The following is a 110,466-nucleotide window of genomic DNA, read 5'->3' on the forward strand; positions in this document are numbered from 1 at the left end:
GACACGCAGTTAAAATATAATCAAATAATTAAACAATTCATTTTTAATCCAAGTATATACAAAGGCCCTGAGTTTTAATAAAAGGATTGGACCACCGGAAACATTCCCGGTATCCCCATGGGCCAATCCGCTGCTGCCTTTGCTCTCCCATAACACATTAATAACGAGTTATAACTTATAATAACTCATTCCTATATGTATGTTGTTATGTAATAGGTACCTTATGACAAATGACAACTGACAAATTTGAGGATATCAATAGGATGCCACAGAGAAAATTAAAAACATATCATACAACGTTATCTAACGTATAACTGAAGTTTCATTATTTAGCATCAGCAACATGACATCAGGCCCGTCGTAAGACATTTTCCGCCCTAAAGCGAATAAAAATAATAATTAAATTTCTGTCTTTTTTGGAAATTTAATATTACAATTTGCCGCCTCAATTTTTTTAAATGTTATGCCGCCCTAAAGCAACGCATGGCTTGCTTGTACCCTAGCGACGGGCCTGCATGACATAGGTACATGTAAAAGCGAATATACATAATGTATATACAAAATTCTTTTGAACAAAATAATAAAGTATTTGCCGTAGTTAAACGATTAAAAAAACTGTGGAAATCACTAACATTATGGGCGATTTGTATATTTACGTTAACATTATTAAATTATTGTATATAATTTTTTTATTTTTTTATTATTAAATACCTCATACAGATATTTTTATTGTTCAACAAAATTTTAAATTCGACTTGTAAATTCCAATTTTATAGTTTTCGATAATTCATCGTAATTTTTTAAACAATTTCTAACAATTTTAAGTTTCCTTTCAAAAGTAGATCACTAGTCCAATGTCCAATTTTTGTAGAACTTTTAGAAGATTATGAAAATTAGATACTATAATATAAATTCCGTCTACCCTAAACATTCCTTTCCAAGAATATACAATATCAAATATATCCTCGGTCCACTCAGAATCTTTACTAGGTATGAGTGGTATGATCATATTATTTTATAGAAGCGATATTAGTTATTTCCGATTAAATTATTATTTAATATCATAAAACGATATATTAATATTATATACACATTTTAACAACGATGTAATCGGTTACAGAATGATATGCTAAATCATGAAAAGATCAACCTCTTCTATAACAAATAAGAACTTGGTTGTAAAAAACAGAGTTTAAGGAACTAGGCACGAGTAGTTTGTACTAAATTGTCTACTGGTACAAAATGGATAGGTGATGTTTAAATTTAAACAGATATTAAAGAGTGCGACTGTGGCACGACGCACGAAGGACAAACTATAAATTATATACGAACATTTCGCCAGCCTCCCTCTCGGAAAAATGCCAAAAACGAAAAACTGATTTTCCGAGTATAACGGGTTTCGCACAAATTCAAACTAATGGCGCACTGTTGGCAATAAAAAAAATTTGAAAATTGTTATTTTTTCCGAGAGGGGGACTAGGGAACATTTATCTAGCTTCCTTCTTTATTTTTTAATTTATGATTAAACCAGCGTTGCACAAAATCTGGAAAAAGTCACTCAATTTCACATTAATGGCGCACTAATGTTTGACCGAAAAAAATTTTAAATTTAAAAAAGCCCTCCTGGCGAAATGTTCGAAAATTATATTATAATGGAATGCCAGACGAATGAATTTAGTGGATTATTCATGCAATAACATCAAAGACAATGGATTAGATCAAGATAATACAAATGTGTTAAGTTGTAACCTAATAACTTATTTATAATATTATGTTACTATTATTACTATCTGCGACGTATATCTATTATATAGCTGGTAATCCCATTGTTATTACGCTGGTCTAAGTTTTTAAGATACCTTAAATCGTGGTTTGCACATTGTATAATGATACACAATATCGAAAATAACACAAGATAAAAATATTGAAAAATATAAATAAATACATAAGTTATACATAATATACTTATATTAATAGAACTTTTAACGCCAAATTCAAGTTGAACTTAAAAATTCAACATTTATTCATAAAATTCACATGATAGAAAAATTAATATTTATATGTATATAATATATAAAATTAAAAATAAATTGCCTGATTCAATTAAATTTTAAATATAATAACAAGAATTATTTAGGTTTATATTGCAACAAAAAATCTATGCGTTAACCATTGTTATATATATATACGTACATGTTTATATTTTTAATATTAATACCAACCTAGTATATCTACACAATACCTGAAAAATGAAATTACGAGCAAACAATTTTAAGCTGAAAGTCACTTGCGTAATGACTACTCTTAATCTCTTTCAAGTTCCAGTTATATTGTTAAACACGCTGATGTGCAAATTATGTAATTTCAGTAATTTACGTAAGGTTAATGGGAAATGTGAAAACGATAATTTATAATTCAAACATTGAACGATGCACAACTGTTTAACAAAAACGAACGACATTTACCAATTTACGATACAGTGATTCACAAACGATATTAAATATTATGGCCTATAATATTATGATTTTTAACATTATTTAGAATATAATTTATTTTTCATTCTTTATATTACTGTAACAACATTTATTTTAAGGTCATAGGTATATGAATATAAATAAAATAATAAAGTACCTACAGGCAATTCCCTCAAAAACATTACAACCAGAAATCCAAAGGGGGTTCTTACTCACTTCCTTCTCTACTAAATATTATATTCTATGCATTTTTACAACAATAAATTTCGAACCAATAAATGATCAAAAATGAAGTGTGTTACAATATTATTATCATATAGTATAATATAACGTACGTTTGGACAGCCATCCCACCACCAAAGGAAAATCTATAAACAAACTATACAGATATTTAGTAGGTAATTCGCGCGAATTCGCACGCCTAGTTTGAAAATTTGCACGACCTTCCTTCCTCTTGAAAAACAAAAAAATTCATGGAGGTACATATACATTTATATAACTATTCAGTCTTGTAAAGTATTCAAATACATATTTGTAATAAAATACGTGTTAAAGTATTTTTTAAATATTCTGAATACTTTTTAAAAGTATTTTTAACAAAATTTAAATACCATAAATCTGTTTTAATTTTACATAATAAGTAAGGAGTTACACATTTTGAAATGTGTTTAATAATATTGAGAAATACGTATTACAATTATGTATGTTAATAATTCATAAAAATAATAATTAACTAAGTTTTTTTTATATTTTTAATCATTCTTGATTCATTTTTATTTTTAATTGTATTAGTTAATCATTTTTATTTCTATTTAGATTTGTTTAATTCAATCAAGATTTTTTTATTTAATATAGATTGTTTATTAAAAATAGATTATTTTTTATTAACTACAGGTGTTTTACTAAGGTTTTTTTAAAGATTTTTTATTAATTTAGACTATTTTTAGGTTATACACACTTCTGTAGTTAAATTTTTTTCTAAACTTAATTACGTGCTAAATATCTGTATAATTTGTTTTTAGATTTTCCTTGGGGGAGGAGGGGGGCTGGCCAAACGTACGTTATAATAAATTCATTCAGTAGCGGATTGGCTAAAAATTTCTGAGCGGGAAATTACATTATGACAGGGCCGGCAATATATTATAAATTATAATAATTAATAATAATAGACTTTTTGTTTTTGGAATTGTATTATTTATAATTTAATGTAAATAATATAATAAAATATAAACTTTAATATGTGAGTACGTAACTTATTTTCATGACCATCCAAATTACCGACTAGATTCACTTTCCTAAAAGAAAAGACGCTGAAATTGAAAATCGAAGCATTTTTACTGCTTTAAAAAGAGATGACAATTACAAACTTCTTTTTATAAAACATGCCATTAAGGTCAATATGTTCATCGCTCCACTCAGAATTTAAAATGTCAAAAAAAAATTTTTTTTTAATGTTGATGGTTTAAAATTAAATTAAGTACTCATATATCGTACCTAATGCAGTCAAAATGACATCCAAAGTCGTGATACGAGTATATGACAACAATCAACGTAGACATGCAATTAAATGTTGCCAAATAATTAAACAATTTGTAAGTACATCGGCCTAGAATTTTAACACGAGAATCGAACCTTCGGATTGACTGTATATTACAAATTACTATACAAATATATTTTTAAAGTTAATAGTACATAATTAATTATTTATTTATTTATTATGTATTAAACTATTAACTCTTAAGTATGTTGTAGCCTTGTAGGTGGCTTTAGTTTTCAATTGACAGTGTACAAATATGTTATAAAAATTGATTTACCTACCTAAAAACTTATTCATACTAATTCGGCCAAATGATATATTTTTGTGGACATTCATATAACTAATAAAGTAATAAGTAAAAACTATTCGCTCAAACTTCAAAGAAATAAAATTTTGGGCTGATCTGACTATGTCCGTTGAGCCACCTACTACCCCTCCCCCCCATCTACATCTATCCCCTTAAGAATTTATGATACATAGTATTTACATAATAATATTTTCCTCAAAACATCGCAAATAAATATATTTTTTTTTTCATAGAATGTATTTTGTATAAAAAAAAATTTGAAGAATATAATACCGAATAATACAAGTTTCTTAACATTATTGGAGATTTATAAAATAAATTATGACGCAGTAAATATGAGTGTTAGTTTTCTCTAAATATATTATCTGACTTTTTATAATAGAGTAATTATTACTATACTCTATTCAAAATAGAATATATTTAATGTCCTATACAACAGTTCTAATCGCATCACAGTTAATACCACAATGATAAACCAAGAAACTAATAAACAATAAATAATACGATAAATAGTACCTATGTATCAATTTTATAAAAATAAAATAAAAATATAATTTACTTAAAATTAAGAAAATCTTTGATAAACCATGTTAATAAATCCACAAAATTTTTTGAAATATTAAATTGGATGAATACTCAAAAAAAAGTTGTCCTTAGCTACCTTACGGCCCTTACATTTCAAAATATAATTTGTAAAAATGTAATTTAACAATTCGTTTGCAGACCTACACTTAAGTATTTCATTTATGGTAAAATAAACGACTAAGATAGATTATAAGAAAGGTTTTTAGTAACTTAAAACAACACGCTATGTCGCATGCTGCGCACCACTGTCCAGTATACTAATAAAAACCAATGGTTTTCTATCATCTTACCGTCACATTGTTTTGGAGTGCGGTGTGTGTGCCATCTGCCTAATCGAAACATTAATCTAATGTTCTATATAATTACGATAGGCAGGTACTTATTGCATGTACAATAAAATAATATATTTCGTATTGAAGCACATAATATCTAAATAAATAGCAATTAACAATTGACTTAGTAGCTTTATATTTTAGTAATAGCCAATCGATACGTTTTATATTATATTGTTTTAAACTTAAATTTATTAACTACATAGAAAATAAATTTAAATATTTGATACTTGTTTTTAAAAACCAATGGCGTTTAAAATAGGTAAAATCAAATATTAATAATCCAAAATTGTAAGCAAACATAAATTATTTCTATAATTAGTGTATTTCTTGTGAATAAATGAATGTACTAATTATAATTTTTAAAAATTTTTTTTATGTTTAGGTATTAGCGAATAAATATATTTTTTTAACTAAAAAAAATTAAACTGGATACGATAATAAAACCATATAACGGCATAACTATACAAGTATATAGGTACCTAAGACCGGTTTTATAGAATAATTTTTCTACAAATTATGCTATGAACATTTCTATTAAATAGTTAATTTACACTAAATAATATGTTAAAAATATTAAGTTTCATTAATACAGATCCATAAATTGCCGCCTTGATATATTTTGAAGTGTTAGTCGATATTTTACATAGTATTTCATAGAAAATAATGCTTATTTGTTTAATTGTTTACTGTTAAATATTCGAAAAATTTGGATTCAGTGTAGCTATTCCTAATACACCAAATCAGTGTAGGTAAAATTGCATTATATAGTATTTTTTGTGCCATGTTGAGCAAATCCACGACGTGACAATGTGACATTACAGTATCTCATAATTTTAAAACAATGGGGTTGCTTTTAAAGCAGGAGTCGCGAGTAAAATTTCTAACCCATCTAAACGATATGCGCCATTGCCAAAGTATATGTGTATGATATAAGCATTTTTGAAACGGGAAAAAGGCCGAAAAACTAAATATTTCCAAAAGGAGTTAGCAATTAAAATATTATACATGATTTACTGTCCAATTTACTTGACAGTTTCTGATTTAGAAGTCCGATATTTCATCTATAGATTATCTATCATTAGAATATTACAAACACATGATACAATTTTTTTATAAATAAAGTTTTGGGGATATTAACGTTTTTATAGTTTTTAAATAAAAGGAACAAAACTTAACATTTATAATATAACACAATACTATTAATGGAATTACACTTGTAGAAATATTATTTCTCTGCATTAGTTTAAATATAGGGAATTCTGAAGAAGCCTTGGTAAATCACTATTGGATTGTTGACTAGGATCCCAAGTAGTCTCATGGAGTCTTGGATTTAATTTGTTTTAATGAGATACAGATAATTTAAAATTTCTTTGATAAGGCTCTGACTCTCAATTATCATTATATAGATGGGTGGTAAGTCAGAGAAAGTAAGCTAATAAGGATAACAGTATTGTTAAATTGTAATATAAGAAACATCATAGATAAAATTCAATCAAAAAGTGTAACACCCTAAAGTAAGGAAATCAGTAGTTGTTAACTTTTCAAACCTCTGCAATAATCTATATCGAACAGAAAAATGGAAGTGGAAGTTGTAATTTTAATTATTAATGATTTAATCTGAATTATTTTAACACCTCCCATATTTGTGGATACATGAAAAACACTTTTAATTCCTATAAATAATAATTTATTCTATTATATTGTTCAAATTATTAATCATCATTCTAGTTTTTTTTTCAAAGTCTATATTATAGTATAATATATAACTATGTCAATTATTGCAAATTTGAGTAAGTTAAAATTTAAATTAATTTAGGTATTTTATTCTTCCAGAATGTAAAAATATCAGGCTATATACACATTAAAAAATTTATATATATATATATATATATATGCTCTTTTAATACTAATGTATATTGTATAATGTATGGTATATACATTATGTAATACTGATAAAATCGAAAATATTATATTATTTTATTTTGTTATTTTGTAACCATCTTATCATTAAATATCATAATATTTTTTTCTTGAGGGACCAAAATAATACAATTATTTTATTTTATTCCATTCTATACAACACAGAAAAAAGTATATAGGTATTGCTTAAGATCATAAGCTGATTCAAAAAATGTTTGATGAAGTTAATTTAGCATATTTTACATGTTGGTAATTTCTTTTATTATTCAATTTAATACAATTTTTTAAGTATTATAAAACGATATAAATAATTTATAGGAATGTAATAACATATGGTTTGTAGTACTTCTATAGTAAATTGAAAATAACTGAAATTTTCCTTAATTAAGCCATAATAATTAAAATTATGTAGTATGATAGTGTTAGACAAAAAGATGTTATTTAATTTTTCATTATTGATGATAATTTGATCAATATCATTTCATTACAATTTAAACTTCTGACTATTTAAAGTAATGGATGTTTATTATAATACAGGTTGATTCTTTTAAGTGGGTACACTAATTATCTCGTAAAGTATTTACTTTTTCAAAATATTTTTTTACATGGTTTCAAGTTGTTAATAACCAACGTTTTTATTAAAAAATTATATGTTTAAATATTTTTTAACCTTATAATTTTTTAAGTATTTTACTTTTTTGAATGACAACATAGTTTTAATTTCATATTCCAAAGCAGAATATTTTTCTAAGTATTTTGATTCATAAAAATTGAATTTAGGATGAGTAGTTTATGAGTTATATATATTTAAAGTTTAGACAAGCGGAGTAGTGGACAAAAATTTTGAGGGGTAACCCCGTACCACTCCACTCTGCCAATCTAAACTTTAAAGTTTAAATACTAAGTTTAACTGATTTTTTTTAAAGTTATAGGTATAATATACTAAATTAATAGAAAACTCAAAAAACATATAATAACTAACTAGTAAGTACTACATTTAAAACAATTATTGTATAAATTAGGTAATATTTTATTTTTTGAATGGTATAAAATAAATTATGAATATATAATTTATTGCATATACTTTTTTTCTGAGTCTCGAGAAACAGATTTGTGTAATGTCTAACTATACGTAGAAAGCAATTTAAATTTAATTTTGATATTTGGTATAACCCAGATATAAGTACCAAGACAAAAAAATATAAGACAATGCAGCTAAATATTTGAAAAAAAATAACCTTTCTTCATAGCAAACAAAAAAAAACTATATATATATACACATATGTATAAATACAAATAATATACATATTTTAATTTTCAATTCATATCACTAGAACTTATTTATTTATTAGGTTCCAAAACAAACATAATGGCATACTTAATCTAACTTAAGAAATGTAAAAATGTAATTAATTTATTATAACTTAAGAAATATATTGCAACCACTGTAAACTCAACTAAAAATAAAATATTAAAAAAAAAAAAATCGAGTAAGCAAGTGGATGTCGCTCTGCAATACAGTAGGTTACAAGTGGGTTACTGTAATGGATGGCATTAAATTTGAATTCAATGATTTGATATCATTATATACAGAAAACAATTCTGAGTGGAGATGGTTTATCAGTTTAGGATAAGTTATACTATATTAATTATATTGTTAAAATTCCAAAAAAAATTACCTTTAAGAAAAGTTGCTACACTTGATACTTTTAAACAAGTTTAGAGGGAGAAAAAGTATTTACAGATTAAAAAAGAAAAAGAAAAAGGAAATGAAATGAACATCATTGTAAAACCAATATATTCCTCACTCCACTCAGAATCTAAAAATAAGGGATTTGCATTCAATTTACCTTATAAATACCTAATAAATATCAGTAAAATAATAATACCTTTTCTGAATTAGGTAGGTTTATCATAATTCAAATAAAAAGGCTAGTAATAGTATATTTTATATATATAAAAAGTAACTCACTTCAATACAATAGGAGCAGCCACATTGTTGAAGCGTCCAAGAATTTTTTACAGGAACTTCATTTAAACATACTTTACAAAGTACAATTGGTTGATCTCGGTGTGTTACAAAACTTGATGTTGATCCTAATGAATATCTTGATGAAGATGCAGCCAAAGACAAAACACTACTACATCTTGAACAAACAGCAGTATCTCGTAATCGATTTATTGGTTTTATTCCAGCAGGCCGATTTAGTACTACATTAGATAATGTTACCATAGTATTGTATTTACGAATTGGTTCTTCATTCCGTATACATTCTAAATGTGACCAACTTTCTGCTGAACCAGGTTGATTTAATGATGAAGATGAGGATGACTTGCCCCTGGCCAATGTGACCAGGGACCGTAAACTGGGCATTAATAAATCTATTTTACTTTTGCTCCATTTTCTTAGTTTTCCGGCAGCATCTTCATCATCAAGTGATGATTCATTATTCAGAAGCACTTCTTCCTCTCTTTCCCAACTACGTCTATTTTTTTTAGGTAAATCAACATCACTTTTAGACGGTTTCTCTTCCAAACCATTTTGCCCAGAAAGCACAGTGATACGGTGAGACTTGGGGCGCCGAAATGGATCACGTTCTAATATTATCTCTCGACCATCTTCATCGTCATCCGCCAACGAGTGAGTACGTTCATAATTAACAGCGGTCTTCTTCATAACGCCGGTCGACGTGACCGCCAATCCGTCGACCGATCAGTTTGAGCTGATGGATGATTGTTTGTCATTTTCCGTGAACAATAAATTCAACTACATCTTTTAACACTCTGGTGAAAAATATTGTGCATCTAATGTTGTTTAACTTTAACCTTCATCTACATAAAACAATAAAATATAAAACACTAAGTAGTACCTAATTCAGGAAGTATTTAAATCGATTATTGTTAAATTTTTACAATTAAATATAGCGACTGTCGTTTTAGACATTGTTTTTTTGTTTTATTTCGTTACCTGATAGTGTTGAATTCGTGACCCCCTTTACTTTGAAAACAAGTTTACTAACGTCTCAACCTATTATTTGGGTTACGACTTTAATAGTAGGTCATTTAGTCATTATTTTACGAACGATCGATAACGTGATATTGAAAATTCTTGTACACAAAATACACAATAGAACTGGTGATAAATTTTTACAAAACGAGAACATTTTTATTGTTTTTATCAGATGAATATGAGTATGTTATGACCAATCAGCCGATTTGACAGATGGCCACACAGACATGCACGCCAATACACGAAAATAAACCGGTGACAGGTTGACAAACATCGACCGCGTTGTTTTCTTAAAATATTTTCTGACTATTGCAAAATAATAATGATATAGGCTCATGTTCAATAATATGATATTACGAATAATACGAATTACGATAGGCATACCTGTCCTATTCACTATTTCACTAAAACAGCCTTAGTTGATTTTATAAATCCTATTAGCTTTAGCATTACTATTTAACACCTACTCACCGATATTAAAGAGAGACACAAATACGCGATATCCGAATATCCTGAACTGAACGCGAATGCCGAGAGCACATTTATAATTTCGGGAGAGCTCGTGTTCATTTACTGGACGTCCTCAAATAATTTTAATTACAATTTAGCCGAATAATACGAAATGCGTTAATTTGATTTGCTGTAACGCTTCCGTAGGTACACACACAACGACACAACTCACTACTAACTGTCCACACGCAAACCAACAACAAGACTCTATGGATTATGCCGAACTGCATCTGGCCATGAAATAATATTATTATCGTCTAGTGGATACAGGTTTTTCGTTCACTCACTGCGCGTTGCTCACAAACCGATAGATATACGTTTAACACGTCCTATTCCGAAGCGATCATATTATAAAATCATTAAAATCAGCATTGCGATAAAAAAAAAAAAAAAAAAAAAACGTACCTACAAGTAAATCTTCCGCCGGTCGAGCCACGTGCAATTACGTGTACCTACAATCATCGGATCCCAATTCCCAATACGTGTTTTTTATTTTGTAAGGACCGGCAGGGATTAACCTAAGCAGTTACGGGCTTTTTTATGTGGAGTAAAATTTATGATTTCACCTCCTTTGAAAACAGACAAAATTGTTATGAACGTTTCCTATAAAAATCTATTGATATAATATTGTAACGATAAAACAATTTTTCTACGGTCATTCGAATTGTTGACAGTCAATGCATTAAATGATAAAATCACGAGATTATTTATAATCTATGATGGAATTAAAAATTTGATACCATTTATACTTGTACTACGACCGTAGATTAAAAATACAACTAAATTGTTTTTATTTTACTCGGTTTATAAGGTACTTAGGTCCTATAACCAAACTTAGAGCTTGATACAACCTGCACGAGTACTGCCACTTTTTAAACATTTATTTCGAACAATACGACCTACTCAACTTACTACCTTCGTTTTTACTATTTTTTTTTTTAATAGTTTGGTAACGTATTTCATAATAGCCGGCATCGAGTTACGCCGTTATGTAATATAGATACAAGTGTTTTATAGTGGGAAACTGGAAAATGGGAATGGGAACTATAAATTAAAGAATGCTAATGAGAACCCTCGGCATTTAATTTGTTTTTACGTACACAGATAAACAGCAGCCGCAGTTTTGTCATTATTATACTATTTAGTATTTCGTTTTATTTATTTCCAACAGGCAACAGGCTATATTGATTTACACCTACAAATTACAAGGCTACATACGCTAGATGCAAATCCTGAATTCTGATCGTTTTTTACTTTGAAAAAATAACGTTTATTAATTGATTCTAAAAATAATAATAAATATATATAATTGATTAATAGTAATTTAGCAGAATCAAAATTAATTATTAGAAAAACAACTAAACACCAAATTCTTTTTACAGAAATTTTGTTAGGTATCTTTATAAAAAATAGTAAATTTCCGCAATAGAATGTCTGCTATTTATTCTAATTGTATAAAATGAAATATACTGAAATTTAAATAGGTCCTACTATTTAAGAAGTATATTATATCGCCTTGTTTTACTCAGTTAGACTGCTATTGCCACCAATTAAATATACTTGATATGTTTATTTAATTGTATTGCCTTATTCTTTCCCCTTTAATGAATACAGTACCTGATAATGATCTGCATGGGTTCATTGTGTTCACTTTTAGACTAGGACACAATAAGGAATCATAATATCAAATAAGTGATGAGAAACTTAAGAACATGAAAACTAATACTCGTCACCATTATGTCCCAACCATAATTTTAAGTATTTTCACTGACGGAATAGTAATAATCAGGGTTCGGATTTTATAGCATCAAAAATCCTAAAATATGCGCTATTATATGACCAAAAACACCGTAAAATATGTTCTATAAATATGCCCTAAAAAAAATCAAAAATAGCAACAAATCAAAATTTTATTCAATTTATCATATTTCTTTATTAAATCATATATTTATAAAAAGAACTAAAATCTCCATATACAGTTTAAAAAAATTTGTATGTACTGATTAACTATTGATACCTTGAATTATGACATTGTTTGTACGCAACTATTCAAAATTATCTGAGTAAATAAGAATAAAATTTCAATTCTTATTGATTCGCATTAATGAATACCATTTGTCACGAGATTTATGAAAAATATAAAATAAAGCGTTAAATTAAGAATATTAGCAAAACATAACACCAACACTTTAAAAATAGCACTAAAATTCTAAAATATGCAAAAAAATAGCAAAATAAAAATATTTTGACTCCGTGGTGCATTAAACAAATTTATAGCCCACTCTGCTATTTTTATCTCTATCCTATAATAAGTAGCAAATGCTATAAAATCCAAACCCTGGTAATAATAATTAGAGGACGGTGGAATTATTTTTAATAGTTATTCTTGAGTAAAAAAAATATACATGATGAAAATAATAATAAAAATTAGCTCATTCAACTTTCACCCAGTACCTACACTCATTTTTACCTAAAAATAAAAAATTTTAAAATCTGTTACATTATCAGAATAATTTAGTCATTAAGAGGATGTCAGCTTTGGTCAACACGAAACATAGTCATTTTGCATTCAGATTTAGCAGTGTCAATCATGTATTCATGTGTTATTACCTTTAATATTAAAACTAATTATTATTATCAAACTTAAATGTAAAGATATCAAACAACATACAGGCCAGCAGCATTGCTCTAAAACAAGGTTTGAATATTTTTAAAATTTAAGACACTGTTATAACTAAATCAAAACAAAGGCCTATAAAGTTCCTTAAATAATCTTACCTTTAAATTTGATAAAAGGCCAATTCCCTATAATATTTGACTAACGACTTGAGATTGATACTACTCAACATTTGCTAAAAATTAATATTAATTTACTTTCAGACTATAAATAGTAAAAAATAATTTATATTGTTACAGACTAGGTGTATTATAAAACATTGATAATATCTATTAAAATTAAATTATAAAAATACAAGGTATCCCTCAAAGATTTATCCATTACAATATCTCCCAAAATAATGGAGTTATCGAAAATCTGGTTTTGTAATAAGACTCACAGGGATAAGAACTATAATTATTACATAATTTGATGTTTTGGTAAAAAATTTAATAGATCTTTTTTTATTTTTTCTAAAAAATTGATAATAGCCATTATAGTTTGTTTTTATGAAAATATTGACGTTTCAAAATTTTATTTTATTTATTTTCCTGGTTTATCATTTTTTTTTTAGTTTTGAGAAAAATTGAGAATTATTTAGCATTGTAGTGTTATGAAACATATTATTTGCTGCGACACATGTGTTCTTGGCCAGCCAAACAATCTTAGTGTGCCAAGTTAAAGATATATTTTTTATATTTTTACCAAAATATTAAAATTAAATTAAAAATGAAATAATTGCAGTTATTATCTCTGTGACTCTTATTTCAAAACCAGAATTTTAAAATCTCAATTAATCTGTGAGATATCGCAATGGATAAATCTTTGCGGGACATCCTGTATAGGACACAGCACAAAACTAATATCAAATGAACATTTAAAATGTATATCAATACTTCTGTTCAATCCCATATATGGTCATTAATTTAATTATTAAGATTACTCAATTGATAATTAAGTAATATTTTTGATTTTTGTTAATTATAAACAGTGATTTTTTATGACCATTAAATTGAATACTTTAATTGACTAAAATAATTCTAAGAGTACTAGAAATAATATTATTGTGTACACAAATATTTAAAATTGATCGTAGTTGTCTAGATAAAATTGTTTTAAATAATGTTTTATCCAGAAGTTCAATAATTAAATCAAACATCTGAAGTTGGTTAGTAGTGAAAACGTGGAGTACAATATTACTATTGATTTTAAATACTATAAATACTATTATAAATATGGTATTATGGTAGTAAAATAATATATGTAACGAAACAGTTTAATTAATAATAAAGGAGAAGTATGCAATTCAAAAAAAGCTAATAACAAAAAATAATTATACATAGGCACTAAAATATCGAAGTGTCCTAAATAAATAACCATCAAAAACATAGGAGAAAATCACAAAATATATTTATTGCATTAATAATAATTTAAAAAATATAATATATTTGTTCATGTCAAAACATTTGATCCTGAGAAATTAATAGTACTAATAGTAATAATATGAGTTAACAGTTGCTTTTATAGAATATACAAATTAACAACTTTAATCTAAAACAATTTAAATATTACAGTATTTTGCAAATACAGTTTCATTGATACTACTTTGGGTTTTTAGTTGACATAAAAAAACTTTCACAATTGACAACTTATTGTGTATGCATAAACATATTGTATTTAAAACATACCGTCGTTTGCTCCTAATGGTATTAACAACAAGATGAAACATATAAGGTTACGGAATAAATCTTTATGATCAGATGGCACAGCATATGGTGTCAATTTGGTTGTAATATCATGTAACTGTAAAATTATATTTGCATTGAAAAAAAAATGATTTAGAACATGAGATATAATTAATTAATATCAATGGGAATAATGGGATATAATTACCTCATGACAGATACAAATAAAAATGAACGAAACAATTAAACCATTGAGTACTGGATAACCGGGCAATAATACAAGAACTCCATGAGTATCAGCTGCTAACCATATATGACACTGGCAAACCATTAATTCCAAAGAAATTCTGCCAAACCAAGCAAATAAACTGGAGAAACGTGTTCTTAAGACACCAGAAACATTACGTAATATAATATAACTAATTATCTAGAAATAAAAATAATATCTAATTAGTATATATATATATATATATATTAGTTTTTTTTATAATTATTTCATCTTGAATCTTACAGGAATGACTGATGTATATGATAATAATTCATAGCATTCTGTTTTATTCTGACACAGAATATTATAAACAGATGAGGCAATAAGTCCAATAAATGCAATGAATGAAGAGAATACAGCTAATCGAGGCAACACTAAATTACTGTGATTATTGTCATCAATTAAATTATAACGTTGAGCTAAGATGATGATAAAACTCAGTATTACACCATTAACCACACTAAAAAAATACATTTTTAATTATTGTAAATATTTTATACTGAATAGTGAATATATTTGTTACCTATAGCGGTTTAGTTTCCACCGATACCACCATTCATGAATATCATCGTCTGTAGTTACAAATAAGGCCTTCCATGGACGTGTGAGAAAAATTTTATCAAAGAATACCTAAAAATTAAAATTAAATATTATATATTTATAATTGTATGAAATATGGGTATTATAATTCAACATACCTCAGACATATAAAGAATGGTGATGAAAATAAACAGAGCTAATATTTTTAAAATTATATATAAGTACTGTGCCGGTCTTATTTCAGATGACGCTGCAGTAACACGAGGTGGACAAATTAAAAGTAAATAGAGAATGGTAAACCAAAATGATACTAAAGGTATGTAATAATAGAATTGGTATGGCCGGTTCATGCAAACACAAAGCACGACTGTCAACATGTTCAATCTAAATAAGATCTATAAAAAAAAATTATTCCAATTGTTAAGATTAATTATAGTTTAAATAATATGATAATACCATATCCATTAATTATAATACATTTTTATAATACAAATCTAATCCTATATCAGTACATTGATATTCAAAATTTTTTTAAATAACACAATTTTGACAAATATAAAAAAAATATATATATTCAAACATTTGTCTTTACTGGAACAATTTATTAGAATACAGAACATGATTCTTTGTTGATTTTCAAAGTGGCACCACATGCCAAACACATTCAAAGAAATTGTTATAGGTTAATAATATAAAAATAAAAATATTAATACAATTTCCTATTAGAAATAACAAATAAATACCTCAGGCACAATTTTACCTCAATTATATAAGATGTTGTTTTTTTATTTTAGCCTCATATAACATTAATATAATAAAAGTTAGGATGTTTATGACATTTACATAGATTTACCTCAATTATGCACATTAGACTAAATTAAAAATCTAATTGGTATGACGTAGAAATAGTTTTATCAAATTTTATTTGTATTTTCAATAAAAATATTTTCTTTGCAAATTACGAGTAACTATTATTAAAATAGTATAATTTTTTTTTAGTATATTTTACAAAGCTTTTTTATGTAAATTTATTTTACATAGACATTTTTACTAATTGAACAATCATTATAATTAATAAGAGATAGAAGTTGCACTCATAATTTTCCTTCGACTGTTTAGGTTTAATGTTGATTAAGTTTTAAATGGGTTATAGATAAGTAAGCATTAAAATCTAAAGATGTTAAGTGCAATTTTGTTGAATTTAGTTATTTTTAAAATGATATTAACTATTTTTTAATTTCGATCTCGTAATTAAACTTAGACTTTTACTTATAGGTTCCAAATCAAATAACGATTCAATATGAAAATTTAAAATAAATACTTTTAGTGCAATACAATTATGTTTAAGGTAGTAGTTTAGATTGTTAAAATAAAATGTAAAATAGTTTTTGTTTTTTTTAGATCTTAAATAATTATTTAAGAAAAATAAATAATCAATGATATTTTATTAAATAATTATTATAGACTGGTATGACCAGTTTAATGATGGTAGAATAAAATAATAAGATATTAAGACTGTGCGACAATATTAGTTTTAAATTTTGAATTATAAAAATATTTTTATTTTAATATTATTTATGTTGTTAAGGTACAGGTGCTAGCTTATATTATGTCCAATATTAATTTATAAACATACCAATAGGCATGGGCGCAACTAGGGTAAAATTTATGGGAGTGCTAAAATCTAAAGCACAATACGAGAACCCCCCCCCTTGTTTTAAAATCAGAAGTGTTACTGTCACCGATAATGTAAAAAATCGGTACAGAAAATTTGGGAGTGCTAAGCACTCCCAAGCCCCCCCCCCCCCCTAGTTGCGCCCATGCCAATAGGTAGGTGTTATTGTTGATGTCAATCTATAAAACCAATATCAAATGACAGAAAATACTTATATTAAAATAATGTATGATATATTTTGAATTAATAACACATTTTTTACAGTAAAATTTGATTGTCATGTTTGAGTGTGTTTTTAAAATGTAGTAACAATCAAACTACATGTAAAAAACCAATTAATGTGTGCCACATTTTTAAGTTGTATGTATGACATCATTGATATCCATTTGAAATTCAGATCAGTTTTGTGATATTGATAATGGGTAAACACAAATTAAAGTTAAGAAAAATTGTAATTTACACCTTTTTAAGGTTAGTTTATGTAAAGTCTTAAGTAACAATAATAATATATAAATAAAATATTATAATTATTATTTTAATAACATATCTGATATTTTTATCAAAAATTAGTTCAATTTTCTTATAATAATATATATAGATAAATTATAAAATAAATTTAGAAATAGAGGCCAACATTTTATCTCCACTATAAGAAATATTATTCTTATGCAATAAAATAATTACCATTCAATTTAAATTTAACATATCAATTATGGTGGCCAACGAGGACACTCAAAACCTACAATATTGCAAATAAATTTTCAGACTTTATAGACTCTTGTTACCAGAGGTTAAAGTGGGAAAAAATTCCAAAGGGGACTAATGTTTTCAAAAAGTTTTAAGCGTTCCATATATAATTTTATGTATAATGTCTAATGTATAAAATCCTAATTTGTTAAAGGGGACGCTTTTTAACCACCGTCAGAGGTAAGGTGACTGAGTCCTCCTGCGTCCCCCCCCCACTTTAACCCCTGCGTGTTACTCATTCAGAATTAATTTTATCATTTTTATTGAAATTTTGACAACAATTAAAATATCTCAACCATAACAAAATATGCTTAAAAACTATATACTTCCAAAAGAAAAAGAATAAAATATTATACCAAGTCCATTGAATATTTAATTGTAATACAATTAAAACATTTGTTCCATATCACTCACCTTTATCAGTTCTCCGTCCAGTAGTATAAAATTCACACAAGACCAGAGAATGATAAAGGAGTGTAATAGGAAAAAATAAATGATTAATGAGGATTTTATAAATACAATCAAGAAATTAAATGTTATACCTGAAAGTAACGAGTAAGTCCTGCATCACTTCTATGCCACATGTAATAAAAATGACCATAGCCCGTAAGAAATAGATATGCAGATATCATTATTTGAACATTATTTGCAATTGATGTTTTGATATTTGCTCCAGTTAGATTATATATTAAAATTATTAATTGCATCCAACCTAGAAATAAAATGTTTGATTTACTTATTGAAAAAAAAAATGTAACTATATTTATTCTAAAACAATATTTTTAATACTTTGAAAAAAAATATAAATCTAATTCAGTAATACATAGATCTACTAAGAAATTTTACACAATTAACACGTACTATATGAATTGTTATACATATTTAATAGATTATAATGAATTATGTATATGTTCAATTATGTATTCTGAAATGCTAAAAATTTCTATAATTTAATTATCTACACACATATAATATATATTTATAATTTTGGAAACTTGATTGAATTAAAAAAAATTCAAAATCAATACCTTTCCATTCGTCAGTTTGATCTCGATGAAGTACTTTTGTATATCTACTTTCTTCAGTGAAAAATAAGCCGAGAACAAATACATAACCAATAGGCAACCAAAAACTAGCATCAGAATAATATTTATTTTCTTTCATAAAAAAATTAGTTCTGAAAGTTAAATAATGTATACATCATAATATATTCAAAAAGAATAATAGATAAATCAATAATAATTTACCTGTCACATAAGTAAAAATAAATCATTATAAGACCCAATTTTGCGAGAGAAATCATTACTACATAGCTTGGTTCATTTTTAGATAACCTATTTTGTCGATATCTAACTGCCATTAGGATTCCAATGAAAATACTAAATACATACAAAATATCTCAAATATATTAAAAATATAAACGTGAGTATATTAAAGTAACTTACCAAATGATAAAAAAAACCAACATATAACTCTGTAATGAAGTATATGGTTCAGTACTTGAGCAACAGGTACCATCATTAAAATTCATATGATCATTGCAATATAAGTTTAACAAAATTTGAGCTCTTAATCGCAAAGATGCATTACTAGAATGGATACCATCTAGACTATCATTCATTTCCCCCTGTGACACAAGTCTTGAACTCCACCACATTTCAGCTGAACTTTTACTTAAAACCTAAATATTTTCAAAAATGTATTATCAAGTAATACTTGTACAATTTATACTTGTTCTTAAGACTCAGTTTTTTCTCATAAACGATAAAACAATAATATAAAATAATATAATTAAATGGTTGTTGTTATAATAGTTTATGAATTGTTAAAGTCGCATTATTATTTTTATTATATATTTTGCAAATGTTTTAAAAAATTAAAATAATATAATAGAAATTTTATTTTTTGCTGTATTTATTATTTTGGAATACCATTGGATATTAGTGTTAATGAAAAACTAAAAATAATTGTTAAGTGCATTGAAATAACAGCTTTAATTACATAGTTTTTGCTGACAATAAGCTTGATTCTCTGAGATTTAGTATAAAACATTTCCACAGTGAATTAATTATGTAATATATTATAAACTTACATCCATTGCAGCTTCATTGTAAAGATCAATTAAATTGTTAGTAACCATAGACATTGAACTATCAAGTTTACTCTCATCAACTGGTTCTTGCAAAACCCACAAAACTATTGATTTTGATGAAATATCATTGATTGGCTGAAATGAAATACATTAAAATGTATTTTAAATTGTATAAATTATACTTAATATTAACTTACCTTAATTAGTAGAGTAATATTAGCAATATAATCTTGAATGCCATTTAAGGATCCATTTGATTGAATGATGGGCCAAATAGCACTTCCAGCTACAATTACTCTAGGTTTATCATTTACATCCTATATCATACATCACTGTAAATTTTATTTTTATTTAGGTGATATAGTAAAAATATTTATAAATATGTTCAATTTACTTGCTTTCAATCTTTTAAAATATTTGATCATAGGATCTACATATGGACTCCTAAAAAAATTTACATCCAATTTCAGACGACTATCATGGAATAGATGATCAGAGTCAGAATAATGAGATGGTGTAAACTTTGAACTTTTAACCAACTGTGCTTTTGGTTCTATAGTATGAATTAAAGCATTATATATATCTAGTATTCTAGAATCACCAATAAAATGAAACAGGTTATGACTTCCTCTAAATGCTAGATATTTTAAGCAACGGCTACAGTCTCTGAAATAAATAATATTAAATAATTATAAATAATTATTAGTTAGTTTAATTTTTATGCATAAAAATCACAAAAACATTGAATACATAATCAAATCAACTATTAGTATTTTAATCTAATGATTTTATACTTGATGTTTGATTTGGCTTTTTATGATACAGTACGACAGTGAGTTTCTTTTGTTTGCATAAAACTTATTTTCAAACTTATTTAATACAATATATATTAGGCTGATATTATTTATGGAGATCATAAAATATAAGATTTTCCAAGATTGCCCTTCCGTACTCCACAATGTTAACATTTTTAGTACCTACATAATAATGTTCTTCTTTAAATTAAGAAATAATAATTTAATATTAACAAGCAGTTATTCAATTTTTAAGTTAAATTATTATAGCATTCCAAACATAGAGCAGCAATGTATTAAATATTCCTGAATTTTAAAAAATATTTATTTTTATCAATATAATGTATTGACTAGTCGTCTTACATTTTTACTGCTATTATGTTATAAGAAAAACACAAAACTATTTTATAAAACTAAATTATTATATAATATGATTAACATAAATTGATAAAATAATGAATTAAATTTAAATATTTTAAATATCGTATAAAAGAAAATATATGACAAATTGATATACATTTGCAGTTCACACACCAAAGTATAGACATATAATACACTGAATAGTTCTTCAACAAAATAAAGTTAGCATAAATCCATTCAAACTATATAATCATAACAGTTGATCATTAAGCAAAACTGTGGTAGAAGAATTATTTTCATTTGCTAACAGACAGAATTGTTTTACTCCTCAGTTCTAGCATAAGCCAGTTAATTTTGATCGGATTTTAATTCACCAATGTTTAAGTTCACAACGTTTTTTAATAAGTCTTAAGTCCAACTCTAATTATCAAAACAGTCCAATATAAAATATTTATACAATTTATTGTTTGAAATTAAAATGTTCTTTTTTTAAAATACTTTAAGCAGGTATAGTTTTTGTGTTGCAATTGCTTGTGATAACAATTGTGTTCATAATTAAATTTCATTTTAAATTAACAAAACTATATTCATCATGTGATCTGGTGATTATATTATCATGGATACTCTATTGTACCTATTCTTCCAATATCAGCGATATGTCTTGTGGACATATTATTATAATATGTGAAATTACAAACAGTCATGAGCCATTAGTACAGACTATTGAAGCTACAAAACCATTCCTAAAAAAAATTACTGAACCAAAATTAAACTTACAATTCACTATACTCATGCATCATGCAACCATATGGTTGCCAGCCCATGTCACCTTTGTATCGTCCGTCGGATAGAAGCCATTTGCAGGAATCTCTTGCTATAAAAATATATTAAATTATAACAAGAATACTTGAAAATACAATCAAAAGTTGTAAGTTGTGAATAACTAAATACTGCCTGAAATTGTATACTTACCATAAAACAAATGAATACAAGAATGGATGACAATAAACCAAAATACAAAGCATAATGCAATTTTCTTGGCATTTTTAGAGTTAAACTTTTTATTTATGTCGTCGTGTCTCTGAACGGACTCATTGCATAATAGCGGCGCTTCGTCAGTGATTTGATCATCGGCCATTTTCAAGAATCATATATAAGCATTGCTGATATTTCGATCACTATAACTGTTTTGCATAGATATTACTAAACAAACGATAAATGACAACTTGCATAGAATTAAGGTCTATATAATGAAAACATGTGAACATTTAATGAAAAACGAAGCAGAAAAGGAAAAAAAAACAAATTTTCACATTAAATAATTAAAATACTTTTTTTTCGGGAGTATGAGATCAGAAATCATTGCCTAATGACCATTGGGGCTAGAACAGTGTAGCCATATCGCACCAACCTATAATGCGTAAATACTATTCAATCCGAAATATTGTGTGGAAAAGACGTATACAACTACAGTTTACAATGGTGTACGATATTATCGTGGATAAAGAGCATGAAAAAATAAAAGGGTACCTCATAATTATTCATAATAAATAATAATATGGATAATTTGCCGAATAACGAAAGACCTATCTAATTTATGTTGAGAAACTAAGTCGTATGATATTTTGTTGCTATTATATAAATCCATTGGTTTTTAATAATTACTACATTTTTCTAATAAACAAATGATCAAACAATTTTTTTCTTCAATCAAAATGCTTACAAAAAATATATCTGACACTTCATATGCCGTTACTCATATTCATCGTACATCATTATAGCTGTTGTAATTTTAATATTTTATAAGCATAACAAGTTTTAAAATAAATTATATTTTGAATTTTAGATATAGGTACACCGCAATCTGGTTCTGTATAATGTAGGTAGCCTAGGTAGGTATGTAAATTATATATAATATACTATATAAAGACTGTAGGTAGCAGTGGCATAGAAATAGTTTTCAATTTATCAAAAATCATAAACCTATCGTATCTATACTCTATAGACAATTCATTTGATACAAAATGTTCAAAATTCAAGAAATTTAACTCTGTCCTGTGAGAAATCACGCCAATTTTCAGGGCCGGCAGAACTTTGGTGGGCCCTCTGTGGTTAATCTTATAATTCAATGTCACCGAACACAGTATAAAGGTGTGACAGCAATCACACCTTTTTTAAGGGATGGGTCGTGGGTGGTTAGGCGATACCATATTATAATAATAGATTTTGTCGAGTTGTTGGTAAAATTAAAAAAAAAATATCAATAATAAAATATATAAACTGTTGCCTGTACGTCCGTGTCTCCGTGAAGTTGGCCCCCCTACTTTGCCCAATCCGATCCAAACCTGTGCCAACATTTTGCAACTTATTTGCAACTATTTGCAACACAAATTTGGAAAGTAGCCTATACAAATAATTAATTTTAATACCTATATAATGTAATTTTAGTTCAATCATAGTATGTTTTGTAAATGATACTATTACTACCTATATGTTATATCTAACATATAATATATAAGTATGTCGTATTTATTCCTACTTATAAACAAAACTACAAAATATGTTAAACTACGCGTGCGTTAGATAAATGCATAAAATTAAGTAGGTATCCGTTAAAAAGTATGCGTAAATGCGTAATCTGTTATGATTATGAATATATATTATATATACTCGTACCTAATATCATAATGACTAATGAATAGTGATATGACTTGCGTGGCTGCGTTTCACATAATATTACTTATATATATATATATTACATAGCATATACTCTATAGTCCATATATGATATAGATACAAACATATTATTGAAATGGGTGTAAAACTCGACTTGAATGTTTCTTGTTGGCTGTTAAGTATAGGTACATATAAATGTACCTCAAACTCATTCATGAATAGATGTTTAGATACTTTAATTTGTAAATTATATAGTAGGTATCATAAGTCATAAAGACATAAGTTGTAGACTATAATGCCTATAATGTATAGCCTTATAAGACAAGTACTCTAATTAGTTTTATTAAATTATTTCCGTAATAAAGAAATATTATTATTAATAATATAATTATTTAAATATATAATGTATTAATGTATACTATATAAATTTATTAAATTATTAAATTAAAATTTACTAATGGAGTAACGGGTACGCCGGGTACGGTCTACTATGGTACTACTCTACGCGTAATGTATGGTGTATTGCATGGTGTCGTATAGGTACTCGTACTTATAAAACTTAAAACAAAGGAAACCATTTATTAATGGTGGCCTCCCAGAATAATTTTCTTTGGTCGGCGAACAAGAAAAAAAAATACGCAAAAATTGTTAATAATAGACGTTTTAGTGTTGTGTTACCTATAAATTTATAATTTATTATTATTTTAGTTCATTGTTTTTTCTAGAGCTGGCGGTATTTACAGTATACCGGTGAGTCACCGGTATTTGGAATTACCGGTATTTAAAAATACCGGTATTTGAATATTCCGGTATACCGGTATTTTTCGGTACGGCGAGTAAAGATACGGTATTTATCGAATGTACGGTATTTACCGAAGAGACGTTAATTATCAAAGAGACGGTATATACCGAAGGAACGGTATTTACCGAAGAGACGGTATTTACCGAAAAATACCGAATTACCGGTATACCGATAGAAACCGGTATGTAAATACATACCGAATACCGGTGAGTGAATTTCACATACCGCCAGCTCTAGTTTTTTCTATATTCTTTCCTGGCGGAGGTTGTCAAGTTTCTTGGATAATCTATGTCCTAATTCTGTAACGATGCCCGTAACAAAATACTAAAGAATACTAAAATATATTCAGGAAAAACCAAAATAAGTAAATGAAAATTTGTTAAATTTATATAGTGACCTTGGCCATAGTGACCGTCTTCCTTTGATTATATTTGATTACTTTTAATTTTTTTTTTTTCTAAAAATGTTAATGAAATTATTGTCAAATGTCAATCAGTTAGTATTCATTCAGTCAAAAAGTAGAAACTAGTAATACATGTATCCTCACTTATTCCTAATACATTTTTATTGTAGCTATTTAAAAATAATAACGTTAATATGTAAGAACGATGTTTTATTATATGCTTTTAAAGTTTATATTTTGACAAAACCACAAGTTATTTCAAATCTGTAGTTAAAAATGTATAAAATGTTTAATTTGTATAGCTAAGCTTGATAGGGGCTTTTTTATAAGTAGTTCATATTTTTACCAAAAAATTACTGACCCTTTTAGGAGAAATTATATGCAAGTAAAAATGTGTTTTTGCAAAAATGAATTCAACTAACCTGTTACATAGGGCCCATAGGGGTATAGATAATTAATAGTTATGGATTAGGTATAGCTAATCCGACGAGATATACATGAATGATGAATTTACTTTACGTTCTTGCTTACTAGTTAAAACTTGATGAATATTTATTTTTCTAATTTTCTAATTATATGGTCAATGGAGAGGGCTAAAGCTCGTTAATTTTCCGCTGTAAACTTCACTGATTTAAGTACCTTCTATCTATGTAAAACTTTCATATACCTACCCATAGTAGATATCCCAATTATCCCATTATACTTGTTCGATATGTATTATATGTGCATACACTATTTAGTAATAATATTTACATTTGTGTTACCCATACCATTTATAATATAATGGTATATTAATATCCATATTATTTCACAGTTTATAAACATTCATTATAATTATTTGTTGGTTACTTACCTAGTACCTAATATTAATACTTATTACTAATTAGCATATAATATAAATTAGAAGTACCTATAATACCATTGTATCCATATGACACGTCATTATTCATTATACAAATTTATTAATCACAGAATAAAATAAAAAATTACATGATAAGTAGGTACCAATTCAATACATAAATTATATTAGAATTGTCTGACTCGTACTATCACACATAAACATACAACCTACCTATATTAACTATAATAACTATATCTATTATTTATAATAATATACAGGGTGTAACAGAAAGATATGACAGATTTGTGTAAGATTTACATGTAAATCTGTCATATCTTTCTGTTGCACCCTGTACATAATAGGTATATCCACAGACTGGCTAGTGGCTATAACAGGATACTATATACAATAAAATATATGAATTGTGTCGATATATTCACCTGAATAACTTTTACTCCCTATTCACTTAGGGCCAGTTGTACGACCGTTTACGGTTAAACTTCGATTATGCTTAATCAGCTGATAACAGATATTTAACCGTGCAAATTCGGCCGATTAAACTCCGGTTAACTTTAATCAGAGATGGTACAACTAGCCCTTAGTGTTTAAAAATTTCATGAAATTTAAAATAGTGAAATATTTAAAATTAATTGAAATATTTCAGTATTTTAATAAATTTTGTTTTTTTTTTTAAATAAGTTATTTTTACGTATTTAGTTGTCATAATTTACTTTAATAATTTTATACTACTGAAGCCAATCACTAATTACCCATTACCTACCTACTTAATAGTGATGGTTTTTTTTGTTGATATTATACCTTTAAAATAGTATTCAACATTTTTAAATTGATAAAAAAAAACATACAAAAATGTTTAAATGATACTATATTAAGTATATACTGAATGCTCACACTAGTGCACCATAAACTTCTATAAAATTATATACTTATTATAGATTTACATATACAAATATAAATGTGGTATGCAGGTACATGGCCAAGTTTTTAATAGAAATAATAGTGATAACTAGTAGATAAATACTGAATATAGTTTAGTTCAGTAGATATACCAATATAAGTTATAATTGTTATAAGTTTATATGATTGGCAAAAATAAATTATTAACTGTCAACAGTGTAATAAATAATACTACTTTTATTATAATATATTTAGTCACAACTCACAATAATAGAAGTAATAGAACCATCATTGCATTGTCGTCGATGATAAGCCATTCCCGGGAAAAAAAAAAACAATTTTTGCTATAAACAGCCGAAAACAAGACCCTAATTTAATATAAATTGTATAATAATATCATATACCTAGTATGATTATAATATGTCAACCATAGTATAAGGAATTATATATATATATACTATGCTGTCAACCATGGCACTCATTGCATTATTATTGTTAATATCAATGATTATACCAAGAACTCATGGACTGTACAATAATTGTATTAATTATTGTTTTATTAATTATTAATAATTGATAAATAACAATCATTATAATTTGTTTTTAATAAAAAAATACAATGTTTCACGTTTTTGTGAAATATTTCAAACACTAGATTCGCTAGATAATAACAGTATATACATAGCCACATAGGTTAGTAAACTATACTTCTTTCATCAGTTTAAAGTGTTTACATATATTATATATAATATAAATTCTGTGAAGTGGTCTGTGATTAGTATTTGTGCGTTGGTTATTAATCCATATTTTGAAATTATATGGTCATTCATTATTTTGCAGCGCTGAAGTCAATATAAACTACTTCTTAACGAACTGAACATAAAACGCGTACCTATACAACATTACAACATCAAATATACGCTTCAACTATATTATGGTTGTTATGTCGATTCAGTGAGGTACATGTATATTAACAGTGTTTTATTCGCAATAAACAACGTATGGAGGTAAACATTCATAGGGGTTTGACCATATGTTTATGAACATTTTATAAGCTGCGATAATGGTTGGTACGTTATATTATGTACATGCCCATTTAACTCCGATTATCTCATAAATAATAAACAGTAAACAATATAAATGTTTGACTAAAAATTGACGTGCACAGTTCAAAATAAGGCGCGTAGCAGGGTTTGTAAAAATTGCGGTTACATTAAATAACATGCAGCTAAAATATTAGTAGACTATAATATAGTTAATCTATATTATACCAACCAGTGGTGTGTCAGGGGAAGGGCTGAAGGGGCTGCAGTCTGAGAAAAATTCTCAGTTTCTCATGTTGAGAAAATTTGAAAATTATTTTAATGGTGTATGAAAGTCGCTAAAAAGTCTTAAATTATATTTTTAAAATATATAAAAAGAAAATTCATTGCTATTTTTTATTATTTTTTTCTACATGTTTAATTGATGGAAGAACCTAGGTAAACCACCACTGTGTCAAAATTGATCAGCCCTCCTCAAACAAAAATCTTAACTATATACTCCGTAACAGTGGAGTGTCTGTTACTAACATATAAATTTATGTCTACTTAGTACTTAGTGGACCTAACAATAAAACTTAACATGGTAACCCTCAGAATAATGTATACAGTATTATAAATAATATCATAGATTGCAAATTGAAATATTTTTTTCAAAATAATCGAAAATACCAAAAATTAAATTAAGTAGCAATATAATACAATTTGTACACAAAACGAGTAGATATTCGACAAAACCGATTGTTTTTTTTTTATTTAACTTAAAAACGAATAGCTATTAAGATAATCGATACATATGTGTTCACCAAATTGTTATATTATTATTTTCTAATTGTATATACATTAAGTATATTATTAAGTACCTATATATATTTTCCTTAATATTTTGACTGCTTTCGAGTTATTTAGGCATAAACATTTTCATTTTTTTCGTATAAATATTGATATAAAATATAAAAATATCAATGATATACAATATACATTAACATTAAACATAGACAGGATTTTATTTAAAACAAATGCTAAAATATTCTTTAACCCAAAAATAATTAGATAAAAATGTATAGCATTATATTATTTTATAATTATTTATTACGTATTTTATGCAAACTGGAACTTAGCGACGAGACACGAGAATGATTGTAGATATTAAGTTGTTGAAAATTAATATTAAATGTTCCATCAGGGAATAAATGGACAATATATTGATTTAAAATGCTCAATAATTAATAGTACCATCAACAATGCTAATGCTAATGCTAATTCAACATTTATAATTTTAAAAAAATGGCAAAATTATAATAAATAATAGATGTATAGATACCTATCTAGATTCAATATTACATACATTTTATATTTTGGTACAACCATTTTTAAGGACTAGGTATATTATATTCCTTAATAAAAATATTTTAATTACTGGAAAACCAGTGTTCGTAAATGTTGAATTAAGTAGGTATATAAAAATGTCCAAAAGATTTATTTATTAAATAATTTACTGTAAAAAAGAGTGGTTATCATTCAATAAAAAGAAGTTTGTCTAACTCTAACCACAGGACACATCTTAAATAGTAAAAAAATAAATAGATAAAAATATGGTATTTGACTATACTTAAAAGTTTCAAAAATCAGAATTTGAATAAATTCATCTTTAAAAGAAAAATGTGGGTTAGTATGCTCGGTGAATTATTCTAAAATATTCTATAGGTGAAGGTGCAATGATAGCCGATAGGGCCCGGATTAGGTAATTTTGGCGCCCTATAAAAAGAGTCAACACTTTTTCCACAATATAGATAAATAATATGAAGAGATTTTAAAAGCCCATTATTTGTTCTGTTCGCGTGCCCTAGCCCCTAGGCATAGTACTTTTAGTGTCAATGAAGTATGAAGTAATACGTCCCTGGCGGTACCTGGTACACTAAACATTTTAGAATCAACTAAATTTTTTTAGAATAATATAAATCGTCGTGAAAATGATTGTATAGTTATAAATTACAAATTCTTGACTGTTTAATTTGAATACCTAATTTGTTTGCTCTTAGATCTTATAATATGGATGCAATTACTGTGAGTCATAGTCTGTGACCCGTGGATATTAAACATAGACATTTAAGATTAAATCGTTAGGTAATCATAACAGTTCATATAACATTAATCTACGTACTATGTAAATATAATGTACGTATATACAGTATTGGATATACCATGATAACAATAACTGCTTATAAGTAGTAGCTATATTTCTATACAATGTCATATGTAATAAGTGTATTAATTTTACTATCATTACAAATTTACAACGAATATGAATGATAAAAACGAACATTTCCAAACTATTAGGATAGGTATATTTTAATACATATTATAAATTTATAACTTATAAAAACTTTAATTTATGAAATTATGAGACATTTTTAACAATGTAAAAGAAAGATTTGAAATATTTTTTAGAGGCCATGTTGCATTGTATCGTAATTTGTAGCAAAATATAGCATACCTACATAACTAATAACTCAGTGGCGTAGCCAGGGGGAGGGATGAGGGGGCTGCAGCCCCTCCCCCGAAATGTTAATAAAATTTAAAAATTATTTCAATGGTCTACAATATTCACTCAAAAAGTCTTAAATTGTATTTTACTAATTTTAAATTGTCATCTTTATTTTGTTAGTTTTCTATATCTTCCGCCGTGCTAATAGGTATTTAATGCACCGCTGTGTAAAAAATTGATCAGCCCCCCCCCCCCCCGAAAAAAATCCTGGCCAGTCAGTGTTTTTATTGATCTGTGGTTGGTGGGGAACATTGTGTTCAATTTTTAAAGACTTTAAATATAAAGAAAATTTTTGAGTTTGGAAAAGGGATTTTCAGTTATTGTTCAAAATTTGCAGAGAACACTCTTTTCGATTAAATGATGAACTTTATTTATTATTGAGCTGATTATAATAAAATAGTCGAATCAAAATTCAAAAACCGAATTCGCTATCTTATTTTTTTCTGTATCCAAAACAATCTAAGAAAGTCGATTAAGAAGTTTCCGGGATAGTTTGCCATATGTTACTTGTAGAAGGCGGACGAGCATTGAATGAAAAATATATTTGTGATTTTTTTATATTGATTGACTTGAAAAAGATATTTGCTATTTTCATAGCAAATTCGACATATTAGCATACATTCTCATCCTTAACGTTTTTTTTACTGTCTCGTTTTCACTTTTTCATTTGTTATTCATGATTTTACACTTATTTACACTATCAGCTAACCTAATATTTTAGAAATAATCCATTTATTTATCATTCTATCCCGCAATAGATAATATATTATAATGATCAATGGATAGGCCACGGTGGCACGGTCCTCTAACGCCGTGGAATAGGCCATCAGAATTCAGTCTTCCACACGATTTAAGATATACAGGTTGACGGTTGCGTATCAAACACCCATATTTTGACCGGTGAACTATCTGAAACAGCTGTACCTGGTAGGCGGAAAAAATGGCCACGGAAAAAAAACCCAAACTGAAAAATATACCCCGGAAAAAAAGCCCAAGAAAATAAAAGTGCAATCATTGTAAATTGTAATATTTTGTAAAATGTGGTTGATTGTTGAATATATACAATGGATTTACAATCATATAACATTTTTATTTCTGTGATAGAATAATATATTTTTAACAGAACATAAGAACAAAATATTAAAAATACAAAATATTCACGTTTCTGGACTTGTGGTAACATAATAATATAGATTGTATTGTTAACTATCACACGTACAAATCTAGTGTTGAATTAACAATAAAACACTTATTAAGGGTTAATTAATAATCATTTACTGGGATTAATTTAACTCATTTATTAATACAATTATTAGAATCAATATTTAATACAAAATGATTTTGACATTATAGCTATTTTAAATATAACTTATTTAGGTTGAACTATAAAGTAAATTCAGCTACACGCTGATGTTACCTTTAACTACCCAAATCACATGATTTACTTGTAAATTAACTTAACTGTACAATAATGATAATTAACTATAAAAAGCTAAATTAAAACAATACAAAATTTAACTGAAGTTAAAAAAAAATTAATTAAATACTATGTATCTATAAATAAATGTAAATATATTGTGTAAAATATATTTTTTTGGGCTTTTTTTCCGTATACCTATATCTTAAATCGTGGTTCCAAAATATGATAAGTTACGACGAGGTAATATAGTTTTTACCCCATGAACAATCATTTTTTCTTTTTTATTTAAATTTAAAATAAAATAATTATTTTAATGAGTAGGTGCTTTTATTATTGGTAATTAATAACAATAAGTCCATTATACAGTATAATATGAAATTTAAGAAACTAAAAAAATATAAATTGATACAAAATTACTTAAAATAATTTGTTTGATAACAATTAATTATTTGTAGATAGTGATAATATTAAGTCATAAAGGTTACCTGTTGGTTACTACTAGTAACAATGGTAATGATAGGGCATATACCAAACTTCGGGAACGCTGTAGCGGGCAGGATTTGTCTAATGAATAACCCCGAAAAAATAACCCTATAATAAAATTGATTTGTAAGGTGTACCTGCAGGCACCTTACCTATTTGACATTTGTAATACAATTCAATTTCAACAATATAATAATAATTTAACACAAATTGTCAAATTTTTCAATTACGGTAAAAACGAATGGAAATGTCAATAATATATAAATAAAAAATATTCACCATAAATGTGTAATATAATGATGTTCTTGATCAATTTTAATTAAACGTTTTTTATCCAGGGAAGTTTTTAAAATACATGGGCATTTATGACTATTTTTTTGCAGCATTTCCACCTTATAAAATTTAAACACTCTTTGTGTACAACATACATATAGGTAATTTTTAAATGCCAACTTTTCTTTGCCCTTCTGGCTCTCAAAAATATCTAGTATATCCATATTAATATATTATTATTCAAATAGAAATTAAAACAAAGCACAGAGAAATATATAATATACGAGAGCACACTGTAGATTGTGGTACCAAATACTGAGAAATGAACTCACAGGACTTGACAAATTTTATAAATAACCGCTTCTATTAGAACATTAAGGGCCCAAACAGACGACCGGATTTTGCCGGCCGGCGTCTGCCGTCCGGTTTTTTTTTATATAGAGTTAGATAGTGGTAAACAGACAGTGACGTTTTTCGCCGGCCGGTCAGTTCGCTCAGTTCGCCGGCTCCTGCATATTTTTCGACCGGCGACCAGGCTTGGAGGAGCACGGCGACCGGCCGTCAAAAAACCGGTGGACCCTTGCCGGGTCACAGTAAAATACATATAAAATAATATGAATGAACACACGGCGTACGTTTTGACGTCCGGTCACCTGAAATCTGTTTCATTTCTTACATAACTTTGCAAACATTATTTTCAATTTTCTTTCTGTTTTCAAGATCAGCATCTTCTCTGATATAAAAATGAATCTATAGTTGGTACTTTTGGAAGGTCAAAATTGAAAATTTCATGTATTTTCAGAATCATTTTCGTATACAAAGGTTTATTATTGGATTCAAATATTACACATTTGTTTAATAAAATAATACAATGACATGCTGTACAGTAAAATTGTACCCACTTGTCCGCCTTTTTTTAACTTTTTTAACTTAAAAGTTACAAGTTAGTTAATTAGTTACTTTTTTTTCATATAAAACCCTTTTTTTAAAGCTAACAAACAAAATGGTAACTCAATAAATGTCTTATAATTTTTAAATAAATGTATGAGGTATTTATTTAAATTGATTATTGTAGGTGCGTATACATACTTTAATCAATGATAAAATCCAACAGAATAAATTAAATTACACCAATAACGTCATAACTGTTTATAGTATGGGTATATATTCCGTGAATATTTAAAATAATAACTATTATTACAATTAAGATTTATTAACTTAACTTCTTAACTTATTATTAATGCTCAGTCTTGGTAATTAGTATAACCTCCACAAAGTGCTAACTATTTTTATAAGACTGACTTAAAAAATGTATCCTATACATAAGTGTTGAAGTACCTAGTGGCAAAAACATATTTTATAATAAAAATATGGCATACAAGAATAATATTAGTACCTAATAGTCAAGCAATGCGACAACACAATGTGTGACTAGATATGAGTAGGAAAATTATTGCCATCATGTCATGGATCGACGCGACAAGTTTCAACATGGTCGGTACACGATTGTCGACGACCAGTGAAAACTTGGCCACAGTCGTATCGATTTGAACAAAATTACTGCAGTTTAATTCCAACCGACCTTGTGTTCTTTTTAAAATGGATCCAATAACGGATGTCATTGACGATTTGGATTTCGAAAAATTAATTGATGTTGTGCGAGACCGTCCTGCTATTTGGAACACATCACATCCAGATTATTCAGATAAGATAAAAAAAGAAAAAAGCTGGGATGAAGTGTGCAAATCGTTCTACAATGAAACATGGGACAACTTGACAACAAATGATAAAAGAACAGCAGGTAAGTTTAATCAACCATTTATTATTTACTTAATATGAAATACTTAATTATTTGAACATATACCTATGGATAAAAATAAAAATACTTTAACTCAAATTAAAAAAAAAAAAAAATAATGTAAATATACCTATGTTACAATATTTTAAATTTTTGACATTTGCCATGGAAGTTCCCCTTCAGGGCTCATAAAATATGTTGCGAAATTATCGCGGACTGTTCTTCCATGTCTCTGTGTACCATTTGTAAACTCCACATCATGGAAATCTTGATATGATGTTGCATCTTCAAAATGTACACCATCACGTACCCTTATAAAATTATGTAGAACACATGCGACTTTAACCACGTGTGTTACATTTTCTGGTTCCAATGTGATAGGCGTATGGAATAATCGCCATTTGTTGGCTAATATGCCAAATGCACATTCGACAAAACGTCTACCCCTACTTAACCGGTAATTATAAATACGCTGGTGTACAGATAAATTATGACCACCATATGGTCTCATTATTCGGTCAGATAAAGGAAAAGCTTCGTCGGCTAAAAACACATATGGAAAAACGGGCCCATTGTAACCATCAATGATGGATGCTTGTGGTAGATCTAGTTCATCACGTTGAAGTCTTTGACCAAAATTACTATCTTGAAATACTAATGAATCTGAGCCTTTGCCGTATGCACCAATATCAACAGCTAAAAATTTATAATTGGCGTCGACAACTGCCATTAAAACAATTGAGAAATAGTTTTTATAATTAAAATATTCTGATCCCGTATTGCTAGGTTTTCTAATCCGAATATGTTTCCCGTCGATAGCTCCGAGGCAATGGGGAAAATTAGCTTTTTTTTTGTATATTTCCGCAACTTCTATCCAATCTTTTTTTTTTAATTCTGGCATGCATGAAGCCTTCATTTTTTGCCAAATTATTTTGCATGTATCTAAAACTATGCCACGGGCGGTACTTGCACCGACATTAAAATTAACACGAAGTTCAGAAAATGAACAACCCGTAGCTAAATACCTAAAAAAAAAAATCACTCAAATTAATGAAAATTGAAATGCATTCTTTATTTTTTTCTAACTATTAAAAGTTCTAATTTGTACAAAATTTTTTTCAATTATGAGAATTATTTTGCTGGTAAAAATGTATACAGTTTTAAATATTTACAACTAAAAATACATTTGAAAATTCTATTGCGTGTATATAAAATATAACAATATACCTAAAAGTTTCATATATCTACAAATAATATTTTTAAATTACAACAAAAAAGCGTTATTCTTGGTTTTAATATGTAATTTCGTCCAAATTTGAATTTAAAAAGTCTGTTAAAAAAAATGTGTTCATATATTTTTTAGATTTTCGTCATGTTTACGTATTTTGTCCAAATTTTAACTTTAAATGCTTAGAAAAAAATTTGTGATAACGGATTTTTTATATTTTTCATCTGCCTTTGAAACAATATACATATATAATGGAGCCTACTATTAATAACCTTACAAATAAAATTTGATAAATATTTATAGAAAAATAACCTAAAAAAATTGGAAACTGAAAATGTCCGTAAACAGCTCAAAATAAGTCAAAATATATTAGATCAAAAAGGTATAGTGTGTAGAAACTGCTCATATAAAAATTCATCTGCCGTAATTTTTTTTAGAGTTAAACCAAAACCAAAATAGATTTTGCATACAAATTTCCGGTTTTTCTTAATTTTTTTTTTTCCGGCACTTTTGAAAACTAATGGGAATCTAAGAATCTTAAAATTTAAAATTTGTTATACCTAAGTGCTGTTAACTATAGTTGTACGTGTGTGCAAAACACCGACAATCATGAATTGTGAAAGCCTATACCATAAATAATAATGATCTCTGACTATTATTTTTTGCACCATATCATTCTTAACTGCAGGTGTGCATACATTGGTGTCGAACAAACAAATTGAAAAATTTACGTGGGCTCTTAACTAGATTTATCACACTATATTAAACTTGACCTACTCAATGAATTTTTAAAATTTTTAAAATCATAAAAGTTAAATGCCTACTTATCCAATTCTATTTAACTTATTTATTTATACTTATTAACGTATATGCAGTAACAGACATGAGGAAAAAATGGGGAACTTTACGTGACTCGTATAGGAAGTACAAACGTAAGACAAAACAAAGTTCCGGCGCAGGTGCAAAGAAAATAAAAAAAATATTTATATGCATACTTTTTAGCTTTTTTGGATTTCACTTTTGAACAAAGAGAGTAAGTATAACATTCTCATTTACATTATATTATATTAATTCACAGATTGTGCTAGTTCTTTAAATAAATCATATTTTACAACATAAACAACCAGCTAACAATATTATTATATAATTTACTATGTTTAATATTATCCTACAAAATGTCTTACTTATTTTTTTTAGAACGGATTCCAATTATTATACCCAGGAAGACAATGATAATTCAATATCATCAGTCCACTCTATAATTGACATCGAAAATTCCGAAACGAATACATATTCAAGAAAAAAAAAATCCAAAACTAATCATGAAGCAGATGATGAAGCTCAAAGTATTTTGGACTTCATTAAATCAAAATCAAAATCTGAGGATGAAGATTATCATTTTGCCATGTCCCTTGTTCCTGAAATTAAAAGAGTTCCTTGGCAACATAAATTGAACCTTAAAGCTGAAATAAACTTACTTATAAGTAAGTATCAACAATTACCCCAATCTGGACCACAATCAGACAGCAGCGGTGTACCACGGTATTATCAGCATCGTCCGTTAGAACACGATGACAATTATTCTCAGTTTATTCATCAACCTCAACAGCTACTCCATACATCAGACTACAACCAGGTACCTCCAAACTATAAAAATTCTTCACAGCACTATAGTCAAAATTTCACCGGAACACAGCCAAGTACATCCCAATTATTTCCACAAGAACCACAATATAATCAATTATACACAATTGCAACATCAGGCACTATGGGGCAGGGGCATGATCATATACCACAGACTCCAACCGATTTATTGCCACAACCTAATATACAAAGTTCTCCACAAAATCTGTCTTCCACTCTTTCTACACAAACTTCCACTTACTAACGTTTTAATATTTTATTTAAACATTTTTAGTACAAGGCCAGTACCACTTAAATTCATATTTTGTTCACAATATTTTTAGTTAAGCTAACTTTTCTTTTCGAGTTTATAACAACTTAAGTACTAATTTTTTTAAGTTTTATTATTTAGTTCAGCATGGAAAGCTGAAGAAGTTAAGCCCAAGGAATAGGCTATTATAGTTATCACTATTTACTTATATTTGTATCAAAAATAATGATATCATTTATTATTTAATTAAATATTCAATATCTAAGTGTTAAAAAATTTTTTAACTATTATTATTTGTTATTTTATTTTTTATTTATTATATGATTTGATTTTAGTATAAAATAAATTATTTAATAACATTAAAATTCATTTATAATATAATAGAAATGTGTGTTAATTAAATTTTACAACTACTTTTATCTAATTGTACCTACTTGTATAATTACTACTGCGGAATATATATTTTTATATAGATTTGTGCTAGGTATAATATGTATTATGGAGGTATAATAATATATTATATTTCATGTTTTAACTTAATATTAATCTTAATATATTAATTTAGATATCTTAATATAGACTGTTACAGCCGCAAAAAATTTAATTTATACATTATATTATGAAAATGTTTTAATTACTTAAAAAAAATTCTAAATTATCATAAAAATGTATATGAAGTGTGATAAATGAGACTAGTGTAAAAAGCATAACATATAAATAAATAAACTCATAATATACACTACCTACCTTAATGCTATACATAGACGTTCTTTTGGACCAATAGGAACTCGCATATCAGTCGTTTGTTTGGTTAAATTTGTTTCCAACAAACTGTATAGTTCATCAAATGTTGACATTGTCATTCGAGTGTAACTAAAAAATTCATCTAAAAAGCAATAATTTACTATTTATTAAGAAAAAAAAATAATTATACTCATACCTTCATTAGTTCTTAGTTCATTATAGGTTACTATAAATTGTCCTTGATCCATTCTCCTAGCTAATACAGGATGTACCCACCAACGACGATTTTGTATTTTCCTTTTTTCTTTTTTAAAAACTGAAGTGCAATTAACGCTAGAGTTGTTGAATCCATTTTTAAAACTTAAACTGAACACGACACACTCAACCAACAGACGGAGCTCGAATGAAAAATATTCACTTTATTTTGAACTCTTGTCTAATTTTAAAATTATTTCATTTTATATTTTGTGTACAGGGTACAGCATTTCCAAAATGTAACACTGCACAAGTTTAAAATTTAATCGAATAAGTACGTATTATAATTTTTCAAAAAGTACTGAAACTGAAAAAATATTTTATTAACTCTACCGGGTTTTTAAAATAATATTGTAATATACCATTTATAACAATAATATTATTCGCCGGCCGGTGGACCCTAGTGGGTACATCGACCGGACGGCAGAAACGCCGGCCGGCAAAATCCGGTCGTCTGTTTGGGCCCTTAAGATAAAGGTACCTTTCTTATCCATTATAATATTATTTCACATTGCGCTGTACCTGGTTATTATATATCTGATCGATATGACAGACAGACTGGCATTGTGCTCTGAATCGGTTTTATCGTATGTAATCAATAATTTATCATTGAATCCAAAATTAACGTTATTTGTGGGAACATAAAAATTGTACGTAGGTAACAGGTATATTAAACATTTTTTAATTTTTTTCACGCAATGGCATATTTAGATTAATTTGCAAAATCTCATTTGGGGTTATTTTTTCTGTGGTTATTTTTTCACGGGGTTATTTATTCGGGGTCTAAATTTCCAGGGTTATTTTTTCGTGGTACCAGCGGGCGCCGGGCAGCCAGTAATGCAATGCTGCATGGCCTATCCAAATCCATTTACCATTATATTTTATGCATTATTATCTATATATCACGCATATAACTACCATTGATTACCATACCATACCACCATAGACATTGACACCTTGTACTAGTGCTGGGCATTGGCTTGCCTAATCCGGATCACGGATTGAAATACAGAATCTGGATTGGCGGATTCAATCCGTTTTTCGGATTAACGAATTCAATCCGTTCTCCGGATTTACGGATTGAATCGGTAAATCCGAGTAACGGGTTTAATTTATAAAGCTGAATTAATAATTTAAAAATAATGTTTATGAACAATCAACAAAGTACAGACATCATGATATTATGTATAATATAATATAGTATCTACTATAATTAACATATAATATATTTGTTTGTTATATTAATTATTAATTAAGTTAATTACTAATTTAATAATAATTATTGTATCAACTATCAATCTATATTCTTTTTTTTATTTCTATGTAAATTGATTATTTATCACAATATGCTAATTCATATTAGATCATTATATTTTCCAAAAAGGTGTTTAATACTTTAATGTTGATTTATAATAAAATAAACAAATTACTACCCCATACAATGATGAAAATATAACTAGTAACTAGTAAGTACTAAGTAGTAACTAAATAAAAATCACATGGTTAATTTGAAAAACTATTTTTTATTTAATTTTTGTACATAGAAAATGTTACGGAATATCGGAGAGGAACGATGGAATTCCCGTCATCTGGTTATAATAATAGATTTACTCAATAATTATATTAATCCGGATTGATAATTTTTAATCCGTAATCCGGATAAACAGATTAATGACGATTGTTTCAAACCGGATTGGTAATCCGGATACGGATTTATCCGGATTTGATGTCCAGCACTACGGCTTGTACTCATAGATGGAACAAGCTAGTAGTTCCCGTGGTAAACGGTGGCTGCGCTGTACATGTTGTTCCATACATTTGCGCATGTGTGTAGGACAAACCAGGCTGCGCATAAAACGCTTATTATTATCGTTTTATCGTATGTATTAACAGGGCTTGGGACTTGGGACTATGTGCTTAAAATCAAAAATATATGTACATATTTAAGCATCCAACAATATAAAATGTGTGTTAATGTAAGTTATTCGCAATTTATAGAAGACATAAATCATGAGTATGCTTTAAATATCAAAAAATCTATCACCGTTAACTTATTTTACTTTAATTAGGTTGTTAGGTATAATATATTTATAATGGTTATTGGTTTTTGTCTTTAACTCTTAAGTTTCATTAGTTTAAATGCTGTCCTTAAAAACAAATATTTATACAGAAAATTGAATTTCATAATTGTATTAATAATTTTTATACATATACAAATTGAATTTATTATATAATAATAATTAAAAAAATTCCTATTTAAAAAAAAAAAGATAAAATATACAGTATACATTTAAAAAAATATCCATATATAGGAAAAAAGTTGGAAATAGGTTGGTAGGTATGCTTAAATGCAGTGGCGTATTTTGGTTGATTTCTCGGGGGGTGTCAACATTTATTGAACTTCAAAAACAAAATTTTTAGTATTATTTACTAATGTAAAAAGACATTGAATTAATTTTTTAACAAATTAATATGTTAGGAATTGACAAGAAGTTTTACATTTGATAAAAATAGTATACTATAAAATAAGTGGCAACAATTATATTGTCCAATATATTAGGACTTTTTTTTAAATGTCGGGGGGTGTCAAGACATGGAGGACCCCCCCCCACCCAAAAAAAAAAAATTAAAAAAAATACGCCACTGCTTAAATATGTGCAAAAAACTTTTATATTTCAAATCCAGACACCACAAAACATATTTATAATGAATCAGATTTATTCTATTTGCTTTCCGGACGAATGTTTTGTAAATTTGAAATTTGCAAATGCATAATACCAAGCCCTAATAATTATGTTACAACATTAATATCTTAATATCTTAATAATATAAATAAATAAACATATTTTATGTTATTAGAAATGACAACACTGTCAACACTGCTAAGATGATAGCTATGACCGCACCACCCAACCCTGCCGACCAGACAGTGTTATGATCCGTCTATGAGTATAAGCCATAAGGTCTATGATTACCACATGGTACATACATAATATTATTCTACATCTACAAATTACAATATTTTACATGCGGATCGCGGACATCGGATTGTCGATCGCCGAACGCCGAACGCCGAACGCCGAACGCCGAACGCCGAACGCCGAACTCATATTCCATGGTAAAATAGTTATTACATAGCTAATTATTTAAGTTCGTTAGTAAATATTAATTGTTGTATAATATAACTTGAATTTAAAGTCAAAGTCCAAAGGTTAAGAAACATCTGACTGTCATTTGTCATAAACTCATAATATATTGCTCATTCAATTCCTATTTTTTTGTGTATTGAAATCAAAATGTTCTCGTACGTATTTATATTGTTATCAAAATATTTTTAAATAACTTAATAACAAACTAATATTTTTATTATCTTATTTGACAGTGAATTAAAAAAATGTAGTTTCGTGTTTTGAAGATACCAATTTTCAAATTCTAGAAAATATATATGCAGTTAATATGTCCTATTCTACATTAAAAAAAGCTCTACAGATTTTCGAAGAACAACCACTATCAAATCAAAAACCGACACAAAAGAAATCTGGTAATTTTTAATAATATTTTCTATTTTAATTTTGAAAAAAAACTAATATTATGATTTTGCAGTCAACAAATCTTCCAGTCGTTTAAATAAATCTAAGAGTAAATCACAGCGTGCCAAAAGTGTATTTAAAGTACCAAATTTTATGAAATCTGATGCTGGAAAATCTGTTCTCAAAATAAAAGAACAAATAAAAAATGAAAAGGAATTAAATTTGGTGCAGTTAAATTTAGAACGGTTACATAAATTAGATAAAACTAGTTGTGTGAATAACATTGCATCTAACTTGGTATGTATATTTTTTATACTTACTTTGCAATTTATTTGAAATATTTCAATTACTTAACTAAATAGCATTGTTTTTAAAATTATTTTTGAAAAGTAATAACCACCGTTACTCGTTAAATGAAATATTTTCATGTGAATGACATTCACTTTATCTAAATTATTTTTATCTTGTTACATTACTATTTACTTTAAAAAAGGACATTAAAAATAGCAATATTATATTTATAAAAAATTGGCACTGACATCATTAATGTTTTAAATTAAAAGAATGTATAAGTATCATAAAATCATACCTTAATAGTTTTTGGATTTAATTTCTGGATAACTCTTCTCAGAGTTGTGTCTACACTAGGTATTTAGTAAACAAGACACTTTGGATTTTACAATTTACCTTTATCCTTTAATTTGTGGAGTGTGTGCTCCTGTTTTTCTGACTCAATAATAAAGTCTTAGCTTAACTGTTTCATGAATATATCGATTAATCGATTATGATTTATTGTTAAGAGGATGTTATATCCGCATTTGTGTCCGTCTTACAAGTGGGTAACATACTAAATTGTACGCTCAGCAGATCATGTTCAGCTCTTTGAGTTTAAAATTTAGAGTGAATTGATCTCTTATAAAAATTAAATGTAACATTATTCTCATACTTAGACTTTTTATTATATTTTAATTTTAAAGCAAGTTATGTGTATTTTAAGATATACAAACAATTTACAATTTTAAAATACTGTTATAGTATTATTGACTAGTTTAAAATAAACATTTTAAGTATTGTAAAACAATATGTAAATTTGTATAATAATATAGCAAACAAGTGGTATTAGTTCTACGAATAATAGATGTTATTTGAAACTCATATAACACAAAACTAGACATGTGCATAACATATCTCACCACAAAAAATGTGTAAGCGTTTACAATTAAGGATAAAACCATAACGATAATAATTTTAATAAGGGAACCTGTAAGCCTAGTATATACAATTTTATTGGTATGTAAATTGACATGTGTAGGTTACATATTAGATTTTAATATTGTTCCTTGTTTTATATCTACAATTTTGCAACCTTATATTATTTTATGTAAAATGTATAGTTCATTTTTGTAATGATTTATTTATTTTATGGATTTTAGATTAAGCAACGTTTAGTCAATTCGTCTTCTGAAATCTCAAATTCCAAAAAAGAAGAAAGTACTGTATTTACTGATGAAGATTTTGAGAAATTTGAACGGGAATATTTTCAAAACTAATGGATGATTTTACTCTAGGAAAAGTTATCATAGTCATAGTGTTATCTGTATTTGCTTACTTTACTTGTTGGCTATTCATACCACCATTTGCTGATTCAGAATCATTTATTTATCAATTATTTCCATCCATTTATAATGCACTGGTAATGCCAGTTTCAATTGGTGTGCTGTTTATAATTAGTCTTATAATCTATACTTGTGTTGCTATAAATTATTAAATTATGGCTAAACAATTAGTTATTGTTATCACAGGAGTTTCATGTGGGGGCAAGACTACTATTGCCAACCATCTAGCAAACACATTTAATGATATTTCAATATTACATCAAGATGATTTTTATTATTCTAAATATGAAGACCATTTGGAAAGTATTCCAGAACTTAATTACCATGCTTGGGATAAAATAAGTGCCTATGATATGAATAAAATGATGGCTGCAATTGATTCTCAAACTTCTAAAATTTTAGTGCTTGAAGGAATTCTTTTACTTGATGATATTAGAATTCTTAATTTAGCAGATATAACTTTTTTTACTGTTTTGGATAAAGAAATTTGTTGGGATAGACGTGTAACTAGAACATATTTGCCTCCCGAACCACCTGGATATTTTGATAAGTATGCATGGCCTGAGTATGAAAAATATTTACTAAAGATAAAAAAAAAAAATGATGTTATATTTTTAAATGGTTATGACAGCATTGATTTTAATACATCTGTTGTTGTTAACCACATCAATCAACTAGTATTAAATTCAAAATAATATGATAATTATTAATGTTATAGTTGATAATTGATATGTGCTTGTTGGTTAGTTTTTTTTATTATATATTATATTGTAATGAAAATGTAATGTTTATTTCTAATCATACATTCTTTATAAATTTAGAATATTACAAAAAATATTATATAAGATAATTTTCATAATACACTTAAAAATTATTTTGTTTTATTTTCCATAATTGTAATATTTATATTCAATAAATCATAAATGTAAGGAACAGAGTTAAATTTTATAAATGTTCATAGGCTATTTTTACAATCAAAAATTTAGAAAAAACCTGTTATACAATGGTCATAATGTTCAGTGTAAATGTGATACTATTACAAGACCAATATAAATATATCTTTATAAAATGATTAAAAATTCATGTCTATCCCAAAATATCAGAACGAGTAATAATTTACTGAAAAAAATATGAAAATGACATGATAGCGTAAAAACAGTTAAGAAACTGTGGATTATATATATTTATATATATACATTTCTTAAATTGGATTAATAACTATTTTAAATTTATTCATATAAATGTGTTCATCAGTTCTTACTAGCAGTTGTTAGCAGTTGGAGGTTTGTATTGAGCACTCTATAATAAAAGGTCAACAAAATTATTGTGATAGGGCGCTTTTTTTCAACATTAGGTATGAGTTACAAATTAAAATAAAGTTACTTTTAACTCAAGTTACATAGGTAGTTACTTTTTTATTCATTGTATGATGTGACATAATATGAGTTAATTGTATTGTCAGTATTGTCACATTAAGTTGTTATCTTCTACAACCATTTCTAAAATAAATTCTGTTTTGTAAAAACTAATTTTATATAAAAAAAAGTGGGTAAATCGTACATGTCGCTCTGCTGTACAGTAGGTTACTTTAATGAATTAAATTTGAATCCAATGATATTATATCATTGTATGTTTGTATACGAAAAACGATTCTGAGCGGAGACGGTTTATCTGTCTAGGATATATTTTAGAATCTATAATATAGATTATTAAAAATTTTCAAATCCTAGATTTAAAAAGAATTTTTTTTATAAATTTCTAGTTTAAAATAACTTGTGAATTTTCGTGATTTTACGTATGTTGTCGAATCACTGTATTGGCCGAAACACCTGTCGAATCCATGGGAAGTAACAAATTAAAGTTAAAAAAAAAAAAAAAACGATGAATTAAACACAAATTTTGAATCATATAAGTTAGAATTTTTAACAGGCAGCAAACTGCAGGGGGATCAGCTAGTTAATCTATATAATTAAACAGCTTATTATCATTATATTTTTTATTCATTCTATGAATTACAAATTAATTGAATAATTTGAGCCGGTAATTTAAACAATATTCTAAAAATTAATTTGGGAATCATAATTCACTAAAGTTGCGGACCATTTGGTAAACAAATACATAAAAATTATTATTTTGTTCGGTTTTGTCAATGATTAAAGTTTAAAAGGACATATGTAACTAAATAATTAACTTGCCCATCCCTGGCTGTTTTTTTTTATTTACATTTACTAATTGGACCAATTACTTTGTAGGCTATAATCAAATAAATATATATAGTCATTTCAATTTCTAGATATATAACAGTTCACAATGTTGTGTGTATAAAAATAAAAGGTACTTAAGAAATGGTTTAAATGCGAAATCACTATAATCGCAATGTACAAAACATACTTACAAAATATTATAAGTCTAAGGTATCATACTTAAAAATAAAATAACAAGACAATATTTATATTACATAATAAAAGTAGATTTAATGTAAAAATTGATTTCAATCTTTCATTTTTAAAAATATATATAGAAAAAATTTAAAACGTATGAACTTAAAACAACAATATAAGCGTAATACAAAATCAAAGCGATTATTAAAATAAAATATATGCATTATACATATATACTGTATAATATATATAATATATATTCTTATAAATCTTGTACTTTTAGATTTATCACACTTAAATAATTAAAAATATTTCCAAAATAGTTGTAAGCAAATTAAAAGTAATCAATTATACTTTTGAAAATCAACGCTTCATTGCCTGTTTAAATAGGATCTATAGTAGACCAATTTTTGGAAAATATGTTTTACAGATTCTAAAATTTATATTACTGAATGATAATATAATTTAACAAAAAAAATAATCAATTTTATTTCAAATTTGAGATCCCAAGCGTGGCCTAGGTAGATCTCCAAAAATTCTATCACCATGAACACTTTTTGCTAATGCTTTAATGCTTGCAGCAATATCCATTTTATTTTCAGTATCACGTCCAACCTAATTAAAAAAAAAAATTGTATTGTTAAGGAATTCCTTTTCATAAAATTATAATAAATTACTGGAATACGAGGATTAATATCATTTGGAACACTTCCACTGTGGACCATAAATCTGGGTACATCTACTGGTAAAGATATAGCCATGTCTAATTTTTTGTGATGCGGAATGTAAATACCTTCATCGTGGCTTCCAGATTCTCCTAAACAAATTATTATTGATTAGTAACAAATCAAAATATTTGATTAATTAATAATTATTACCTTCAGATTCAGAAAGATCATCATCAGAAGCACAATCTATCTTAAGGTTTTCCATATCTTCAAGAGGAAACAATCCTTCTGCATCAAACGATGCTGGAGGTAATCCGCTATCATTACTCCCCCCAACTGTAGGTTTTTTAACTAGACTAGTTTTTGATGATACACTATTTTCATTACCCTAAACAAATAATGGAACAATAAATAAATAATAATTATAATAAAAAAAAAATTTTAATAATACCTTGGTATAAGGCTTGAATGTAAAATCCATTAAATTCATTGTTGGATTATTCTTGAGCGTAGTAATTGTTGGTTTTGGTAACTGTTGTATAGGAGATGACATTTTGTTAGTACTTGTTCGAGCAGGTAAATTCTCAAATTTAGGCTTTTTATCTTTTTCAGATAATATTCTAAAAACATTAATATTGTATAAAAATATTGGAAAGTAAAAATTTAAAATATCTTACCTAGCTAAAGTCTGATAATCATTTTGAGCTTTAGTTCTGAATTCTTCCAAAGTTGAATATTGATTTTCTGTGAATTTTCTTATTTTATCTTCTACAGCTTTTGTTTCTTTTTCAACTACTTCACTCATTTGTCGTTGCAGTGCTTTGACTTTTGGGGGCACCATTCCTAATTTCAATAAAATTTAAAAGTTAGAAATAGATAAGTATAATTGTTTACAATATATTTATCACATTTTAGATGGATCACATAACTATTGTCCGACATATAAATTTAGGTAAAAATTTCGAAATAAAATTTTTGTTTCAAGAACTCCAAACATTTTTTAGACTTAAAATAAAAATTCATAAAAAAATGTGTTATAAAACTTATTACTCTGATTCAAAATTAAATATACTTGGAATAAAACAAGCATTGCATACTTTTAGAAAACAATACAGCGTACTGTAATCTCAGCCTTACTTATAGACGTTATAGTCATTATAAATGGTTCTCATAAAAATAGATACATTTTAAAGGAATGATAAACAAACTCAAAGTATTTAAAATATACGACATAATACATTCAATGAGGTTTCTAAAATCATTATGAGAGTAAACACCTAAGGTTAGTATGTTGGAATAAGGAAGCTTTATTTTATTTCAGAAAAACATAAGTGTGGAATTTCCTAAATAGTAAATACAAAATAGAACTAATACATAATGTGTTAACTAATAATTTATGTAGAGTTTAAGAGGATAATAATTAATCAGTAAAAATGTCTTCTTTGTTTTTTGTGGCCTCAGGATCATGTTATTGTACAACTTAGTTTCTGTTCTTCTCTGCAAAGTACTAGGGGTTCCTCCAATTAGAATAAACTCCCAAAGACTCAAACGTTCAATACAACTTTTGATGACATCTTTTATGCGCATATTTAGTATTCCTAAAATAGATCTTCCCTTCACAAGATACGGTTCCATCACTGCACGAAGCAGCAATTTTTGATTTCTTTAAATATTGACAGTCAATCCACAATTCTTTTTTGATAACTTTCAATATTTCCAGCTCCATTCTTTCTGAATCTCTTCTCTCCCATTATATTATATCGACTCATTGATTGAACTTTATATGTTACGGGCAAAGTAGGAAATCCGGACATTGTATAACAATGCCCAAACATTTTGACCAATGTAAGAATGATCATTTTAATACTCAAATTTGTCATACATTGACCGGGCATTGTACTAGATTGCCCAGGCAAAGTGTACCCTGCCCAGATTCAAGTGGGCAGATGTGATCTTCGTTGTATTCTGGGAGTTATACTTTCTGGTAATTAATTTTAAAATAATTTTTTTTATAGTAAAAGATAATTTATATGAAATTGGAACTAACGAGGGCAGACTACATCAACTTTACAATCGGAACCAATTCACAATATGTAAAGAGGTGTTTATCCAGGCTGATGATGTACCACCAGTACAAATTTCATTAAGAGAAGTGGCAAGAAAATCTTCTAATTTGGGTAGCCAAGGGTACGATAGGTGTACTTGCAATACATTGTGTAAGACCAACCAGTGTAAATGTAAAATATCTGGTCGTCTTTGCAACTCAAAGTGTCATAATAGTGGTGTATGTGGTAATAAATAAAGCAAATAAATAATAATTGTAATTTAATAATAAATTAATTAAATATTAAAGCTGTGCAACTTTATTTATTTTTAATTTTTTATATAATATTCAATATTTAATCTACTGTGCCCAAATCTAATTGGGCACTGTATACAATGCCCGGGCAACGTTAACTTATTCCAACTTTGCCCTTGAAAATCGGGCATTGTGCACAATGACCGGGCACTGTGCATAATGCCCAACACGATTAAAGATAATATTATCTTTAATCGTGATGCCCAACTTTCTACTTTGCCCGTAACATATATACTATAAGTCTATATATTTGATGAATTGACAGTTGTTGATGAAACATCGTCCGCTACTACTTCGAATCGTATTTATTTTTTTTTACTGCACTGATTCTTTTCATTCAAAGACGTACTTCTTGAGAAAAAGAAGCTGAGGCAAACGGACAAGACACCTCGTCAACGGCTGTTCCTGCATCTCTTTTAATTCCGGTAACGTTGAAAATTTAATTACTAGAAACTAGAATAACTGTTATCTTCTGTACGGCGGCCGCGCTACGGTCGTTCCTGGCCGTTTGCCGTGTGTCACGTACTCACGTACCGTGTGCCGTACGTCTTATCGACGTTCGATAACCTAATTATCAGCAGTGCACCATGGCGTCATATAAATCTAAAACCGTGGAATCTCCATTAATTATTTCTAAAATGCGTATACAGAGTGTGTCAAACAATTCACTGAATCAATTTGCTCATTCAGAATCTGAGAAAAACTGGATCGCTCCAACTGGGAAAAAATGTGCAAATCCGCTTTTCACAAACCCAGTAACAAACACGGAACAATTTGTCACTCAAAATTCTCTGACTTGGTTGACCAAACCGAAAAAATAAAAACGAGATCCCGTCCTAGACGAATCCTCACCTCTCGAATCAAACATCCACCGCCTATATTTATACACACTGCCTTCAGTGACGACATTAAGGAAAGAACAAAAGAGGAACCTTTTTTATGCTAAAGTTCTATAAACGTTATCAAACTCTACTAGCTCTACTGATTCATATCGCACTGTAATTAAATTTTTACAATCCAATGAAGCCGATTTTCATACTTATCAACTCAAAGATTAGTCATTAGAAACTTCCATCACTCAACTCCAATTTCAAAAATTAACATACTACTCTTGAGTATATACCACGAAACTTAACAAATGCGTTACAGCGCATCACTAAACAATTTCTGCCGTTATTTTTCGTAGACTTAGAGTCCAATATTAATAATAAAGACGTGTTTAATATCGACCACTTATACAACTCAAAAATAAAATTCGAAGAACCTCGAGCAAAACATCAACCAATTCAATGTCTCTGGTAGTCTGGTGCCAAGGTTTAAGCCCCACCAAATCATATTGTAGTCATCCCCCAAAATACGTTGCCGCGGAGATCCTCATACCTCGGATGTCTGCATAAAATCTGCTAGTTCACCTGTCGAATGAGCGCTTTGCAGCTAGGCTAACTACAGAGGCTGTTCAGTGTACAAAAAAATCCAAGCCTCACGTTATTATGAGAAGTCATACCCAACTGAAGTTTATCGTACCTACACTGATACTAATGTAAACACCTCTTCCGATACGAATTCTTTTCAAAAGTTTTATGCAAAAGTAACTAATAACGGCCCATTTAATCAGTCTAACCCTCCTACTGATACCTCGAACACTGACAACCTAGCTCTCCAAATGGTGTCATTTATTTAGCCTCCAACTATCAATTCTTAATCTCTATGCTCAATTCTCTCATAGAAAACTCGTCCGTCCTAATAATGGTAAATACACAAAGTATTATTCATCACCTGATTTCAATCTATTTTATGTAATGACAACGGATTACTCTACCAAGAAAACAAAAAACAAAATATCTACATTCATTCTTTCAAATCTAATGATATATTAACTATAGATTACCTGATTCCGCTCAACATTTCCTTTAAAACACCTTTAGATTTAGAAAATTCTATCCATTAATTTATAACGGTCGTTCAAAACGCAGCAAGAAATTCTTCCCAAATCCACTAGTTTTACCTCCCCACATAACACAACTCATTTCAGAAAAACGTAAGGTCCACTGTATATGGCAAAGAACGAACTTTCCTAGTGACAAAAAAAATTATAATACTCTTATTAACTTCCAAAAAATGTACTTTGAAACTACAACTTTAAAATACCTACAATATCTAAAATCTCTCACCGCTTCAGACAACTCAATGTGGAAATCATCAAAAAATATTCTTAAGGACAAATAAAACACCCCTCTCCTACGTTACATAGACAGATCATTAGCCTCATCGAACTTAGAAAAAGCAAATCTATTCAGCACTAACCTTGAAAGCAGATTTACTCCTCACACAGATATATTCAAGTTAGACCACTGCCACCATTTTGAAACCTTGTTAACCAACATTTTACCAATGTATCTTCTGACAAAACATAATTGACCCTTCCGAAATTCTAAAAATTATTAGAAAATTATAAAATAATAATAACCTGGCCACGATCTGATAACTTATGTTATTACAAGGAATCTACTGAAAAAAGCAATCTTAATATTTAAGCATATCTATAATAGCATACTCCTCCTATAGCAGCGGTTCCCAACCTGGGGGTAATTACCCCCTAAGGGTAAAAACACAATTTTTTGGGGGTAAAAGTTATACTATTTATTTGTATTTTAAGTATTTATTATCCATTTACTCATGTGTATTATGACTGTAAATGAAATTGTAATAATATATATTTTGTTTTTTTTTGGGATCGGGGGGTATTTGTTAATATATAACCTGACTTATGGGTAATAATCTCAAAAAGGTTGGGAACCGCTGTCCTATACCCTATAGGAACTAGCTATAATTCCTTTTCTTTTGGAAAAACTCAGTTATTTTTCTTATTCACAAACCAGGTCAGCCTCCTGATACGCCCTCTTCTTGTAGACCCATTACCCTCTTTAACCCCATTACCAACGTTCTTCAAAATCCTTGAAAAAATTATCCTAAAAGAATTACTCCAATTGTAAATGCTAAGAATATTATTCTTAACGCTTGATTTGGTCAATTTTCAAATTTGACATTGCCTTTTCTTTTGAACACAAACATTTTTGCTCAAGTGTCTTCTTCAACGTTGTTCAGGCACTATCCCGACGGGCTATTTTATAAACTCATCTTCCTATCCACTCTATTATACCTTACCTAAAATTTTTTTCTCATAAACCACTCCTTTGTAGTACGACATAAAGAAGAATATTCAAATATTCATCCAATACAAGTAGGTGTCCCTCAAGGCAGTATTGTTGCACCTGCTTTGTATAAATTGTATCCAGCAGACAAACAAATAATACCAACTTGACCACTTTTGCAGATGATACTGCCAAAAACAACCTCTAAGACCACTTGAGTCTATGAGACAATAATATTTCAATATTTGTATACTGTTAAAATCCTTGCAGCTGCCATGTTTGCTATTTCATTTTTCTTCTGTTCATATAATGTGTATTTGAATTGTTTTATATTTTTAAATTTATACTGATTTATTTTTATGGACCGACAAAGCAATAGATCAAATATTCGTATGTACATACTCTGTTTTTTTTCCATTTATATGTAACCATTCTTTTATTAATAAGTCTTTCAAATAATGTCTCCTATCAGGTGATCACCAAGAATATTTGTATATATCCTTGCATGGGCAAATGTGCTTTTAACTCTGATCTCTTTCTGAATGCTAGTCTTGTGCCAAAATCCTTAGAGCATTCTCAGAGGCTGTGATTCCTGCACTTAATCTCATTTTTGCATTTAGATAGCAAAGTGCAATTATTATATTTCCCTCCATTGTATCATAACTCACAAATATCTTTCTGTACATCATAAAACTCTTCTTTTTCTTCGTCATTTTTATCTTTAGTTAGTACATGAAATGAATATTGATTCATATATTCCATATGAACATTATGAAGGTTGTCATCCTTCAAGGTTAATGTTTAAATTCTTGAATTAACATCTTTTAACTATTTGATAATTTATACTCTTCATGTATGATTCATTTATGAATATTAAAGTAAAAGATCTAGATTGTGACTTCATTTGTTAAATATTATGTTTGTGAAATTTTTATTGTGCCTGCATCTTACAATCTCACTCAAGGAAAAAATTTGTTTTAATTTTTAATTTTAAATTAAATAAGGATTTTAAGATGTCAAATAAAAAGAGTTGAGCAGGAATATAAAGGAAAATTAGATTTTTAAAAGAATTAGGGAAATCAAGTGAAACAAGAGAAGAGTTAATAAAAATTGAATTAGCATGAACTCTAAAAAATTATACAAGAAAATTGTATAACATGTAATTATTATTTTTTTAGAATATGAATAATAGAATGTTGAAAAAAAGTAATAAGAGATAGAGACTTTGTTAATATGTTAAATTGTTTATGAGCCAATTTTTTCTCGAACGCAAGAATTTTCAAGTAGATTTATGTAAGACAAAAGTAGGAAAACGTTTAAAAATTGCATCTTAAAAATATGTAATAGCTTATAAAGTTTACATTAATCTTGCATACCTATTTCAAAATTAATTTTAGATTAAAAATTACATAATATTTTCTTTTATGGCTTAAAAATTGAAAAAAAAGACTTACCTGATAGACGTGGAGAATATAATTGATTGGAATCAGTCCAATTAATAACAATTTCATAAATTGTTGAAAAGCACTCAGAATTTTTAAGCTCTTGTATTTGTTTTGGATCAGTCTGTAAATAATAAAAATAAATACAATCATACATAGTCAAACAGAGTTGATTGAGATAACGAAAACAACATTATTTAAGAATTAAGATTAATAATTTATGCATAACAAAAAAAGTTATTATGTGTCAGTTGTACTGAATAGTTCATTTTTATCAAAGTAAAAATTATACGGTTTAAGTCCCACATAAATAAAAAAAATTTTTATTATTTTTTTTAGTTGAATGTCTTGGTTTTAGGTTTTATAATGTGCCATTTCTTTTTGGTAAAACTAGTGAAAAAAAATGATGTACATATGTGAATAATATAAAATTATATTATTATATTATAAATTATTGTAATAACCGGTACCTATTTTAAGAAAAATATTTTTTGAAATCACTCATAAACAAATACAATTTTACAAGAATTTATTCATACTAGACTAGTTTAAAAATATTAAAATTTAAAGTTTTTTTTATTTGTAATTAAAAATACAATTTAAGATTAAAGAATTGAGAAGGCTATTGGCTCAGGTGTTATTTAAATTAATCTAAAACCAAAATATTATATTTAAAATAAAAGTTAGAAACAAATAGCTTATAAAACAAGGTTAAGGTTTCAAAAACTGGGTACTATGGTTGTCTTAATTTTTAATTTAGCTGTATTAACTAGCAATAGAATAACATTTTTACCTAGATCAGTGATTTAAAAATAATATGTGACCCAGGAAAAACAATTCATGTTGTGTTAATAATCTTAAAGTACTCAAACATAGTTAGGGTTATCAACATTATAAAATAAATATTTTAATAATATAATATAACTATAAGTCATAGGCATTTTATGATCAAAATTATATTATACTAATTGTAACATATAATGGGATTCTACCTAAAACTTTGATGTCGTAAAAGTTCGGTTTATTTATTTATAAGTATACATTTTTAAACTTAAATCAATATTATAGGTACAATAAAAATATTACATTATAATTTTTTGTCAGTTTAATGACCTAAAATATTGCCAATATAATTATAAGTGAAATGCCCGTGTTTTGTATTAAGTCCAATACTCCAATATGCACTGTATGACTAAAGAGTAAAGGGGTTGAAATAAGATCTGTCAATGAAATGTTTTATAATATTCTATATATCTTTTTACTGCCCGATCCTAACCACCTCTATTCTATACAGGAGTTCCGTGAGGATATACTCATTAGCTGTAGTGGGGGACTCCACTGGATAAAAACCAGTTTTTTGCCATTTTATCTATAAAAAAATATAAAAAATCGTGAAATTAATGAAAATAAAATATTGAAAGGTCAAAATTTTCAGAAAAATAAATTCTATAAAATAGGTATCTTTATTTTTTTTTCAAAAATTAAAAGATAATTTTTTAACTTTTTTAACAAAAAATTAATTTAATTTTAAAAAAAATGCACTAAGCTCTTGTCTATGCGAGTATAAAAAAACAAACAGATTAAAGGTATATTTAGTATCTCAGGAGATATTGCAATCAGTAAATCCTCGCAGAACACCCTGTATATCATATAAAAGTATAATTTTATGTACATAAACATAATATAATTAACTTTTAAATAAATATATATAAATAAACCAGACTTTTATGAAATCTGATTTTATTTACAGTGCCTTTGTTTGTAGATTCAAATATATTAGATCTATAACATCTACATAATTTATATTTCACCTTTTTCATATCATAAAAAAAAAATTTAAAAAGCAAACTACAATTAATTGAACCAATTTGTTGATTTTTTTATTTTATAAAAGCTACCAATATAAAATTATTATACTTTAACCAAGGAAATATACATCAAGGAACAATTTGTTGATTTATCTTACCAATAAATCGGGACTAATTAAAACTGTTGGTATGTTTTTATCCGAAGATACAGCATAACACATTATATCACAGTTGAGACATTTGAATATAGACCACCCAGAAGCTCTTTCTTCGAGAATCAAACAGTCCTGGCGCTTAGTGACAGCAATCAATTCGCTACACAGCAACTCCTAAAAAAAAATACGAAAGTTTCTGTTATAATGTATGAAAGAAATTTGAAATGGCAAAAGTTGACTTTTACCTTTGAAAAGAAACCACCACCCAACAAACGTTTATCAAATTTGATAGGTTCATCTTTGATTTCAATTTGGATGTTCAGACATTTGCACGACAAAAACATTTTTGACGAGTTTTGAAAGTCGTTTCTACAGAGCCGTTTGTCTTAAATAGGTGTACCGGTGAGCATAAGTAGCCGGATTCAACGACACCCTGAGTTCTTTTTGAAGACACTGCCGAGATCAAGATAGTACGATAAACAGTTGACAGAAATATTGATCACTATTTTTTGTTCAACGAAACTCGCTCATCGGAGCGGCAAGCGCAGCTCTGTTTTGAAGAGAGTCTTTTTCAAACAAAGGATGATCAAATTTTGGTTATAAATGAAATGAAACAACAACAAAAGAGAGAAAGGTACAAACAGATGATCAAAATATCAAACAGCTGTGGAGCGGTTCTCGTATTTTCAATTCCGTTCCCATCAGGAACTAAAATCAAAATAGTAAATACCTATCATATATTCATATCACAGAACAATATCATATCAATTCTGTAGCAATATAACCTATATAAGCTGCAATATACAGTCGTGTAGTTGACCGAGTTGTCGTGTTTATGTACTGGCTGTAGCGTGGCCAACTGTGCGAAATGATTTAAAATGTTTTTTTAGATTGAACTCACAGAATGTTTCGATTAGCATTTATAATCAATGGTCTTAGGTATAATTAATAATTTTATTTTGAATTTTTGAAATGTTTAATATATCTCTGTATTGTATGGTAACTTCCTAACTTGGAATTTTCAAAAATACCTATTAGAATTTAGAATGTTTATTTCTTAGGCCCTAGTTTATATTGTGTACTGTATTTCTGTGACAAAAAACTGAAAAACAGAATTTGAAGAAATGTAACGAGTAACAACGGTTTAGAATCTAAACTTTCGGATCTGAGCATGCTCGGCGAATCACGGTGTAATTATGAGGACACTACTAACACTAGTAACACAGACTGTCTAGTCTACACCCGCGTGGGCGATGGGCCGCATATTGTGTTGATTTCGTCTTACAAATGCATAACATGGCAAATTTTACGCTCATCTTAAATACTCATAAATCGCTTTAAAATTAAAATATAATAAAAAGCCTCTGAGAAGCCCTCTATAATAATGTTATCTTCAATTTTTATAGGATGTCAACTTACTAAAAAATTTTAACTAACGGAGCTAAACGTGATCAGCGCTGCTGAGCGTAAAATTTGGTATGTTACGCACTTGTCTTGTAAAGTTGTAAGACGGAAACAACTTACAGGATGCCGCGGGTGAGCGTCCTCAGAATTCAGTTCAGTTTCAGTGTTAACCTGTATGAATAGGACTATACTGAATACTCCTACTGTCATTTTGTCCTAATTCTTTATTTCCATTATTCCAAATACATATTACATAATTATTGATTAGCATTTGCCATTTAGATTTAGCTATTGCCATTTTGCCAATAATTGCTCACTGGCCACTGCGGTACTGCAGTACTGCACTACTGCACGGCTATACTACCTCTATTATTGACTTATTGTATGATTCTTTAATTTTTATTCATTCTATGCATCGTTAACAGTGTTAATTATTATATTGTTTACGTATTATTGATGTTTTTACTTACATAGTCAAAATTATATAAAAACATTTCGCTAGTAAAAAGAGAAAGTTTTTGTACTATTCATAGGATAAGACTATTAAGACTCATAAATTATAATAGTATATTAATATCACAGATATATACTTACACAATATATTAATATATATAATAGTATAAGTATATATTATCTATGGTGTATTTAAAGTAATAGAAACTAATACTTTGAGACAATTGTTTAATATTTTTAGTCTGTAAGTGTGCAATAAAGAAATAAAAAATGTTTCGAATTCTGTCAACATATTTTAAAATCGTACAATATAAAATTTGTTATTATTTTTTGGGAATTTTTGCCGTTCTTGATGATTTAAAAGATCGTGATAAAAATAAGTTTGGTAAGACAATCAAATGCTATATTTTAATCAATATATTTACTATTAAGGTATTTGATGCAAATTTAAAGTTATTAAATCTATTATATTATATAATATATATATTAATTTTTTTATTTAAGAAATTATCAAAAAACAAGGAAAAGTAGCTGTTATTACAGGAGGAGCTCGAGGTATTGGCCTGGAAGTAGTTAAGAAACTAGTTCAATGTGAGATGCATATTGTAATAGGTAATCTTCATTTATTATTAAATATATATTTGTAGTGTTAGTAGGTATATTATATTTAAAAATAAACTGATATTTCTATATATTTTCATATTTTAATACATTTTTTCTTTTTAGGATGCCGCAATGTGAAAGCAGGTCAAAAAACAATCAAACAGCATATTCCGTCAGATGCATCTATTGAAATATATGAACTAGACCTTAAATCATTTACTTCGGTAAAAGGTTTTGCTCAACAAGTATTAACCAATCATGATCAAATTCATATACTTGTAAATAATGGTAAACATACAATTTAACTATATAAGTTCATAGATCACAACCAGAGACAAAATCAAATGGTGGCTTGAACAAAAAAACATAAATATTCCCATGGTATCCCGTAATCAGGCACCGTACACCAAATTTTTGGCCCATGTACAAAACTAAATCCAGGCCCCTCTTAAATAACAATTAATTTTGAAACATTTTTCTAAAATATATTGAAGTAACTATTTGTATGAATGCTGGGTCCTAGTACCATAAGGCCTTCTGACCCCTCCCCTTTGTGGAGGCCCACTTCATAATTAACAAATATTTAAATCATTTGAATCATAGGCATTCTATTGCAGCTTTTAGCATCTTCCAAACTGTACCGTTGTAATTTGTATTAGTTTATAATAAAAATTGGATTTAAACGTATAATTAGATTATAATATGAGTATTCAAATTTGAAATTCTGAAAGAAACTGTTGTTATTTACTTAATCATATTTATTTGTTACTTCATTAGTCGAAATTAAAAAAATAAGTATTCAATTTATATTATCCTTCAATATAATATATTATACCTATTGTAAATTGTAATTTTTATTTTTTTAAATATATCATACATATTTAAACAAATTAAAGACAATGTCCCACCCAGAATTTAGTGGTTAGACTTATTTCATTTAGTTATATTTATCAGTTTTTATAAATTTTTTGATTTGCTACATTACTAAAACAGTTTCAAAAAAATAATAGTTGGTGTTCTAAAAACATATTACATATAAATATACTTACAGTATATATATATATATATATATATTTTTTTTTATTATAGCTGGTGTTATGTTTGTACCATATGAAAAGTGTGAAGATGGTTATGAAGCACATTGGACTATAAATTACTTGAGTCATTTTTTATTAACAGAATTATTATTACCAGCTCTGAAAAAGTCAGGATCGACAAATGAGCATGCACGAGTAATAAATGTTTCTTCTTGTGCTCATGAAGCTTCTCCTCTAATTAATTTCAGCTTAATTAGAAACAGGTTTGATAATACAATTAATATGGTTTTAAAATTTGTTCATAATGAAAATATACTTATTCTATTGTATATATTACTTACTTTTTTAGTCAAGGTTATATTACAAATGCAGCTTATGCAATGTCTAAACTAGCTCAATTAATGTCAACTAAATATTATAATAAAACACTAGCAAATACTAATGTTCAAGTTTTGGCTGTGCATCCTGGCATTGTAAATACAGAATTATTTAATGGAACATTGTTGAAAATGACAATGCCGTGGATATTGAACTACATTTGCAAAGTATAATGTAAATACATTTTTTGGTCAGTTCTATATCTATAAATATATTTTTAATTTCAGACTCCAGAAGAAGGGTCACGATGTGTTGCTTATGCTTGTGTTTCTCCAATATTAGAAGGATGTGGTGGTTATTATGCGAATTGTCAATCTGCAAAATATTTACCATATGTTGATGATGAAGAGACACAAAAAAATCTTTATGATACATCTATGGTTATGATAAAACATTTTTTATAAGTAAATTAATGATTGGATTATTTGTAATTAATTCTTAATTTTTAATTTTATGTTTTAATTTCTAAAAGTTATTACTTATTCAATATAATTTAAGACTGATTTAGTTATCAATAATTGTACTTTAATGTTATAAAAAAATATACAGGTGTACTGCTAGGATTTATCCATTGCAATAACTCATGAAATAATGAAGATATCAAAATTCTGGTTTTGTAATTAGATTCACAGATATGTTATGGTAAATCATTTCCAAGGTTAGGTTAGGTATATATAGGTATATATTTTAGAAATCGCAGACCCCCACCAATTTTTTGTCAAATTCATTTTTTACAAAACATCTCATGTTATCATAAAATTATAGGAAGTAGGCCTATATTTATCTATTACAATAAGAGATATATTTATTTTAAAAATAAAAAATATTGTAATAATGCACTTATGTCACGTATTGAAAATGCTAAATGTTAAGGCTGCCTTGGACACCCAATAGTTATTAATAGTTATGTTCTATGTATTTCATTGAAATGTTAGATTTATGTAAAGTTGTTACTTATTTTCTTCCAATTGTTAACAGTTAACTAACATGTTTTTATTGTAAAATTATTTGACCTATTTCAAAAATGTATACTACTATTGAATAATGGTCTCATTAATCTGTTTAGAGGTTAGGTTGATAATACGAAAACAAACAGGTGGGTATATTAGTTCTGTAAATACATTAGCAATAAATGTACAACAGTATATCAGTATTTTATAAAGATATTGATGAATTTTACAGTCAATTAGAAACTAGGAGTGCAATTAACTATACAATTTTTACAACCGGTTAACTGTAAAGTAATTTACAATTGCTTGATAATATTTGAAGTCTAATAAAAATGCATGACTAAGTGGATACAGACATACATTAGTTTCATTTATGAGAGCAACCTTTGATTAGTATACATCTTGAAAAAATACAATAGTTTAGTGTTGGAACTGTAATTTATTAGGTAGTTATTAAATCTTTTAAAAATGATTTATTTATTTTAAGATTACAAACAAATACCAAAAATGAAATCAACATTTTTAATAATCTACAATTAAAATCATTCTTAACTATATTTTATTTTATATACGTCACTAAAATATGTTAATTCTATTATTTATCAGTAATTAGCCATATTTTTATTTTGAATTGGCGTTTAAGTCTATGCCAGACTTAGAACATGCATTTAACTGCTTTATAATCAGTAAAAAAATATAAGTACTTGAATTCTTAAATAATGTATTATTGTAAGTATATTTCCTGATGAAAATGCTGATATAATATTGTTATCCTTAAGTTTATTACATATAATTTTAAAAGAGTGAATAAGTAGAAACAATTAATAAAATAACAAATAATTTATAGTACATAATACTTATAATGTTTAAAATAATTTACAAAATAAGAAGATAAAAACAAGAATATTTTTACCCAGTCATTATTTATATAAAACATTAAATAATAACAGAAAATTAACAATACCAAATTAAAAAAAAATTTATCATGTTACGAATTTTAATATTCCTCTACATAAAATTCTTATTTCTAAATAGTATAATCAAAAGTATTGCACTGAATATTTTGTAAAAAACATATATATTATATATATAAACACATATAAATAAATAAGTATATAATAAACACAACATTTTTGTTCCTGGTAGTAATTTTATTTTTATGATTTAAGTTATTTCTTTAAAACTAAAAAAAATATAACAAAAAATTTTAAATTATTTAAAAAAAAAAAATGTTAATTCCGCTACCAAAACATACATTATTAAGGGTCATATGTTTATTTAATAAAAACAATTATATTCAATTTAAAGGTAAAAACTTAATCAAACATATTTTAAAAGTGTTAAAAGTTAAAATAAACAAATTACATAAAATATTAAAACAAACAATACTAGCAGAGTTTTGGTTGAATAATGAGAAATGTGGTTTAATAATACTTGAAACATTATTATTGTTTAATGAACATTGATATTGTAAACACAATTAATTTTGATCAAAATACAGATTAATAGTGTTATCAAGTTAAATTCAAATAGATGATAATATATTTGAGCACATTTATTTTGGATACAATTCATTTTATTTGTATCCCAACACCTTGTAGTTTGTACAACCATGAAACATAAAAATATCAATAAATAAAACAATAACTCAATTGATGTTAGAACTATAATACTAATTATTTTTGCTCATCATGTTACTATTAGGTAACTTTTTTTTGTTAAAAGCATTATTATCTAACTGATTTTAGGTAAAGTATAGTTTGATTACAATTTACCCTGTGATAAGCTCAGTTAAATATTAATGACAATAATAAAAATAATACTGATTATTACGTTTTCAACGATTACAACAGTAATCATTGATGGATTTAGAAGTTCTAGTGTTGAATGGTAGAGACTGTGGACTGTCTGAAGATATTCCTTTGGATTTAGCTTGCTATAAGAAGAAAAATAAAAAAATTCAAATAATTAACAATAAAATAAATCAGATTATGATTTACAGAAAACTAACAATATATTTTAGATTCTGAGCAAAGCGATGAAGGTTTTGATTTTACAATGATGTGATTTTATTTTATTTTTTATGTTTGTAAACACGATGAGTAGTTTAGATAGAGGTTTGATTTTTTTCCAGTGGGAAAGTTATTCTAGTTGGTGTCTTGAGAGGTTAAAATTTAAAATTTCCATTTATTTCTCAAAGTGCCAGAAAAAATAATAATTTGTACGTAAAATCAATTTTAGTTTATGGTGCACATATATGGAATTGTCATTTTATAATTTATGTTTAAATTAGTATTTTATATAGATGATTATCAAAATAGTTTTGACTTGTGATGAGCTAGGCATATGCAATTTTTGATTTAAATAAGTTTTTTTTTAAATTTATGTTGATAAAAAATTTTCAATTGTTCAAAAAACTTGAAAATATAATTCAAGATTTTACATAAATTGTTATAATTTGTGGTTATCAAAATAAAAAAGTGACTTATGAAACACTTAATGTAAAGCAGAGCATTACCCACTAACTAGCTTTTTAAATAGTAATATTCACTAATCCTAAATGAAAAAACAATTTTAAAATAGTGTAATAAGTCTTGTATCACTTAGTACACATTATTTTAGTTTATAAACTAATATATGCAATAATCTACAAAATAAAGTTAAGAGGACGCCACACCTGTATGCACTATCTCCGATTTACAAACATTAAATATACCAAAAACTATTTAGTGTGGGACAACTTTTCTCCCTCAGTATTTAAAATAGAATTATCAGAATTTTACAATGCATAGGTAAGAACTCAATGTGTGTCGTAGTGTTGTTATTTTTTTGATAAAATAAATAATATTAAAGTTATTAGATTAAGAAAATACTTTTATTTTTTCATTTAATTATTAAAAACTATTAGTTAATCCTATCAAAATAATGATGCTACGACACAGATAAAGTTCTTACCTGTGCGATGTTAAATTCTAATAATTCTACTATTAATATTGAGGGAGACAAAACTCGAGCAAGTATAGTTTTTGGTATGTTCTATGTTTGTAAGACACAGAAGATGCATGCGAGTGTGGTTTCCTTTTAAGTATTTGATTTTGATGTGATATGATTCATTGACATTTCAAACCATCTGAATAATGTATACAACAAACATATTCTCAATATTATTTTTAGGAATTAAAAAGTGCATTTCTGAAATTTAAGAATGTATATAATATATTTGTTACCTCCATCAATTCTGAAGCAATTTGAACAAATAATTTTTCTACATTGTCAGCTTGTTTTGCCGATGTTTCTAAATAGCGCATATCATGTCTTTGAGCAAAGTCTTGACCTACATGAGAAGGAATTTCACGGTCTTCTTTGTCTATTTTGTTACCTAGTATAATAAAATATAAAATGATACTTAAAATATAATTAATTAATCATTTAAAAAAATATAATATTTACCAACTAAAACCCTTAGTACTCTGTTATTAGCATATTCATCAATTTCACGAAGCCAATCATTAAGGCAATCAAATGTTGGCTGGGATGTTATGTCATAAATTAATATTAGAGCATGTGCAGATCGATAATAACTTTGAGTTATTGAACGGAATCTTTCTTGTCCTGCAGTGTCCCAAATTTGGAGCTAATAAAATTAAAATAGCATGCAAAATATTAGTTAATATAAACTTATTTAGAAAATCTTATTTGCCAATATTTTTTTTAACGCTAGATTTGCGATTGTTGAAAAAAATAAGGTATAATAAACGAAATTTGTGCAGATTCTGGGTATAAAACTATCACTTAAAAATAAAAACTTTGCAGGTTTTCAATCACCATTGTACCATCTTATAAATACCCAATTTATTTTACTTGCAGAATCATAAAAACAATTTAAGAAAAATTAAATCTTATTGGTAAATGTAATCTAACCAAATATTTATCATGCCATAAACGGGATTGTCAAGCATGATACGAATAATGAATATATGAATACCTATCAATCTATCATACTATAGCATTATTAATTTTTTGTCGATAGCACTTAAACCAATAAGTAAATTGACTAACTTTGATAAATTTAAGTAACATTAGGTTAATAAGCTTAATTTGGTTACAAAACTATTTTAAGTTCACCATATTTTTATAAATAATTTTTTCTTAATTCTGAGTTCCTTATTATTAATATAAACATACAATTTACAATAAGACACATAAAAAGTATATAATTGTGATAAATGCATTGAATCCATAATTATGTGAAGTATACTTATAAATTACTTTGACTTTTTCATTGTCTATTTCAATTGTTTTTATCATAAAATCCACTCCTATTGTTGCGCCTTGGCCCGGAGGAAACATTCCCTAAACATAAACACACATTTTAATAAAACAACATTTATGACGGTAAAAATACAATGACAGAATAATTGTATATGCAATATTTTAAATTAACTGAAACAATATGACAAATGTAAAATGATGACTTATTTAAGAAAATCTTCAGCTTTAGAAGTCAATGTTAAAAATTATTATAATTTAAATTTCTTTAATTGTCAATTTAAGATTAAATAATAGAAACAATTAACAGGTAAACATTATAGTTTTTAATGTTTGCAATAAAGTATATTTTATAAAGAATTAATTAAATTAAATATAGGTAATCAATTAATTGATTGAAATACAAGATTAATTTTACTGTCGCAATAATAATTTCATTTACATACCTGAGTAAATCGACGGACCAAACAAGTTTTGCCGACACCAGCATTACCAACTAGTACTACTTTAAATAAGAATTTATAGTCTTCCATAGCACAAAATACTAGTGAATCAAGAAAAATTAAATAAAATTACTAGCAATAGCTTTTATTACGATGGGTAACACCGAACATTCCGTTCGATCTACTGTTACATAGCAAACTTCAGACATAAACATCAATGGATTTCTCAGAATCGAGAAGCTTATTAACTTTGTTTGATCATCGTATCGAGTATTCGTGTGCACGTTAACGTAACGTAAAATGGAAATAGGAACAACGGTATCACTAATTAGTCATGAATGGTTCAAACAATAGAAATTGTTGGTAAAATAGGTAAATGGTTTTTTTTTTAATATTACATGTATGTATAATTTATGTGTGCGTTTATGATTTACGTGCGGGCGTATGAGTGTGTGCTCATATTCACGTAAATACGTAATATTTATACAGGTATTATCAAATATATATATACATAAATGAAAGATATAATATCTTATAAAGTTATAACAATATTAATCATTAACTACGACTTGATAAGAACACGTAAATTGATAAAAAGCGGAAATAACACGCACACGCAACCACCCCACTTCACAAATCCATAAAAACATAAATATATTACATTATTATTTATTTTACATACGTTCTTACTTACTATAATATTTTTAAATCATTTTGTCGATGTGTGTACAACTAAAATACTGTTAATATTTATTATATAATCATATATATAAATGTATATTTATTAACTATATAACAATTAAGTTAGATTATAAGTCTATGGCCATTGGCCTGTGGTATATTTACAATTACAATTTTATTAATCATGTGCTTATTTATAATTTTATTTTATAATATTGGTTTTTCTCAATAATTATTATATAAATTGTAAAATTACATAATATATTAATAACGCATGGAAGTGCATACGCGCATTTCAAAATTTGAGATGTAATAATTATTGTTTGTCGATAGTGCATAGAAATGCATATATGCATTTTTCGAAATTTAGTCAAATTGAGTATCTACATTTTATAACTGAATTTTTTTAATAATTTTAATGGATTCTACAGGACTTAATCTATTTATAACATTTTTTTTTTTACTTAAGAGGACGCCACACCGAAAGCGAAACGTATACAATGACCGAGAGAACGCGCTGTTAGGTGTTTTCGCGATGCGCAAGCACGCGACGTTTAAGCCGCGCCCACCACTCATCGTCGGCTGCCGGCCGACGATTGTGCTCATTCGGAGCGGTGATTATTATATTCTCAACCTTCGTCTGTGGAGGATCGCGTAAATATAAAATGCATAGGTACACGTTACACGTACATTATGCCGCATTGCCGCCGTAATATTTTTAATAACCGCGCGTACTTACGCGACCTGTATTTATTGCATTTTTAGATACTTACTCAATAATAAATATATACAATATACTAATACAGTAAATAATATCTAATTTATAACAGTAACCTTTTTAGTAAGTAAATAAGGTAATATTTAATTGAATATATTATTTTACGTTATACTGCTACCATATAGGTATACTTTTTAAACGACTGTTTTCGCTATCTTTTGCTGTGTATGGACATTTGATTTCTACAATAGCTTGATCTCCAACCAAACCATCTATAAAGAAATAAATGAAAAATATTATTATATAATGTTATTCATTATTATTATTAATTAAATATAAATGTGTAATTTTTATCGGTACTAAATGAATAGGTACCAAATTAATTTATGACATAGACACATAGTCAATAACAAAAAATAACCTGGACTTGCTGCTAAGTATGGAAAAATAGTATCTATAACAAGACCACATAATTGAACATCAAGGTTAATGATTTCCTTCAGTTTTTGTCTAGCTTCATGTTCCATATTATGTCCATAAGTCATTTGTTTTGATGTAACTGGAGGCTTATAAAGTATACTATGGACTTTGGTCTTGCAGCTGGTGTTTGGTCGCATTTTGCAAATTTCACCAAACCGTGAAGCTGTCAACCTGATTTTTGGCGTACTAGTTAGCATAGGTTCTCTATAGATAAATAATAAAACGTAATGGTTTTTTATTTTTTAAAATAAAAATACACGTAGTTAATCCATTTTAACTTGCATAAACGATGGTGAAGATTCTATTTCATCAGTTCCTAATAAGTGAATATTCGACGGTGTGCTAGGTTCCGCTTCCCTATTTAAAATATACCTACGTATTTCAACTATACTAAAATATGATAATTAAATTATACTTACCATGTCACTGTTTTTTTCTTAAAGTTATTAAGTCTAACTATATTTTTTTTATTTATACTTGGACATCTTGAAGGTGCTAGCCGCTTCTTTTTGTCATTCCGACGGTCATCCATTTTTTAAATTCACCAAAATCAAATAAGTAATAACTAATTTTAGGTATAACCAATAAACGATGGTGACAGATTGAAAGTTAAAACTAAACTGATCAGTGATTACTAAAGTCTGGATAAAGACATAGTGTTCCCCCCGGTGCCCGCAGTCTAACAAAACTATTTTGATTCAAAAATATATACCTATATTTATAATTTATATTATATTAGTAATAGACGATTCATAGAATTCGTCGTATATACGACCGATATGACTGTATAGTTTTTATAACTCTTGAAAATACAATAATTGTATTATTGTCGACGTAGTAGGTATACAACATACGTATTTTCATAATTGCACGTAAGCCACCGCGCGTGTAAAGTATACACAAAGGAGTTCAAAAACAAATTATAATATTAAATAATTACATTATTATTATTGCTCGACCCGATACGGGATCGTAGAGCCGACGTTATCGCTAATTTATATTTCGGCAGTGCTATTTTTATCAGTACCACAGCAGACGGAACCGACTGGTTGTGTCGTAGAGTGGGACGGGACAGCGCCGCCGCCGTTAGAATTAACTGCAATGAAACAGCCGCTAGGTGCGCCAGTAGACGGTGCAATCGGTGCATAGAAGATAGAACTATACATTTTTTTCGGAAACCCTTCTACATATTTCAAATGCTACGAAGTCTTCAACGATCGTAGACTCATAAAAAATATACTCTTAGAAAGGCCATAATTTTTACTATGTTTTGTTGGAAACCGATTTCTGAAAATTGTATTAACAAGCAAGCATTACGGCATAACAAAAGATCGTTTTATAAAAACTAATTTGCTTATATTTTAGAAAATAAATTACATTTCAAATATCTGATTCCAACAAAACATAGTAAAAACTATCACCTTTCAAACAGTGTATTACTTATGGGTCTACGACCATTATTGACTTCGTAGCATTTGAAATACGAATGCATTATTTTTGATGCAGAAAGACGGGTGTGGCGTCCTCTTAATAAAAAATCATGCAGTGAACTCAGTGAAGGGTTAAACTATTAACTGTGAAGCAAAACACGAATAAAAATAATTATATACTCTGGTGCACCGTGCACAGACTGCACAGCAAATTTGTTTTTATGTTGTGGACTGTTTTTTCCCCCATTATCACCTTCAGGGTTCAGGCACAGAATAGATTTAATTTAATTTAATTTAATCTATTCAGTGATTCAGGCTTCAATGATTGCAATGCAATCCGAATATTCCGAATTTCGAAATCCTAATCAAATTCATCGAATTTGTTCAATTCGATATTTCTAATTTCTATGTTCTTCGTTTTTCTCTAACAGTCTGTTACTCTGTTGTTCTGATTTATGATTACGACTATTACGAGTTACGACCATAGAAAATAGTTACGACCGCGGGGCGCGGATTTTGTGGAACCGGAATGTTGGTAACACTTCAGGACTTCTCAAACAGTCACAGAATATGGAATGGGGTCGGGTCGGTTCTCTGGATTTCAGTGCATCCACTGCATCCTACACAATAAAAATTATGTAAACGTGTGCGTGAACGTTAGATCGTCGGGCGTCCGCCATCTTGTACAATTTTACGATCATTCTGCTTCGCAATCCGTACAGACTACAGATGCGTACAGCGTAATAAACTAATAACAATTCACGATTCAACGAAAATTATTATATTTAAGTTAACTAATCGTTACATTAAATATAATATTCATTATTCACATATTGTAGTTGTTACTTGTTATTTCGTCGCTTACCTTCGAGCAGCAGGCGTCTGATATGAGAGGCAATCGCCACAAACGGCACAAACACTGACACGTTCGAACTTCAAAGACCTAGCGGACCGAAGGCACACTCGACACATCATTCGATCGCCGTGTCATCGCATTCCGGTAAGTGTGTTCATAACTATTACATTTCCGTGTGTTTGACAACATATTATAAGACATTTGGGATCCTAAATGTTATTTATTCGGTAATCGAGTTTTTATCGTCATTCGAAAACTGAGCGGTCTATAGCGGCCATGACGGTGTGTGCCATATTTTTTTTTCATCTGCAACCTCGCTGAGGTTTCCTAAGCAGGACATGTTCCGAATGTATTCCAATTGCTTTTCGCATTTAGTTTCGTTCCCTCGTCGATGCCGTTTTCAGTTGTAGGTTTGTTTCGAACATCGACCTCGAGGTGGCCGACGAAACATCTAATGTTAACGATCGCGTGAGTGTTTTAAGAGATAACGTTATTATTGTCAACGGTGTACTTAGTCCTTAAGTACTCAATTATATTTTATTAACCTACTTGGGTATTCATAGCTAAGACAAATTTGATCAAATCATTAAAACCATATTATAATTCACCATCTATTGTTTTTATTAAATTGTTTTTCCACTTGATGAAATGTCAACAATTGCATAACCAATAGCATTTTGTGTTACTTTTAATCATAGAAGATCCCTTTTAGGTTAACACATCATTTTTATTAATGTTTATGCTTAAGCCCAATCCCATAATCTTATTTTATAAGATTTAAATCATTTTCTGGTAGTTTTAAGATTCATCTAAGTAGGTACATAATGTGGACCATGCATTAATGCTATTTTTTCTTATTACACATTTTTATATTCTATTTTTGTTGATTACAAAATAACTAATTTTTCAGTTAACTTACATACATATATAAAAAAATAAAAAGTTTAGGTACTTTTTTTCATCTACCTACATAGTTAAACAATTTGTGATTTTTATAATATGTATTTAAATTATTTTTCATAGTTCAGTTATCGCGTTATAATTGAATATTATTATGCCAATAAAACCATTGTATTTACCAATTGGTAAATCTAGAATTATTTTTAAAATTTTTACCTTTTAAAGTAATTAAATATTATGACCATCTTATTAAATTGATTATAAAAAATACTTTTTTTAATGCTTGTAAATTAGTTTTGCTTTGAAAATTTCTATAATAGTGATTAATTCATTATTAATTTTTTAGTTGATCACCTGACAAAAAATAAAACTTAATTATAACCTATAACTATTTTTTTAAATTTTATTTTTAATACATACAATCTATAAATACATTTTACAATAAGCATGTTTGAGGATTTACGTTTAATGACATGATTGACTTGTCTGGACTTGATGAAGTAATCACCCAGCGGCAACACTTACTGGCAAGAGGGTTAGAATTATTTTAAGTCACGGTTCCAGCTACGCTTTAACCTTCTAGGTGAGTTCCCAGGAGTGGACTCAGAGTTTAGAGCAAGGATTAGAGGGTTAGAGTGGTTTGCAAGACTGGCACGGAAAAGTTTGTAGGAGTTTTTGGCTTCTTCTTTGACATTGAGTATTTTTAAGTCTGAATGTAAGGTATGATTTGAAACATACGGAGGGGCGCATGTAATCATGCGTAGTGAGGTTGATTGGAATGTTTGGATTTTACAAATATTTGATTTTTTTGCTGATCCCCATAGTTGGATACCATATAGCCAAATTGGTTTGAAGAGGGTTTTGTATAGTAGCAGTTTTGTATTAAGGTTCATTTTTGATTGTTTCCCAATAAGTGGAAAGAGTGCTCTTCGTCTGGCATTTAGTATGAGCCGTTTTTGTTTAATATGTGTGGCCCAGGTAAGTCTTTTGTCTAGTGTCATACCCAAATATTTAACGTTAGAGGAAGAACCTATAACTATTAAGCAGGTAATTAATGATATATAACTTAAACAATACCCAACATAAAAATGTTTTGTGTTCGTGGTTATTGTTTGTTTAGATTCACATTTCAAATTTTTACAAACAGTTAAAAAATTGTGTAAACAACATTGTAAGATATATAGGTACATTGCCTTGTATTTACCTAATAATTTCTAATCTATTAAATATATAAATAGTATTATCATTATAACAAAATCATGGGTTAGGTCCATATGTAAACTGACGTTTTCTGGGTTTTATTATACAATAGTATCTACTGTAGGTTTGAAGAAAAAATCAGATATGCATGAGAATATTATTGGAACTATCCCAGTCAATCATTTTCTCAAACAATTCACATTTTAAATTATTCCAATAAATTCAATTATCTATGGTGGCATGGTAACCATAGATTTTTGAATTTTGAGGTTAATTTGTAAAATACAAATTTAGTAAAAAAAATGGTATTTAATCTAGGTAAAACAGGTAGATAATATCAAATAGTATTTTTAGATAAACAGATAATGTGTTTTTACTAAAATATATAACATTTACATTTGATTTTTCCCAAAAACTTATATTCTGCATGAATACAATTTTAGTACTGTACCTACATAGTTCTGCAAAAAAATAATCTAGAATTTACTACATCTAATTTAAATTGTTGTTTGTGTTCAGTTAACACTGTTTACTGACTACTGCTCGTTTAGTCAGTGAACAAATTTAATTACTGAATTATTTTTACTTAGTTTCTTATTCAAAGGTTAGTCTTTTCATCTTAATTCACAAGGCATTTTTAACTTTAAAAATCACAGAAAGAATTTAAACATTTATGTAAAAATAAAAAAACAAAGTTAGTTATTTAGGTATTGTTCTAATGTTTAAACATTTTGTAATACATTTATTTATTCTGTGGTATTTTTAATTTTCACTGATATAGGTGAAACTTTCTTAGTTTATTGTACAATTAATTTATACTGTAAGAATTATAATTTGTCACACACTCAACATTCATTCGACATTGCCTACATCCATCTCATCAAGATATTATACGTACCTATAAGACTACCTCAATATTTTTTGTGTTTTTATTTCAACAATATAATAAGTAGCAATAAGAAAAACGAGAGAAATATTTTTCTTTAGGTATTGTGTATCATATATATTTTATTTAAGTATCAATTAAATTCCATACTTTTTATTAAAGTACAAAAACAGTTTAGTATTGTACATCTATATATAAAATGTATAAATTATCATTAAAAAATATTAGAATAATGGTTTTGTAATATTTAGTGTTAATCATTATATTTTAAATTATGTTTAAACATTTTTATGCCGAGATAGTGAGTTGTTATTAAAATTTTATCATCATCTTGTATAGTTATACAGAACAATTAAGTAACTATGAAATATGTTCATTTTAATGAATTACAAAAAAATAGAGTTTTGTCTCAATGGAAAACTATTCAGTTTTAAATATCCGTGTATTTTAGATAAAATATTAAACTTGATAACCAATCTAAATGATTGAATTAATACATATAAGGTATCTACTGATATTTAAAAAAATAAATGACCAATAGCCCTATAAGTATTTAATATTGTCATATATTTCTATTTTATAATATGATTCTGAGCTTTTGAATAGCAATCACACATATACAGTGTGTTCACCGATTTAGGGAACACTGAATTTCTCGGCCGAATTTGTTTGGAATAAATCAATTTTTTTTTACAAACTGATGGTATATGAATACACGTTTTTCGATACATTTCAAAATTTGTTGAGAATTTGGTCTGCGCACGCGCAGTTAAAACTTTTTTTTTTAAATAGCAACACCTATTTTTAACACCATATTCGGATAGGCCTATTTTTTTAAAGTAATTTTCCTGTATCAACTATGGCTCTTAGTTCAAAAAATACTACAAATATTCAAAAAGTAACCAATAAGAATTAATTAAAAATGTATTATTTAATTAAATTGACTTGGCTCTTATTCAGTCAATATTAAACTTAGAGCCATAGTTGATACATGAAAATTACATTAAAAAAATATGCCTATCCGAATATGGTATTAAAAATGGTGTTGCTATTAAAAAAAAAAAGTTTTTACTGCACATGCGCAGACCAAATTCTCAAAAAATTTTGAAATGTATCGAAAAACGTGTATTCATATACCATCAGTTTGTAAAAAAAATAATCGATTTATTCCAAACAAATCCGGCCGAGAAATTCAGTGTTCCCTAAATTGGTGAACACACTGTATTATTAAGTTCACAGTCCGTAGAGTCTCTCAAATCTTGTGCTGATACATTAATGCATTATAATTTATAGAATACAAAATATATTTGATATTTAATAAGTTTGTTATTGATATTTGGGGTTTCCCATATTATATTATATTGTGCTTACTTATGTCATTCTCATTAAAATATTATAGTTAGTAGTCGTGGTGATGTATAACATGAAACCATGTAACATAAATTTGTTCTATGTATCTATCATTATTTATTGATTACTTTGTAATTATTGAGTATAGAACTATAGAATAGCTTTATAAACAAAGTATTTTGTAACATTGTTATTAATGTAAAAATTATGTGTTTATGCCTATTTAACATGTCAGATAGTCGGTCAAAAAGATAAACAATGAACTATTGAGCCGTTTCCCTAAATTGAAAAAAAAAATAGGTACATTTAATTTTATTACTGTTGTAGCCTAGTAGCTCTTGCTATTAATCAAATGATTTTAATTGAGAACTACATAAATTGTCTAACTCCTATTTTATAGTAATTGCTTATGAGATAATGTATATATTTTACATTTATGTTTTAGTGGTGGAAGTATTGAAACTTTTAATCCGAACAAAACAAAACCAACAATGACTGCCAAAGAAAAAGAAGTAGCAGAAGAATATTGTAATGCCTTAGCCGACCTCAACATCAATAGCAAACCTTTGATAAACATGTTGACAATGCTGGCTGAAGAGAACTCAGCTTATGCGCCAATCATTGTACAGTGTATTGAAAGACAACTGCATAAGGTTTTTAAACTTTATAATAGTAATGAATATTTTAATGTCATAACAGAGGGATATTCACCACATTGTGAACCCAAACTATTTGTTTTTAAATATATTGATCCTATCTGATAAAATTAAAATATAATATTATTGGAAACTTTTACTTAAAGTAGATAATATTTAATATCTACATTAATGAATTCAGATTGCATAGTATGCGTATTTTGGATAATAATAGTGCTGAAATCCCTCTGGCTATGATGGCATATATTTAGTTAAAGTACAAATATATGTGAATATTTACAATATTTAAACGACATGAAATAAAAATATATGATGTGACTAAATATGGTTTACGTCCTTTTTGGTCCTCTTTTTTTCTTTTTTTCTTTTTATTTAATATTTGGCAAATATTTCTTTGAAAAGCTCAGTAAGAATATGAAAAATAAATGGTTTACTTTTTTAAATAATTGGTTTATTAGCAAACGTGTATTGTAAATGAAAAAAAATTATAATACTAGTGCTGTATTTACTATAATTTATTTTAAAGTGTAAATAAAATCTAAAAGTTGATTAATAATGTTTCTTTAACACTTTCTTTACTTCTATGACACCTATACTCAATATTATGTAACATATTGATAAAAATACAGAATTTTATTATTTAGTTAAAAAGGATAATCATTTTAAAAAAAAAATGTTTTATCTTATTTGTGTTGGGAGTTAATAATTTACTCCAGAAGACATCAAGTTTAACCACTTCGAAAATAATGGATCTGAGTAAATCTGGTTGAATGAGATGATCATATAAAATATTAGGTTTCACCTTTATGTTATTTACTTCAATTAGTAATAAAACATAAAGGTAGGTATTAAAATATATCTAAAATAATATTGATTATGAATAATTTTTGTTGTGGATGTATTATTTTAGTATAAATAAAATATACATACAATTGGACATCTCAGTGTGTTTTAATCAATGGCTTGCACTTGTATTCCTGAAGTTGATGATTTAGTTAACACATTTATTAAGATTTAGTTTGTACATTGAAGAAAACAAATAAATGCAGAGAGGTCATTGATTAATATAGGTTTCAGAGTTTTAAAAGTGATTTTTTCCTTGGATATTAATTTATGTAATGTGGCATTATAATATAGTATTATATTTAATTTCCTTCAAGAAGTGTTTTTATCATACGTACCTTAATTTTTTTTTTTTAATGTTAGTTTATATATTTTTATGATTAAAATAATTACTAAGTAATTTCTTCACTAAATGGAATCAAATTATTAGGAATTGTGAATTTTGTGACTGTTCCAACATTTAGAAAGTCTCCTCAGTATGTTACTTGTGTCAAGTAAAATATTAATCTTATTTTCAAAATGAAAAACATTGAAGTAAATATTAGACATATAATTAATAACTCTTAATAAACTCTAGAAGTCTTACCTCTTATTTTTAATGACACAATACAATACTATTTAAATTAATTTATATCATTCCATATAGTTAACTATTGATAATAACATCTTATTAAAATGCTGGTACTATAGAGCATAGTTTTTGATGAAGTCTTGTACAAGTATTACAAAAAATGACAATTTTATCTTTCCAATACAGTAGGAAATGTATATTAATATGTAGTGTAACATATTTAATGTTATTATTCATAAATATAATTAACAGATACCATAAAAACAATAGCTTCTAAATTACTGATATTGATGTTGCCTAAAATTAAACACCACATAAAAGCTACAATAACTATTAGTTTAATTTGTCAGGAAAACAATTTTATCTGAATGTTGAAATTGAAATATACTTCACCAATCTATATAATATGTAAAAAGTTTTGTTCATAAACATAAAAAATTTAAATTTAATAATTACTTTAAAATTAATGACTCTGTATATATTGTAATCTACAATTAGATGTGCAATTGCAAAAAATCTTAATACATTGTATGTACAATATTTATTGTGTATTGTAATTGTGTGATTTATAAACATCAATCTATATGTGTCATTTTTGTATCGGCAGGTTGTATACAACACAAATCCAAATAACTTTTTTCTTATTATGATTAGTCAAAGAGTATGATATGTTTTAATAAGCTTCAGAATATTTACAATTACTTAAAGTTGTTATATTGTAGAAGTATATTTTTCTCACTTATGTATATCATGTAGTAGAAAATTGATAAGACTGGAATTATCTCCAGATAGAAATTATGATTTTACATTATTATTACCCGTCTTAATTAAAATAACAATCAAGCACATTCATGTATTTATGTATCAACCATATTTATTTAAATGAAACCTATAGTATTTCCTGACTATACAATAAAAATGATGTTACCTTGAGAACTCAATTTTATCTAAATATTTAAAGTTTTTAAGTAAAAATTTAAACTACCTAACAGTATACATAATATGAGTATATTCAATTTATAAGTTTATATTCCAACTCTCAATATTAAAATAATTTTATAAACATTACAAAAGTTGTAAACTATTTATACTTGATAAATATGAATCCTCTTTGTCTTAAATTTGTATCATGTGTATTGATTTAAAAAAAAAAAATTATAATTTTATTAAAAACTTATTTCAAAACCACTGTAAACAGATTTGTACTATGTTTTACATTCATATTTTATTTTGATGATTGTTAATGATACAATAATTAATACTCATATTATATTTTAATGTAGTAACTAAGTAGGAGTATTATTAATCAAATTACTTTTTATTGAAAAAATTAAGAGTTTTATACAATTTTTATTCTTATTGACAAAAATATTATTTGTATGTTTTCATTTTATTCTTTGAATAAATTAAGCTACATTTTTTAAATTTTCATTGTTAAATTATCCCATACATATATTAGTGCAGTCATAAAAATGTCTAGTATATTAGTTTGATATAATAAATGAATTAAAATTATATCATTTTAAATTTTCATATTTGTATTTATCATACATACATTTATTATAATGTTTACTGTATTTCAGTGAGTTCTCGAGTTTCCTTAATATTAGTCATGTAAAGACTTTGAGTTTCTAGTTGGTTTAATTAATTTAAATCGTATAGTTTGAAAAAATATAAGTAATCACCTTGGCTTATTCAATTAATGTATTCCTGCTTTTGATTAGTTTATATAATCACAATAATATAAAAATAAATTCATTTTTGTTTTTATTTATTCTTAAAATAATAAAAAAATTCTAGTATAAATAGCAGTACATATATTATTATCTTTTTCTTCAGTACATTAGTTGAATTTATTATAGATCTAAATCATGCTATTTAAAATTTTAAGTAGGAAATAAAGTGATAAAAATGATATTATTAATGTATTATAGTTATAGTTTTTAATTTATTGTAAACTATCTATTTTGTTATATATATATGTATGTATGTATATATAAAAAAAGAAAAACAATAACATAAAATATATGATCAAAATTATTAGTAACAAGTGTTATATTAATTGAGATAAGTGGTCGCCTTTATCTGCACATAATGGAGAATTCTGGAAGATACTCTGGAGGAGTGTGGAGGACCGCAAGGATGAAACCATAATTCAGGTTTGTTTTTAAACTTACATTTAATATTAATTATATTCAGGTGCAGGCCGACAGCAAGTTACCAGTGCTTTACTTAATTGACTCTGTCATGAAAAACATTGGACAGCCATATACACCACTATTCGTTCAAAATATTGAGAAACTTTTTGCTAGCACTTTCATTAAAGTGAGTATTATACTGTACTTGATTAACATTCTAAGTGAAATGTTTTCTATATAATATCTTTTTGTCGTCTTAGGTTGATGAAAAAACCAGAGGAAATATGTATAAATTACGTTCAACGTGGAATGATGTTGTAACACCTACTAAACTTCATGCCCTTGATGTAATGATTCATTCTATTGACAAAAATTGGCCTCTAAGTGCTGCTCCACCGAACATTCATGTTAATCCAAAATTTTTAAATAATGTATATAATAATTTTTAATTACCTGGTTTACATGGTATGAATTAAAATGAATGTAAACAATTTAAAATATTCAAAGCTACTTTGATCTCATTTGATAATGTTTAATATTTCAGTAACAAAACATTTGAAAGTTATACTGCCAGTAATTCATTCACTATGTAAACCTAGTTCAACATAACTTCGTAGATAGTTTTAAATATGTCTAAATTTTCCAGGTTAATCATACTGAGACACCTAAACCTGTACAACCAATTACACCCAATGATATAGAAGAAGACATATCGCTAAGGGAAAAATTCATTAAGAAACAAAAGGAATTGCTTGAACTACAGCAAAAAAAACTAGAACTGGAATTGTTGCATACCAAAAATCAATTGGAAATTCAAAAAAAAAGATCATTGAACAAGATAAATCAATCAAAAGTAAGTTTATTTTAGGTTATTTTATTTTATATTCATTCTTAAATTGTTATTTATCTAAAAAAATTTATAGAATGCTTTTAACGCGAGTGCATCATCTTCGACTGTGAGTGTTTCACCTTCAAATGAAGAAGTATATGCCAAAATTCTGCCATCTGAAAATTCTCGAAGGATAACTGAGAATCCAGTTAAAATGAGTGATGCATCTTCTATCAGTACTGAGTCACCTTCAATGCCCATTAAAGTTATTGTTTCACCTTCTAAAAAATCAACATCTTTACCTGCAGGACAAATGTTTAAAAATCCTACACAACCATTTGTATCGCAGCAACAAAATTCAGAAATGGTAATTAAAAAAATTAGTTATTAAAAATTATCATATATAAATAAATATATATTTCTTATTATAGGTTGTTTCCAGTCCATTTTTCAATGTAAACCAACAAATTGCCAAAATCAACCCAGTTAGTACACAATTATTACAAACTTTAAACCGTGATCCACGTTTAAGAAAAGTAGAAAATGTTGTTAAGCCATCGCCATCACTTACTAATGATGTTAAACAACCAATTATCAAAACTAAAGAAGATAAAAAATTTGATAAACCCAAAAGAGACAGTAGTAAGCATCGAGAATCAAAAAGAAAAGAAAGAAGTCCAAGTTGTTCTCCTTCCAAAAAAGAACTTTCCAGAAAGACACATAAAAAAACTGAACGCAAAGAAAGAAGTTTGAAAGACGAAAAGTATCACAAAAGAAGAGATGAAAAAAAAAATATTAAGGAAATGGACTCAAAGAAAAAAAACATATTATCAAATTTAAAAACTGATCATGATGAAAAAGTGTCTATAAAAAGTGCAATACTGCCAAAAATTGAAGAAAAGTTATCAAAAGACGAACCTAAAAATGATGTTAATCTTCCTAGTCGAGAAGCTGTTGATATAAATGTTTCTAAAGACAAAGATTTAGTTACTGAAGTAATTAATGAAGCTGGTGTAAATAGTTCTGAAAACATTATTTCCGAATTAGAAAAAACTGATTCTCTGGAAGATTCTGATTCTTTAAAACGTCTTCGTATCTACATGCAAACAATGAAGAAATCACCTGACCCATCAACTGCTGCTCCACTACCATTAGACATGAAAAATGACTCAGACATCCATGCTGTAAAATCCAATCAAAGTAAGATTAAAATGTCAGATAAATTATATTTTATCATCAATTTTTCTGTTGGCGATTTGTTGTTATTTTTAAATAAACTGAAGACATTTCTTTGCCATAATAAAATGAACACAATTTCACCTTTCCAGAAAGTCCTATCATTTTGTATGTGATTGGTTTTACCTTCCATCAGCTAATGTTTTGGTGGATATTGTTATTCTTATTTTATTACATTATATATTTATGCAAATTAAGACATTGAGTTTCCTAGTGCATCAAAAATTAACACTTTGTTTTACTTTTAATAAAACACAGCTTATTGGTTGTTATATAAAACAAAATATGTTTTTTTTACCATTGACAAATGTAATTATGGTATTAAATACTTTTTACCTGCATAGAGACATGAAATTAAATTTAAAATTAAACAACCAATTTGATGAAATTCTTTGCATTGTATTAAAAGTTTTAAAACTGAATTGTTAATAATAATAATATATATATATATATATTTGTATTTATATGTAGTGTATAATATGTATTTCTACGTGATAGATTCCGAATGGAACAATAACTCTGTTATTTATTACTCTTGTCATAGTGTGAAGTTTTTTAGAAGATATCAATCTTAATGGGTTACCTTTATTTTATTCATTAGCTAATATAATATTATCCATATCTGAAAATTAAATTTAAAAATAATACTTCAGATTTGTTAGAATTAAAAAAAAAGTATTATTTTTTGCAAATTTATCAATAATTTACTATTTTTAAAAAAAAAAAGATAATATTGTTGAGGCTAAGATAAAATACTTCATGTGTGATTGATTGTATTTGATTCTACGTTAATCTTAGTTTATGAAAATTACAACATTCTCATAATTTTTCATAAACAAAAAAAAAAAATAGAAATGAGTAATTAAAAAAAGAACAAAGCTCAGAATAGTTATTAGAATATGGTTACTGATTATAATTGTTGTCAAATTTAATATAACACTTATTGACTGACACAATCATCTACGTTGTAGATTCTACGGAACATACTACCTAAGAAGAATATATGTTTTTTTTCTTACATAATATCTATAACCTCCTAAACCAAACTGAGTGCAAAGGCACATGTTTGAACTTTTATGAAAATTAAAGGTATTCTTGCAGACATAATTATCAAACAACAAAATGACATTGACCTAAGAATTAAAACCCCGACTGTGAAGAGGACCTCCGATTCAATCAAAATTGATGATACAGAACCTGCAGCAAAAAAGAGCAAATCTGAAATCATTGATGAGTAAGTTCCTTTATTCTTTTTTTCTAACTAATGTAATACAATTTAAATTAATCATTAAATAATTAGAAGGTTTAAAATTGTTTTATACTCAAAATGTTTTTATCTTTTACGCATTTTCTTAAGGAACATTATCAATGTATATAATTTTTGTTTTAAATGCATTTTACTTTTATATAGAAATCCCCTTGCATTATGTGAATATATATATAAAAGAAATTTATTTCTAGATATGAAGTTAATTTATTAAGTATCATATTAATTTTATTCAATTCCTATAGACATTTTCTTAGGTTAAAATGTATACTATTATATACAAACTTTCATCTTCACTCTCTAGTGTTTTAGTATTTCAGATTCAGTATTATATATCTGAAGTATATAATTACTAAAGTTAAGTTTAGTTGTTAGGTATAAGTTTATAAAAATTTTCAAATAGTATTCAAACACAATAAAATATGAACAATGAATGTATTCAGTTATGTATTAATGGTTTTGTCAAAAATGTATTGTTTCAATTCTTTTAATAAAATACATCTTATTTTACCTGTTAATTAACTTGCAACACATTAAAATAATATTTATATTTATGTACACAAATGATAATAAGTATTAAACTATGTTAATGTTCCATGCCCAAATATTTATTAGATACAGATTATTTTTTAATATTTTTAATTTAATTATATTATATTTGAATTGATATAGAATTATTTAAAAATAATGAAAGTCATTCATAATTTAATAAAACAATCAATTTGTGTAATTACGTTTCACGTTGCTAAACAGAAAATGTTAAGGAAGATTTTTTAAGCATCATGCTTATTAATCTTAATAATCTCACCCTTTCTGTATGTTAAAATTTTACTATTTTACCTGTGTTCAAATTCTGATTTTTGGAATTGTAGTTGAAGAGGATATTTTAGAATACTTAGTTGTTTTACATCAATTAAGCAGTATTCCTTGCAATACCAACATTGGTTTTCTAAATAAGAATCTATTTGTAAATCAGATGATTTTTCTGGCGTTTGTAGACATTTTATAATCTAAATCTGAGTGAAAAGTTTCAAGTAATTTTGTTATAAATACTAAGAATATAATATATATATATACAATAATAAATATTTGTTTACAATTCCTATTAACTACTTAGTCCAGTATAGAGTTTTTAATATTACAAATACTTATGGATTAATTTTGCATCCGATAATAATAACATCCTTTAAATAAAAATACTGTACTCGCTATTCAAATCAGAATAACTCAGAAACAATTTAACATTTTCAGACAAATCATCTATTTCAAGGTTTTAATTAAATCAAGTATGTTTTCGTTTGATAAACCAAAGTTGCTATCATCAGAATGCTCCTTATTAATTAAATGTTGTGTCATTAACTATACTTAAAAATTAACAATTATCAGAATTTGAATATATGTATAACTTAAACAAGCAAATGAGTAAAGCATACTAATTAAATCATTCTGTAGAATTACATATTTCAAATAATTTGTTTTTGCATAATATTATGTAAATTTGTTGCATTTGTATTTTGATATTGATAATCATCTGCAAATTTACTGTACCTACTAATATATTTTATTTTTTAAAATTAACTATTTTTATTTGGGTTCTATAATAGAAATTGTTCCCATGTATTTGAATATTTTGTTTTGGCAGTTGTCCTTCAATGCGATTGATAATAAATTTATTTTTATATTTCTATTATAAACAAATTAATATTCTGTTTACTGTGTATTTCAAATTTTATCTACAACAAATTATTGTCAGATAGTGGATTTTGATAAATTTAGATGGAAAACCTTTAGTTCTGGACAATTATAAATATAGATGTAGAAATCTTATCTTCTTTATCAGACATATGCCATACATTTGTACTAAATAATAATGTATTAAAGTTAGTTATTAGGTGTGATTATAAAAACTTCAAATTCCTGTTTTAGTTTTAAATGATAAATCTTATAGTATAATATTATTTTAAATTAATATATTTCTGTTAACATATAATGTTTATGTATGCTTTAACTAGTTTAATATTTATTTTTATTTCAATAAAAATAATTTTCAGACTCTTTGGTGCAGAAGATGTAGATTTACGAACATTAACTGCTCCGACTATTGTACCTACACCACCACCTCCACCACAAATTTCTGAAATATCAAATCCTGAGGTTGGTAAATCTTGGGCAAAATATAAGGAAATAAAACCAGATACTTTTAAAACACCATATAAGTCTCCTGCCAAAAAAATACCTACTGAATTGAAAGAAACATCTATGGAAAATAATGATACAATGGACATAGATATGAGAGCTAAACCTACACAAAATAACAAAAGTCATATTCTTAGACAAGCTGAAGAAGCTTTAAATGCAGGAAGCATATCTTATGATGAATATAAAAAAATTATGTGTCAGGTAAGAATAATACAATTTTGTTGAATTAAAAAATGAGTTTTATGTATTTATAGAATATTGAAATTATTATTATTATTATTCATTTTAATGTTTAGGTGATTAAAATGACAGAAGTGGAAAAATTAGAAGAAGTAAATAATACAGAAGATCCTAATACTAAGTTAAAGGAGTACATTATTCCAAAAATTACTCTACCTGTTATTGGAAATGGAACTGATTTAAAACCTATCTTAGTAGAAACAGCAACTATAATAGAAAAACCTATTGACGAGAACAGTCCTGGGCTTGGCTCTTGGAACATTGTTACAAAAAAACCTAGTGATGTCAGCGGAAGCGATAGCGATTGTTCTTCAAAAAGTTGTTCTACAGGTTCAGATGAATCCAAAAAAATTAACAAGAAATCAGATTCTGAGAATCGAACTGTATATAAAAGGCGTAAAACAACATTCAAACGTAATGAAAAAGAAAATTCTAAAACTCGTACTTGGAGAAATAATAAAAGTTGGAATTCAAGACCAGAAAATGGATCCAGATTCTCTCAAAATCGAATTGAACCTTGGTCTAGAGGACCTCGTCCAAATTATTCTCATTCAACAAGATCTCTTGTTCCACCGCCTATGTATGAGGTGCCTAGACCAACTGCTCCGTTTGCATCTTCTTCGCCTGATTGGACAGTACCTGTTATTCCTCCTTCAGATCCTGTAATATTGGATATGATTGCTCATGATGCTACAAAAACTATCAGTATTGATGGGGTATCAAGAGAAGTACGATTTTATGGTCCAACCGCAATTACTTTTGTATCTTGGGATGATCCTAGAGAGATTTATTTTCAAGGAACTCCAAAAAATATTATATTTGACGATCTTTTTCCAGTTTTATGTCATTTTAATAGTCCTGATAGAGAATTTTTATTAGATGGTCAACCTCATAGAGTACGGTTAGGTGCACCAACTCGAGAACTTTATTTAGATGGTCAATTCTATGAATGTTTTTTTGGTGGCCCTCCAATCTTTACAGATCTAGGTGGTGTTAAAAGATCTGTTAAACTTGAAGGCCCTCCTCCTTCAGTTAATATAGGGAACACAAAGCGACAAGATTTAGTTGCTGGTCGTATAGCTATTATTATTGATAACTCTTACACTGTGCCAGTCTATTTAGATGCTAAACCACAGCGCATTGATGTGGGTAATACAGCACTTATTTTTCGTTTTATTGATGGTTTGATGAGAGCTATGATTAATGATCAACCGTTCAAAGTCAACTATAACGGACCACCACAAGCAATTATTGTAAGAGGAAATAAACATTACTTAAGATTCACAAGATTACCACCAAACATTAGACCAGGTTATGCTGCTATTTCTCAAATGATGGGTGTAGTACTGACTGAAGATTCTTCTACTGAATCTTTACCACCAATATCTGCTCCACCGATTCCACAAAATTTCACAGGTTTTGAAATGACTACATTAATACCAAATGAAGATATTAACCAACTTCCTCCTCAATCATTTTCATCTTCGTATTCTTTAGCACCAAGTAAATCTAGAATACCAAAAATAAATATTTAAAACTGTTGAGTAATTAATTTGTATTTTTAACTTTGCAGCTACAACATCACTACCTCTACTTTCTAATGTTCCTCAGAAATTGGAATCTGTTACAAATTCTTATGTACCACCTACAGTGTCTGCGCCTACAATACCTTCTGTCTTACCTAGTGATATGGATATCAATGAGCTATTTAAGAAGTTGGTAGATAGTGGAATTGTGCCTAAGGACAAGCCTAAAGAAGTTGTCCAATCAAAACTAAAAAAGAAAGAGAAAGAGGCAGACAATTTAACCATAAAACCTGTTGATTTTTCAGATCCTTCGTCCTTAAAACAGTTAGTATTATAATTTTTGAAGTTACTTTATTTTGTTATAAATATATTGTTTTGTTTCAGAAAACAACCAGGATTAATTCACAACTTATACACAGGAATCCAGTGCAGTTCTTGTGGTATTCGTTTTACGGCAGAGTTTACCATTAAGTATAGTAGTCATTTAGATTGGCATTTTAGACAAAATAGACGTGAAAAAATGGCAAGCAAGACTGTCCAATCTAGAAAATGGTATTATGATACTAGTGACTGGTGTAAATACGAAGAACAAGAAGATGAAACTACTAGAGGTAATTAATAAATTTATACTTTTGTTTCAAGATCCTAAGAAAAATATTTTTTCTTAAATAAAATTTAGTTGATCAATTTTCAAATTTACTTTCTGCATAATAATTAATAAAATATTTTGATATTTATCAATTAATAATATTTAATTTAACATACCCATTGCATAATTAATTTTTTTGTATATTAACAATGTAATTATTTAATATTGTATGATATCATCTCAACCTTATTTTTTCATCATAATGTTTATCTATGAAATCTATAAATTTAAATCATTAAGATCAAAGTCTACTATGAATAACATTAAACCCAAAAAAATGTTGGTGACATCATTCAGTAATATATGATAATATGCTGGTTGAAAGCTATAGGGATAAGTTTACTTATTTGTTGTATTAGTTTTATTATTTATAAGTTTGCTACATTTTTAAATACCTACACTCAAAATAAGTTTGAAATTATTATTTTTATTATTATTATACATTCATTCAATGCATAATATCTAATTTGAATAATTTTATAATTATGATTTTTGTTTCCCTGAATTCATAATTAAATTCACAAAGCATTTTTATACCACTTTTAGCTGCGAGTTGGTTTGATATACAAGCAGAAAAGGGTGCTAAAGAAGATGAAAAATTAGAAGAAGAGAATGTTCCTTGTGTTCCAGCTGGTGAAAATAGTGAATTAGCTGCCTGTTATTTGTGTCATGATCAGTTTGAACAATTTTATAATGAAAAAGATGAAGAGTGGCAATTGAAGAATTGTGTTGAAAAAGATAAACGACTTTATCATCCTATGTGCCATGATGATATGATTGTAAGTTAAACATTTTATTTCTTGATTTTTAATTACATTTAAAATTGCTTTATTTTAGAAAACTCGAGAGGAAAAAATTCGGAAGAGAAATCGAGCTATTGAAGATGCTAAACAATTGGAAAATCAAAGAATTGAAATTAAAGAAGAAGAGCAATTTGATTTAAAATTAACAGAAGGTATAAAAATCAAAGATGAAAAGAAAGAAATAATACAATTGAAAGACGAAGAAAAACTTTTAACTGAGAAAGATCCATTAATAAATAAAGAAATGTCTATGGAAAAAGAACCAGTTGAGATTAAAGAAATATCTACAGAAAACAAAGCAGTTCTAGACAAAGAAATTGTTACGAAAACTGAAATAGTTATAGAAACAGAAGCTGTTATTAAAACAGAAGCAGTTATGGAAACAGAAACAGTTATAAAAACAGAAACAGTTATGGAAACAGAAACACTTATGGAAACAGAAACAGTTATGGAAACCGAAACATTTATGGAAACTGATGAAACAGGAATAGAAACACAAACGCAAACAATTAAAGAAACAGAAACAATAATGGAAATAGAATCAATCAAACCAAAAGAAAATGAAGATCAAATTACAGATGGAAATTTACATCAAACCGAACCTGTTTTTCAAGAATTACAGACTGAAGAAAATACGAATACAATGAAATATGAGGATTTGGAAATTCCTGATACTATGGAGATAATTCAAGTTACTGAAGCTTCATCGCCTAAATTAGATGAACCCATTGTTGAAATCGTTAAAAATTTGTCATCCCCTCCAATCACTCAAGAAATTGTACCTGAAGAAATTAAACCTAAATCTCCATCTCCTGTTTCCACAATGACGTGTTCTATTGATGGAAACACTGACACTGAATGGAATGTTCCTGTTGCTCCTGCAATGGGCACAATCAAAATAAACATCAGTCAAAAAATTACACCTATTGTAAAACCAATCGTCCTCTCTGAAAACACATCCATTGAACCACAGTCACCTACAGATTTCACACAAACGTTTGGAGAAATTGATCCTGATCAACCACCACCACCAGGACTTGAAATGGAAACTGTAGTAGCTCCTAAAATGCAAAGAGAAATGAAACCAAGACTGATGCACAACGCAAAAAAACTTAAGGAATATCCAATAGTAAATAAAGGTAAAGAGATGTCAGGATTATGTTCAATTATGTAAAAAATTGTGTTGTCTATGTTGTGAATAATTAACCTATAAAATTATATTATTTGAAATGTATATAGTATATTATACCTGAATGTATATTCTTAGTGTGATGTTGTATATTACTTATATATTTATAAATATAATATAAAGTACATTTTTTTGTATATTATTGTAACAATATAAAATATTAGATTAAGTTCACATTGTTGATTTTTTTTACCAAAAATAAAATATAATTTTATAATACTGATTTTCATTAAAAAAAAATATTCCCTAACTTTTAACTTACTGAATAAAATACTTTTTGGTTAATTCATAAATAGTAATAACATTCAAATAAATATTGTGTATTTTAAATTCACAGGGTTTAAAAAAATAGTTGTGACTTATGGATAGTCAGTATGAAATCAAAAGAAATAATTTTAATTTCTTTTTCTTTTTATCCTATATAATATGACATACTTGTGTTTGTATAGTATATTTTAAATTAATAAATAAATAAAAAATCCATAATTATATTATACTATTAATTACTAGTTTAGTCATTTTTAAGTGACTATTAAATACAATATTGTTGTTGATTATTAATATAGTGTTGGTTTTCTTGTCTATAATAAAGAATTATGCTCATTATTTTATGTATTGTTTATTAAAAATGTATTTTAATATTTCTGTTTGAAGATTTTTAACTATTATTATGCAATGTCTTTAATAGTAAGAATGTTTAATGAGGTTAAAATATTAAAAGGATAACATTAAAAATAAAATATATTCTAATAAATCAAATCGATTGTACAAACAGTGGTAAATAACTACAAATATTAAACAATAAACAATTTTTATTATTAAATTCAAGATTTATATTTTACAGTTATGTGGCCAACGAGGAAATGGAATAGTATCTTTAATATTTTGTACATCTAATAATACTTGAAGAAATCGTTCAAATCCTATGCCAAAACCAGCGGTAGACACATTACCAAATTTTCTTAATTCTAAATACCAATGGAGTTTTTCTTCCAATCCTATGGAAGATAATTTTTCTTTTAAAACATCATAATCATCTTCACGCACACTTCCACCACATAATTCACCAACATTTGGACATAAAAGGTCTACAGCATGCACCTATTCAATAAAAAAAAAACAACATTAATTAAATAATTAGTTAGTTGAAGATTAAACGTACCAATGACTTGTTATGAGGAAGAGTTTTAGTATAAAATGGTTTTAAATCTTTAGGCCAGTCTACAACAAAAATTGGTTTCTGACCATTATATTTCACTAAAAATAGTTCATGTTCTTTAGCCAAAGGTTTGCCTCGAGTCATCGAATTTTTAAAACAATTTTGTTTTTCAAGTACATCACAGGCTTTATGGTAACTAATTACTTCATAAGGGATATTCACCATAATTGCAGGATCATTGTCTTTAGAAGCACCTATGATGTTTCTATAATAGTCTATTTCATTGCTAGATTTCTCTAATAGTTGTTTAACAACTGTGGATGTAGTTTTTTCTATTAAACTCAAGAGTTCTTCTGTGTTGTCAATAAAAGCTTGCTCTGCTTCAATCATATAAAATTCTGATAAATGTAATCTCGACTTTGAGTTTTCTGCTCTAAATGTTGGCCCTAGAGTGTAAACTTTACTAAGAGCACGTGCCATACATTCTAAATGCATCTGTCCTGATACTGTTAAATAAGTCTGCACATTAAAAAAAGCTTCCATAGATGACTTATGATCTTTTGAAATCATTTCTTTAATTAAATTTTCACTATCTGGTTTAACCGCAAATACTTCCCCAGCTCCTTCACAATCATTAGACGATAACACTGGAGCATTTATTTCTATAAAATTGTCTTCAGAAAATGTATCTCTAACAGCACGAGACAATTTGTCCCTGAGTCTCAGTAGACTACTAAATGTTGCTGTACGTGGTCGAATATGTAAATGTTGTCTTACATATTCTGGATGGTAAGTTTTTCGAGGAGCAAATGGATAACCATCTTGGACAACACATAATCCATAAACATTTATAGATTCAGCAACCAATTCAAGTTGATTGATAGGATTTCTAACTAAGATACCCACAGCTTCAAAGGAACATCCATAAGTCAATGAAGCTGGAACCTTATTTTTAGGTATTACTACTTGTAGACGATGATGAGTAGAACCATCATCTAAATCCACAAATATGTTTTCTTTCATTTTACGCATTGCTTTTGCCCAACCCTAAAAATTAAATAAACCAAAGTAATTAGTAAAATACAAAATGTATTATTTTAAATTGTAATTAGAAACTTTTAATTTGAACATACAATGATAAAACAACCCAATAATAGAGGTACTTAATAGACATAAAGCAAAATAACCAACATTTAATTTGAAATTTTAAAGTTGGATTATTATTTATTACATGCTTTTAGTTTTAGTTCTAACAATTTAATAATAATTTATAGATATATATTATTATATTATAGATAAAAAAAACATGTATTTAAATTTGATGTACATATGTCATAAAGTGAGTAAACTAATAAATAAATCATATAATTATAATATTTCTTAAGTGAAAACTGATTCATATTATTAATTATTAAATTTCATTAAAACTAAATAGATAGGTATGCACAGTTAATGTTTTGATAGGCATTACCTTTATCTTTTTTTTACAACCATCAGGTTGAGTATTCAAAATGTCTTTTACTGAACAACTGGAGTATAGATGCCTGCTCAAAGTATACCTGCATGGTAATCTTAATAGTTTCATGTTCATAATTTACTATCTGGAATTGGAAATATGAGTATTTATTTAGTAACAACAATCAATACATTATTGTAAAAATGTAAAGTATTTTAACTGTAAATTTTAGAGATCTATTCTGTAGTATTTGGCCAAGAGAACAATTTAATTAGTATATTCTAATATTTTTAGTTACAATTTCTTAAACTAATAAATAAATAAAATAAAATATGTTGTTTACTAACTGAGGTATCAATTATTTTAAATTTAAATTAGAAATATAATTATATTGTTAGAACATTAATACCGATTAAATTAAACATTGAAATTTTCCCTAAATCCTGAATTTACAATTCAAAATATGATGGTGAACAAATATTTCGGTACTTGGATTTGTAAAACTGTAATCACGATTAAAGATTTGAGTTATTTTCTTTAATCGCGATTGTAAATTCATAACCAGTTCACACGATGTACCTAAACCGTGCTCTAATGTAACATTAATTAATGAACATTTTCATGATCGTGTTGTATAATACCATAATAATACTGTTTATTTGTTTAATCTTTAATGTATAATATGATTGAGTTTGAGATTAGAACTTGCAAACGAAATCATTTTTAAAATATCTAATACCAATTGATGCTAGAAACAAGTTTGCGGCATAACCGTAACACAAGGATCAATTAAATTTTATAATTTATATAAAGAAACCGAAATAATATAATTTAATTAATTTATAATATATAACAATATAAGTGAATAAAATTGGAAATTACATTTTATTATTTTAAAATAACAATATTATAGATTTGATAATGTAGTAAGTTCAACATAAACAATAGAACTGTTATCACGTAAAAATAAATTATTGTGGCATTTGTAGCCGAAGTAGGCTTGTCATATTATTTTATGGTAGTCGTGAGCACGGATAATAGATATTTATATATATATTATATATATTATATATATATTTTATATTTTATATATATTATAGATATTTATATCTATTATCCGTGAGTCGTGAGTTCGTGACGTCTGAGTAACATAATACATAAATATATACAGTCAACATTGGTGTGTTTATGATGGTGGTGGGAATGAGCTGTTCTTGACGAAGTTTTTTTATCTGATAAGTTAAATTATTCAAGTATTTGGTTTGTTTATAATATTCAATTTATTTCTATCGAAACTATGCTGTTCTTGAATCAATTAATCAATTAAAAGATGATTGTGTACATTACTTTTTCACATTTCCAGTTTAATGTTAATCTATAATATCTATCCGGACTGTCATATCTTTATATTTTATAATATCTAAACGCATTTCCTTTAGTTAAGGACTTCAGAATTGAAAAGACTCCCCTAGAACAAAATAGCAGTAATTCATTTTAACTATTAATAAAATTATAACAAAAGTTTTTCTAATTGTAATGTGTTATTTGTTCTTTAGAATATGGCCACTGACAAGGTGACACTGACAGATGCTTTATCGAATGTGGATGTGCTCGATGAACTTACACTGCCTGACGAACAGCCGTGTATAGAAGCCCAACCGTGTTCAATTCTTTATCAAGCTGATTTCGATACAAATTTCGAAGACCGTAATGGATTTGTAACAGGCATAGCAAAATATATTGAAGAAGCCACTGTTCATGCCAGTCTTGTAAGATTACAATTTACAACTTATTTTTTGCTGAATGTGTTTCCATTTATACAATATTTTTCTCTTTTTTTGGTTTTTGTTTAGAATGAATTATTAGAAGAAGGACAAGTGCATGCAGTCATGCTTTACACATGGCGTTGTTGTTCAAGGGCAATCCCACAGCCAAAATCCAATGAACAACCTAATCGAGTTGAGATATATGAGAAAACTGTTGAGGTTTTAGGACCTGAAGTTAACAAACTGCTTCAGTTTATGTATTTTCAAGTAATCAAATAATATTTTCTTTTTATCTTTTACATTCATTTCATGACCGCATTAGCTTAAAAACTAGAATGTTTGTTATTGTTTTTATTGTATAATAGAGAAAAGCAATCGAAAGATTTTGTGGAGAAGTTAAACGTTTGTGCCATGCTGAAAAACGAAAAGACTTTATATCTGAAGCATATATATTAACTCTTGGAAAATTTATTAATATGTTTGCTGTGCTTGATGAACTGAAAAATATGAAATCTAGTGTTAAAAATGACTATTCAAGCTATCGCCGAGCCGCTCAATTTTTAAAAGTGATGGCAGACTCTCATACACTTCAAGAATCTCAAAATTTATCTATGTTCTTGGCCACACAGAATAAAATTAGGGATACAGTTAAAGAAAATTTGGAAAAAATTCCTGCGTATGAAGAACTTTTATCTGATGTTGTCAATTTGTGTGTTCAAATGTTTGAATCAAAAATGTACCTTACTCCATCAGAAAAACATATGCTTGTTAAGGTAAATATAATTACTGCTATATATATTTTTGCTTTATAAAGTTAACATGTATTTTATTTACAGGTTATGGGATTTGGATTGTTTCTAATGGACAATGAACTATGTAATATTAATAAATTAGATCAGAAGAAAAAATTGAACTTAGGCAAAATTGATAGAATTTTTAAGGTTTAAAATTATTTTATTTGTTTAATATTTTATTTATTTTTGCACTTAATTAGTAATAAATTATTATTAATATTAACTATTTATTTAATATATTTATAGAATCTGGAAGTTGTCCCTCTATTTGGAGACATGCAGATAGCACCATTTAATTACATCAAGCGATCTAAACATTTTGAACCAGGACGTTGGCCTTTATCTAGTTCACCACAAATTAGTCCACAAGCAGATCTCATGGTACATTTACCTCAAATAAGAGAAGATCATGTGAAATATATAAGTGAATTGGCTCGTTATAGTAATGAAGTAACAACTACATATAAAGAAACAAGAACAGATACTGAAAACAAAGATACAGCTGAATTGGCATTAAGGGGGTTACAACTTCTGTCTGAATGGACAACTGTTGTGACAGAACTTTATTCTTGGAAATTACTTCATCCTACTGATCACCATCAAAACAAAGAATGTCCTGTTGAAGCTGAAGAATATGAACGAGCCACACGCTACAATTATACTGATGAAGAAAAATTTGCACTTATTGAAGTAATAGCAATGATAAAAGGATTACAAGTCCTTATGGCTCGAATGGAAACAGTTTTTACTGACACTATTCGTCGTAATATCTATGCAGAATTACAAGATTTTGTTCAACTTACATTGAGAGAGCCATTAAGAAAGGCTATTAAGAATAAAAGAGACCTTATTAGAAGTATACTCGTTTCAGTTCGAGAAACTTGTGCTGACTGGCAAAGAGGTGTAGAGCCATCAGCAGATCCAGCTTTAAAAGGAAAAAAGGATCCAGATGTTGGATTTGGAATTAAAGTACCTAGAAGGAATGTTGGTTAGTTGTTGATTGTAATAGTAATCAAAACAATTCATCCAATTTTGTGGTTCTTTATTTAGGCCCATCATCTACCCAACTCTATATGGTTAGAACAATGTTGGAATCATTAATTGCAGATAAATCTGGTGGTAAACGCACTTTACGAAAAGATATTGATGGACAATACCTAATGCAAATTGATCAATTTCATAAGACTTCATTTTTTTGGAGCTATCTCCTTGGATTTAGTCGTATGTACTATGTATACATAACTTATTTATACTTGGATGATTTGATTGTTATTTCATAATTAACATATTATTATAGAATAACCAGTAGAAATGTTACATGTTTGTTGTATTGGTATATTCATAATAAAAAAGTTTGATACTAACAAGTAACTAAATATTTGTCCCAGTCTACATTAGCCAATTAGTAATATTACTGGTTAAATTGTGAAAAGTAATTTATGGTTAACTTTATTAGCTATTGTCTCTGGCAGTTGTGTTGACCAAATAATATTAACTAGAATTTCTACTCAACCTCTTATATTAATAATACAGTATATTTCTAAACATTCCACTAATATAATAATCAATAGAATGCAGCATCAATACTTTTATTCAATACTAATTTGTTTTTAGTTTTATACACAAGTATTAATTGCAATCAAAGTAATTAAAAAAACAAACAACTAATAACCTCATATCCAGAGTATCATGCTTAGAAAATACACGATATGCATATGAAAGATCAAAAATATAATAGCATATTAATTTTTTATTTTTATTTTAAAATAGAATTTTTACAATCTGTAACTTGAGTACAATAAGCAAATGGGATTTTTTTTTGTAGGTACGAAATATTTACAGATATATTATGAGGAGGGAGGTTATTCAGTGCAGAACCCTCATGTGTCATTGGTGTTAGGGGTTTTGTAAATCCCTGCACCAATGCCTTTTTAACCGATGGGTGGGATTATAGAGTAGGTTTACTCTGCCTTGATCGACTATTAGAGGATTGTTGTGGATGCAAGTTTATAGTGGAATTTTTGGTTCTTGGGTGCAACTGTGGTAACGGTTTCAATTTTAAGGTCATTGTGGAGTGAATTGTTGGTAACATACCAGGGTGCAGAAGTTAGTAAACATGGAGTACTTGATTGAAATGCTTGTATTGTTTTTGTTTGGGATGGTTTGGCACAGCCCCATTTCTGTATTCTGTAAACCCAGATGGGTCTAAAAATTGACTTATAAATATTTATTTTATTGTTGGGGAAAGATTTGATTTGAGGATAGAAAGTAGGAGGCTTAGTCTACTGTTGAGTATTTTATTGTTGTTTTTAAGTGAGGGCCCCAGGTAAAATGTTTATTTAGGATCAGACCCAGATATTTAATTTGGGTTTCGATTGGGATTGTCATTTCTTTGAAGTGAAGGACAGGAGATATTTTTTTTCTTAAGTTGAAAGGAACAAAGAAGGACTTTTCAACATTAATTTTGATTTTCCAATTGGAAGCCAATTTTTCTATTTTTATAAGATGTGATTGGAGATTAGAGGCTGCTATAGTAAAGTTACTATGGCCGCTTAAAATGGCTGTGTCATCAGCATATGTAGCGATTAGGATGTTATCACTTTATCAGCATTTGGCAAATCGGCAGTAAAAATATTATTAAAGTAAGGGAACAGGTCACTCCCTTGAGGGACTCTTGTATGAATTTTGAAGTAGGATGAGAATGCGTTACCTTGTCTAACGATAAATGAACGAGCATATTTATTTAAAAATAAAATTTATCTGCACTGTAAATGGGTACAATTTTACATCTATTTGAGTAGGTTATACCTATTGAATACTTATTAATAGTTTTAGAAATAAAGCATCACAAAATTTAATAAAGAAAAAAACCTTTTTTCTTTTTGATTGACAGTGACAATTATTTCGATAAACTGAGTGAAAAAGTCTAACCTTGTCCATGTAAATATTTATTTTATTTATATTATTATTCATTGAATTTATTTCAGAGTCATTACAACAATGTTGTGATCTTTCACAATTATGGTATCGTGAATTTTATTTGGAAATGACTATGGCAAGACGTATTCAAAAATGTACTGTCAAACATCAGCACAACGAAGAATGTAGTGATTTGATTACAATGGAGAAAAGAATTCAATTTCCTATTGAAATGTCAATGCCTTGGATATTGACTGATCATATTTTGAAAACAAAAGAACCGTCCATGATGGAATATGTCTTATACCCATTAGATTTGTACAATGACAGTGCTCATTATGCTTTAACTGTATTCCGCAAACAGTTTCTTTATGATGAAGTTGAGGCTGAAGTTAATCTTTGCTTTGATCAATTTGTTTACAAATTAAGTGAGCAAATCTTTGCTCACTATAAACAATTAGCTTCGAGTATATTATTGGATAAGAGATTCCGTGTGGAGTGTGTTGCTATGGGTACATACCTTATTTTATATCCAAGAGCAAATAGATATGAAACTCTGTTAAAGCAACGTCATGTACAATTATTGGGACGTAGTGTAGATTTAAACAAACTCATCACACAGCGAGTTAATGCAGACATGTTAAAATCTCTGGAACTAGCTATTGCAAAGTTTGAAGGTGGTGATATCACTGGTATTGTGGTATGTTATTTGTTAACTTTATTCTTTATTAAGTAATAGAATTGTATACAATTTAACCATGTTTTTTAAATATAGGAATTAGAAGGTATTATGCAAGTAAACAGGTTGTGCCACAAATTGTTATGTAAACATCTAGCTTTGGATGAATTTGATGCCATGTTCCGTGAAGCTAATCATAATGTGCTAGCTCCATATGGCCGTATCACTTTGCATGTTTTTTGGGAATTAAATTATGATTTTTTACCAAACTATTGTTATAATGCTGCTACTAATCGTTTTGTAAAATGTCGAGGCTTAAGTTTTACACAACCCGTACAAAGGGATAAACCTCCTCAAATGGGACATCAATATTTGTGGGGCAGCAAACAATTGAATCTTGCGTATACTACTATCTATGGACAGTATACTGGTAAGAATTATTTATTTTTGTAATTAAACCGTTACTATTGATTTTTTTTCAATTTAGGATTTGTTGGTGCCCCACATTTCCGTACTATGTGTAAAATGTTAGGTTATCAGGGGATTGCTGTTGTTATGGAAGAGTTGTTAAAAATAGTCAAGTCATTGATTCAGGGGAATCTCTTACAATTTGCAAAAACATTAATGGAAGCTATGCCCAGGCAATGCAAATTACCACGATATGATTATGGATCACCTGGTGTCTTAGGCTATTACCATGCCCAGCTTAATGATATAGTTCAATACCCTGATGCAAAGACTGAATTGTTTCATAATTTTCGAGAATTAGGCAACACAATTCTATTTTGTTTGTTGATGGAACAAGCATTATCTCAAGAAGAAGTTTGCGATCTTCTACATGCTGCACCATTCCAGAACATTTTACCTAGACCTTTTACTAAGGAAGGTGAAAAGACAGAAAGTAAACAAAAGCGATTAGAAGCTAAATATGCAGCTTTACAAATTGTTCCTAATATTGAACGATATGGCACAGCTAAAGTTAGTAATAAAGATAAGCATATTAAATTATCATTCATTTTTTATATTTATTTTAATTTTAGCAAGTTACAATAGCTCGTGATGGAGATCTATTAACACGTGAGCGTTTATGTTGTGGCCTATCAATATTTGAAGTGGTACTTTCAAGACTTCGAGGAATGTTAGATGATCCTGTGTGGGTGGGTCCACCACCTCAAAATGGTGTTATGAACATAGACGAGTGTACTGAGTTTCATAGACTATGGTCGGCACTACAATTTGTGTATTGTATACCGGTGGGTGATACAGAATTTACTGTTGAGTAAGTGCATTCATTCATTCATTTCTATTATAGTTTAAAATATACATCTATATTAATCATATTTTAGGGAGCTTTTTGGTGAAGGACTTCATTGGGCGGGTTGTACAATGATTGTTTTACTTGGCCAGCAGAGAAGATTTGAGGCACTTGACTTTTGCTATCACATACTACGTGTCCAACGAGTTGACAGTAAAGATGATAATGTTAAAGGAATTGTATGTAGCTATACATATGTTCTATAACATACAAATATTATAATTTTTTTTTTTTTTTTGCAGCACTTAAAACGTATGGTTGATAGAATACGTCGTTTTCAAGTATTGAATTCGCAGATTTTTGCAACATTGAACAAATATTTAAAAGCTAATGAAACAGATGCTAGTGCAGTAGAACATGTTAGATGTTTTCCGCCTCCTGTACATCCATCTCATCCTTCGTCACATTATTATAGACCTGATCAAACTGGGTCACGATAAACTCTTGACTACTTCTTGAAGTATTTTCAATACTAAATATCTACCTACCAACTATGCGTGTTTTATATTTATACTTATTTTCAATGAATAATTACTGGATTTTAACTACAACCAATTATAATTAACTTTTAAATAGTTAGATATACCTTATCATGATAAGTACTTCCAATTTTTTTTAAAACAATCAATTAGAACTTTAATTTTATAATACTGTTTTATGTTTATTATATTAGTTGGTTTTTATAGTAAAAATCATTAATTAATCACTGATTACTCTATTAAGATATTAAAGAAAGTATTCCATTTTGACATGGAATTATTTATTAGAAATTAGAATTATTTGAAATATATTTATTTATTTATTTTTTAATTCAGTGCATTTTTTTTTAATAGCTGTATGTAAAATGACGGATCTGTTAGATATTTTTGGTTCATTTGATTCATTGACATAATATATAAAAGATACTTAATCTCAATTTTTTAGTTTTGATAGTGTTAGGGTAATACACTGATTGTTTAATTTGACAGACTAGTCAATTTAAATAAAATTAGAATTGTTATTTTTTTAAGTAATTTATACAAGAATATATTTGAAAATTAAAAAATATAGATGTATATCAAGTACATATTTCATCATTTTTTTTTAAGTGAATCGAATAATAAAAATTGAAGTCTTTACACATTATCTAAATAGTTATGTACAACACACAATTTACAAATATTTATTGAAGACCAGAAAAAAAGTCTGTAGCATTAACAACATTTGATGATGGCAAATTAAATTCTTTTGGATTAATCTTCTTAAAATGTTTTTTTAAATCAAAGTCTTCGAAGAATTCTATGTTCCAAAATTTTACAATACTACTGAAATAAGATGTTGAAGCTATTAAATGGCCATTGTCTGAAATATCCAAAAGATCAACAGACATATCTTGATGATGACCAACAATTCCCAAATGGCAATTGGGAAATAAATTTGTTGCCCTAAATAATAAATGTTTTCATTTTAATTAATGTCAGTGAGAAAAACAAAATATATATTTATCATACCTGATTTTTCCATTATCTAAAGCACTAATTACAATGTTTTCTGTAACTGGAACTAATCTGTTCACTGCGGCACCTTTATCAACACAGGGAAATTCATCATTGAACATACTGAAGTCTCCTGTATTAAATGTAATCAATGATCCTTCACCAGTACCACATACTACTTTTGTTTTTCGTTTCATTGTTACACAGCTGGTTAGAACAGATTTATATGGTTCTGACTGAAAAAAAGATATTAAAAATATGATTTTATTTAAGTATTCTTATAATGCTTATAAAAGTAAAAACATAATAAAATACCTGAACAACCATTTTTTTTGTTGATAAGTCTATAACGGTCAATGTACCATCACCGGAAGTACAAACTAAAGTCGGTTGATTGTTACTATTATTAATAGTGATCATTGAATTAATACTATCCTCAGTTTTCTTAATTGAAAATCTACACCCATTTGCTCGTATATCCCAAACTAGAAAATATAAAATTTAACTATTTATCAAAGTATAGTACTGTAAATAAAATGTGTGATTGTTAAATTTTTACCATTAACTACACCATCTTCATCACCAGTAGCAAACAAATTTTCATCAATAAAAGAAAGTGCTGTTACAAAACTCCTACAGCAGAAAATGTTTTAAGCTAAATTATGGAAATCTGTTAAGTTTTAATTAACTTACCCAGCTGTATGGGCTTTTTCAAAGTATACTTTCATTTTTCCTGTTTCAGCATCAGACACTGATACATTGTTGTCTTTACAAGCTGAATAGATTAAATCACCAGTTTCATTAAATTCTAATACCATAACTTTCTTTAAATGAACATTATCATTTGTTCTCAAATGCTCATTAATTTCATTGGTATACTTATACCTATAAATAAAATAAAGTATTTATTATAAATAAATACACACCTCTACCTAGTATTCTTTGATTAGAAAAAAATGTACATACATAGAAATATCACCATTTGATAGACCAAGAGCAATAACATTTGAACTCGGATGAAATGAAAATCCACCAATTAGGACATTACCAACAGATAAATTAGGAGGATGATTTCTATTTTTATCTGAACTAGCCGAAAGAAAAGCTGCTACCACTTCATCTTCTTCTTCCTCTTCTAATTCTTCCTCTTCATCATCATCCCCATCGCCGCTGCCATCATTGTTCTCTTCTTCTTCATCATCATCGTCATTGTCATCATCATCATCATCATCATCATCGTCATCATCATCATCATCTTCATCATCGTTATCATCATCACTATCCTCATCTTCTCCTTCAATATCATCATCACTTTGATCTTCATCGTCTTGTAAAATAACAGCTGCAATTTTAATTGAGTAAGAGTAATAATGAGAGCATAAAAAATAATAATCTTATAATAAGCTGCCATTTCTAAGACATAATATGAAGATTTAGTTAGTCCATTTTACCAAATAGATTATTTTAATCAACTTAAAAATAAGTCTATGATTATAACAATCAGGTAAACCATGATAGTCTGTTATAGGTGAGAAAATGAATATTAATACAATATGAATATACTAATAATAAAATCATCATAGTTATATTTCAGAAGGATCGTAACATTTACCTAAACTTGAATCTGATGAGGACTCATTGTCAGAATTTGAGTGATATATTTCTTCATCAGTTTGTTCCTCGTCAGGTGCACCACCTTCTTCATCAGATATTGGCGAATCGTCAGCGGGTTTCTGAAAATCCGGCATACACATTTCACCTGAAACACAATATATGATTTGAACAATAAGTATAAAATGATTTTATATTTCAATTTTAAATCTAAGAATATTTGAAAATCCATTTATATTGGAACCAAGTAGGTACTTACCCTATTGATAACTTGAACCTTCAACGATAACTTACAAGCGGTTTACAATCTAAAATAAAATGAGATGATTAAAAGTTTTAATTTGATACTTGAGTAAACCATAAATGTGTAGCATTAGACGGTAGTCGGTATATTATTGTAGTAATATGCCGTATGCCGTGGTCGTCATTTGTACATTAAAATCGATATGGCGGATATTATCATGACGAATGATGATAATAATAAAAATTAAATATACAAAATATAGTTGCAAATGATAAAGAACTTCACCATTCGAGTGATTAATTGAACTTAGAACTGGTTAATCATGTAGGCATAAACGATTTTTGTCTTAAATTTGCAATTTTTATCCAGATGCATGAAGTTACGAACGATATTGAATTGATAATATTGCTGTGATAATAAAAATTTGTAAAAAACTGTTTATCTGTTTAATCAAATTTCAAATTTCAAACTTCAAAATATTATGTGCGATGCATCTGCGTATTGCGAATTTGCAAACTTAAACGTTAGACATGATTTTCTAATACATATTCAAAGATACCTTTAATATTACTACTATTTGTCTATGTTTTTTTTTTTTTTTTTTTTCCTTTATTTGTAATACACAATCTGTACACAATCGGCACAATAAGAGTATGAGCTAAGACAATAAAAAACATGAAATTATGAGCTAAGAAGCCACCCACCGATGACACTTATGTTTTTAAATTATTTGTTTTAACTTAATTATTATTATTATTATTAAATTTGTCTATATGATTGAAAATAGTTATGTAATAAGTTATCATTTATCACTATAGTAGGTACCTTAAATTATATTTATATTATTATATTATCAATATTATAGAACTTTAGTGTTAACGGGACGAATTGTCAGTTTCTTTTTTTACAGAATACCTAAAAAAAATAGATAAAGATATTAAGAAATGAAACAATAACACTAATTAAATTAGCCAATAAATTGAGTATATTATAGACGAGCAAAATCAACATTAATGAAACAAATTAACAAAAGTAAAAGGCGACATAAAACATGGTGTTCCGAACGTGAAGTGGGTGACGCGTAACGACGACGTTCGAGAGGACAATAGTAAACAAACTAAAAGGAGGGAGGAGCGCAGCTTGCGCGGCTGACGCTGATACCGCGGTTATGGTGGTTGCTGTGGGTCGCCATCGCCACAGAACCTTAAGGCTATAAGGCATTAAATGCTTCTGTCATCTATGATGTCAATAAAAATTTTACATTTCAAATTTTCAATGCTAAATAATTTGGCTTCTTTTTTAATAATCAACCCTAAGGTCGGTTTTAAAGCATTCAACCATACTACCTCCACTCTTCCCTGTTACTGGTCATTCTTTACAGTTCCCTGTAGGTTCTCAGTCCGGCATTTTTAATACATTTTTAATACATTTTTTGATTATCGTTGTTCTTGTACGTTCTCTGTTCTCTTGCCTTCTAATAATTCTTTCAATATTTTATAGTGTAGATACTCCTCGTGTCTTAAAGTATATCCAATTGGTGTCCAATATTCTTTCTTAGATTGATCTTAATATTTCTCTAGGTTCACTTATTTTATTAAGTACATTGTCATTGGTACGGAACTCAGTCCAGCTAACTCTTAGCATCATCCACCAGCATCACATTTCGAAGCTTTCTAAATATCTTTCTTCTACTTTGTTAATTACCCAAGACTCTGACTCTGACTTCATATAATATAGCCACGCTCCACTCAAACACTTAAACTAGTCGTTTTGACGTTTTTTCATATGGACAATCATCAAGTGGTGCATAGTAATTTCTTGAGATTCTGGAGGTTCATAATATTGGTTTTCGCTAGCGCTATCTTAGCTCTTGTTCCTTTAGTGGACTATCACCATCATGGGTGATTAAACTGCCTGGGTATATTTATTGCTGTTTACTTGTTCTATACAGTTATTTGAGTTATTTCCCTGTTGGATTTGGAGTCTCTGTTTTTATTGTGATTTTTGTCATATAATAACCTTAGATTTTTTCCAGTTTATTTACAGGTCATATTCGTCAAAATCCACTTCTGTATCACTTTTAATGTAGTTTCCATTTCTTTTTCGTTTATGGTAATTACAAAAATATCGTAAACGAATCCAAGCATTTGTGTAAGTTCTTCTCGGACCGTCACTCCTAATGTTCGTCTATAATTGAGGGTTTCCTTTATTTCTTGGATTGGTTGTTCGACATTTATATATATATATATATATATATATTAAACAACATTGGTAACATGGGACACCCTGTCTAGCGCCTTTTCGTATTTTTGCTGTTACAGATTTGTCTTTTATTCTTATTTCTGCTGCCTAGTGTTTAAAAAAAATGTATATAAATTGCCTATCTTTGTATCCACTGCTATTTGCTGTAGTCTGGAATAACTTTTTGAAGGCTCAAATTTTTATTTGGTTATAATATTAACGAAGAAATACTACATTAGAAAATTTGTGGCTAAACTTATTTTACCACTACGCATAAAAAAAAATTGCGGTACCTGAAATTTGAAAATTTCCCTTTAAACTTAAAAGTCGTTAGAATTTTAATTATGGGTATGTAATGTAGAATACTTTCGTGGGCATAGGCGTGCGCAGGCCTCTTTTTCAGGATATGCAGAAGGCTGACAATAGCTGCGTTTTGACCAAGAAGATTAAGGACAGTTTTGGAACACGCCCTGAAAGTTATTTTAAGCTCGTAAAATTCTGATAATATGTATACACAATTCACAAATATTGAAAAAACCTACTGTTTAATTAAAAAAATATTGTAATGAATACCATTACATAATACAAGAAGTATGTATTTCGCAAATACTTGGTAGTTGATAACTGATAACTGGATGTTTCAATCTTGCAGAGTCGATGTTCACCTCTCACAGAACTTCAGGGTATGCAGCTGCATACCCTGCATACCCCCTGCGCACGCCTATGTTCGTGGGCCAGATAATAAATTATGGTGAGCTAGAGTTGGCTCTTGAGTCGTAGTTTGGCCAATTGGCCACCACTTTCTGGCCCACTACTAAAGTCTTAAAAAAAAGATGTGCTCGACGATTCTAATGATCGATACTTATGGAAAATAATTGATTCAATAAAAAAATTTAATCACAAAGATCGACTCAAAACATTACTCATCACAGTCACTCAGATCAGTCAGATCCTATATGTAGGAATTTAAGTACATAGAATCGCAGAAATAAAGCCCAAGGAAAAATAGCCCACGGAAAAAAAGTATAACAAATATAGGCAACTTTATATACGAATTACGGATACTCAAATACAAAAATAGTAGGTACATAATATAGTCATATAATAATAATAATAGTCACAGCAGGTCAGTCGACTAAAAATATAACAATAATATTATACTATAAATATTTTGTTGGGTATAGTGTAATATGATATTAAATATATAATGAAATTAAAACTTTGTTTTTACGTTGTCATTCAAAAAAGTAAAAAACTTAAAAATTATAAGGATAAAATGGTCAAATGTAAAACGGTATATAAGTGTTCACATTTATATTTATATTTCTGGCTTTTTGGGCTTATTTTCCTTGGTGTGTTTATTTTGTTAGAATTTTTTTACGTTAGATTTTTTTTCTGGGCTTTTTTCCGACAACCAGGTACATGGTGGTGTTCAAATATTTTAGATACCTTCCTAAGTATTACCTATAGCCGCACGAGGTAAGCAGGGTATGCAGCTGCGGCGCTGCATAGTCTGGGCACATGTAAACTCCCCTAAAATTTTGTAAATTCCACTAAAAACATTTTGTTACCGTATTACACTTGTGTAAACTCCCCTAAAATATTTTGCTATCGTATTACGTATACGTAAATTCCCCTAAAAACTTATTATATATAAGATTCTAACTCTCAGCGGTTCTCAATCGGTCTGCTTAGAATGCTTTTGAAGTGTGCTATGAGAGATCTATTAATAGTTTTATAAGTATATATTTACCAATATAATGATCGATATTCGGAAATATTATATGGATTGGTATGCCACGAAGATTTTGTACATTACAAAGTATACATAAACCAAATAGTTGCCACAATAATAAATTAAAAATGCAACAAAAATTATTAAATACAAAATTATAAAGAAAAAAAATTACTACATTTAATTAGGCACATAAAAACAGTTTCCCATTATTACTCAATCAAAAAATAATCAACAGGATAAAATCAATAAAAATAATTTTTGAATAATAATTTTTAAAATATAAATAAAGGAATATTATATGCAATTAAAAAAAAATAAATATTTTTGGAGGATAACTATAGAGCCGCCTCCATGTGGTGTCCTCTGGGTTACGCTAAATGGTTCTAATTTTTTTGTAAAATGTTTTAGGGCAATTTACGTAAGTGTAATACCGCGGTAGCAAAATGGTTTAGGGGGATTTACTATTTTATTTTTTAGGGGAGTTTACATTTGCCCCATAGTCTGCGGCTTCACTTGAGGGGCCCCACTACCTATAACGAATCTGAAGGGACCATGTGATTTCTTTCGTTATTGAGAGTTTTCGTAATAGAGAGTAATTAATAGGTTTTAAATCAAACAAACCATTATAAGTTAACTTAATGTTATTTACGTAATATAATGCTGTAACAATGTAACGAGTTTCATTATAAAGAGTTTTCACTGTATTTTTAAATTGTCTCAAAATGTTTTGTTATTTGTCCTAAAACTATGTAATATAACTATACCGTGTCTTTCTTATATGTACCAGTATATGCCTCTGATTGTTTAGGCGTCCCTTTTTTTATAAATACTGTTAATAATGTGTGAATGGTCTATACATACTAATATACTGAATTATCAATAATTTTGCGACACATCTATCGGATCCTACTATAGTTTGCGGTACCTTCATCGGATGGAATTAATGCAAATATGAAATAATGCAATATATTTACAACTAGAAATTTCGTTATAGATTTTTAAGCTCCTCGACTGCATGTGCGCGTTACTTGTACTTATTTATTATTTTATTAACATTTATGAAAAAAAAACTTAAAATGATTAATGCATTTTTGAATTTAGAGACCTTACCTATAGAGAAGAAAACATAAAATTATATCTATTTTGGCTAAAAAATGCATGTTATTAGTTTATTTTGGTTTTGTAAAATACTTAGAATTTTTTCTCTAACCTTCCCACCCCCCAAACAATACTAACTTATGATCAAAAACCAGTAAACCACCTTAAAAATTGAATAGGTTATGAGTGATGACTGATGAGCGTCGGATCCCAAACGGATCCCGTATATTGTTTGTTTGTTTTCAAATTACTCCCATCAAAAAGGGTTTTACAAACAGGTATATTCTTAAACGGCTCCCATCGAAAAAAATTTACCAACGTCCCACAGGTATAATTGTATATTTTACAATAATTATTGAACATTATGGAGATGGACGCCTATCTTCCAAAACAGCCTACATATATAATATGTTATGATATTATTACGCTCCTTATTATTGTAATGGCTGTTATGCTGTTATTATACCTAACTACCTAAGTATATTCAGTTCCTGTGTATCATATTTTAAAATTTATAAAACGGAATACCGAAAGTATAGGATATATTGATAATATTGAAAAATCAATATACAATCTAAAACATAAATTAAAGCTCGAAGTCATTTTACTACACCGAGATCGAAACAAAACAAAAGCTCGTCGAAAAAATTATTTAAGAATTATTTTCATCAAATTAAATAAAATTAAATAGCACGCACGTGAACTATAAAAAAAAATTGCGACCAACAAATGTACCTACTCGATATTTGATTTATTTTGTATTTTAGATTCTGAGCGGAGCAATGAATGTATTGATTTTACCATGATGTGTGTTTTTATTTTTAATTTTAATTTTTTTTTTTTTGTGTCTGTCATCACGTTTTGGGACAGTAAAAGTGTTTCGATTTTTGACTTCAGTACCTCGTTCGATCAGAAAGTGAATCTAGTCGGTACTTTGGGGGGTCAAAAGTAAAAGATTCCCAATATTTTTCTAAATAATTGGGATAAACAAACTAAAAATTAAGGGAAAAACGGAAAATTTTACGCACAATCAGTTTTCGACAAAATCGATTTCGGTTTTTGATGTAACTTTAAAACAAATGACCATAGATACATGCAATTTTCACCGAATGTTTATATAAGTATACAGAGTGATTATTTTAAGTGGGTACACTAATTATCTCGAAAAGTATTTACTTTTTTCAAAATATTTTTTTACATGGTTTCCAGTTGTTAAAAATCAACGTTTTTATTGAAAAATTATATTTTTAAATATTTTTTATCCTTATCATTTTTTAAGTTTTTTACTTTTTTTAATGACAACAAAGAGTTTTAAATTCATATTCCAAAGCAGAATATTTTTCTAAGTATTTTGATTCATAAAAATCGAATTTAGGGCTAGAAGTTTTAGAGTTATAAGTATTTAAAGTTTAGACAAGCGGAGTAGTGGACAAAAATTTTGCGGGGTAACCCTGTACCACTCAACTCTGCAAATCAAAACTTTGAATACTTATAACTCTAAAACTTCTAGCCCTAAATTCGATTTTTATGAATCAAAATACTTAGAAAAATATTCTGCTTTGGAATATGAATTTAAAACTCTTTGTTGTCATTAAAAAAAGTAAAAAACTTAAAAAATGATAAGGAGAAAAAATATTTAAAAATATAATTTTTAATAAAAACGTTGGTTTTTTAACAACTTGAAACCATGTAAAAAAATATTTTGAAAAAAGTAAATACTTTTCGAGATAATTAGTGTACCCACTTAAAAGAATCACCCTGTATTCTATCCACCATGCAATTTTCAAAACATTTCGACTTAAGTTGAACTATTCATAGGTATTTGCAATTTTCGATCATTATTAGTTTTTTTTTATTAATATCGATAAAAATTTATTTGTTAGGTAGAAAAGCTTGAAAATTTAATGCAAGGCTCTTAACATATCGTTACAATAGCAGTTGAAAAATAAACTAAATTCAAAGTCACAATTTTTTTTTATAAGCATACAAAGTTTGAATTCTGACAAAATACGTAAATATCACAAAAATTCGCAAATTATTTCAAACTAGAAATTCATAAAAAATTTTCTTTTTAAATTTAACATCTGAAAATTTAATACAAGATTCCTTACAAGCTTGTTAATTTTTATCACAAAAAAAAAAATGTCCTCTGGAAATTCAAATTAAATTTTTATGAGCATTTGAAATTTAAATTTTTACAACATTGTATTTTCACCGGATTTCATATTTAGCGATTTTTTTATTTTGGTGTAACTCTAAAACAGATGACCGCAGATACTTGAAATTTTCACTGAATGTTTATATAGGCATTTTATATATTTGATACAATTTTCAAAATATTTAGATTTTATTGAGCTGTTTACTGATATTTTAATTTTTCAACTTTTTAAGTTTTTTTGTTTTATAAATAACGATAAAAATGTATTTGTTGGGTAGAAAAGCTTGAAAATTGGCTTCTAACACATTGTAACAATAGCAGTTAAAAAATATTAAAAATACATCCGCATGATTTTTTTTTCATAAGCATTTAAAGTTCAAATTTTGACTAAATACGTAAAAATCACGAAAATTCGTAAATTATTTTATGCTAGAAATTCATAAAAAATTTTCCTTTTATAATATGTTATATCTAACATTTGAAAATTTAATACAAGGCTCCTAACATATTTTTACAATAGCAGTTGAAAAATAAAATAAATACATAGTAACAATTTTTTTTTATAAACATTCAAAGTTTGAATTTAAACAACATATTATGTAAATATCATGAAAATTCGTAAATTATTTTATGCTAGAAATTCATAAAAAAAATTCCTTTTTTATATCTAAGATTTGAAAATTTAATACATGGCTCCTATCATATTTTTACAATAGCAGTTAAAAAATAAAATAAATACATAGTAACAATTTTTTTTTATAAACATTCAAAGTTTGAATTTTGACAACATATTATGTAAAAATCACGAAAATTCTTAAAAAAATTTTATTTTAAATCTAAGATTTGAAAATTTTTAATAATCTATAATATATCCTCGACAGATAAACCGTTTTCGCTCAGAATCGTTTTTCGTATACAATGATATAATCTATGGATTCAAATGTAATTCCATTCATTACAGTAACCCACTTGTAACCTACTGTACAGTAGAGCGACTTCCACTTTCCCACTTTTTATTTATAAAAACATTTTTTACATTTTTTTAACGTTAAAAATTAAAAATTAATCATTAGTCATTAGTCCATTAATCATTAATCATAAACTTTTTTATGTATTATTTTAATAATTTACTTAGAGTACTACAAGACATTTTTAATCACACCACTTTTAAGACAGTCCTAAGTCTGAATAAAATGGGAAGGAATTTGTGTTGTAAAAAAACTGGAGCCGTTTAGGAATTTACCTGCTCGTTAGACTTTTTTTGTCGGAAGCTGTTTGGAAATTGATATTTTTGTAAAATGTGAGCCGTTTAAAGAAACGTTAGCCGAATGGGCTACCACCCCGATGAGTAAGATACGAATAAATAAAAAATAAAGCACATAATTGTAATACACTCATCTCTCCGTTCATAATCTAAAACCCTAGTAGAAATAATGAAATATTAGGTGGACTACATTCGGCTGACCCGGATGTATATAATCACACCAATATTACGATAATATTACATTTATTATTAAAAAAAAAAAATAATAATGATAATTAATATGATAATATACGTCACGATCGTTTGAATAATAATAATAATGACGTGTGTGAATATTTTATAATCAAATATTATAATATTATCCTGTAAGGCTATAACATAGGAACTATGATGCTATCGCCGTAAGAAATTAGACAATAACAGAACTAGCGTGTGA

The 110,466-nt window shown here is 27.5% G+C and overlaps 13 protein-coding genes across 26 annotated transcripts in view; 6 read left to right on the plus strand and 7 right to left on the minus strand.

The window, feature by feature from the left end:
• Positions 1-10,883, minus strand: part of LOC107166615 (putative E3 ubiquitin-protein ligase RNF144A) — a 19,665-nt gene extending 8,782 nt beyond the window's left edge. Inside the window, exons 1-2 of one of the 2 annotated variants that reach the window (XM_015515360.2) lie at positions 10,640-10,883; positions 9,131-9,990 (exon numbers count right to left, since the gene is read on the minus strand). In XM_015515360.2, coding sequence (XP_015370846.1) covers positions 9,131-9,835 — 705 coding nt within the window. In that variant the 5' untranslated portion in view covers positions 9,836-9,990; positions 10,640-10,883. Of the gene's footprint in view, positions 1-9,130; positions 9,991-10,126; positions 10,386-10,639 lie in introns of those variants that run through there. The other variant, XM_015515359.2, reaches the window with a different exon arrangement.
• A 3,839-nt stretch (positions 10,884-14,722) lies between these two features.
• Positions 14,723-22,855, minus strand: LOC107166606 (N-acetylneuraminate (7)9-O-acetyltransferase). Its single transcript, XM_089223851.1, has 14 exons — positions 22,468-22,855; positions 22,273-22,369; positions 20,740-21,007; positions 20,539-20,658; positions 20,342-20,476; positions 19,695-19,930; positions 19,497-19,628; positions 19,278-19,426; positions 18,792-18,961; positions 15,986-16,222; positions 15,811-15,917; positions 15,531-15,747; positions 15,228-15,446; positions 14,723-15,137 (listed from the first exon to the last, which is right to left on the minus strand). The coding sequence occupies exons 1-14, from the start codon at positions 22,631-22,633 to the stop codon at positions 15,012-15,014; spliced, it is 2,379 nt and encodes a 792-aa protein (XP_089079977.1). The 5' UTR covers positions 22,634-22,855; the 3' UTR covers positions 14,723-15,011.
• A 13,972-nt stretch (positions 22,856-36,827) lies between these two features.
• Positions 36,828-37,989, plus strand: LOC149057707 (uncharacterized). The gene is made up of 2 exons (XM_089223859.1): positions 36,828-36,958; positions 37,123-37,989. Exon 2 carries the CDS (start codon positions 37,331-37,333, stop codon positions 37,811-37,813), a length of 483 nt encoding a protein of 160 aa, XP_089079985.1. The 5' UTR covers positions 36,828-36,958; positions 37,123-37,330; the 3' UTR covers positions 37,814-37,989.
• A 3,747-nt stretch (positions 37,990-41,736) lies between these two features.
• On the plus strand, positions 41,737-44,018 carry LOC107166618 (uncharacterized). 2 transcript variants are annotated; one of them, XM_015515362.2, is made up of 5 exons: positions 41,737-41,936; positions 42,017-42,122; positions 42,201-42,359; positions 42,422-42,645; positions 43,782-44,018. In XM_015515362.2, the coding sequence occupies exons 3-5, from the start codon at positions 42,275-42,277 to the stop codon at positions 43,896-43,898; spliced, it is 426 nt and encodes a 141-aa protein (XP_015370848.1). In that variant the 5' UTR covers positions 41,737-41,936; positions 42,017-42,122; positions 42,201-42,274; the 3' UTR covers positions 43,899-44,018. The 2 variants fall into 2 exon arrangements, with proteins under 2 accessions (XP_015370848.1, XP_015370849.1); XM_015515363.2 differs by lacking the exon at positions 42,017-42,122.
• A 101-nt stretch (positions 44,019-44,119) lies between these two features.
• Positions 44,120-44,897, plus strand: LOC107166616 (nicotinamide riboside kinase 2). Its single transcript, XM_015515361.2, has one exon. It carries the CDS (start codon positions 44,120-44,122, stop codon positions 44,657-44,659), a length of 540 nt encoding a protein of 179 aa, XP_015370847.1. The 3' UTR covers positions 44,660-44,897.
• Positions 44,898-46,412: 1,515 nt separating this feature from the next.
• Positions 46,413-56,616, minus strand: PRAS40 (Proline-rich Akt substrate 40 kDa). Its single transcript, XM_015515382.2, has 8 exons — positions 56,175-56,616; positions 55,933-56,103; positions 53,979-54,090; positions 47,691-47,856; positions 47,465-47,633; positions 47,224-47,401; positions 47,023-47,162; positions 46,413-46,960 (listed from the first exon to the last, which is right to left on the minus strand). Exons 1-8 carry the CDS (start codon positions 56,271-56,273, stop codon positions 46,838-46,840), a joined length of 1,158 nt encoding a protein of 385 aa, XP_015370868.1. The 5' UTR covers positions 56,274-56,616; the 3' UTR covers positions 46,413-46,837.
• A 141-nt stretch (positions 56,617-56,757) lies between these two features.
• Positions 56,758-61,109, plus strand: LOC107166622 (polyprenol dehydrogenase-like). Of its 5 annotated transcripts, none has more exons than XM_089223853.1 (7): positions 56,844-56,868; positions 58,151-58,171; positions 58,291-58,398; positions 58,513-58,677; positions 59,479-59,689; positions 59,776-59,971; positions 60,032-61,109. In XM_089223853.1, exons 1-7 carry the CDS (start codon positions 56,859-56,861, stop codon positions 60,206-60,208), a joined length of 888 nt encoding a protein of 295 aa, XP_089079979.1. In that variant the 5' UTR covers positions 56,844-56,858; the 3' UTR covers positions 60,209-61,109. The 5 variants fall into 5 exon arrangements, with proteins under 5 accessions (XP_089079980.1, XP_089079979.1, XP_015370859.1 ...); XM_089223855.1 differs by lacking the exon at positions 56,844-56,868 and adding an exon at positions 57,011-58,030; XM_089223854.1 differs by lacking the exon at positions 58,151-58,171 and having other exon boundaries at positions 56,758-56,868.
• A 103-nt stretch (positions 61,110-61,212) lies between these two features.
• Positions 61,213-65,918, minus strand: Rab30 (RAS oncogene family member Rab30). Of its 2 annotated transcripts, XM_015515356.2 has the most exons (6): positions 65,470-65,918; positions 65,024-65,107; positions 64,205-64,388; positions 63,982-64,133; positions 62,588-62,690; positions 61,213-62,348 (listed from the first exon to the last, which is right to left on the minus strand). In XM_015515356.2, the coding sequence occupies exons 1-5, from the start codon at positions 65,554-65,556 to the stop codon at positions 62,592-62,594; spliced, it is 606 nt and encodes a 201-aa protein (XP_015370842.2). In that variant the 5' UTR covers positions 65,557-65,918; the 3' UTR covers positions 61,213-62,348; positions 62,588-62,591. The 2 variants fall into 2 exon arrangements, with proteins under 2 accessions (XP_015370842.2, XP_015370841.2); XM_015515355.2 differs by having other exon boundaries at positions 61,213-62,690; positions 65,470-65,915.
• A 390-nt stretch (positions 65,919-66,308) lies between these two features.
• LOC149057708 (uncharacterized) lies at positions 66,309-69,313 on the minus strand. Its single transcript, XM_089223857.1, has 4 exons — positions 67,765-69,313; positions 67,628-67,702; positions 67,287-67,549; positions 66,309-67,137 (listed from the first exon to the last, which is right to left on the minus strand). Exons 1-4 carry the CDS (start codon positions 67,875-67,877, stop codon positions 67,040-67,042), a joined length of 549 nt encoding a protein of 182 aa, XP_089079983.1. The 5' UTR covers positions 67,878-69,313; the 3' UTR covers positions 66,309-67,039.
• Positions 69,314-69,459: 146 nt separating this feature from the next.
• Positions 69,460-88,719, plus strand: LOC107166623 (Pcf11 cleavage and polyadenylation factor subunit). Its single transcript, XM_015515374.2, has 14 exons — positions 69,460-69,775; positions 74,413-74,620; positions 78,237-78,362; positions 78,436-78,606; positions 78,822-79,028; positions 79,099-79,371; positions 79,436-80,204; positions 81,342-81,474; positions 83,559-83,907; positions 84,003-85,449; positions 85,520-85,796; positions 85,857-86,083; positions 86,668-86,900; positions 86,959-88,719. Exons 2-14 carry the CDS (start codon positions 74,459-74,461, stop codon positions 88,096-88,098), a joined length of 5,514 nt encoding a protein of 1,837 aa, XP_015370860.2. The 5' UTR covers positions 69,460-69,775; positions 74,413-74,458; the 3' UTR covers positions 88,099-88,719.
• Positions 88,720-88,907: 188 nt separating this feature from the next.
• On the minus strand, positions 88,908-91,629 carry AsnRS-m (asparagine--tRNA ligase, mitochondrial). Of its 7 annotated transcripts, none has more exons than XM_089223852.1 (4): positions 91,611-91,629; positions 90,744-90,873; positions 89,276-90,319; positions 88,908-89,214 (listed from the first exon to the last, which is right to left on the minus strand). In XM_089223852.1, the coding sequence occupies exons 2-4, from the start codon at positions 90,861-90,863 to the stop codon at positions 88,945-88,947; spliced, it is 1,434 nt and encodes a 477-aa protein (XP_089079978.1). In that variant the 5' UTR covers positions 90,864-90,873; positions 91,611-91,629; the 3' UTR covers positions 88,908-88,944. The 7 variants fall into 7 exon arrangements, with proteins under 7 accessions (XP_089079978.1, XP_015370855.1, XP_015370851.1 ...); XM_015515369.2 differs by lacking the exon at positions 91,611-91,629 and adding an exon at positions 91,468-91,591; XM_015515365.2 differs by lacking the exon at positions 91,611-91,629 and adding an exon at positions 91,218-91,442.
• Positions 91,630-91,750: 121 nt separating this feature from the next.
• Positions 91,751-99,011, plus strand: Cyfip (Cytoplasmic FMR1-interacting protein Sra-1). Its single transcript, XM_015515383.2, has 13 exons — positions 91,751-92,212; positions 92,285-92,497; positions 92,582-92,761; positions 92,860-93,267; positions 93,331-93,435; positions 93,535-94,276; positions 94,339-94,509; positions 96,276-96,907; positions 96,983-97,316; positions 97,374-97,864; positions 97,927-98,165; positions 98,233-98,380; positions 98,444-99,011. Exons 2-13 carry the CDS (start codon positions 92,288-92,290, stop codon positions 98,639-98,641), a joined length of 3,858 nt encoding a protein of 1,285 aa, XP_015370869.1. The 5' UTR covers positions 91,751-92,212; positions 92,285-92,287; the 3' UTR covers positions 98,642-99,011.
• A 312-nt stretch (positions 99,012-99,323) lies between these two features.
• On the minus strand, positions 99,324-101,778 carry LOC107166621 (WD repeat-containing protein 55 homolog). Its single transcript, XM_015515372.2, has 8 exons — positions 101,547-101,778; positions 101,289-101,435; positions 100,643-101,018; positions 100,370-100,561; positions 100,236-100,309; positions 99,992-100,161; positions 99,692-99,912; positions 99,324-99,625 (listed from the first exon to the last, which is right to left on the minus strand). Exons 2-8 carry the CDS (start codon positions 101,428-101,430, stop codon positions 99,364-99,366), a joined length of 1,437 nt encoding a protein of 478 aa, XP_015370858.2. The 5' UTR covers positions 101,431-101,435; positions 101,547-101,778; the 3' UTR covers positions 99,324-99,363.
• Between the last annotated feature and the right edge of the window lie 8,688 nt (positions 101,779-110,466).

Source organism: Diuraphis noxia, unplaced genomic scaffold (genome assembly GCF_037042655.1).
Source record: "Diuraphis noxia isolate RWA-SAM2 unplaced genomic scaffold, SU_Dnox_SAM2 contig0003, whole genome shotgun sequence".
Classification (NCBI taxonomy): domain Eukaryota; kingdom Metazoa; phylum Arthropoda; class Insecta; order Hemiptera; family Aphididae; genus Diuraphis; species Diuraphis noxia.

Excerpts from the sequence above, each read along its gene's own strand:
- LOC107166606 (XM_089223851.1), bottom strand. The coding sequence starts at position 22,633 with ATGGCCGATGATCAAATCACTGACGAAGCGCCGCTATTATGCAATGAG. Across the intron at positions 19,629-19,694 it reads TTGGTTTTTTTTATCATTTG|TATTTTCATTGGAATCCTAA; the intron begins GTAAGTTACTTT and ends GTATGTATTTAG. Across the intron at positions 18,962-19,277 it reads TCAAACTGACGAATGGAAAG|GTTGGATGCAATTAATAATT; the intron begins GTATTGATTTTG and ends TTTTATTTCTAG.
- LOC149057707 (XM_089223859.1), top strand. The coding sequence starts at position 37,331 with ATGTCCCTTGTTCCTGAAATTAAAAGAGTTCCTTGGCAACATAAATTG.
- LOC107166618 (XM_015515362.2), top strand. The coding sequence starts at position 42,275 with ATGTCCTATTCTACATTAAAAAAAGCTCTACAGATTTTCGAAGAACAA. Across the intron at positions 42,360-42,421 it reads ACCGACACAAAAGAAATCTG|TCAACAAATCTTCCAGTCGT; the intron begins GTAATTTTTAAT and ends ATGATTTTGCAG. Across the intron at positions 42,646-43,781 it reads ATAACATTGCATCTAACTTG|ATTAAGCAACGTTTAGTCAA; the intron begins GTATGTATATTT and ends TATGGATTTTAG.
- LOC107166616 (XM_015515361.2), top strand. The coding sequence starts at position 44,120 with ATGGCTAAACAATTAGTTATTGTTATCACAGGAGTTTCATGTGGGGGC.
- PRAS40 (XM_015515382.2), bottom strand. The coding sequence starts at position 56,273 with ATGTTTTTGTCGTGCAAATGTCTGAACATCCAAATTGAAATCAAAGAT. Across the intron at positions 47,402-47,464 it reads CATTCAAGCCTTATACCAAG|GGTAATGAAAATAGTGTATC; the intron begins GTATTATTAAAA and ends TTATTTGTTTAG. Across the intron at positions 46,961-47,022 it reads ATATTAATCCTCGTATTCCA|GTTGGACGTGATACTGAAAA; the intron begins GTAATTTATTAT and ends TTTTTTAATTAG.
- LOC107166622 (XM_015515373.2), top strand. The coding sequence starts at position 58,057 with ATGTTTCGAATTCTGTCAACATATTTTAAAATCGTACAATATAAAATT. Across the intron at positions 58,172-58,290 it reads TCGTGATAAAAATAAGTTTG|AAATTATCAAAAAACAAGGA; the intron begins GTAAGACAATCA and ends TTTTTATTTAAG. Across the intron at positions 59,690-59,775 it reads TTCAGCTTAATTAGAAACAG|TCAAGGTTATATTACAAATG; the intron begins GTTTGATAATAC and ends TTACTTTTTTAG.
- Rab30 (XM_015515356.2), bottom strand. The coding sequence starts at position 65,556 with ATGGAAGACTATAAATTCTTATTTAAAGTAGTACTAGTTGGTAATGCT. Across the intron at positions 65,108-65,469 it reads TGGTCCGTCGATTTACTCAG|GGAATGTTTCCTCCGGGCCA; the intron begins GTATGTAAATGA and ends GTTTATGTTTAG. Across the intron at positions 64,389-65,023 it reads TAGACAATGAAAAAGTCAAA|CTCCAAATTTGGGACACTGC; the intron begins GTAATTTATAAG and ends TAATTTTATTAG.
- LOC149057708 (XM_089223857.1), bottom strand. The coding sequence starts at position 67,877 with ATGGATGACCGTCGGAATGACAAAAAGAAGCGGCTAGCACCTTCAAGA. Across the intron at positions 67,550-67,627 it reads GAATCTTCACCATCGTTTAT|AGAACCTATGCTAACTAGTA; the intron begins GCAAGTTAAAAT and ends ATTTATCTATAG. Across the intron at positions 67,138-67,286 it reads ATACTTAGCAGCAAGTCCAG|ATGGTTTGGTTGGAGATCAA; the intron begins GTTATTTTTTGT and ends ATTTCTTTATAG.
- LOC107166623 (XM_015515374.2), top strand. The coding sequence starts at position 74,459 with ATGACTGCCAAAGAAAAAGAAGTAGCAGAAGAATATTGTAATGCCTTA. Across the intron at positions 78,607-78,821 it reads ATCCAAAATTTTTAAATAAT|GTTAATCATACTGAGACACC; the intron begins GTATATAATAAT and ends TAAATTTTCCAG. Across the intron at positions 80,205-81,341 it reads TGCTGTAAAATCCAATCAAA|ACATAATTATCAAACAACAA; the intron begins GTAAGATTAAAA and ends GTATTCTTGCAG.
- AsnRS-m (XM_089223852.1), bottom strand. The coding sequence starts at position 90,863 with ATGAACATGAAACTATTAAGATTACCATGCAGGTATACTTTGAGCAGG. Across the intron at positions 90,320-90,743 it reads GTTGTAAAAAAAAGATAAAG|GGTTGGGCAAAAGCAATGCG; the intron begins GTAATGCCTATC and ends TTTAATTTTTAG. Across the intron at positions 89,215-89,275 it reads TTCCTCATAACAAGTCATTG|GTGCATGCTGTAGACCTTTT; the intron begins GTACGTTTAATC and ends TTTATTGAATAG.
- Cyfip (XM_015515383.2), top strand. The coding sequence starts at position 92,288 with ATGGCCACTGACAAGGTGACACTGACAGATGCTTTATCGAATGTGGAT. Across the intron at positions 93,268-93,330 it reads AAAAACATATGCTTGTTAAG|GTTATGGGATTTGGATTGTT; the intron begins GTAAATATAATT and ends TTTTATTTACAG. Across the intron at positions 98,166-98,232 it reads GATACAGAATTTACTGTTGA|GGAGCTTTTTGGTGAAGGAC; the intron begins GTAAGTGCATTC and ends ATCATATTTTAG.
- LOC107166621 (XM_015515372.2), bottom strand. The coding sequence starts at position 101,430 with ATGTGTATGCCGGATTTTCAGAAACCCGCTGACGATTCGCCAATATCT. Across the intron at positions 100,310-100,369 it reads GAAAAAGCCCATACAGCTGG|GAGTTTTGTAACAGCACTTT; the intron begins GTAAGTTAATTA and ends TTTCTGCTGTAG. Across the intron at positions 99,913-99,991 it reads CAAAAAAAATGGTTGTTCAG|TCAGAACCATATAAATCTGT; the intron begins GTATTTTATTAT and ends TCTTTTTTTCAG.